General features: G+C 39.9%; 6 protein-coding genes and 1 long non-coding RNA gene across 15 annotated transcripts in view; 4 read left to right on the forward strand and 3 right to left on the reverse strand.

The window, feature by feature from the left end:
- The first annotated feature begins 3252 nt into the window (after positions 1 to 3252).
- LOC103711303 (zinc finger protein ENHYDROUS-like) lies at positions 3253 to 6834 on the forward strand. 2 transcript variants are annotated; one of them, XM_008797395.6, is made up of 5 exons: positions 3253 to 3811; positions 3918 to 4067; positions 4181 to 4577; positions 4692 to 4939; positions 5664 to 6834. In XM_008797395.6, exons 2-5 carry the CDS (start codon positions 3923 to 3925, stop codon positions 6533 to 6535), a joined length of 1662 nt encoding a protein of 553 aa, XP_008795617.3. In that variant the 5' UTR covers positions 3253 to 3811; positions 3918 to 3922; the 3' UTR covers positions 6536 to 6834. The 2 variants fall into 2 exon arrangements, with proteins under 2 accessions (XP_008795617.3, XP_008795616.3); XM_008797394.6 differs by having other exon boundaries at positions 3254 to 4067.
- Positions 6835 to 22090: 15256 nt separating this feature from the next.
- Positions 22091 to 22894, reverse strand: LOC120109224 (uncharacterized). The gene is made up of 3 exons (XR_015967263.1): positions 22756 to 22894; positions 22584 to 22640; positions 22091 to 22202 (listed from the first exon to the last, which is right to left on the reverse strand). It is a non-coding gene; the product is annotated as an uncharacterized LOC120109224 (long non-coding RNA).
- A 639-nt stretch (positions 22895 to 23533) lies between these two features.
- On the reverse strand, positions 23534 to 39428 carry LOC103711301 (splicing factor U2af large subunit B). 6 transcript variants are annotated; one of them, XR_604744.5, is made up of 13 exons: positions 39067 to 39428; positions 38114 to 38325; positions 34797 to 34922; positions 32387 to 32454; positions 31692 to 31762; positions 31531 to 31575; positions 31390 to 31449; positions 26823 to 26883; positions 26598 to 26710; positions 26035 to 26481; positions 24742 to 24877; positions 24435 to 24642; positions 23534 to 23905 (listed from the first exon to the last, which is right to left on the reverse strand). XR_604744.5 is itself a non-coding variant. In XM_008797387.5 (13 exons), exons 1-13 carry the CDS (start codon positions 39181 to 39183, stop codon positions 23768 to 23770), a joined length of 1662 nt encoding a protein of 553 aa, XP_008795609.1. In that variant the 5' UTR covers positions 39184 to 39428; the 3' UTR covers positions 23534 to 23767. The 6 variants fall into 6 exon arrangements, 4 of the variants coding, with proteins under 4 accessions (XP_008795609.1, XP_088557262.1, XP_017699334.1 ...); XM_008797387.5 differs by having other exon boundaries at positions 24435 to 24502; XR_015967262.1 differs by lacking the exon at positions 34797 to 34922.
- A 17869-nt stretch (positions 39429 to 57297) lies between these two features.
- On the forward strand, positions 57298 to 75128 carry LOC103697672 (COP9 signalosome complex subunit 4). The gene is made up of 14 exons (XM_008779578.6): positions 57298 to 57560; positions 57660 to 57811; positions 61276 to 61379; positions 61477 to 61537; positions 61630 to 61722; positions 61823 to 61923; positions 62542 to 62650; positions 66013 to 66057; positions 66173 to 66241; positions 66348 to 66439; positions 66532 to 66574; positions 71530 to 71589; positions 74025 to 74084; positions 74811 to 75128. Exons 1-14 carry the CDS (start codon positions 57425 to 57427, stop codon positions 74883 to 74885), a joined length of 1200 nt encoding a protein of 399 aa, XP_008777800.1. The 5' UTR covers positions 57298 to 57424; the 3' UTR covers positions 74886 to 75128.
- Positions 75129 to 88944: 13816 nt separating this feature from the next.
- On the forward strand, positions 88945 to 95190 carry LOC103711336 (indole-3-pyruvate monooxygenase YUCCA2-like). The gene is made up of 4 exons (XM_026806323.4): positions 88945 to 90449; positions 91014 to 91262; positions 91835 to 91957; positions 94643 to 95190. The coding sequence occupies exons 1-4, from the start codon at positions 89736 to 89738 to the stop codon at positions 94841 to 94843; spliced, it is 1287 nt and encodes a 428-aa protein (XP_026662124.3). The 5' UTR covers positions 88945 to 89735; the 3' UTR covers positions 94844 to 95190.
- Positions 95191 to 95814: 624 nt separating this feature from the next.
- Positions 95815 to 128626, reverse strand: LOC103711334 (outer envelope pore protein 24B, chloroplastic-like). Its single transcript, XM_089924090.1, has 4 exons — positions 128331 to 128626; positions 127879 to 128244; positions 116585 to 116659; positions 95815 to 95954 (listed from the first exon to the last, which is right to left on the reverse strand). Exons 1-4 carry the CDS (start codon positions 128532 to 128534, stop codon positions 95838 to 95840), a joined length of 762 nt encoding a protein of 253 aa, XP_089780216.1. The 5' UTR covers positions 128535 to 128626; the 3' UTR covers positions 95815 to 95837.
- A 7611-nt stretch (positions 128627 to 136237) lies between these two features.
- Positions 136238 to 144179, forward strand: part of LOC103711333 (uncharacterized) — a 10790-nt gene continuing 2848 nt past the window's right edge. For 2 of the 3 annotated variants that reach the window (XM_039120712.3, XM_008797442.5), the window contains exons 1-3: positions 136238 to 136363; positions 141779 to 142586; positions 142796 to 144179. The exon at positions 142796 to 144179 is cut by the window's right edge and continues 190 nt beyond it. In XM_039120712.3, the coding sequence (XP_038976640.1) occupies positions 141863 to 142586; positions 142796 to 144179 (2108 nt within the window). In that variant the 5' untranslated portion in view covers positions 136238 to 136363; positions 141779 to 141862. Of the gene's footprint in view, positions 136469 to 141778; positions 142587 to 142795 lie in introns of all 3 variants that reach the window. The other variant, XM_088701137.2, reaches the window with a different exon arrangement.

A 144179-nucleotide genomic window follows, 5' to 3' on the forward strand; every position in this document is an offset into this window, starting at 1 on the left:
ATGCAAGAAAATAATGTTATAATAATGATTAGATCACAGTACTTTCTAGACTTCGAGGTAATCTTTACTGACTTCGGATTTTCTTAATCTATGTAAATATTCTAATCCCCTAAGGTCTGCACCATGATTAACATATTCATAATCTTACACTAAACTAATCCATAAAAAGAGTCAGATGAAGCTAGTAAGGCTAGCTAGAAAGTGAAAAGGATATATATCATAAATTAAGGGAGCAAAATAAATTATTCCTGGAAGAGGAGGGTTAAGTGAACCGAATCTAATAGCAGAGGATTGTTTTGGAAAAAGAAATGAGGAGAGAAAGGTAGAGGAAAGAGATGGAGATATACAAAGCCTTGGTCAATGAGCAATGATGATGGAGAAGGGTGGGATAAAAAAAAAAACTGCCGGCTTTTTGGTTGTATCCAGTTCCTTGCAGCGCTGCAGCTATCTTTATCACCTTTGCAAGAGGATGAGTTGAAATATAATAATTTGGTCCCTCGAGGACTTTTTGGTAAATAAAAGTTTGCGGTACAGTGGGGATATATTTCGTCCATAGATTTAGAAGACGGTGGTGCGAGGCGTCGCGGAGAATCTTTGGGTATAAAGACAAAAATGGCCCTCGAGGCATGAAATGAACCTTTTGCTTCACGATATGTTGAGGGTGTTTTCGACATTTTACCTGATGATGGTCTGAACTGCATAATGCACATGGTTACATAAGGATGATGAATGTTTGATGGATGGTTTTTTCTCTTTCAATTTTTTTCTTAAGTGAGAGAAAAAAAAAAGGAGATGGCTTTCTTAGAACCAAATATAAATCGATTACCGAGACTAGTCTCAATTTATTATTGATTGATTTAATAATTTGTTATAGACGCATTGGTTTAAGATTATCTAGAACTTGATCTTTATATATAAGATTCATAAAAGATGAACTTGATCTTTAAATTGAAAAGATCGAATGAGATGAATTTCTTAGAGTTGAGTCTTATCTTTTTTTTATCCTTTTTTCTCTAGCTTGGGACATCTGCATGTCCAACTAATTGATAATGAATGCTCGATAAATTTTTATTTTGATCATAGAATTATTTTCTTTAATTATGCAAGAGGAAGCACAAAAAAAAAGGATATTTATTAAAAGGAGACTAGAAGAGTTCATACAAAGTAAGAGCCATGAATTATTGGCTTAAGGGCGGGATAATGAAAGAGATTTAATTTGAAGGTGAGCATTCATATAGGTTTTTGCATTGTAGTAGTCAAACATTACAACAACATGGATCATGTTTAGCAAGACTACTTCTATGATTTACACGCTTGCAAACCATGTTATACTAAGAAGTAGTTAACCCAGCCTAATATGTTTTGCACATTCCAAATGATCAATAACAACAATATCTATTGAATTTTGGAGTTGCAAAAATTGAATGTGTAATGCTATCTACCGAGTCAAATTGGTAGGCTTTTCTTGACAGGTTAGGATACCATTAAGCTTTAGAGCAAAAAAAAAAAATCAATAACGGATAAATAAGAGTTTTTCTCCTCTTGTAAAATTTGAGTGCAGAACTTGCATAGGAAATAATATTCAAATAGCATTAATGAGTTATTACTAAATTTTCTTTTGAGAACTGTGATAAAATAAAGTTCTCTCAAAATCATGTGATGATAGGATTCGAACTCTAAGTTACTAGTTGTATACATGATGGCACCTAAGGGATACATGTATATTTAGCCACATAGCAAAGCTAGGGTAGAACAATGATGATAAGTTCACCGATAAATATCCTAATGATAATTGAGGCTGAAGCGGCAAGCACCATATAGAAAAGTTGATCGAGTCAACTTGAAGGTGTTTCAGTATAGGATGTCATTTCATAGACTAAATAAAGAAAGTGACATTTAGAATGAACTATTTTACGGGCAAACAAAATGAGGACCGATCATGTCAAGCTTGATACTAATCAAGTATTGTTATACATAAACTCTCTGGCAGGCGATATAGGATCTTACCATTGCAATAACATAGGTAGTGGAGGACAATTAGTGTTAATTACCAAAACTGCCAAAAGAAATGAAATCTAGATGCATGTTGTTCTTATCGAAGATAAATGGTTATTGAATTGTTTTTCATATTATATAAATACAAAGTTATAGTCTGTAAGAGAGGGCCTTGTACCAATCAAATAATTAGTTGTTATCTTTATCTTTAATTTATCGTTATTTTTATCCTTTAAATTTCATTCTCTTTATTTTCTATCCTTAGCAATAAGGTAAAATCCGTAGCTCCAGTTATACCCTGCATCTTCCTCTTTTAGTCATACAGTATTATGGTAGTAAAATTTTTTTAAAGATTAAGATATCGGAACTCACACTACCTTTTCTTTCTCTTATCTTTTTTTCCAGCTATTCGAAGGCGGTGATCCGATTATGGAATTATCAAACCCAACGACAAATTTATTGTCTGACACCTCAAACCGAGGAGGAAAAACATTAGCATAAATTCATTATAAATTTACCAACTAAGTTAGTTGACACATAATTAATTAAAGTTTGACTGAGACAAAACTATATTTCAATTTTTATGAAGATAGTCGGATCTTTCTTATATATAAATAGTTTCTTTTTGTTTTTTAGATAAAAAATGAAAATACGATTTCTTGTGGGAAACTTGGGAGCCTTCTCTCAAGATGTTGTGCCACATGACCCAGCTAAAGTCCACTTGGCCGCAATACAACCGTGGTTACATGATATGTTTGCTATGTTAATAAAATGGCATGTTGTGAAGCAGACAATTGGCAGGCAATTAATTTCAGGGTCAATTGAGGACACCAAAAGCTTGGATTTTTGTCACGAAAGCGAGCTGCTTACATCACCAGCCTAACCTTCTGTTACAACCCCCCTAATGTCATTTAATCCCCCATTACTTAAGCAGTTGGCTGCCAAGAGCAAACACACCCACGTGTCATCCATCAATTCGACACACAAGCTGTTGCCTTTCCTGTACCACCCACCAGACAGCCCCCACAAATCCCAAACTGACATCCCTGTCCTCCATTTTCAAATTAAAAAAAAGGGGTCATTACAATCTATCACTACACGACAAAATAGCGAGGTCGCACTTAGCCTGCCTTCCTCTCGGACAGATGCCGAGAGCTGCAGCATTCCGCATCTGTTGACACGTGGACGGATGTGATCGCTCCATCGGCCGCTAACGGACGCCGGTACGTCGTAACCCCAGGTTCCCACCTCCCCCCGCACCTAACCCGAGTTAACGGCACCCTTCCTTTTTCTCTCTCTTTCTCTCTCTCTGTCTCTTTCTCTCTCCTCGCCGCTTTATTTGTTCTCTCTCTTCTGTTTCTCTCTCTACTGGGATTTCTCGCAACCGCCCAAGAAGAAGGCCGCCTCTCTCTCTTTCTCTCGAGCTCTCGCCGGCAGGGCGGAGGCCGAAACCTCGATTTTGGTAGCGTTTCGCATCGGGGGAAGCGTCTCGGACGCGTCGACGAGGAAGAGGGAGCGGGAAAGTGAACGCGTTTTTGGCGTGGGAGCGAAGCTAAGCTGGATTCCCGGATCGGAAATGTCCGCTACCTAAGGGATGATATCGGGCTTTTCCGACATCGCTCCGATCTTTCGGATGCCGGTAAAAGAGGCCCGGGGCCCGATCTAGGCGGCGGCCGGTGCTGGTTCAGGTTCCCGCCGTAGCGACCGAGCTCGGCGCCGGCGCTGGCGGCGCCGGCTGGGTGGACTGGTTGTTGGGAGCGAGGGCCAGTTCGTGGGGTGGATTTGGTTGGGAACAGTGATCGAAGACTAGTAGCTGGTAAAACTTTTTGCTTTTGGTCTTTCTTTTTTGTGGTGCTTTCTTTTTTGTTGTTTGGAAGCTCGAATCGAAGCTAGAAAACCCTAGATATCTGCTGGGAGTACAGCGGCGATGCCGGTGGAACTGGAGAATTCCTCCGTGATGACCTTCTCCAACTCGGGCTCCGCCGAGGCTAGCATCTCCTCCGGCCAGCAGCAGGCGCCACCGCCTCCCCCGGCTCCGGCCAAGAAGAAGCGCAATCTCCCCGGAATGCCAGGTAAAACTCGATAGCAAGCTCGAAACTAGAAACCAAGGGCGACTAAGGATTTCTTCTCTAATCCAAAGATTGGATTTTTATCTGTTTTTTGGTTGGTTTTTGTGGGATTTTAGATCCGGACGCGGAGGTGATAGCGCTGTCGCCGAAGACGCTTATGGCGACGAATAGGTTCGTGTGCGAGATCTGCAACAAAGGATTCCAGAGGGATCAGAATCTCCAGCTGCATCGAAGGGGGCACAACCTGCCGTGGAAGCTGAGGCAGAGGACGGGGAAGGAGCCGAGGAAACGGGTGTACGTGTGCCCGGAGCCGAGCTGCGTCCACCACGACCCCTCGCGGGCGCTCGGCGACCTCACCGGCATCAAGAAACACTTCTGCCGGAAGCATGGCGAGAAGAAGTGGAAGTGCGACAAGTGCTCGAAGAAATACGCTGTCCAGTCGGACTGGAAAGCCCACTCCAAGACCTGCGGCACCCGCGAGTACCGCTGCGACTGCGGCACCCTCTTCTCCCGGTACTCATCCATCAATCCCTCCCTCCCTCCAAAGCTACCATTTTTAGCCCTTCGAAAGCTATTCGATTCGATTGTTTCTTTGTTTCTCTGAAAGTTTTGTACTTCTGGGGGCAGGAGGGATAGCTTTATCACGCACAGGGCGTTCTGCGATGCGCTTGCGGAGGAGAGTGCCAAGTCGCAAACGAACAACACCGCCGCCTCGGCGTCGGCAGCGTCGGCGAACCAGAAGGCGGAGGATGACGGGAAGGAGGTTCCGGCGCCGGCCACGGCCCCGCCGGCTCCCGAGAAGTCTCCGCCTCCGGCGGCGATGGCCGGGGCTGGGTTGTCGCGCCAGCTGGTGGCTCCGCCGGAGCAGCAGCGAGGTCGGTCTCTTTCTTTTGTTTGGATTATCACCCTTAACAATGCTCGTTCCGATTCTAATTTGGACTATTCGAGCAATTATTTATTCGAAAGAGAGGAAAGAAAAATCGCTCCTTTTCCGGGTTGGGGATGGGGGAGGTTTCCTTAGAGCTTTTGTCGGATTTGCTTCTCGATGCAATAAAAAAAACGCGTCTTGGGTGGGATCCCGGGCGGTGGTTGCTGGAGTCTTTTGTCGGTAATGCTCTTTGAGAAGTCCTTTCTTTCGTCGGATGCTATCCAAGTGGAAGAAGAGAGGAGGGGAGAGAGAGAGAGAGGGAGAAGAGAGCAAATACTAAAGAGAGAGGTCTAGATGGAGAGAAAAGGGAGGAGGTGGGGATTGGGGCGGTGTTGTGTGTGTGTTTTTCCTTTCCAAAAGGTCTTCTCTGATTAAAACTTTCCATCTGCTATCGTTTTCCGGACGGAGCTTTCCATCTCTGCAGTCTCGAAAGAGATGACAGGAATGAAATAGAGGGATGAATCCAAATGAAAAGCAGCCATGGAGATCTCCCCACCACCACCGCCACCACCCCACTTCTACTCGAAATAAAAGCATCATTGCTCCTCTTTCTGGCCCCCTCTTTTCTTTCTCTTTCTTTCCCCTTGCTGTAGTGCGAAAAAAAAATCGATTTTTTTCAGAAGAAAAGAAGCTAACTTTTTTGGCCCTAATTTCGTGCTTTATCCTCGCAGAGCCGGAGAAGCCCCCCGCCGGGATGCTGCAGTACATTTCTCCGCCGCCGCCGCCCCCGCCCCCGCCGTCCTCCATCACCATTGGCAGCAACAACAGCAGCGGCACGACAAGCTGCAGTGGGGGAAGTAGCAGCGGCAGTAGCACCAGCGTGTTTGCGAGCCTCTTTGCCTCGGCCTCCGCCACCACCGCGGCGCAGAGCACCACCTTTTCCGACCTCATTGGCGCAATGAGCCGCACCGACCGCTCCCTCGCCACGGAGGCCCCGTCGCTGTGTCTGTCCACTAATGGCCCCGCCTCCCTCTTCTCGCAGCCACCTCAGGAGCGCCGCCCATTCCTTCCGCCGCTGCGGCCGCCGTCCCCGCACATGTCCGCCACCGCCCTGCTGCAGAAGGCCGCCCAGATGGGCGCCGCCGCCACTAGCAGCTCTTCCTTCCTCCGTGGCTTTGGGCTCGCAACCTCCACTGCCGGGCACCCGGACGGCCTCAATGACAGTGGCTTTCATTGGCGCCCGCAGCAGCAACAATTGGAGCCGGAGCCCACCTCAATTCTGTCAGCTGGGCTCGGACTCGGCCTTCCCTATGATAGCGCCACAGCCGCCGCTGCCGCAGGGCTGCCGGACTTGATGATGGGCGCGCCGCCGTTGTTCGGGCCAAAGCCGGCGACTTTGGACTTTCTGGGACTGGGGATGGGACCAGTAGGTGGCCCCGCCACCGGTGGACTATCGGCATTGATCACTTCCATTGGAGGCGGCCTCGACATGGGTTCCGGCGCAGCTGCAGCAGCTTCCGCTGGCCGTTTTGGGAGAGGGAGCTCGCCGGGGAAGGCGTGGGAGGGAGCGGAGAGGAAGCCCAACAGCCCTGCCATTCTGTAGGCACTTGCAATGAACTCCAATGGGTTTTGGTCCCTTTCTTTCCCCTTCCATTTGTGCAGCAGCTATGGGAATTCAGTGAGCAGTGGGACAATTTTTAGATGCTGGAGATCGACGGACCGAGAACATTCCCTTTTTCTTTGCTAGTTTCTTTCAGTCTATGTTCTTTTTCTTTTGTTAGGAAGGAGCCAAACAGGTTAGAGGGCTTAGAGCTGTTCATTTCTGCCTCTCTTTTTTTTTTGTTCTTAAATAGCTTTTGTATTTTGTTTTGCCATCTAGATTTAAAATATATTTTATATAAATATAGTATGGATAGGTTATATGTGGCTGCCTGGCTGTGGATTCCAGAGAGATTTCCATTTGAACTGAGATGGGAGGTGGACATGGCCACCTTTGCATACAGAGAAAAACCCAGAATTCGAAGGGAGAGAGACTGAGATTTAGGTCCACGAGTTCCTTGGAACCGGCGTTTTCTGTCTTTATGCGTACGTCTCTCTCTCTCTAATTATTTTGTTATTCTGGGAACTTGGACTTGGCGATGAATTTAACACAGGCAACGAGGCTGCACAGATAGCTATGATGGCTGCAGTGGGGTGGCCCATCACTGTGGGAATGGTAACGCCAAGGTGGTCTCGTCTTTGGTTTTCAAACCGTGCTGTGTGTTGGAAGCTCAGGACTCAGGAGATATGAGGACAAGGAACGATGTTTCCCTTTTTTTGGTCACTCGGAAACAGTGAGATAGGACCAAGGCAGGGAGACACGGGAACGCCTGAAACTGAGTAGTGTGTACCCTTTTTTAAGTATAAATCGTCGTTGTACAATAAGCTGTCCTTCCTCTTATGAGCAGAGTCTCGGTTCTCATTTACTTCCATCGCTAAATTTTTATACAGTTGCGAACCATCTCTTTTCCTTTTTGCCGTGCTCCAACTCTCATGTCCACGCTAATGCAGGCCTTGGAATGCACCCAGTGTATAACAAACTCTTGAGGGCATATCTTAAGAGTGGGAGGTGACACAGATGTGGATATGGATGGTAATGCTGCTAAGATGGAAGAGAGGGTGCGGCATCCAAGGTGGTGTCGGAAGCTTGACTACTCCAGGATCATAAAAGGCTAAGCTTTGTCAGTTCACCTGCTCCTCAGCTTCTGAACATTTATTTTTTAATAGATGCATCCCTGCTTGTCAAAGGGAAGAATACGAGTGGGCCTCACGAAAGTGGAAGTGTATATTTATGAATCCACCACTAGATCATGCATAGATTATATCATTTGTAGGCGAAAGTGGAAGTGTATATTATTACAAGCGTTCAAGGATGGTGCAAAACTTGGGTTCCAAAGCAGATATTGTAGTTGAGCATCATGCATGGAAAGCAAAACAGTGCAAGACACAACCCCAAACAGCATGCTAGATCAGTTGTGGAGACAACTAGGAAACTAGTTGAATGGATATTTCATTTTCGAGTTGTATAATGAATCTTAGGTGCCCCGAGGTACTGTGTACATGAATTTTAGCTAAATTCATCTTCCTTCATTGGCGCATTATATTAAATTTGTTATCTATTGTATATAACTAACTTGGAGGTTCAATTTGTGCTTGACCTCTCCTTCGTCATTTGTAAGCTTGTATTAATGTTGTCATCGATCATTTTTTTATTTTGGATAATAATTAGGCTTTTATATCTATTCTATTCTATTCTATTTCTATTATCTATTCTATCATATTTATTCTATATTGCAATTAAAAAAAAACACTGCACCCCATCCACATGCATGTTATATGGTTATATGTTTGTGTGTGTATATACAATGAAGGCAATCCTCTTGTATAGAGCTCTCCTACGCCATATAGATGCCAATATCCATAATGTCATTATTAATAGGCTCTGCCATTATTAAATATGCAACAGATATTAATAATATTTGAAATATTTTATTTATTGTAATATATTTAATTATTGTATTATATTTTAATAATATTTGAAAAAGGAAGAAAAAACCGTACAATGCACATTGCATAGGCTCGACAGTACTGATGCCGGTATTAATGATGAAAGTTTTCTGCTTGGTCATTACTAAATTTATTACTTAATATGCAATAAAAATTTATATATTAAAATTTTTTATTTATTATAGTTTGTTACATTGTTATATTGTATTTTAAGAACAACTGAAGAAGGAGAAAAAATCGTTTATCATACATCATGCGAGGTTTGTATTCATTATGTTAGTAATAATGATAAAAGTTTCTCCATGGAAGCTCAACTCGTGTAGAGCTATGCTCATCATGTAGATGTAAGTATTAATGATGTGAGTTTGTAAATTAATGATGAGAGTTTTTGTTCAACCATCATTGAAATTTTGTTTAATATACAATAGAAATTTGACTATTAAATCCTTTTGTTTATTGTAACTTATTACATTACTATATTGTATTTTAAAAATAGTTTTAAAAAATGAGTAAAAACTATATTGCAGGCATCCTCCATGACATGTATTCGTTTTATTATATTATGTGGTTCCAAGTTGGAGAAACTAAATCTATATTTACCAACATGATGCGGGCTCTAGCAAGTTACTTACAATTCATCAACTCTGTAGCCTTGGTGTCAAATCCTCTATGCAATCTCCTAATAAAAAATACGAATAATAATCAAATAATAATTGAGGTATAATTAATTATGGCAAAGGGATGCAGTCATGCAGCTATAGGCTAGTTGTCCAAAATTAAACATGCATCATAGTCTAAGATTTATTAGTTAAATTACTATCATATGATTCTACCACGAGAAGGACACATCCAAAGATATGGATGTCAAAAGATGAGAGGATTAGCTTGCAAAATTTCATATTTCATTTTGTATACGAGAAATGCTGCCATGAGCAAAGCACGCATGCTGTCGTCCTACTCCAAAATTTTGCACGAAAGTTGTCCGTAGAGCCTTCCATGAAGAGGACTTCGGAAACTGTGCTCATCAATGCTTTATAAACTCTTTTTGTTATATATATATATATATAATCAAAGAGAGCTCATCAAAGTAAACTAACCTGCAAGCATTTATAAATGAAATCATCAAAACAGCATGTTTAATATAGCAAGCATAATAGTTCTTAAACTTATCCATGAAGTCATGGGCTACGCCCGGACTTGATGAAATAAATAATTCTTCCAAGTATTAATATAACAACATGCAGAGGATACGTCACAATGGCCAATGGGGCGTGTCTCATTGCACGAAATGCATAGGAAACTCATGGGCCAATCCGGATGAGCGGTCTAATATTTGGAGTAACGTGAGGACTACTGGATCATTGATGAAGGAAGAGGTGGGGCTCAGTGCCTCTCTACGTACGTACTCTCTCTTTCACATAGTTAAAGTTATGCCTGCGTCGTTGATCGACTAAAGAGGGTCATCAAGGAGAGGCGTATGGAATTGGCAGGGGGAAGAGCCTGAGCTTTTACCCCTGGAGCCGCGGAAGGCCGAGGTATGGTGATGACCCCACAAATAGCAAGGGGAAATTAGTGAAAGAAACTTCGGTCGTCCCCGCTTCCATATTTGACGACTTGTGGGCTTCTGGGAAAGAAGCAACATTTTAAGACCTGATTGGGTGGATTGGGTTGACCGAAGTTCTAAAAATCTATTAGTATATAGTTCTGCATGGTTCAATTGCTTCTTAATGGAGGACTGTCTATTAATGAAGAAATTAGACGTGCAGAAATTGAAAAAAAATATATTTTTATGTGGACTTTGAAATTAGAATTTTGTGGACCCTATAATTAGAATTTTATTTGGTCTCCAATATTTTAGTTTTATACGGACACTTATTATAATTTTAGATTATTTATATAAATCTATTGCTATGTTGATTGAGAATACAATTTGAATAATTAAGATTACAGGATATTGAGAATTCTCTCTCTCTCTCTCTCTCTCTCTCTCTCTCCGGCTTTCTCTCTTCTTCTACCGCTTCCTTTCTTCTTCTCCTCCTCGTCTCTCCCCTCTTCTTTTTTTCTCTCTATTAGATCTGCATTAGTTGGTATCAGCTCCGCCGCCGCCACCACCCTCCGTCCCATGCTCCACCGCCATTGAGCCATGCCACTGTACCATTCCACAACTAATCACTAGAAGAAGAAAAAAAGAAAAAAAAGAGAGAGAGAGAGAGAAAAAGAAAGAAAGAAAGAAAGGGAAAAAAGAGAGGCAAATTTTGCTCCCCTATTTTTTCGCCGATCCTATGTTTCTTTGTCATCCCCATCTCCATCTCGGCAATCGGTGGCCAGCCGCCCCTTCGCTAGAGCCCTCTCGTTGCCTCACAACCGCATCGATCTCCAGGAACGGTCGCCACCCTAATCCCTTCTCCTGCTTGGACTTCCTCTCTAACTCCTTTTCCTTTGCCTTACTACCACCTAGATTGAGGCCCACATCCTCAGCATTATTCTTTCGACCCCATCCCTAGCCCCACATCGACCGAATTGCCCTCTCTTCACCGTAGCTCTGAAGTCCTCGTCGGGCTGAGGATTCAAATCCATTCAAATCTAATCACAAGCATTACGATCGACCTATGATCAGCCTCAATGAGCCCATGCTGCAGTATTCCCTAGTTCATATAGGTCATGGCCTGGGTTCACTCTAATACCATTTGTAACAACTCAAAATCTTACCCAAAATAACTAATTAGAAAGTATATTTTAGAGTTTCTTAGTCCTATTTAAGCACTCAAGATCTTTCTGGTGAATAATCAATATGAGACTAAATACACAAATCTTCACACTATGCGCCTTTCATAATTGTAATCTTCTCCTTCCACCACAATCCATACCTTTCCACTAAGTTTCACAATTCTCTGCCGAGATTCACTTGTCTCTTCCTAGCTTCACCCTATCTAATAGTGATCTAAACCTCTCTCCACTATTCTCCTCCACTGTACACCAATCTCCATCCTTCTTGTCAATGCTGCACTCTCATCGCCGCCATGGAGACATCGTCGGTCTTTGCCCTTGGCCTTGATCTTTAGAGGGCCACCGCCTCCCTGCCCTAAGCTCTTTTGATGCTGCCCACTCATCGCCATTGCCCCATGATTATGGTTTGGGATTTGAGGCTTCGCAAGGAAGGAAGCCCCAAGTAGATCGTAATCTAATCTAGATCCGACCCCGACCTGGTAGGAAGCCGCCCTATGGATCTAGGTTCAAATCCATCAGATCCAACCTACTTTGGCCGTTATCCAACCTGTCGACCTGATTCAACTTTGCCTCGCAATTGATGCCATGGTAATACCACATTAGCAATTGGTGCCACATTGCACCAAATTAGTGCCTAATTAGCACCTGAAGCCTATCTAGCTAATTTGGAAGTGTTGATTCCATTTTTGGCATATGTTTTCCTAGAGGGTTAAGTAATGGTCTAAAGTGCTCTTTGTGAGGTAATTTTTTTTTCTTTTGAAAGCTTAATTGATATTTAGTTGATTGGATGATTAGTAAGTTATTTTAGTTCCAAGTTTAAACTTATCCTTTTTATCATATTAAAAAAAACCATTATTATGCATTGCACCCAACACCTATTTGCACCTAGCTTTTTTATTTATTGTCCTTAGCCTAGTTTTTTATATTAGTAGACTCTGAAATATTATTTGCGTTAGATTTACTGATCTTGCATATTTGAATCGTAATGGTTTACTATTTGTTTACACCATATCCAGACTGATTGTGATCTAAAGGTCAATGTGCCAAGAAAAGTGCAAGTTGAAACACTAAGGTACAAGCCAAATGAATATAGTGGACCCAATGAAGCAAGCGATCAGCCTATGATAAGGTCTTAGTGGAGCAGAGTCCAAGAATGATAGTTCCACTAATCTTACAGCTTCATAGAACATGAAGAATTTTGGATTACCCCCACTTGGTAATCTAGTATGGAAAAAGAAATACTACTCCTTTGGTGGTATTTGTTTTACCTTCTTTTTCAGCAAAATAGGCATTGGATCCATCATTTATTTTACCACAACTTTCATCTTCTTTTCCTACCAAACATGTTAACTCGATACGAGATTTATTTTTCCATACTAGATTACCTCCAACTAGACGAACCCTTAGTCCTTTAGCTCTACCAAATGGGTTTTGTTTGTATCTTTCGCGTGAAAGAATAATTGATCTTCTTTAATGACATCAACCATTAGATTGCGCCTTGCACAGATCTCGAAGATCTTCGAACTCTTTATCCACCTACACAGATCTTGCATTGATCTCAAAGCATCCTAACACTTTCTTTCATCCATCTGCACAGATCTCGAACCAGCTATTGCACACTCCAATCGTTGACGTTGCAAAAGAAGCTTTAGTTGGCAAAGTGCAAATTAGGTTTCTAGGCCTTCTGTATCCCATGAGATTAATTTCATGCCACATCCCTCCAAGTCCCAAGAGCTAGGATCCAAAATGATCCCTCCAAGCACAACCTTTTTTGGTGGGATTCCAAACACAACCACTCTAAGAAGCAACACGAGAAAAGAAAACTATATTTCGCACCCCCCCCCCCCCCCCTTCTCTCGATTAATTAGATATTGTTGCCGTAGAACTTAAACTAAGGTGGGATACAGCTCGGAGGACCTTGAGGTCGGCTGGAGATGACTGATCAAGCTAGTTAAGATGTCGGATGCTGGCCTCCTCCGCCGAGGGTCTGAATCTGGCGGTCTATTTTCTCGATCTTCTTATCGAGGTAGACATCACACTGAGGCAGGGGCTCCATGGGACGAACAAGCAAGAGGATCTGGATGGAGTCCCACCAGAATAGGGGCTTGGAGTGCATTGTCTCCCATTCCGGATGGGGTCGCTTTGTTTGGCATGTCGACTCTAACACGCTCGCTCGGGATTCTGGTCCTCAGAGCGGTAGTTGTCCTGAGGCATGTGGTGTGCCGTGACTAAGAATGGGGGCCGTACTGACCGAATTCTAGTTGAACTGGTCGCACCATTGCCTGATGCATGCTCTAGACCGCCGCGGTCAACATCTGCACATGTTGAGTGAGCACATTAAACTGCTCATTATCTTTAGGCGCAATCGACTGCTCTGGTGGAGCAGGTTCAGGGCTCTGCAACAACCTTTGGGAGGTCGAAGCACGGCATTGCAAAGCATGCATTGTGCCGTGGATTCCTTGCAACTTCTAGCAAAGGTTCAATCCCTCATTCTAGCACCAATCTATTACCGTAGAACACGGACTGAGGTGGGAATACAGCCAAACAACTCTAAGGTAGGCTAGAGACGACTGAACAGGCCAGTTGAGGTGTTACGTGCTGGTCTCCTTTGCTAGGTAGCCTGCAAGAAATCCGCTTGCCAGAGAATTTTCAGTGGGGGACCATCCAATACCTAAGTCAAAACAACGGAGCAACAGTATGGAAGGAAGAGAGTTTCAACAGAGGGTCGCTCTGTGAATAGGGTTGCATATATATTGCAAACCTGAGGTCCCCGAGGTGCTCTCCTTATATAGGAAAGCCAGTTTGTCATTACTTGAGCCGATGTAGTGTGCAATGATGGCCAAGCAATGCCAGTGATACGGCCGCAGTGTGGGTGCCAGTTCACATGGGCAGCAAAGTGCGCTAGTAGGGCGTAGGATGCGATGCCGCTGCTGCAGACTGCCAAGGCTGTCGGTTGTTGGGACAGTCAGCTCTTGTCGACTCGTGCCAATTGTCTTGCTTGGCTAATGACTCCGGTCGATCGGCTCTTCGGCTGGGGCCGAGGAGTTCGCATTGGATGGTCGGCTGCTTGGCTATGGTCGAGATAGTTCTCTTCGGCTTACATCCAAGGTAAAGGGAGAGATCTAGTCTGAAATCGAGGTACCTAATATTTCCCCCATCAGATCTTATTATCGAGTCAAGCTTTATGGCCTCAATCATGGTGCTCAAAGACATTTTTCTTAGATTCTAGTTTTAGTTCAATCATAGTGCTCAATAAACTGGCCAAAGAATAAGGAAATCATATATTTAGCCAAGTTTGTCACACTCCCAAAACCCGTAATGATATGTTTAGCCAAGATCGTCACGGTCCCATGACCCATAAAAGAAAAAATCAATGGAAGAGGAAAGATAGAGAACAGCAATTGTGTGCACAGCAAATGTGCCAGAAATCCATAGAATGGATGCTTAGACATATGTTTGGCCAATCAAAAAAAAGGAAAAAAAAAAGGAAAAAAAAAGGAACAAATAGCTGCAAAATTTCAACCAAAAAAAAATCCCGATAAAACGCTCAAATGTCACATTTCGTAGAAAAGGAAATCCAATCTATGCCAAAATTCCCGGGAAAATGAAAGGGCCGGTCTTAGCACTTTCCTGTTGATGCAAGGAAGTGACATAGGGCAATCCGTCCCACCATTCCCGATTCAAGCAAAAAGACCTCTCTAGTCTCCGATCGGGAGAAGGAATGCTAGTGCGCAAGCTCTTCTCAAAAAAAGAGAGGTTTTTTCCCTATAGCGCTAGCCAGCAAGCTTTTTTGTTTTTTTAACCTTCAGCGAAAAGGAAAGAAATTGGCTCACATTACGACGAAGGGATTAAAAAAAGGCAAAGGATAGGCGCAAGGTTCTACCTCTAAAGGCACTTGACAGTGCAGCAGGCATCGGAAACACAAGTTCAAATTGCAAAAGGTATGTGTCGAGCATATCTAACCGGAAGCTCATTCTCATGATGTGCCTATAATTGTTTAAAAAAAACACAATGCAATGTTAAATTTGCCACCTGAAATTGCCATGAAAACCCAATAGAAATCAGCTACTTACCAACACATCTATCTCTTAAGCCATTTTTCCATTTATCATGATCGCTTGTGTCTGGCCTCAACCTTGTCAATCCGAAACTTAATATATATGAGCTCGATTACGATAAATTGGAGATCACCAAAATACATAAATTTTGATTTCTAAGTAGCATTTTTTTATACTGTAAACCGTCTTTAACACTATGGATCTTCAATTCGGATGCTTGATCATTGTTTTTTAAATGTTAGATCTTGTTTCCAAGATTTAATGGAAAGTGTTGGTCCAACTTATCATATCGTTGCCACCCTACTTGTCAATGACATTTAAATGGGATACGATTGGGAGAACTCCAAAATTCATATTGATCCCCAATGGCCTCCCACGCATTCTTTGAAGGATTCCTCTTTCCCAAATGCCTTCTTTTTTTCTTTTCCTTTTTTATTTGCAAATTAAAACTAATATTCTGACCTATAATTATGCATGATTAATGCCATTAAAGGCGGTTGAGCTCATGATGGCCCAAAGAGAGGAGGCCTACTATGGGTGTCCAAAGTGGTTGCATTGGATGCTTGATTTGAGTGGAAAATAAAGAATTATGGGCCTCCTGCTAGGTTGATGGCTCCATGCTGTTTTTGAAGTAGTTGGTTTCATAAAATGTAAAATTCTGGACCTCTTTTCTACGTTGATGGCTCCATGGTGCTTTTGAAGTAGTTGGTTTTTATAAGTGTTTCTTTAGTTAGTTTATGAGAAGGTTGCAAATGGGTCCTATACCACCCACCGGTGGGCAATCTAATGTTAGGTCAGACATTTAGAAGTGAATCTAAAAATATTTTATGGCAGGATTGAAGCCAAGTTGCATCTAATTCTATGATAACTTCTTGTCTTTTTGGTAATTGATGAGGCCATTTTTCCAGATATGTGCATAGATATTCCTATATCATTGCTTAGCATGGCAAACCTCACATATTGTATCATATGTTATTACTTAGGACCTCATAAGGTATTATTTGGGTTCTTTAGACTTGTATAAGAATCCAAGATTTACCCACATTGCCGATGGATCCTCACATACTCCACCAGTTTAAGCATTGATGAAAATTTCAGGCTAAAGATTCAAATCTAATCACAAGCATCACGTTTGGCTTGTGGTCAGCCACAATGGGCCCGTGCTGCAGTATTCCCTAATCGACATAAGTCATGGACTGGATCTGCTCTGATACTATTTGTTACAACCAAAGACTTTATCCAAAAAGACTAGCTTGAAGGTACTATTTGGGTTCTTTGGCCATGTATAAGTACCCAAGACCTACACAGTGCATAGCCAATGTTGGACTAAACATACACCCGTACGGATCCTCATATCATACCAGAATGAAATGATGTGCGAGTGGGACATTGGACATGGGTGGATGCTATATGCTTAGAGGGTAATGTAATAGTAGACCAAGTGCATAAACTAGTCTTATCCCCAGTCTTGCTCAGCAATTGCTGTGACATGTGTCTTGCATAACCTAATTTCGGTAAGGGCTTACCAAGTAGGTTGGGTCTATTTGGGCGAAGTCCAAATGGACTAGCCACAGACTAGGTTCAAGACCAGAATTGATACTGCTTGGAGACTTGGCATGACACTATAGTGTCTCAAGTATCCGTGCCAAGTGCCCAAAACCTCCACAATGCACTCTGATAAGTTCATGACAGTACCAATAAGATTTGATTCCACATATTTACAAGGATCAAAGATCTAAATTTCCATGTCTGCGGTGTACTCGTCTAGAAACTAAATGAAGCTCAAGGGATGTTGTCTTCTTGACCGTTAAAAGCCTCATTCTTAATGTACCTCTACCTGCTATGTCCTGCTTTGAAGGAAACATCCACGTTTCTCTATGAATTTGATGCCCTAATAGAAGAATATGGCAATAGCTCGGATAACAATCTTCTTTTGACGAGTATAATCTCCTAGAGAATGTAAAGCAGCTTAAGAACTCTTCAATACTTGCCTAAAGGCATATGATGTGCCAAATTAAACAATATCATGACGGCAAATCCTGCTCTCTTTAAAACATGATCCCAATCTCTTTGAAACAAAGCTTAAATAGAAACTAGAAAGCCCCAAGACAAACTGGGTATAAGCCCAACTCATTTAGTTAAAAATTAGCTCAGCGGCCCCTAAGTATGAAAGTTGGAGGTAGTTCTGACACAATCCACTAACACAATATTGGCTTGAATACAAGGAGTCTTAGGAGGTGATATGGGTTGCTTAGTTGACACCATGTACAAAAGAAGTATTCCCACAGGGCTGGCATCAACAGGAGAAGGTACAATAAAATTACCTCTCTTTGCTTACAAAATAGAGGGCGAGTGAATGAGAATGAAATCATTCGTGACTGTATTTGCAGCTATTTTATTGAATATATATGAATTAGTACATCGAGAATGAAAGCTTTCTAAATTTCAAGTTTACTAAGTATTAATGTTAAGTTTTCTTTTGTTCTTTTGTGAAGAGAAACCATCTTGAAAGAAAAGAATTGAATGACCTTATTTTTCATTCACTGCACTTAAGAACTTAAAGAGCAATTAAAGGCAAGAAAAGACCCCATGATTGATAATGGAAGCTTTCTAATTTCATTATTGGTGAATGAGTATAGGGATAATGGAAGCCTTCTAAATTTCAAGTTTCTAAGTGTTAATGTTAATCCATCTTTTTTTTTTCTTTCATGAATGTAGGTATATACTAAGAAGAGGAACTGTCTTGAATAAAAATGATTGAAGGACCGGTTGGAAAGTAAACTAAATTTAACAAAACATTAGTTAGTACTAATTAATGGAGTCCAAGAACATGTTTCTCAGTGTCTCTAAGTGATGTCTCATAGAGTTTATGTATTTATTTAATGTTTGGCCTTGGATTACAATAATGCATTTATGCAAGGATATACAGAGGATCATTTTGTATCTATTTAAATCCTTAAAATCAGCCATTTTGAAGGGGATAACCAAGTGAGCAAATAATCTACTAATTGTCTCCAAATAAATTCTATAATAATGTTATTTGTTTGATGGAGGTTGAGTGTTCATTCCTTTTCTATCTTGTTTTTATTGTTATTTTTATTTGGTTTTTCTACTACAATTCAAGATGTGTAGTCTAAAGTGTCTAGCTATATTTTGAGAGTAGTCTTACTCTTTACATTGTATCAGAGATTCATTAGAAGGTTCAGTGGTGTTTGCGTCTTTGCAAGGGGAAGGCCAAGAAGGAAGAAGAAAGTAATTGGCGGATTGGTTCATGTGCTGAGGATGGACTCCAATGGAGGTAATTAATTTGAAACAACTGTAAGTGGAGAAGCTAAATAACATTAATTATAAATATAGGAAATTAGAGGAAATAGAACAAAGAAAACTCAGATGAAGATGCAATAGAAGAAAAAAAAAATATTTATGATATTGAAATTAGAGGAAATGATATGAAGAAAGAAAAGAAAATGAAGTTTTAGAAGTTCAAATGACAAAAATTGAAGAGGTTGAAGAGTTGAAAAGTGAATGAGTTTAAAAATTTGATAAGAAGTGTGTATCTAACGAAAGAGAGGTATTTTGGTGAATGGATCTGGAGAGATACCAACTTGTTACCTTCTGGACATCTTGGATGTTATGCTTGTGCAGTCTATATAATCCCTTTTATAGCTTGTTCAAATGATGAACAGAGAAGTACATGGAGCCAAAATATTTGAAAATAGGAAACATTTAAACTTGTAGAGTAGAGAACTACTTTTATGATACATAGTAGATTAGCATGGAAGGTTTCTTTGATCGAGAGGAGCAAGCTCATGCATAATTAAAAATATTTTATGGGAGATGGTCCACATATAAAGAGTGGAAGGTATTGATATGTTTCAATGAAGGCATACAAGTAGATAAATATTTTGCACAAGAGAATGAAGTTATTTCATAAACCTTTCATATCGATTGAGATGGACATAAGCATTTTTGCGTTTAAAAATATTGGACCTATAACAACAATCAAAAAGGTACATGTTTCCAAGCCTCCCAAATTTCATATTTTCAAGAAGCTAGAATGGTGCATAGAATGGCATATGAAGGAAATCTATTATGAGTCAATAGGAGAAAAGTATCGTGACTTAACAAAACAAAGAGGCAAGACTTCACATCAACCTTATAAACACTATGGAGGGAGGGTTAAATAGAGCTGTTCATTGAGAAACCCACTGATGAGACCGTCCTTGGCTTGATAGGAGCTCACTTGATTAGTCAACAAATTGAGCTGGAGATTAGCCCCTTTCACCACATTTCTCAATTGTTTCTGTGAAGGTTTTCTCCATCAGTTGGACAGCGTATCAATATTCTGCTCCATCATAAGTCCTACAAATATAAATGTGAAGCCTGTGTATTATAGAATTGCTACTATAGAGAAAATGATGATCAAATATTTGTTCATCTTTCACATATTATAATGTAACATAATTGGTCATGCTTCAAAGTATTGTTCCTAATAGTAAAGAACAAAAGCGATAATTCCCATTGGTACAGTGATATCAAAACAAAATTATCAAGAGCGCAAATGAATCACCTCTCAAGCACTATATCATAATATGTTCTCCAATTTACGAACAAGAGAAGAGTTATATTTCCAACTATTAAAATATAAAACCTGAACGAGAAACATATCTTTCAGCTCTAAGTATCCTTAGCACAGGCAGAAATTTCAGTTTTGAAGGATTCATCTCCTTGTGGTTCATAGCTTCCTGGCAAGGGTTGCCTACACTCATTACATCTACGAAACTCCAACTAACCAAACAAAAGAGGTTATGTCATATGGAAGGGCCTAAATGAAGATGCCAAACAAACAACATTTGCAACCATAATTCCATCCGACGTATTCAAGCATGCTAGACAAACAGAATGTACCTAAATTCAAAGCAAATTCCGAGTAAAATAATGATATTGCAATGTTTCTAGGAGTTTTGATTATTGAAAAAAAAAAAAAAAAAAACAAGACTGTAGCAAGTCTAATAAACATGATTTGGCTGATTAAGCTTTATGAGCACATCTTGGTCATTTTTTAGCTTCGCATACTATGAGAGGTTTATGTGTCCTCCACCATGTTTGCATATCCAATAGTGACCAAATGTAGGTCTCCTAAGAACAGAAAAAAATCCCCAAATTTCTATGATTTGTTGGCTTTCTCGGTTCCCCTCAAGATTTCTCCAAAATTAATGATCAAAGTCCTGAGGATCTAATGAACCTGCAAACAAGCATGCAGATCTAGGGCAAAACTCTTAAACCACCATCCGAGAAGGGAGAGAAGGAGGAAGTGTCTTCATCTAAGCTCCTGCTTCTTCTCCCCTAACCGAATCTCCATTGTAGTCTCTTTGGTTAGGATACTCAGCTCGCACCCTGAGCAAAAGAAGCAAATCTAATCTATTGAGACACTGTTTTCAGTTTTCTCTAATTGAGAAACGGCGCTATTGCTTGAGCTCTAGCTCGAGTGTGAGTTTCACAGCAAAGCTAAAGCTCTGAGTAAAGTATTAGTTCTAGCTTGGGCTTTTGCACCAACTCTAGCTCTGGGCTCTAGTTTGAAAAGCTCTTGCTTCGGGTTTTGGGAGTCCTAGCACTTGGAATGAGAAAAGTACGTGGTGTCGATAGGATGGTACCGAGATGAATCACAAGGAAGAATGCCCGACAGGTAGTTTTCTAGCATATCATAAATGAGAGCTAGCCTTGCGCTGAACTATAAACTATATGTGGAGCTCTATCTTAACCTTACCGGCTGAAGCGACATCACCTGACTGAGCTATTCATCAAATTTCCACATTTCATCACTTCATCAATAGCCAGTGGATGGTCGAGCTTCACTTCGAAGGAAGACACTCCTTTTCGAAGTTTCTAGAATAAAAGAGCCAGTTGGATTTAATATGAAAGGGTTACAAGATGGGTGAAACATATGTACCATGGTTTATCACATATTGCATTACTCTTCAATGATCCTATAAATATATGCTAGCTGAGAGAGAAAAAATAGTGGCAAGGATGTTTAGTCATTTAACATAAATATCACCAGAGCCTCCTACTATTTGCTTTTAGGAGAATTTTAGCTTTTCAAACTTTGATTATTAAATTTGTTGATGAGATTGAAGTCCTCACTTTACACCATGTGCATATTATGACTACATTCTCCATACAATCAATAAGGCTACGGAGTTGTTCTAACTTGCTATCTTGATAATTATACCAAAGATCAAAAGCCAATTGGCACCGTTTTCGAGGTTAGAATATTTTTTTGTAGCATTTAGGAGGTAAAGTATCTCACATCTCAAAAGTAATTGTTATGAAGTTTTCTCATTTCAAATAAACTGAACGATCAGTCTAAATGGTATAAGCTTGTGCAAACACTTGACTCATTGCTAACAATTTAATTAAGCAACAATTCTTCCAATCATACCAAACTATAAGTTCTGTTTAAGAGAGAGTTCATTCACAGCTTATGCATATCGATGGCCCTTGATTTCATGGTCCTCACAGCCTTGCATGGATCACATGCACAATGCGAAGGTCATAGATTGCATCAAGGCCTTCTCCTTTGCTGTCGTTGACGCTCGGTCTTCATCACCACCATTATCAAATTCTCCTCCCCATCCTCACCTCACTCTGGTTACAGCTGCCACTGCTCTACTCAACTCTGACAGCAGCAAAGAAGAAGGCCTTCTCCTTTGCTGTCGTTGATGCTCGGTCTTCATCACCACCATTATCAAATTCTCCTCCCCATCCTCACCTCACTCTGGTTACAGCTGCCACTGCTCTACTCAACTCTGACAACAGCAAAGAAGAAGGCCTTCTCCTTTGCTGTCGTTGATGCTCGGTCTTCATCACCACCATTATCAAATTCTCCTCCCCATCCTCACCTCACTCTGGTTACAGCTGCCACTGCTCTACTCAACTCTGACAACAGCAAAGAAGAAAGCCAAGATGGAATCAGTAATTTTCAAAACAGAAGACCGAAACTGGCCTAGCGAGAAACTAGCTGAATACAGTCGGTCCAAGCCAATGGCGCGGCTCCAAAGGCAAGATTTTTAAGATTTCACAAACGTCCATGTTGTCAGTGCGTTTCTTCTTCTTCTTCTCTTAAAAAAGAAATGTAAATTCAGGGGGAAAAAATTCAACAAATAAGAGGTGGGAAAGAGTTCTGATAACCAAAAATCAAGAATAAAATAACAAAATTAAAAATATATATATAACTTTTTAAAATATTAGTTCATTTAAAAACAAGTGCAGGAAATGGAAGAATACGAATGGGGACAAAAATATAACTTAGCACATTACCAGAAACAACATAAAGCATCATTAGTTTGTTTGGATTCCCATGAATGAATCATTCATCTGCAACTCGAAAAATTAGTTAGTTCTCAATTGATTTGTCAATGGAGATCAAACGGGGTTATAAAAAAACTTGAAACGATTCAAACATTTCCAGCAAGCAAGAGAATATTATTACCATGTTTGCTCATGACCATTTCACTGGAAACAATAGTCAAAACTCACATAGATCTGTGCCGTGCAGGATGAAAAGCATGAATAGCCCTGCTTTGTCAATCAGATGTTAAACTAATGATAGCAGCTCTCCATTTTATTCATCCACTTTTATACCCCCTTGCATCACATGCGAAAAGTGGAGGCATCTGTGGTTGTTTGCATTGTATAAGAATAACAGAACTTAGGAAGCTTATTCCACAGTACATGCCACATAATCTGCCATGACAATCCCACGCAACAATTAAAAAAAATGCAATCACACATGCAGATCCAATAAGAAAACTTGCTGATTGGTCCAATATATGATCATTCAATGATTATGTTACTACATATTCACATTGCCAAAACATGCCAAACTTCCAAACCAATAATCAACACCTTTACTCCAAACTGCATTGTCCAGGAGTCAATAGCAAAAGATCAAAAGCTTCATTAACTTCTCGTCTATCCTTCCTGCTGATGCAAATCAAGTTATTTTGTGGTGGCTAATAAACATAAACTACTTAGCCTCTGGTAGGTGGGAGAAAATATAAATAGAAATTGGTCAGCATGTTCCAGTATGCGTATATCATAAGATAGATAAAGTGGACAGCCCGTTTGGCCAGCCTAATCGGTATTCTGTTACCTGGGCTGCACCCAAGAAACACAAACAATAATAGATACATTATAAAATCTATAGGTGCTATGCAAGTCTAAAAAAAATCAACAGAAAACAATAGTAAATGTTTGTAACACTGCTATGACAGGCAATTCACCAAATCTCCATGTTGCTACCACAATATGCGATCATGTGTATACTATTTTAACATATAAGAGATGCCAAATTTGCGTAGCTAATTAACTCTTCAGCATATGTCCCTAATACCTGTCTAAATTGTCCAAACACAATAGCAAAGCATCAGTTCGGCAGAAAAGCCAATGGTACAGCCTTCAAGTTGTTAAAAAAAAGAAGTACTAGAAAACAACGATGTCAGCTATCCATCATATTCTCCTTGGGCAAACTTAATCTCTGGATAGAAAACTGCAACGACCTGATTTTCCCCAAATTTCCTTCCATGCAACCCTTGCCTGGCTTTAGTAGATCCCTCAGTGTCAGCATACTCCAAAAATACCTGGAAAGAAGCTAATTGTTAAGAACCATTACAATGTGAGCAGCATTGATGAAGAGATCGAGTGTATTCTGCCTCAGGTGATGGATGTCCGCAAAATAGGACAAGCCAGATAGTACATCAGTATGTTCACAAACTAGAAAAAGCAAGATTCGCCGTCTCAGTACTAGACCTATACTGGTGCCATACTAGCACAGTATCGGTACAATACGGTATGAAATTTTTTTAGCTACCAAGTATCGGTACGCCACCCGTACCGAACCGGTATGGTACGCCCCATACCGCCCAGTTCGGGCCGGTATGGCATACCTAGTAGAAAAGGAAGACCATAGCAGAAGGGATAAAAGGGTAGATTACTCATCATATTTTACCAAGAATAAAAGATAAGCAAGGGGCGAGAATGTGCTTGCATCTATAAGCATGAATGGTGAATCTGCAAGGCTTTACAGATCCTTCTTATGTTATATTATAGTCGAGAAGGGAGAGGATTCATATAGTTGGATGATCTAAATTTCATGATCGTTGTACTGACCTTCCCTAAGCCAGGAACTGGTTCACCATTTGGACCAGGTCGAGGGATGATAACATTCGCCAAGTTACCTGCAAACAAGTACAAGGTTATAAGATGAGAACCAAAAAGAATTACTAAACGAGAGATAGTCCGAGGTTAGAACACAGAAAACAGGATCTTCTGTGGATTAGGCCTGATTCTCAATGGCATAAGGTTGGACTACAAAAGACTGTCAAACAAAGCAAAGGAAAAAAAAAGAATTAAGAATACATGGTTGCCATTAAAATGACATCAGATATAAAGAAAAGCTATGAAAACAAGTCCTTACCATATTTTCCACCCTCGCCCCTCATGTCCTCCATTATGTCTTCATATTCCTCGTCGTCTTTCAATTCATCTGCACTAACCACCTGGGTTAAGCATACTATTTTGGTGGGAAGGGATCCTGCCTGGTACACAAGCCTCTGCACCAAAAAAGGTTATTAAGGGAAAAAGGAAAATAAAGCCAAGCTCCTTAAAAAATGTGCAGATCAAGATAGATCAAGAACCAAAAATGGGTTTCATGGATACGATTCAAGGAAGTCATATGAAAAAAAGATAAGTTCTAACCAAAATAAAGAACATCAGAAGCATTGTAGGAGGGGAAGAATAGTGAACCTTCTTAGCTGGCATAACTAAAGAAAGAAGGTGGCAGGCCCTGCAGGGCAGGGCACAGAGAATATTTAGCAAGATTTACAAAGCCCACAGGTGGGCTTCCAACCATGATTCAGCCCTTATTTGGAATATGTAGCAAATAAGACTCATGAAGCTGACAACAGGTAGTCGCAACATACACTGCTAGTTACCGTTATTGGATAAAAGAAAAGATTTGATGGTAAAAGACGGGGAGCAGTTGAGTGCTGCAATACAAAAGTCACATCTACACATACAACCAGGGTGCATTTAATACCCATAATGTAAGTTAAAGATATATTAGAAATCCTCTAGTACTTGAGCTAGTCAGAATGATGATGGTAATCAAAATGACAACAGTATCACTCTTAAAAGTAAAGTGCTTTCCATTTAGGATAATGCATTCTTTAAAATATTCTTACTCGGTTTAAATATGCTGAATGCATTGTGTGAATACCTCAACAAATTAGAAATCACACGTTTGAGCAATATAAACCACATACAAACTTGTAGCAAGATATTATCAACTGCAGTAAATGTAGACAATAAGGAAAACTACCCCCATGTCAACACATGAACACTGTTTAGTTGCTATCTGAGAAAAGGAAACAAAAATGCAGGTGAAACTATGTCAATATAGGACTCCAATTTGCCCAGACTTCAATTCTTGCAACTTTATCATAAACAAAACATAGCGGAAAGTACTTTAAATGTAACTGCACTTTAGAAGTAAAAACTCCAGGAAGCAACCACCTGACAAGACATAGTATATGTTCTTTTGAATGAAAAGAGTCAATGGTAAACATGCTCAAATTGCACTTAGTAGCCACCTCAAAAGAAAACCCTGTGAAAAAGTATCCACAAGTTTGCTCTCGACTCATGAATTTTAGACCAAAAGATTCCAAATTGTGTGGTTTTAACTAAATTAGTTGTGTAATTTGAACTTCACCTGCAAAGCTACTTGTTGCTGTGCCTGCAATAACACGCTTTCTTGCTCCGGCCTAGGTTGTTGGGCACCTTGATTTGCACGCCTTACAGTCAGGGTTTTATCTCCCATCTTGATGCCATTAAGAGCTGCACATGCAATGTCTGTAACAGAGAGATCTTGGTAGACACAGAAGGCATAGCCTTTTGAGTTACCAGTTTCCCGGTCCTTGACCAGATCAAAACCTCGAAGTGGTCCAAAGGACTCGAGCAATTCCCTTACTTGTGCTTCTGTAAAATAGTATGGAAGCCCACCCACAAAAATGCGATCAGGACCCTCAAGACCACCAGCAGAACCTGGTGTAAGCCCAACAACAGCAAGGTTGAGATTGGGATTGGGCTGGCTTGGGCCAAGTGCAGCAGCAAGAGAAGGATTGTAGTCACTTGGCCTCCTGACCTTTACTGGTGCACCCTGGGCAGATAAAGAAACAAGTGTCCAGACATCAGCAGATACCTAACCCATCTAATATACCTTAAATATGGACAAATCAAAATGCACAGAGTACTTCCAGTTTTCAAAATGCAAACCTCGAAAATGATGCCATCCAAGGCCATTGCATTGCTTGCTTCTTCAACAGACCTCATTTCCACAAAAGCAAATTTCTTCTCATGGTTTATATACACGTTCACAACAGCATCACCTTCAACAAAAATAAATAAATAAACAAGTAAATTACAAAAGTTAAAACAATGTGAATTTAAAGTAAAAAATAAAGTGATAGAATGTCAGAAGTACCCAAACATTAAGACTACCTGGTCCAGCCGTGTTTCCTCCAATAGCAGACATAACCTGGCTAAAGAAAGTTGCAACCGACTGCAGACAATTTTTGGGAAAAAGAAAATCATCAGGCTGACATTGCAAAATTCAGATAAAGAAATGGAAGCTTACATCAACCGCCAAAAGCTTAACGGAATTATCTATATGTTTCGAGAAAAAAAAAAGATAGGAGCACCAGAGTACAAAATATTGTGTATGAGAGAGAGACTTATTACAATGCAAATCTGAGCCAAAGAATCAAACTTGATAGTATTCATTTACGCTAAACAAGAACAGGAATTACTGAAATTTTGATTTACTACTAGCACATTTTTAACAGAAAAATTAAAATCTCCCTAGAGCTCAAAAGTACAATGGGAAAACTCACCAATTACATTTTCGACCTACTTCTAGCCAAGGTACATTGTACCATCCCGAAACGAACCGGTCAAGAATTGGGACGGTTCTGGCAGTCGGGATGGTTTGGTCCCTTAAAACCCTACCAAGCCCCCCCTCCCCGAATCCACCCGACCATCTGTTCTCTCTCTCCCTCTCCCTCTCTCCCCTCTTCTGCCATGATCGGAGCTTCAAAGCTCCGTCGCATCCGTCGTTGGTCTCTCAGTCACTAGTCTTGCTAGCTCGATTGCCCATCTTGCTAGCTTAGTCGCTCATCTCTACCGCTCATCTCGCTACTCTTCAATGTTGATAGATGCCAACCGATGCCGATCGATGCCCAGGTAAGCCCCTCTCTCACTCCCTCCCTCTCTCCCCCTCCTCCTATCTCTCTTCCTCTCTCTCCTTCCCCCTCTCCCCTCCCTCTCCCCGTTCGATATGCCCGATACAGTATGGCACAGACCCGTACCGTACCAAGCCAATCACGGGCAACTACGAGCCCCGATATCAATCTAGCAGACCTTCTTTTTAACACTTTAGACATTTTCTTACTTGAGCAGTGCATTGACAAATTAAAGAAATAATATTGAGCAAGCATACATGCTAGTAAATTTTCTTATGATATATGAAATATATAACTTTGTATAAAAGCCCAAAGTATGAACTTATCTTAAATTTTGTTACTCTTGCCTTTAACCCTCAGCTAACCCCACCAGTCCCATTTTCCCTCATCTTTATAAGTTAATCTAAAAGTTGAAAGGTGTGCTCCTTTTTTGATGCTATTCAGTCTTGCCTTCTGCCATGCACTTGCCACTAATTCACCCTCGTGCTCCACTAAAAAAACAGAGGGTGTTTTTTTCCTTTTTCTAGTGTTATCTAGTTGGACCTTTTGCCATAGATAACCATACAACGTACTCCTCAACGAGCTCTTGGAATATGTGCTCTGCAAAGGTATTGAAACAACTCCAAACTGGTTTGCAAAATTTCAAAACAAAATTGCCTTTGTAAATGACAAGGGACATGATCATCACCACATAAAAGGCATGTTGAGTCATCAAAGACTTCATGAAATCAGACCCTTGTTTCACGAATGCAACTACATAACTATTTTAACATGTTGATTTGTTTACTTCCCAAACGCAAACGTATATAATACAGTGACACAATGGCATCCCTAAAACCATAAAAATTATATTGGCCAAGGATTTTCCTAACCAAAGTATCAATAGAAAATTTGAACTCTATTGCCATTCGCTATTTTATATCCAATTCCCTTCAATGCACCTGCACATAAATGACACCCTCCCACCCAATGCCAAATGGCCTCTGTGCTGCAAAACCCAAATTACTAGACACTAGCAGGTTTCCAACATCACTACCCAAGAAGGTAGAGTCGCGCATAATATAATCTTCATTCTTAGACACCCATTTAAATGGCAAACTTCTCGAATCCACGAAATGATACTTCTCTTAAACCACTAAATCCTCCTATGAAATCAAAAGCATTTACAAATGATATGAAACAACACCATCGCCTTACTAGAGAGAATATAGATCAGAAAAATGTCAAAGTAACCTAATCACTACATCTGCACCCTCCCTCCTCCCACCTCCCAAAAAAGTAAAATAAATAATCCAAATTATTTGTTTTTCTTGGATTTTAGAACATGATCATCCTCTGAATTCAGATACCAATATCTGCATGTTGCATAACATTTGACCTCTTAAAACGAAGCCTGAATGACACTTCTATCAGATAAGGTTAGTCCAAGATTAGAAAAGCAAAAGATTTCTCATTGTTCACCAAGTTGAACCTGCCAGTGAATTCAACTGTCTATCCTTCACTCCCATACAAAAAATCAGGTACGTTCAACTTCCGGCACAAGATAATTCAAACTAAAACGTCAAGAGTATATGCTGTATGAGCTGCTTTTGGACCTAATTCCAAATTAGGAGCCTAATTACAAAGTATTGCAACCCCCTGGGGTGCACTAATTGTTACTAAAACAATTTGCGACTAAATGTGCTCTAATAGAACCCATAATAACTTCCTGCAATCCATGAACACAAGTGTGATCAAGTAGCTCTTAGTTTGCTTCCACCCAATTCTCGCAAACTTCCTTTTTAATTGGTAAGATAATTTCTTCAGCAATTTTTCCTTATTCAAGCATGACATGTTAGTTGTACACCTTGTACAACATTCATCAAAGCTTATTCTACAAAAGACATGATCTGGCCCTTTGTGCCTCTAATTATATCCATTGTTATAGAATTGCATTAAATATATGGCTTAACACACACACACACACACACACAAAGTCACCTACTAACACATTTATAATGATCTAGATTTTAAAATTAAGACATGATTTTAATTTTTTAGTATTGTGATAATCGGAAAGAAGGCCTTGGTGCAACAGTAATGTTGCTCCATTGTGACGTGGGTTCATACGTTCGAACCATGGAATTGGCCTCTACATATGCGGGGGTAGGGCTGCATACATATGAATCTCCCCAAACACTGCAGTGGCAGGAACCTTGTGCATTGGGACAGCCTTATTTTGATAATAGGCAATTCTACACAAAGATTACCATGACTAACACTATCAAAGATGAAAACTATATCTTCGAACTTGTGTTATCTTAACTTAATGACTCACTTTGAGGTCTAGAAATCAGGTTAGCAGCAACAGAAAGAAATAGTGATACCTCACATGTGCTATAGGAAAGAGAAGCAGATTACTGTCTTTGGGATGCTTGTGCATTGCAGAATTGCAACAGAAAGAGAAACCATATTTGCAAGAATAATGATAGATCTAGGAAGCAAGGGAAAAATTGAAGTGGGACATGCTCCATTCATAAGAATTGTGTACATAAGTTCCTTAGCAAACAGGAAAAACAAATAGAATGCACAAAAATGTGATAAATAATTATGTTCAAATGTATTTTTGTTAACTAGGAAATACTGCAGAAAATGAAAGAGGGTAACATAGAGAATCTGTGCACAATAGTGCATATATTTAAAATTTAAAAGTTGTAAATAACATGTACCTTACCATCCACCTCACTACAAATAGTAACAATCCTATACAGAGACAAAACCCAATGACAGTTTCAAACATAACCTACACGTAAATACAACATCCAAATCCTTCTCATATTTAAAAAGCTAAGGATTCTGATTCAAATTCAAAGTTCCCAGTCCATCAGGATTTCCAAGACAAAAAATCTATCTTAAGATCACCCAAAGGGTTTCCAAGATAAACATCGAGGTTACAACAATATAATGTTGTTCTTGCCTTTTCAACCAATACACGAAACAGCTACTTGGATGATTTGATTTCTAAATATAAAAATAGAACTGCTTGCTAACTTAGAGATTACCATAAGGATTTCCAATATAAACATCCAAGTCACAACAATTTTATGATATACTTGCATTCCTAGCCAACAACCTAAACAGCTGATTTCACAGATTTGAGTACTTAATACAGAAATAGATTCACTAATTAACCATAATATATTCTCCTTAATGAAGAAGTTTCCAGCACTTCTTTAACTCGGCATTTCATTTAGCAACATGTGAAACAAATAATTTGACCACTTTAACTTATGATGAGTAACGATGAATATTTACAATAAAGAAGTATGAATTATGAAAAGGCCTATCGATTAAAAAATTTTAAACAAGTAAAAGAATAACCATATATACAATTTCGGTTCCAGAAGACACAAGTCTTATTTAATGGATATGGACAATATAGTTTCCCCCAAAACTGAAAAAAAAAAATCTATGGATATTCCCAAAAAAAAAGAATAAATTTGCCATATATATTTATATTTATATGTATATGTATGTCTCTGTGTATGCAGGGCCGGCCCAACCCTTAGGCAACTGAGGCGGTCGCCTAAGGCCCCGGCCCAAAGAAGGTCCACCGTAGGAAATGCCTCAAAGACAAAATGGAAAAAAAAGGCCCCCTGTGAATTCGTCTTAGGGCGGCCCACTGTAGGGAAGGCCTCAAAGACAAAACGGCCTTAGGCCCCCAAATACATTGGGCCGCTCCTGTGTGTATGTATGTATGTATGTATGTTAAGCACATGCAAATGTAAAGCTAACTTGCACTCAAACAGAATAACTCTAAACAATAGAAAATGCCGAGGGTAAATAACCTGTTCATTTGCAGTAGGGGGAAGGCCACCAACGTACACACGTCGAGCATGTCGAGTAGCCTAGAGAAACCAAACTATAGATTAAATATACAACATGAAAATTCTATGTAACATTACATATAAATCAGCAAACAACCGTACCTGCTGAGTCATTGCTTGCACTGGCATAACAGGAAGAGTTGGGAACTATCATGAATGCAAATACAAAAATATATAAACATTGGGGCAGAACAAAAATATAAACTAATGTGCACCAAAAGTAATAAAAGTAAGTTTCAGATAAAAGTACAAAAAGCAAGCACCTGTCCAGCTCCTAGAGGAAACATATTTGGAAACATTCCTGGAATGGCTGGTGTGGCTCCAGGTAGCTGACCTGAACAAGCAAAGTTAAATCACAATATGCAATACTAAACTTGTATAATAACAACAAAAAAAAGTACGCAGCACCAGCATTTTATGCCCTCACAGACAGAAGACTTGATCTGGCCTCCGCAACAGAATACACCATAAATTAAAAATTGATTATATGATTTTTTTAAGTATTGGAGATAATATTTGTAAGACTACCAAAAAGGAAATAGTTGCCGGTTGAAGACGAACAAGATATCAAACCGGTGCATTGATTCCTCCTTGTACATAAAAGCTACAGTAGTCGGCTCACGCCCATTGGCAGCACAGTGGGACAAGTGGCCCAAAATTGCCTTCTTACAACAACAAATATACACAAAACAAACAAACAACCACCAAAAACAAGAAAACAACCAAAATTGTGCTCAGTTTCAGAATTAAAAATTCTCCAAGTAAAAAAATACAGAAAAGAAAACAATGTATCCAAATAAAGCAAATTTAGTTTATGCAATCTAATGAACTATGTACATAAATGAAAATCACTTACCCAAGAAACACCATGAATTTTGATATAATTTCCTCATTAACAACAAACTAAGCAATGCTGCATACAAAAAGACGATGAATCCTAGGTAAAAAATAAATGTACCTGCAGCAGTTGCACCAGGAATCAGAGCAGACGCAGGTGGAGCCATGTCAAAACCGCTCATTCGTTTGCTGTTTTGGGAAAAGGGGAAATAAAAATAGACTAATCATGTGGAAGATTAAAAAACAATGCATATATTGAATAAATAAAGGCAAGAAGATGGTAGGCTAAGAAACATCATTATTATCAAAACTTAACATGCACCAGAAGAAATATCTCTTACCAAATAAGCAGGTTCAGAAAGTTAAAAAATAATATATCACGGTATACAAAGTTGTCTCCCATAACCATAACCACAAAACCTTGACCCAACTATTTGGGTTCAGCATTTTGAATCCTCGTTCACCAAGCATTTCTATAAGACTGACTCTGGTGTTAAGCATAATGTCAGAGTAAACAAATGTCTCTCACAGTCAAAGCTTCGTCGTGAATTCAACATATACCTAGGGCAATGTTGCCAATGTATATCCTTAATTTGACTGCTAGGTTATTAAAGGGAAAAGAAAAAGAAAAAGTAATCCTTTAAGCTCTAACTACTACTTATCAAAGTAGACCTCACAAATAAAATGATAATTCTTCTCACTACTTAATTCCAAAAAGTTGCTTCTTAGGTTACACATCAAAAAAGCAAAAAGATGAGCATTAGACTTGTGCAATGACTAGGATGGACCTAAGCATGATATCAAGGCTCTGCATGCTGACTCGAGCTCAGCATGACAACTAAAATTCAGGCCTAGGCTCAACCAGGTTCAGCCTGATCACTCGAGAGCATAGTTGGTTCACCTTCCATGGCTGGTGTTTATGAGGGAAAGGGAGGCGACATTGCAAGGTAGCACAGGGCCACAAGCAAACAACATCAATGGCGAGTACCAACAACAGCAAGGAGAAACTAATACTAAAGTGACCAAAAAGATAGAAAACTACATGGTAGAAAAGTAGGAAGACAAGATGGAAATAGATATTGGAATTTGGAAATGGATGCCTCAAAAATAACGAAAACTCCCCAATGCAGATATCTGCAGCCTTATGATCCATGATGAGCATTAAGCCCATTGCCTTAGCTCAGATGCCTTGAGAGAATACGTAAAATTATGCAATACGAATGACAAATATAGAACTATATATACATATGGTATATATATAAAGGTATATATAAAGGTATATATATTGCTACTGAGAAACTATATAAAATTACAGTTCTTTCCTAGGCACAATTTTTGTCTTCTTTCACAATTTTTTTACATACAAATTATCCATATGAACAAGAGTGCACCATCTTTAAGAATCTCAAACACAAATGGAATTATATGGCGAGGTTCCACCTTGTTCGTAATGTGATATTCTAGTTGACACATGTTTTTCAGAAACATTGAGCTTTACCTTCAATCTACATTGCTTTTACTTGACAATTTACACTTCTGCAAGAAAAGGCCACGATATTTAAGCAACAATGTATACGAATGATCATGTTCATGATCTCTGTCAAGAGAACCTACAATTTGGACCAATCCACATGTAATTTAACCTCTCAGATTTACAAGCCAGAAAATAATGGGATAAGGTGCACAAGAGGGGATCAGAGGCATTTTATTTTCTTCCTGTTTCAAAGTTGTACACATGAAGAGTACGAGAGTGGTAATTCCATTCAAAATCATCTTGGATGCCATAAGTTTGTGGTCTGTGCTTCTAAGGACCATAAAAAACACAAATAGAACATTATTACCAATATTTGCCTCTTGATTGAAACAGACAGATGAGACAACAAAGTTGACTAATATAAACTCATATAATAGCAAAACAATATAATTAAATAATCAGCCTCAAATAGAATAGTCCAATTTCACGGTAAAAAATCTATAAAAATGTTTTTCATCGTCTAAATTTATTTCTATAAGACCCTGACAGCTAAAACTTAAAATTGCCACCTATTATTCTCTTCCTATAGTCCATCAATACTAATCACTCCATTTTTCCGCTTTAGTAATTTCAAGTTTCAACCTTTACATCTTCATTAGCAAATAGACAGATAAAGTTTCAAATAAGACCCACCAATGACCCCCAATTATGGCAGAATACCGAAACCACCCTAAGTTACTAATGGTTTTCCATCTAAAGAAGACCAATCCTATATCATGTTACTATAAGCATGACATCTAGAATGCACCAAAGGAGTCATAACTTTTTCCCATAAGCTATTGTTTGTATCTTCCAAGACAACCTAGAATTGGTGCCAGGTTATCACAAAAGTGCAAGACAACCGGCATATTCTCAATCTTTATATTTAATCTCTCATATGCCACGCATAAAACAATTCTTACTCATAAGGCTATCAACTTATGTAAAATCAGAATTTACTCAGGGAAAAAAAAAATCAAAGAAATATCAGATATTGATACGATGTTGCTTTTCTTGCCTTTTTGATCCAGAACGGGAACGAGAACGAGATCTTGATCTATGACCAGATCTACCCTTTGATCGAGATGGAGATTGAGAACGATGTCTATGACGCCCTTCTCTATCACGATCATAGTCCCTATGCCTGAAATGAATATGATGATATGAAGTCAAAAAATTAAAAGAAAAAACCTTTCAAAATGGAAGATTATCTAGTCATCATGAAAAAATCAGCTGGTAAAAGAATAATGTATAAAATAATCAAAATATAGTAATTATCTACCAAAATCAGTGTGGACTAGAACAATGCTTCATTTTGTGATATTAATGGTGGAATGCATGCTAATACAACAATTTCTTGTGTAACACATCAAGTCAATCAGTACATGTTAGATAAACAAACTTCCAAGAACATGGGATCTCAGTTTAAGCCTAAAAATAAATAGAACCTAAATCTGTTTAATATACAGTAGCTATCTATGCTTTAATGGATGCTTTTTTTGTATACATCCAAATATATTTGTGTATATGTATAAAATACATGCATATATATACATATTCCTTGACACATCCTAGACATATTGTATCCTATGTTTCAATATTTGCAATATGCATCCATATCATGTCATACCGTATCATGTCATATTGGTTTCCCTCATCTGTTCATGCTTCATAGGTGATTACGATGCTACATGTTTTAGTGGCATTAGGCACCTACATAGGTCAAACCTGACTACCTTAAAAAATGAAATTGAAACAACTTATCAATTTTTGATAAAAATGTAATACCCAGCCCAACTAATAAGGTACTGGGTCTAGTCCACTTGACCGGCCCAGGTGTCAGAGTTGGAGTACGAGATGAAAAAAAAGGATAGAACCCTGCTCGACTAGGAATAGAAGACGGACTTCTCCATCCCGATTTCATACGGTAGCTAGAAAACCTAGCCTCCAACAGCTATCTAGAAATTTCCACACCCCTTTTCGCCTCATAGCCGACAGGCTTTGCCGGTCACCATGCTAAACAACTATTGCTTCTTTCTCATTCTCCTCTTGACTTCCAACAGTTTTGGCTCGTGGTGCTCATCGAAAATTTCGGTTGAGTACTCGTCGGAGTCTTAGGTTCTGAGAGAGATTTTCAAAACTATTTGGACTTGTAGTTTGGTTTCGTTCGCAAGGCAAGTAATATAACTCTTTTTCTAGATTTATCAGCAAATTATATAATATTTATATTACTATGTTTTGAGTCATATTATTTGTGGTTTATGAATTTGAAGCATAGAATTTATTTGTTGAATATCTCTTTTATAAAATATTAATTGATGCATGATCAAAGGTGATGATTTTATTATGGATTATGTTTAATTAAATTCGATATCATATGGTTTTGCGTATTTTTCGATTTGGAGCATGAAACTAACTTATGGAAAGAGAATTTGATTCAAGAAGATTTTGCGGCCTGACTATGTATCGATATCCCGCCAATGGAGATTATGTGCTGGTATATCGATACCCCGTCAGTGGGGGTTATGTGCTGGTACATCGATACCCCATCAGTAAAAATTACACGCTGGTACATCGATACCCTACGAGTGGAAGTTATGCGCTGATACATCAATACCCTGCCAGTGGGGATTATACATTGGGTTATAAGTTAGCATATCAATACCCTGCCAATGGGGGTTATACATTGGCATATCAATACCCTGCGAGTAGGGGTTATACGTTGGCACTTTGATTATTACTGAGCTCATATTCTGGCCTAGCCATAGGAGATACATGTGGTCATAGTCCATGGCTATCAAAAGAAACTTGATGTTTTGAAAGAAAATAGTTTATGAACGAGATTTGAAATTTGAAATGACTGGATAGTATTTAGATTTGGTGATGTACTTTTCGATTCAACATATTATTAATTATTTTGTTGCTTGATTTATCTAGCTAAAGTGTTCATTGCTTATTGAATTGTCTAGCTCATTATTATATATTCTACTATTTTTACAGATTCGAAGAACTAGCTTGACTCAGGAATTTATCATGAGAGTGCGACTAGAGACAAGATTTTGATACCTTTATTTAGAATAAATTTTTTTGTTAGGGTTGATGCAAGATTTTAGAATATTATTTGGTTTTGTGAGATACTTAATTTTGAATTAGTAATTTAGAATTAAGTTTGAACATTATTATCTAAATTTATTCCGCTACTTATTTATAATATCGTGTTGAAATGCCTTGCATGCTTGTGGAGAGAGTTTCCTATGAGTATGCAGCATTTATTGTGATCCCTAGCTTGTGATCTCGGGTTAGGGGCGTGACAAAAAATCATAGGATACATGATTGTTAAGGAAAAAGATTTGGAAAGATGGAGAATTACACACTTCCTAGATTCCTCGAAGAAATTATAACGATTGAATGGTTTTCACAACCAAGCAAAGACTTCCTTTAGGTCCCAAAATTTCAAAAGAATCAGAAAGATTGAGAATTAAATGCCTCCTAGATTCATAGAAGACATTATAAGGATACATGATTATTAAGACAAAGGATCAGAAAGACAGAGAATTACATGCCCCCTAGATTCCTCACAGAAATTATAAGGATTGAATGGCTTTCATAGCCAGGTAATGACTTCCCATAGGTCCCAAAATTATAAAAGGAACTCAGAGAGTAAAAAAGACTACAGGAAGGAAATGATGACACTGAAATTGGAGTGTCTTGCTCCTGTGGCTAGAGGAAAGAGTACTGTAAACAAACCAATCCACATTTATCTGCAGATCTCTCCCTCTCTCTGTGTGCCCCCCTTCTTGCATGGGTATTTTTCATAGGGGGTAAATTTCTGCTGTATATAGAGTTGATCAAACTACAATCAGCAGCTATTTTACATAGATGAATGGTATTCAACACACCTGGATACACTAAGCACTAATCCAAATAATTTTCACAAATATTTCATAATGGAGAATGAACATTCAGCATCGTTTGCAAATATGGCAGCTAACCCCCAAAAAGAAGCTCATACATCAAACCATTTACAAATATTGATTATCACATATTTAAATCTATTCCTGAACAAGATAACCATTAATTTATGGAGCAAACAGCCAGATGACTAAAATGAATAACGACAAAAAGTACATAAGATACACTGCTAAACCTAAGCAAGATACTCATGATGGAAAGTCCATTGCTTTCTCTTCATTTTATTAAGTACAGTGGCCACTGCATTACAATGCATAACAGTGCAATCTAAAAATCCATTGCTTTCTCTTCTCATTATGCTTATGAAGAAAGGGGCACATTATGTTACAGTGCATGCAAGAGAGAAACTGTAAAGCTGTGTACCTATCATAGTCTCGGTTGCGATCAGATCTATCCCGGCCACGATCACTTCTTTCACTTCTGTCTCTGTGGTCTCTGCGATCACGATCTCTTTCCCGACCTCTATCCTTGTCCCTATCTCTATCTCTGTCCCGATCCCTATCCCTGTCGTGCATCCTATTTCTGTCCCTTTCTCTGCTTTTTGAGGACCTCCTTTCATGTTCATGAGAATCATTCTGCAAACATGGTATGGTGTTAGCCGAGCTTCATCAAAACACGAGCTAGATGAATACCAACCAATCATTGCTGACTTAAGATTAAACAGCTTTTTTTTAATAAAAAGATACAACAGAATGCAACAACCATGATCTCTGGCCTATATTTTAAACCTGGTTGCTACATAAGAAAATTGGCTTCAATTTCTTTTCCCGAGAAAAAGAAGGTGAAATCAAAACAAATAATCTCCATAAAATCATAAAAGCTCCAATATTCTCTCGATTTCAATTCAGAATATCTACAGTTTCCACCCCCACCGCCCCCCCCCCCCCCCCCAAAAAAAAAAAAAAAAACTTGTTCTAGTTCTTCTGCAAATCAGCAACATAGCATAACGATTAAAAAAACAAAACTCTAGCATTAACGCAATCAGAGGGAGAAAAAACATCCAAAGAAAAAAGAAAAAAAAAACTTCCATAGACACAAAAAAAGACTGCAACTGCTGAATTTCGTGTAAAAAAAACCTTAAATCTTTAACAAATCCACTGGAGGAGTCCAAAAACGCCTAAACGCAAGGCAATTCCATCCAAAACCTTGTTTGCAACTCAATTCAAGCAACCATTGTACAACACCGAACAAGACAGCAACTAGAACAAAAGGCACATTTTTCTACCAAATCAAATCTTTTTCATTCACAGAGATGGACAGAAGGCAAGAGAAGAGCAGCGAAATTCAGAAATAGAGGGATCGGAGGCGAGAGAGACCTGCGATCTGGAATCACCGAAGTCGTCGAAGCCGCTGCTCTTCGGCGGAGGAGAGGCGCCTCGGTAACCGGTGTACCCGTCGTCGTTGCCTTCGTATCTTTCCCCGTAGTCCGGCATCTTGGACCCTTCTCTCCGCCCCCTGATCTCCCAGGTTCTATGGCGAGGCTTCCCCTCGAGTCCTATTTATCTCTCCAACCGTCCTTGCTTCGTTTCGCTTACGGAAAGGGTTCTAGGGCATGGAACTGTGGGCGAGCTCGCCGACTTCAACAGGACGCGAACAAAGGCGAGGGCGGATGAGAAAGTGAAGGGGTGGGTGTTGAAAAAAATTAAATTGGAGGATATTTTAGTAACTTGGATTGTTTCAGAAGCCGGACCTTCGATCACACTGAAAAGCGGTAACTCATGGTCAACCGGCAAGTCAGCCGGAACTGAAAATCCACGGACACAACGAGTTCAGATTAGAATTGATATATACTGTATCGGCATCAAAGCATGGTAAGAAAAATCATGCTCGGATTTGAATTTGGATCGATCAAGATGGGTAAACTTCGTACTTGCATCCATTATTCGATTATTTCAAAATGGCTATGAAATTCATGGCGATCAACCATGCCAAGTATCCAACAATTCCATCGTTAATCTCCCATACAAAAATGCAAATATTTAAGTTGGTAGGTCCCTAATTCTCTCGACCAATAATATTTTTGGATGGCTAGTTCACTCTCTGACAAAAAGCTTTGAAAATCGTACGTGATCGGCAATGGCGAAAAAGGCCAAGGTGAGCAGCACTGCCGTGGGTGGGAGCCGAGATTCGCTGGCCCAAAGGGAGGAGACGGGTGGTCGAGCAAGGCCCGATGGCTGAGCAAGGCCCGATTTCGGAGGCAAAGGTGGAGAAGCTCAAAAGACTCTTCTCGACAGTCCTCGAGCTGCCGGAGGAGCCGATCGAGGCTTCTCGGAGGGAGGACCAAGCGGTGGTGTCAGCAGGCTGGGACGCTGGGTGCCGGTGGAGTGGGTGGCCTGGGATGTTGCTCTCTGAGAAAAAATGGAGGCCGAGATGGAACCGGTGCCCCTCACCGATGACTACTTCGCTCTCTGGTTCAAATCGACGACAGATCAGGATCTTGTCTTGTTCGACAGGCCATGGGTGGTGGTGAGCTAGTTGCTAGCCATAGATCCTCAGGCTTCTGACTTTGTGCAGAGACTGGACGCTGTGAAAATTGGGGTGGTCTGGATCCGATTGCCTTGAGTGGAATACTGGTCGAGCGAGACGATCCTTCGGATCGCAGCAGTAGCTAGTCGGCTGCTCGTCGTTGACAAGATCATTGAACAGCAGAAAGTCATGGGATTTGCCAGAGTGAAGGTGGCCATCGACACCACCATGCCTCTACTGCCCGACATTCTTATCAGGAAAAAGATGAGGGTGCTATGGCAGCCCTTCGTCTATGAGAACTGTCCGACTTCTACTACGGTTGTGGGTGGATTGGGCATACGGAGGCATCCTGCAGGTTTCCGGTGTCGGCATTGGAGGAGGAGGGGTCGGAGCAGACGCTTATGGTGTTGAAGACCAATGATGACCTCGGAGAGCCGAATTCCAACTTTGGCTAGGAGATCCAGCGGCCGATCTTTGGCTCGTGGCTGTCGGCCTTAGGATCCAGCCACCGTGCGGTGCGAAGGGTCGCCACGACCGAGAAAGATAACCGAGTCTACGCCTGAGTCGTCTTCCTCCAGGCCGCACTCTCCGCCCAACCGCTCAAGCTCCCCAAGCTCGCTGCCGGACTCGGACAGATGGCAAAAACTGGCAAAGGTGGCGCGGCAACGCTCCCCCCTAAAAATCAGTTGGCCAACGGGGATGGCGACTCGGGCTCTAGGTCGAGATCGGCACAGGGCTGTGGCCGAGTCGAGCTTTGACCCGTTGACTGACCTAGGCGACTCAGCAGTCGACGTGGATGGCGTTGGGTCGGCTGGGGTGCAGGCCGACCCAAAAGTCCATATGAGGGATGGCCAAGGCCTGTCTAACAAGTGGCCTAGGAGTCCAGCGTCTGATCTGGCCGGGGTGGGTCTGGGCAAGGTCGTTGGGGGCCGGCCTGGGAGCTCGGGCTGGGCCAGCAGTCCAAACGAGGTGGGCACGCCTGTGGAGCCCGAGCGACTGGTCAGGCCCGACCGAGGCCCAAGGTCGGGCCTCGGTGTGCGGGAGCAGGAGATTGTCGCTCATCCCGCCTCTTCTCTGGCGTCTTCTCTAGCAAGGGCGGCCTTGACCTCGACAACCCCTGGCTCCCCTCCATCTCCATTGGGGGCGTCAATGGCGAGGTCTCCCGAGGCTGCTCCGGGTGGCGTAGATGCGGGACCCTTGACATTCGGGCCAGATGGGCGGGTGGTAATTGGGAAGGCTGCCGAAGGCGGCGAGCTGATGGTTGGGCGGCCGATCCCCTGTGCTGCTGCGGACCCCCTGGATCACCGTTTGATGGTGAAGGTGGTGAGATCGGCGGTGATGAGAAAGATTTTCGATTTGGTTGAGGGTGATGGGGGCGGTGGTGGGCCGGCTCGGTCATAGGGAAGGTCGATGGAGTCGTTTGTGGCAATAAGTAGGGGCCAAACTTGCAGTGCGGTGCAGAATGGAGATCCTAGTTTGGAATTGCATGGGAGCGGCCTCCTTCAACACTTCATTCAGAAGATTCATCTAGTGAACGACTCGGACATCTACTTCTTACGTGAGACGCAACTTTTTGGAGATGGCCTCCGCCGAGCTCAACATCGTCTTTTAGCTGCTTGGGAATCCTGTGCTGTGGAGCCTTAGGGCCTGTAGGAGGGTATCATGGTTCTGTGGAAGCAGGGTGTTGCCATTATGGACGTGTTCCATAGTTGCCCCCAGCAAGTTGTAATGAAGCTCCTTAGATTTTGTTTGGTGTATATGCCAATACTAACTACAGGAGGTATTGGTGTATCATCCGGAGAGCGGTGGTGGAGGTAGTCTAGCTAATGATTGAAAGTGCCTAGATGCGGCGGAGCCTAGTCACTTTAGGCTCATCAACCTTTGCACTACCCTTTACAAAATAGTGACAAAGATCATGATGGGCAGGATGAAACCTTTGCTACCCGACCTCATTTGCTAAGAACAAGGGGTGTTCATGGGGAGCTAGAGCATCGCTGACAATGTCATGATTGCCTAGGAGAAGACATGGAATTTGCAGCATGCCTCGAGACGACAGAGCTACATGGTAGTGAAGAGGGCCTATGACATAGTCCGTTGGGGCTTCCTTAGATTTGCGTTGGAGTGTTTTGGCTTTCATGGGACTTAGAAAGCCTAGCTTCTTAGCTATATTCAGAGGTCGTCCTTCTCCATCCTGATTAACGAGACGTCGTTGTCGTTCTTCCATTCCACCATCGGGCTTTGCCAAGGTTGCCTCCTGCTCCCTTACTTGTTCATTATTTCTGTAGATGTGTTTTCTCGCACCATGTGGGTTGCGTGTCGGGAGAGGGTGCTGGATGCTTGTGTGCCAGCTCTCAATGCCTAACCGAACTTATTTGTTTGCAGACAATTGCCTCCTCCTGGCTAGGGCGAGGATCAGGGATGTGCTAGCCCTCAGAGGTGTCTTGGAGGACTACTGCGAGGCATCAAGGCAGAGGGGCGAACCTCCACAAGTCCATCATTTGCTTCAGCCCAAAGACTAAGTTGCAGCTGAAGTAGGAGATCAGGAGGCTCCTTGGAATGAGGGAGTAGGAGGGGCCGTAGAGCTACATGGGCATCCCCATTACGAGGAGACGACTGTGGGTGTCGAAATGCCTCTGCATGGTGCAGCGCGTACAGAAGAGGCTGGAGGGCGTCCTCATTATCCATGATAGGTTGACTGATATTGGTCAAGTCGGTCTTGAGCTCCTTGCCGGTTTATCTCATGTCCAATACTGTCGTTTCGGAGACTATAATGATAAGGATAGAGCGACTCCTCCGGGACTTCCTCGATGGTTCACATGGTGGCAATCTCGAAGTGCATCTACTGACTTGGGAAATGGTCTGCCAGCCGATCCATGAGGGAGGGCTGGGTGTCTAGTCTCTCTATCTGAGGAGGGAGATGCTGCTCGCTCAGCATGCGGCAAAACTGGTTCTTGAGTCGCAATGCTTTTGGAGTCAGATAATGACTGCCTGGTACGGTCTGGTGTTGGCGAGTGGGGCAGCCTAGAGGGGTCGGAGGTGCTCCTTTCTCTTGAAAATGAATTCTAGGTTCTTCGGTGTTAAGCATGCTGATTTTTTTTTTAAAAAAAACCATGGCTGAACCTGATCGAGTTGCCTACGTACCCCTTCATAAGAAGGATCAAGCCATACGTAGTTCTTTTTAAGTTTCAAAAACGCAGCGGAAAAACCGAATCAAACAATTTAATTCATGCATGCTTACAAGATCAAATCTAGAAATCAGCACCTTAAGAACATATAGGATTGTGCCGGAATCGTTTAAACAATTATGCTAAAACTTTCATGCATGATTAACTATCAGATCTGAAAGTTAAATATTCTACTTCGATTAATCTCCGAATATCCATCGAATGGATTCTGAAGATAACTCCGTGAACAAAGGAGGGTAAAACCTCGAGGAATCAGACCTATACCCTGACTCCAAAATAAAAGATTAATATAGAATTAATATCTTTTATGATGAAAGAAATTTGTGGATCTGATCCTTGACTTCACAGCCACGCACACGAATGGCCTCTATGAGAAGTATACACGAAGCCCTAAGTAGATCGTCTTCCGCGGGAGTGCTAGCTCGCGTAGGAACGTTGCAATGGCTGAAGCTTTCTCCTTCTAAACACTCAACCTTTGATTGTTCTTCAAGAAGATGGAGGATGAACGTGAGGAAGAAGGAGAAGAAGGGATGGAGGCCCTCAGAGAATTTTTTCAGAATTTTTTGAAACCTCTAAATATGGTATATATTGAACCCAAGGCATGGGGGTCTTTTATAGCCAAAAGACCACCCCACGCCTCACACCTAATTTAGCCAACTAATTTAGCTGATAAAATCTCCAAAAAATTTTGGTGGTTTGGCAGCTAAGATAGGATAGATATATCCAAATTTTGTGCATTTTGGATCCCTAAAAGATAGAAATTCATACGTCCAAAGTTCGGCCACAGACCACCCTATTTCATGCACGATGCAATCCCTACAAATTAGAAAATTCATCTAAATCTTTCTAGAAAGATTTAAGGTGCCATTTTTATAGAAAATATAGCCTCACGCCTCCTCTCTTCTCATGCCAATTTTTGGCCAAAAATAAGGAGGATAGGCATAGAAAATATTGGGGATAAATTAAGATATCATTCTTCTCCAAGAAGATAAGGATGGGTTCCTAAAATTTAGGAATTCTTCTTCTTATCCAATTCTGATTATTTGGACTCATAATCCTCATTAAATAAGGTCTTCTAATTGATTTGGATCAAGCCCAATCTAATTGGGTAAAGTTCCATCAATTTGGTCAAGCTCAATCTACTTGGGTTGAACCCAATCCAATTAGGTCAAATCCTGATGCAGCCCAAATTGAATCCTATTCAATTTGGCTCAACCTAAGCCCAATTACTCAATCAAATTGAGTTCATTAGCAATCTAATTGCTAATTAATCCTCCAATAATTCAATAATTATTTTAATGCAACTTTTGCTTAGGATAATTTGTCAATCAAATTGACCAAATTATCCCTGAATGATTCTTAATCATCAATCAGCCATTTGATCAACCTAGAAACTTCTATGCGTGTGACCTCATAGGTTCGAACCTAAGCCGGTAGTATAGGAACATCTTCCTATACTAATCGATGTGACCATCTAGCAATGGTACCCGACGTCCGGATAGGCCGAATATATGCGAAACAAATATTCTGGAACCCTGGACTATGGTTACTGTATAATTCAATCCTTTTGACTCCTAATGCCAGGATGACTTAGAGCTCACTGTCAACCCTATAATTAGTACATCCATTATGTGATTAACTTTAGATATCTCGTGACTCCTCACTGGGATTACCCTGGCAAAGGTTTTGCTAAATTAATCACAAGACATTATCTCCTGTTTCCAGGAGGGGTCAATTCCATCTCGACTCACAACTGACTACGCAAGTACTTGACTGCACCCAGTGACCTTCCGTCACTGAATTAGAAATTTAGGTAGTCCGGTACCAAAGTATAGTGAGTTGCTTGCTAGTCACAGGTTGCAATCTCAGGTCAGAGGGCCAAACTTATACCCATATCCACTCGGAACATCTCTTGACAGTAGAGCGTTCCGAAATTGGTCACGTTCGGTGAAATATACTCCTACACTTCACCTGTGTGGCATACTAGTATCTCCACACTCCTTGGTTAAGAGGACAACCAACGTATATGTCACACAACAACCTAATCTCGATAATGTTGTCGTCCTAGTAACAACATATCATTTGGTCGCGAACAAGTTTAAGGACTCAAAGATAAATCCTCCTTTATCATAACATAAGTCCTAAGGACTTCATCATATAAGAGTTCATTTGAAGATGAAATGATGAATAATGCCAAATAACACTTTATTAATTTATCAATTCATTTACAAAATTCAATCATCAATATGCTGATGATTGACATTTAGGATATAACTCCCAACACCTCTGAGGAAGATATGTAGGTATGTGCCCACAGCCGTGGTGAACAATAGATGACTTATCAGCGATGGGTGCAGTGTCGATGTGGTGGAAGACCCTTGAGTGGACTCTCTCTCGGTGAGGCTCTAGTCGACTATGATCAATGTCGAGGTTGTGGGCGGACTTTGGGTTTGTGATTTTCTCCACCCTGAGGGTCCAGGGTGGGATTCCGGCCGGATCAGCTACCTGTTTGCAGAACACCTCGCAAAAAGAGTTCTATCGCTTCCTATTTTAAGGAGTGCTTATCCAGATGTTAGGGTTCGGAGTTCATCTAGCAACCCTATAGTCAGAGTGGGAGACGTCTATCGCTTTCTTTGGAGTGAGCGGCACCTGAGGCTGGACTGCACTTAGAGCTGGAGATTCGGTCTCCACCTGCGGGTTGCACTATTCCACTAAAAGGTGGTTTGGGGCCGGTTGCCGACAAGAGTAGTATTGTGTGGGTGAAGACTGGGCATCCAACCTCAGTGCCTTGGGTGCCAGTTGGATGAGACTGTGGACCACTCTTTGTTTCAGTGTGAGCATGTTAGGAGGGTCTGGGGGCATGTTGATATCCCGCCACCCTCAAACGGTCGAAGTCATTTGGGCCCCTTATTGCAGGCACTTGGACGATGGGCTTTTACCCCTCAGACTTCGCAAGTGACCAGTGGCGTCTTACACTGTTTACTACATCTGGCTAGCCAGGAATGCCTGAATTTTTGGAGAGAGCAGCCCCACACCCAGATTCGTTGTAGAGCGGACCCGTGTTTTTGGCGGTGGAGATCACCCATGTAGGTCTATCAAATGGGTCCTTGATAGCTCGGGGCACCTGGGCCTCTACTTCTACTCGTGTAGCGTCTCGGCTGGTGTTCTTCACCTAGGAGCCTCTAAGCTCGAGTGTCACGACCCCCGCCCCGTTTCCGGCGGGCCGCCGCGACGGTCCTAGGGTGCGGGTAGGCATAAGGCCACCAGCCACCGCGTAGAACCCTACTACCTATCAATCATCAATAGATCTTGAAAAATTTGGCATGATACATGCACAAAATGATCACTTTTCCTATAATGACCTGTCAGGATTATCTCAATACATACAACACACTACCTGTCAGAGCATTAATCACATAATCTGTCACATAATAAACCTGGACAATATATAGCAATACATTATCACAGGCACACAACTGATTTGCACACATATATATATATACCTGCTTTCCAATCCATCCATGGTCCAACCCATATCCACAACAGGATCTATGACTGTAACTATGCACTATATACAATAGAAGGTTTATAATACAACAAAAGGTATAGGCCTCTATCTACATTATACTATACTATACTATGGAGCGGCACAGCTAGCAGGCAATCTCTAACCCTGCTCTTCTCTATACAATACCTGCCCTGCAATCAAAAACACCAAACTGGGAAGTGAGTATATAAATACTCAGTGAGTGGAGTAGAGAGTACTATGCACATGAGACAAAATATAATCATGGCTCGAGGTGAAATCTCAAGATCAATAACAAGATGAACATGAACTCAACATAAAGAATATGGAGTAAATCATCAAAATCACCACAATCACAATCAACTCATCTGAAGCATATATGGAATAATCGAGTAAACATATATACTACTCATGAATATGCTCAACAGATCATAATGCTGGAACATATAAATCAGGTGTCAATATGCTGAATCATCAACAAGACAGCTATTGGGAGGTGGGTTTTACGCCCCAGGCGAACCAGCAACAACTCCCTACTGTCACATGCATATGCAGGATAAGACACCATACCAATAATATAAATGCTAGATAGCTATCGGGAGGTGGGTTTTACGCCCCAGGCGAACCAGCAACAACTCCCCAGTATCACATGCATATGCAGAATAAGACACCATACTGATAATATAAATACAAGCCAGTATCCAGAACAGAAATCCATCTCACATCTATATACTAAACGGCACCTCGTGGGAATTCTACATCCGCGGAAAGCCATACTGCACCTCGCGGGGTCTTACTATGCCCGGCGGCAAGCAGAATATAAGTCGTAGGACTGGCCAATCCTACGCCTAGGGCCGTGTCCCCCCTAGGAAGGGACTGGGCTCCGCCCACCTAGAAGGCTACTATGTGCACAAAGGCCGATGTTCAACCCCATCGACTATAGGTGTCCTGCAGATACTGTCAAGCCATGCATGAATGCCATAATGCACCCTCCCAATACTCTACTAAAAGGAGCATAATTAAGACTACCACTCACTCGACTCCGACCCAGTCATAAACTAACATCAGGTTTGGGAGTGAGGGGTCAAGGGTGTGCAATGCAACTCAATATACCACTGAAATGGGCTCTACAAATCTTTGAAATAGAGGAAATGAAATCAATTTACAAAAGAAGTCATTTCACAATTCAGATCCAATTTAATTACTCATAAAGAGTATAATCAAGGCTACCACTTACAAGTCTTTGAAATAGAGGAAATGAAATCAATTTACAAAAGAAGTCATTTCACAATTCAGATCCAATTTAATTACTCATAAAGAGTATAATCAAGGTTACCACTTACAAGTCTTTGAAATAGAGGAAATGAAATCAATTTACAAAAGAAGTCATTTCACAATTCAGATCCAATTTAATTACTCATAAAAGAGTATAATCAAGGTTACCACTTACAAGTCTTTGAAATAGAGGAAATGAAATCAATTTACAAAAGAAATCATTTCACAATTCAGATCCAATTTGATTACTCATCAACCCCTCGTAATTCCTCTCAATGTTTCCTCAAATGCATGTACAGAATAATCAAGCATGGAGAATCAAGATTATAGAGGAATCTACTACAATATCAATCAATATGCTCAAGTGGAATCAATTCACACTTGGCGACATTCATGAAAATGAATTAAGGAAGCTCATGGTGCAAAGTACATGACTCCCACTCACCTGCCAATCCGGCACGGCCTCGATACGCCTCTAGAATTTTACAGTAGGCAGCAGGGGACTTATTCCTCTTGTTCCCTAGCTTCTTGCCAAACTATGACATGCATTTACAATACATTTAGTTTTGTATCAAGGGCTATAATCTACGTGCCAATTATAATATAGGGAACTTTAATTGATTCAACTCCCCCGTTCCCTAAATCTTTTCTTTTCTTTCTCTTTTTCTTTTTCTATTAATTAACTCATCATTTATGTGTATTAGGGACTCCCTTGCACGAGTACAAGGTCCCTTTTAGCTTGATCTAGGCTTAATACCCTATTATAGCATGAAATCCCCTATTTTCCACCCGGATGAACAGTAACCCGGACCGACAGCCGGTTACTTCATCCCGGGTTTGATCCACTTTTCAGACTCCAAATTTGATGAAATTTTTACTTAACATTCTACACTCATAGGAAATTCCAAAAAGGTAACATGCATCACTATCGGAGGCCGTTTGACCCCCTAAATAATTCGCCAAAATTGGGACTTTGACACGATTTTTCCGTAGTGCCGGAAAAATTTGTCGAAATCCGATTCTTCCCCTTTTAACACCCTTTACAACTATCATCTACCCTTTCTATAGCATAAATTATTTAGAATACTAGGTAGGGACGGGTATTTACCTTTTTCTTCTTGTGAAACTTGGGTCCTTGCGTAGAGGAAAAGGAAACCGACACTTCCCCTTTTTTGTTTCCGCCGGCACACAACCGGGATCCCCCCTTCCCTTCTCTTCTTTTTCTTCTTTTGGACTCTCCCTCTTCTTCTCTTCTTCTCTCTTTTCTTCTCTTTTTCTTCTTCTTCTTTTTCTTCTTTTCTTCTCTTTTTTCTCTCCTTTTCCTTCTCTTCTTCTCTCCTTTTCCTTCTCTGTGTTTCTACCGCCTGAGACCCCCTCCCCTCCTTCTCGGTTTCATTCCACCGACAGCACACTCAACCCACCAATTAAGTCACATCAAACAAAACCAAATCCCCATTTTGCCCTTGCCACTTCGATATATCTGCAATTATGCCATTATCTTTTGATTCCTTCCCATTTTATCCCTTATATCAATTTTAAAGGACTATTCTATCCCTTTTTTATAAAAAAAAAAAATTTTTGGGGTTATTACATCCTCCCCCCCTTATATAAAATTCGTCCTCGAATTTAAAAGGGTAAATTATCTCATTACTCAAAGAGGTGAGGGTATTTGCTCTTCATACTTTGCTCCGACTCTCAAGTGCATTCTTCAACATTGTGCCGGTGCCATTGGACCTTTACCATACATATTTCCTTATTTCTTAGCTTCTTGATCTGAGTATCAAGGATAGCTACAGGAAGCTCTTCATAAGAAAGGTCTCCCTCTACTGTAACTTCCTGCACTGACAGCACATGGGATGGATTTGGCACATACTTCCGGAGCATAGATACATGAAATATTGAATGCACATGACTGAGGTTTGGAGGCAATGCTAATCTGTAAGATACAGTGCCAACCTTGTCTAATATCTCAAAGGGGCCAATGTATCTAGGACTAAGCTTGCCTCTCTTTCCAAACCTCATTATTCCTTTCATAGGAGAGATCTTTAGGAACACATGATTTCCCGTGCCAAACTGCACATCTCTCCTTCTGACATCTGCGTAGCTCTTCTGCCTACTAAACACTGTCCTCAACCTTTCTTGTATCACTAACACTTTTTTTTTTGATCAGTGCATCTACCACAATATTAGCTTTTCTCGGATGTGAGTAGAGCAGCAATACTACCAGAAGTTTTTCAACTCGGTGTATCTACCTCAACATTAGCTTTTTCCGGAGAGTAGTGTATAGATAAGGCATGATTTTTATCAATTCCAATCATCTTTCCTGTCTCATATTGAGTAGCTTCTAGGTAAGAAGGTATTTTAAACTCTTATGATCAGTATACACCTTACAAGATTTATCAATACAGGGCCGAAGATATTTGTTCTGTATTGTTACCTTGTCCAATCCTTGATAACCAATACATAACCTCAAACTTCCATCTTCCTTCTTTACAAACAATACTAGAGTTCCCTAAGATGACACACTAAGTCGAATGAAGCCTTTATCAAGCGATTCTTGCAACTTTTCCTTTAATTCTTTTATTTCAGTTGAAGCCATTCTATAGGGGGTTTTTGAAGATTGGTATGGTATTGGGAATCAAATCAATTGCAAATTCAATCTCTCTCTCTGGTGGCAAACCAGGAAGATCTTCTGAAAAAAAAACATCAGGGTGTTCATTCATTACTGGAATATCCTCTAATTTGGTCTCCTTTCAGGTATCCATTGCACAGACTAAATAAGTCTTATACTCCTTTTCTAATGCCTTCCTAGCTTTCAGGGCAGAAATTAATGTTATGATGAATTACATTACACGGGTGCATCGCTTTGAAAGAAGAACCCTGGTTCTTCAGGTATCTAGAATATCACTCTTTTACTGTAGCAGTCAATATGAGTGTGGTACTGAGACCTCCAAGCTATTCCCAAAATGATGTCAAAATCTTGCATGTCAAGTTATATAATATTTGTCACTAACTCTCCTATCCCTATTTGAATTATGCAATTCTTGCACTAATGTCAACAATTACTGTTTCCTATAGGGGTGTAGGAACACACAGTGATTCTTCTAGTTCCTCAAGTATGCAGTGTAGTTATCTAGATAAACTAACTGAAATAAAGAAATGCATAGTGCCAAAATCGAACAAAATAGAGGGATCAATCAAGCTGACTGGTAATATACCTGTTACCACCCGGTCATTGGCACTAGCATCTTGGTAGGTCAGTGTAAAACTCGAGCATTACCTCTTGGCCTCTGGTCACCAGGTACAGGAGGTCTGAGTTCATTCCTCCTCTTGTATGGGCAATCACGTGCCAGGTGTCCAGTCCGCCCACAACTATAACATGCCCTCGCTCTCCTCATATAGGGCCCACTATGGGATCTGCTAGAGTAAGTGCGGGCTCTGGGATCTGCTATGGTGATATTGATGATTCCACTATGGGATCTGCTAGAGTAATTGCGGACCCTGGGCTTCTCTTGAATTGGAGTGCCCCTAAAATCCCATGGCCTGCCACTCTGACTTCTGTCTGATCTGGATCTCATCAGGTCAGCCCTTTCTCTATCAGATCTTTTCAATTCAGCCTCTACTCTCAAGGCTCTGTCCAAAATATCCATATAGCTGGTAATTAACTGTGAAGATGTTCGGGATCTGATCTCATGTCTAAGCCCTTGTTCGAACCGGTTGGCTCTACTCATATCATCCTCCATGAACTGGGGGCAGAATCGACCCAGCTCATCGAACCTATTGACGTAATCCGAAACAGTCATATGCTCGGACTGAGTCAGCGATAAAAACTCATTCTGCTTCATTTGCCTAACTGAGTCCGAAAAGTACTTAGCATAAAATATTCTCTTAAAGTCTCCCCAGGCCGTTCCGTTGACCTCATATGCTGTCTCCATAGCAGTCCACCAAGAGTCAGCACTCCCCCTTAGCATAGAGATGGCTAATTTGACTTTTACCTCCTCGGGAAATTGGAGTAACTCATACATCTTCTCCAGTTTTTGGATCCAGGCCTCAGCTATCATGGGATCGGACCCACCATTAAACATCGGTGGATTCAGCCTACGGAACCTCTCGTAATAGGATTCTATCGGCTGTACAGGTTGGGCAGCTAACTGCATCTGCTGCTGTTGCTCAAGCAGTTGTGCTATTAACTGGTACACTCCTGCTAAATCTGCCTGGGTTGCTATGGAGTGTGGAGTAGTTTGTGAAATTGATTGGCTATCAGGGTCCGGAGAAGGTGCCCTTATTTCTCTTTCATCCTCCATATTGCTTACGGCTACCTAGCAGTCAAGAATTTATGATGAGTTTACATAAATTATCTCTTAACATAGTAAAATAGCAAAAACCATCAAAGAGATCACATAGTCATATCATAATAAATCTGAGAATCTACAATATTCACCTTCTCTTATTAACACAAATATTCATTATTGAAAAATCTAGTCTCCCATCACAGTCAATATTTTTGACCAATTTAAATTGATTCGATCCACTATACTTTCGCTACACAACTCTGATCAATATCCTCCGAATTTATTAATTGACTTTCTGTCAAAATATAAATCTTGATTGTAAACTGAATGATATACAATTTTGTCTCAAGTAGAGCCAAAAAGAACTCTTAAGTCTCATCCTCAAATATATTTTACAGAATTGTATATGACTCATAAAATAACATATAGAAAAACCCTATGCTCCATAGTATAATCCTATACTTAATCCTGACTCACCCTATTGCTCTGACAGGACTCTTCTTAACCTTTGCTCTGATACCACTTCTTGTCACGACCCCCGCCCCGTTTCCGGCGGGCCGCCGCGACGGTCCTAGGGTGCGGGTAGGCATAAGGCCACCAGCCACCGCGTAGAACCCTACTACCTATCAATCATCAATAGATCTTGAAAAATTTGGCATGATATATGCACAAAATGATCACTTTTCCTATAGTGACCTGTCAGGATTATCTCAATACATACAACACACTACCTGTCAGAGCATTAATTACATAATTTGTCACATAATAAACCTGGACAATATATAGCAATACATTATCACAGGCACACAACTGATTTGCACACATATATATATATATACCTGCTTCCCAATCCATCCATGGTCCAACCCATATCCACAACAGGATCTATGACTGTAACTATGCACTATATACAATAGAAGGTTTATAATACACCAAAAGGTATAGACCTCTATCTACATTATACTATACTATACTATGGAGCGGCACAGCTAGCAGGCAATCTCTAACCCTGCTCTTCTCTATACAATACCTGCCCTGCAATCAAAAACACCAAACTGGGGAGTGAGTATATAAATACTCAGTGAGTGGAGTAGAGAGTACTATGCACATGAGACAAAATATAATCATGGCTCGAGGTGAAATCTCAAGATCAATAACAAGATGAACATGAACTCAACATAAAGAATATGGAGTAAATCATCAATATCACCACAATCACAATCAACTCATCTGAAGCATATATGGAATAATCGAGTAAACATATATACTACTCATGAATATGCTCAACAGATCATAATGCTGGAACATACAAATCAGGTGTCAATATGCTGAATCATCAACAAGACAGCTATTGGGAGGTGGGTTTTACGCCCCAGGCGAACCAGCAACAACTCCCTACTGTCACATGCATATGCAGGATAAAACACCATACCAATAATATAAATACTAGATAGCTATCGGGAGGTGGGTTTTACGCCCCAGGCGAACCAGCAACAACTCCCCAGTATCACATGCATATGCAGAATAAGACACCATACTGATAATATAAATGCAAGCCAGTATCCAGAACAGAAATCCATCTCACATCTATATACTAAACGGCACCTCGCGGGAATTCTACATCCGCGGAAAGCCATACTGCACCTCGCGGGGTCTTACTATGCCCGGCGGCAAGCAGAATATAAGTCGTAGGACTGGCCAATCCTACGCCTAGGGTCGTGTCCCCCCTAGGAAGGGACTGGGCTCCGCCCATCCAGAAGGCTACTATGTGCACAAAGGCCGATGTTCAACCCCATCGACTATAGGTGTCCTGCAGATACTGTCAAGCCATGCATGAATGCCATAATGCACCCTCCCAATACTCTACTAAAAGGAGCATAATTAAGACTACCACTCACTCGACTCCGACCCAATCATAAACTAACATCAGGTTTGGGAGTGAGGGGTCAAGGGTGTGCAATGCAACTCAATATACCACTGAAATGGGCTCTACAAATCTTTGAAATAGAGAAAATGAAATCAATTTACAAAAGAAGTCATTTCACAATTCAGATCTAATTTAATTACTCATAAAGAGTATAATCAAGGCTACCACTTACAAGTCTTTGAAATAGAGGAAATGAAATCAATTTACAAAAGAAGTCATTTCATAATTCAGATCCAATTTAATTACTCATAAAGAGTATAATAAAGATTACCACTTACAAGTCTTTGAAATAGAGGAAATGAAATCAATTTACAAAAGAAGTCATTTCACAATTCAGATCCAATTTAATTACTCATAAAAGAGTATAATCAAGGTTACCACTTATAAGTCTTTGAAATAGAGGAAATGAAATCAATTTACAAAAGAAATCATTTCACAATTCAGATCCAATTTGATTACTCATCAACCCCTCGTAATTCCTCTCAATGTTTCCTCAAATGCATGTACAGAATAATCAAGCATGGAGAATCAAGATTATAGAGGAATCTACTACAATATCAATCAATATGCTCAAGTGGAATCAATTCACACTTGGCGACATTCATGAAAATAAATTAAGGAAGCTCATGGTGCAAAGTACATGACTCCCACTCACCTGCCAATCCGGCACGGCCTCGATACGCCTCTAAAATTTTACAGTAGGCAGCAGGGGACTTCTTCCTCTTGTTCTCTAGCTTCTTGCCCAACTGTGACATGCATTTACAATACATTTAGTTTTGTATCAAGGGCTATAATCTACGTGCCAATTATAATATAGGGAACTTTAATTGATTCAACTCCCCCGTTTCCTAAATCTTTTCTTTTCTTTCTCTTTTTCTTTTTCTATTAATTAACTCATCATTTATGTGTATTAGGGACTCCCTTGCACGAGTACAAGGTCCTTTTTAGCTTGATCTAGGCTTAATACCCTATTATAGCATGAAATCCCCTATTTTCCACCCGGATGAACAGTAACCCGGACCGACAGCCGGTTACTTCATTCCGGGTTTGATCCACTTTTCAGACTCCAAATTTGATGAAATTTTTACTTAACATTCTACACTCATAGGGGATTCCAAAAAGGTAACATGCATCACTATCGGAGGCCGTTTGACCTCCTAAATAATTCGCCAAAGTTGGGACTTTGACACGATTTTTCCGTAGTGCCGGAAAAATTTGTCGAAATCCGATTCTTCCCCTTTTAACACCCTTTACAACTATCATCTACCCTTTCTATAGCATAAATTCTTTAGAATACTAGGTAGGGACGGGTATTTACCTTTTTCTTCTTGTGAAACTTGGGTCCTTGCGTAGAGGAAAAGGAAACCGACACTTCCCTTTTTTTGTTTCCGCCGGCACACAACCGGGATCCCCCCTTCCCTTCTCTTCTTTTTCTTCTTTTGGACTCTCCCTCTTCTTCTCTTCTTCTCTCTTTTCTTCTCTTTTTCTTCTTCTTCTTTTTCTTCTTTTCTTCTCTTTTTTCTCTCCTTTTCCTTCTCTTCTTCTCTCCTATTCCTTCTCTGTGTTTCTACCGCCTGAGACCCCCTCCCCTCCTTCTCGGTTTCATTCCACCGACAGCACACTCAACCCACCAATTAAGTCACATCAAACAAAACCAAATCCCCATTTTGCCCTTACCACTTCGATATATCTGCAATTATGCCATTATCTTTTGATTCCTTCCCATTTTACCCCTTATATCAATTTTAAAGGACTATTCTATCCCTTTTTTATAAAAAAAAAATTTTTTTGGAGTTATTACATCCTCCCCCCCTTATATAAAAAAAATTTTCAAGGTAGTTGCTGCCGGAGGGTGCCAGATCTTTGACACTTCTATTTCGGGGGTGGAGCTGAGGACAACATGGGTTGGTGTAGGCGATTAGAGCGGTCCTTCTTGAGGGCGACTCGGCCACAGTGATTGGCTGGATCCAGGAGGCATCGATGGTGTAGGTGGGTGCCACCCCTTACTCTGGAATATTCAGGGTATGGTGAGTGGCGATGTTGTTTTTCAGGCCAAGTATGTTTATAGAGAGGTTAATAAGGCCGTAGATTGGGTGGCTTCATACGTGGCCGACTACTCTGTGGGGGTCTTGTGGGTTGGAAAAAGGGAGCTGTCTAGAGCACTCCAAAATTTACTATTTTTTGACTTTTTTAGATGCATCCATACTAGATATGTATGAGCCAATCATTCTAGAAAAAAATAATTAAATTAAAAAAAATAAAAGATAGGAAATAGGGAATGAAGAAGAGATAGTTTGGTCACTCCGAAGAGGCTGAAAACCTCCAAAAGCCCTTACTAATTAATTGCTTCCATTCTTGACCCTAGTGCAATACATATTTATATGTACCAATTACTTGTCCAACGAGAATAAGAGCATAACTCCTAGCCAAAATAGATATCGTAGCAGACTACTAAACTAATTTAAAAAACGTAAGCAAAACTAATAAACCTGAAAATAAGAAATCTAATCTTACAATCTATGGAATCCTATCATCTACTGGAACCAGAGCATGGCTGTGAAGATTGTGGTATTCCTGTAGCACTGCTGCCCACCTCCTGCATTGCACGGTGGTCGCCGCCGCCGGGGCATCGGTTCACCCCAATGGGGTGGAGGCGGCCCAAGTCAGGGCCCTCTTCGCCGCCTCTGCTCCGACCCAACTCAAATCGAGCGATTTCTGGTCATTTTTCCCAAAGCTAGATCGGATGCTTGGGTCCAAAGAAACGAGTCAGACCAGACCTAACCAACTTGGTTCATGACATGGCCCATTTGCAGGCCTAGCCAAAGAACAATGTCGGCCGATATCTCGGTTTCGGATCCCCGCTGAGATGACCGATATCTGGGTCACTAAAATCGCTCGTCCGGAGACTCGAAGGCCGCAAAGCCGGGTCTCGACAGGCTCCCCGCCCGTTCTCCATAGAAGCGAGAGGCAGCCGGAGCTAGGGTTTCGAGGAAGATAGCGGCCATGGATAGCGCCCTCGCGAGCGCCGCCTCCATCGCGGATCAGAAGCAAAAGATCGAACAGTACAAGCTCATTCTCGCCTCCGTCCTCTCCTCCGCTCCCACCGACGTCTCTCAGGCCAAGCGCTTCATCGATCACAGTATCATTCTCTCTCAGTCTTCCTAGATCAGGGTTTTGCTCTCATTCTCTTCTTCTCCGTGGTTCTGATCGATTTCTTTCCTTATTTGTTGCGTGGTAGTGATCTCGGACGTCGTTCCTCTGGTGGTATCCAGGCAGTTGCTTCAGACTTTCGCGCAGGAACTGGGAAATCTGGAGCCCGACACCCAGAAGGCGATTGCACATTATGCCCTAGCTCAGATCCAACCCAGGGCTGTCTCTTTCGAAGAACAGGTCTTTCCTTTTAATCTCATTATTCGTTTCCCTGATATTTTTCGTTAATTCCGTGCTCTAGAAAGCCAGGGCACTCTGGAAGGGGTAAAATTGGTGACTAAAATGAGATTGGTAACCTCGTGTTCGGTATTAGGCATCATGGTGAAATTCTCGTGAAACATGGATTTTTTGCCTTGCAACTTCTCCTCTCTATCCATTTATATTTTGTCTTTTATTTAGAACCCATGTTTCTTGATCATATTTTTCTGACTTAATTATTCATTCTATTTTTCTATTTCTTCTTCACTCTTGGCCTAAGAGGGCTGTTGCTCACCACATTCCTATCATATCAAAGTATAATTCTTATTATTATCTATCAGCTCATCCAATTACTTATTTGTTGATATTGCATTCAAGGTACTTAATGCTGTCTAATGGGATTTCAAGATGCCCTTTTCCTCTTTTTTCTTGGGTTTTCTCATGTCATCTTTTCTGTTCCTGTCGACAATTGCTTCAATTGAAACTATACTAATTCAATATCTGAGCTTATTTTACTTATCTGGGAAATGGTCGATAGTCACCCCAGTAGGTTTGAATTAGTTAAGCAACATAGCCAAGAATATTTCATGGTTGTCGGTAGAGGTGGCAATGAGTTGGGCCAATGTGGGTTTATGTCAGGATTGCCTTGTTCGCTATTGGCACAAGCTTGAGCAAAACCCATTGGTCTATAAGTGCATAAGAACATCCTAAATCTCTTGGCAATATATTGAACTCTCGATCCAGCTTGAATCCTCCTACTTGAGGAAAAAGGGTAATCAAATGAGCTGCGCTGACAAATATCGACAATGTGTCATAAGAAGAAAATAAAAAAATAATTCAGAATCAAGTGCTTAATCCTTAAAACAAATAAGAAATACTTATTTAAGCTCGCTTTGATTCGACCAATGCTCTGATTGTTTTTTCCGAGGTTGTAACAAAAAATTGAGAATAAAGACGGAAGAAGAACAAAAAAGAAGCAAATTGTTATCGTGAAGGCATTTCAAGTGTAAATTAAATTGAATTCCATGTCTTAACTTCTTGACTATCAAAGTTTTCAAATTGTACTATGCTGCAGAATCTTTCCTTCTCTTTTAAGTGTGATATGTGGCTAATATGTGTTGAGATACAATAAAAATAGCCAAGTAAATGTGCTAATTATGTAGCTAATATCTGCTGAAGTTAGGATGTGTGATGGCGGACCACTGCAGGGGAAAGAGAGAAAGAGGAAGAAGACGGGAAGGAGTAGGAAGAAGAGGTTATAGAGACGCAGGAAGAAGAGAAGAGGAGGAAGAAGAGAAGAAGAAGAAGAAGGCTAGGGTTTTGCTTATTCAATCATTCAATTCCTAATTCATGAGTGGAGTGGCCCTTATATAGGTCTTACATCATGAATTGACCAAGTCAAACAATTAACAACTAACCAAACTTGGACCCTTCTATTAATTGACTAAGTCAATTAATTGATTACATACCAAATTAAACCTTACTAACATTAGACCATTAAACTAATTGATCACACCCAAAATTGGACCTTTATAATTAGGTCTTACATTGATCAATTGATCTAATCACTTGACCCCACAGCTAACCTAATTGACTTGACTAAAACAAAAGCAACTAACCAAACTGACTCGACCAATAACAAAAGCAACTAACCAAATTGACTCGACCAAAAAGCAACTAATTGACTCCATCATCTGAATGAGGGGCACTGATGTCCCCATCAATGTGGGACTGAAATTTATATGTTGACATTTATTTTTTTTAGGACATTTGAACCAGCACAAGTGATGAGTCATTCCCTTGTGTCAAGTCTAACTTGAATAAAACTTAGGCCATTTGTTACAAATGCACCTCAATAGCAATCTTTTCCTGTTCCATACCATGAAATACCAAACCCACATTGTCAAAATTTCTGACCTTGAACCTCAACCCAATCCAAATGGACACCCCAACTACTGCAATCCTCTCCATCAAGTATGTTATCTACGCAAGCTCCGCATGCTTATTCTCTTTTGATCCCACATTCTCTTGCCTAGCCTCTACAAGTAGGGTAGCAATCGGTTCAGTTCGGATGGAGGATAAGTCAAAAACCTTTCAATCTGAACCCTGTTTATCAAACGGGTCAAAAATCCTGATTCAAACCCGACTCTTTCATTAAACAGGTAATCCTAGCTGAACTACAACATGTTGAATTAAGCTAAACGGGTTAAGCATTGCCACCCCTATCTACAAGAAATGACTTGTGCAAGAACTCACTTGCAGAGGAACTAATGTATTATATATCTTACAGTTGTCAATTGAATTAGTTGGTGAGAAATTGAAGTTGCCACCCCTTTCCAAGGGATATCAGACCACTCCACCACCATGCGCATTAGCTACTCCTGACAACTCTTTGACAATTAGAATTTTGTGCTTAGCTAGGGCCAAAGACAACCATATATGCCTAGTAGATGTACTGTCAATCGTGCAGGCCAATCGACATATGATTTGTTGGAATGGAAGAACCAATATGCAGGATGTCATCTTCCATTAGTAGGCCAATGATCGATCAGAGGTTCATCTCTTAAAAGGAAGTTATGCAGATATGATGGAAAACAATAATTTAGAAGTGTGTTATTTTTTATTTATATAAATAAATGTAGAAAGAAGTTGTGATATCAGTTCTCTGAGCACATGGTTGCTCAGAGCATTATGTGATACTCCACACATCAAATTATTGAATCATGATGCTATTTTCATTATGTGTAAGTTTGCACTTGTACAACAAAATAACTAATTCAAACATAATATTTAACAAAGGTGATCTATTTTACAAAATTAAGAACAATTGGTTTGGCTGATTATTCATTGTATATTGAGACCCTTACATACATAAATGTGCATATGTAAGACATGTATGTGTCTATGTGTCAGCTTGATTAAATGTTAACATGTTGGATTATTTGGGATACTAACACTTGACACTGATGTCATGTGTTCATGTAACATTGTGTGAATTTCTGAGTTGTCTAGAATTTTTTTAATACTAGCTTTAATTGTTATTCTTGATCTTTTAAGTATTTAACAACTCTGAAATATGTCAATCATGAAATTAGATAGAATGATAAGTCAATAATTACTTGGGAAAACTGATGACATTTTGCATTTGCATGAAGTACCAAAATATGGAGAATATCCCACAACATTTAGTTTAAACACGGTTGTAGTGGGCTGTATAAACACTGGATTACTATTCTCTTGCATAAAGTTAATCTTTATAGTTATCGACCCTAAAATCCCGCATCTTTTTCTATCCAAAAACATTCTAGTCTTCTGGATGGCATTGAAATTAAAGTAGCTTGAATGTGTGACGGAGAACTGCAAATAATGGAGTTAATTCATGCGTTATAATAATCTTGCTCATGTGTCCTAAATTGCAAAAACTTATGCACTTGAAATAATCTCAGGTGGTAGTCATCAGAGAGAAACTAGCCGAACTGTATGAATCTGAACAACAATGGTCAAAAGCAGCACAAATGCTTAGCGGAATTGATCTAGATTCAGGAATAAGGTGGGTAGTTTGCTTATTCAGTTCTGTTGCCTGTGTAACATGTGGACTTGGAATATATATTGTGAGGAAGTTCATTTAATTGAGATTATTCTCTCAGAATGGTTGATGACACATACAAGCTGTCCAAGTGTGTCCAAATTGCTCGTCTTTATCTTGAGGTTTGTCTGTTACATACTTCTACATGATTTTAAATGAATATTGCTGGACAATACAAATTTGCACTACCAGTATATTTTCTTTGATTTGTCAGGATGATGATGCCGTAAATGCAGAGGCTTTTATCAATAAAGCTTCTTTTTTGGTTAGCAGTAGTAAGCATGAGGTCCTAAATTTACAATACAAGGTGAAAACAATTACCCTGAGAGAAGCTAGGGTCCATTTATGTGAAATGCCAGATTGTACATGCAGTTTTTGATGTTTATATTTTGTCATATTTTTAAAAGGTTTGTTATGCAAGGATATTAGATTTAAAGAGAAAGTTTCTGGAAGCTGCACTGCGTTATTATCAGATTTCTCAGATTGAGAAGCGTCAAATTGGTGATGAGTAAGTTTATTAAATGTTGCTTGTAGATACCATTAAATACTGCTTTTAATTTGAAAATTTTTCATTTTATCATTAAAATATTTAAATTCTTTCCCTAAAATGTAATAATTTAATGACTATTTATTTTATTTTTTCAAAAGAATTTGTTACAATTTTTTTCTAAAAATTTCGATTTCAGCTACCATCACCATCTTATATGTGTGCTTCTGTTCTCTTGCTCTATTAAACTTTTTATAGTTATTTAGGTCTCTGATACTTCTCATCATCTTCAGAAAACTTTGTGAAAACTTCATAAGCTGTGAAGATTAGATGCAAACTTTATGACCATGCACATTTACACGGATGTTTGAGATTATATCTATGGATTTCTTGATATGAACTTGCATCAATATGTTTTAAATTTTATTAAGCCTTGGCCAATTGTTCTGTGAACAAGGCTGTACTAGGTAGATATCTTTAACCCTATTTTTTTGGTTCATTCACATGTACTAGAGTTCACTGTTGGTAACTTCCATGCTTCTGTTCGTATTTCTTCAAGCAGCTGAGCATTATAAGCTCATAGGGAAATCATTTTATTAATGCTTATGCATTTATATGTTACAAATTTTCGAATCTCAGGGAAATTGACGAGGATGCACTGGAACAAGCTCTCAGTGCTGCTGTGACCTGCACAATATTGGCTGCTGCTGGTCCCCAACGCTCTCGTGTTCTTGCTACCTTGTACAAGGTATTAATGCTACCCTCATGTGGGACTAGAATGATCTTTATACATGCAGTTTAAAGATCTTACCAGTGGCAAATTAATCTGCTTTTAGTGACTAAACCGATTGCTTGAAGTTAAAAGATTACTTCTACAAATTCTTATTTTCTATAGCAAATCACATTGACTTTTGGTGTTTCCGAATGTGGTATTCGAATGTGGTCCCCTGACCGTGTTGGATTTTCTATATGCAGCAATTATATATGGTTATGCGGCATATCGGCCAAAGTTTTAAAGCTTTCGGGCAAACGAAATCGAGGGAGACCAATAGGACATATATATTTTTTTTGTGGAAGAATAATGATATATTGCAATGCAATATCTGTAGGAAAGCATATGAATGCAGTGAAAGAGGTTGGCCTTGGACAGGAGCCTTTAGTTTGGTCTTGTGGGGCCTGAAGAAAAGGCCTCAAAAGATAAATAATGGGCCATTCTATGCTGTCATGACATACATATTTCCTGAACATTGAAAGAGGCTTTTTTCCTTTTTTCATTTCACTTGATAGATTTTAGGAGAACCGCTGAACAAAAACAAGAATATACTGTTTCTTTCTTTCAGAATGTTGGAGTTACTGATTTTGTTGCAAATATTACATATTTTTTCTTTCCTTTTACTAAGTCCATCCTCAAAGGACTCAAACTTTTAGCAGGACCTGGCCTTCTTTAGTTATTAAAGGGGAATAACTGCTTGTAGGGAGAATATGGTGGTTTTTTTCATAGAAAAAGAGAAGAGAAAGTGGCCAGGTTAGGCAGTTCTCCTGTCCCTGCTTATTTAGTTTATTCCATCTCTCTTCTCCTCTTTCTTACTTTCTCTCTTTTCATTTCCTGGTTCTTTTTTCTTCTCTCGATTTCTTTTCCCATTTCCATTTGACTCAATTGCTCGCTGTTGCTACCAACTCTAGGTAGTTAGATGAACCCATGTCTGATTGAAATATCTGTCAGAAGAACATCTTTGCAGAGGCATAATGCCTATATGTAGTCTCTGCCACCTAGAGACTACTGTATACCCATGTAAAACACATCTTTCCCTCTAGTTTGCTTAGATCTTTTCACTACATGGAACCACCATGTTTGAACTTGACTTCATGGGCACTCATGGTGACTTGGTTTCACCACTTCCTCCTTTCTTTTTGGTTTTTCGCATTTTTTGTTGTTGTTGCTGTTGTTGTGTTGAGGGAAGGGCATCGACAGGAATTTTGTGATAGAATTTGGGGTGGTATTCATTTGATTCCTCGACAATTTGGACTGCATGGAAGACTTCCACTCTTTAGCATGAAATTTTTTTCCTCAATTCACTGTTCATTGTTTCTTCAGATATCAACAAAATTTGGAAGCTTCCTTTTTTAAGTTTGCATATCCTCCACTAATGGGACATGGGTCAATTACTGAATGTTAACTGGTTAAGTTTCCTAATGGGATCTGTAAGGTGCCAGTGGGTATGAGAACTGGCAATTGCTAATTTTGATCTTTGTCCAGGGTTTTGGTTATCGAGATAAATGCTATTGTCATTCTCTTTTGGTGGCTTGAGTCTTCTTCTTTTTGAATACATTTTATATCAAGGCTGATCCCAAAATTTCAAATGGGCTAGTTCTTTATGTGATGAAGCACTTGAAATGGCAGTTGTTAATTTTGATCTTTATATGGGGTACATAAGGTGCCAGTGGGCATGAGAAATGACGATCGTTAATTTTGATCTTTGTCTGGGGCTTTGATTATGGCGATTAATGCTGATGTCATTCTCTTCTGGAGGCTTGAGTCTTCTTCTTTTTGAATGTATTTCATGTCAAGAGTTCCATATCAAAATTCAGATGGGTTAATTCTTTGTTAAGCAACTGAAACTGCCTTTGTTTGACATTTACTTTCCTCTGGCAAGTTTGTAACACAGTTCAAGGAATCAGATGCTTTTGCTTAAGACTAATTCTGATCTGTTATTATTCTTTACCATTCCGTGCAGTCTTGAGTATGTGGGTTGATGACATTCTGCATAAGTTATTGATATGTTGAATGACTATAATATTATTTGACATGCTATATTCTTTATATTTAGGTTATGAATATGAATTGAGGTTTCTCAGAACTTGAAGCTGAAATAAATGTTTGAGTGTTAGCTGGAACCCGATCTAAGGTTGGGGTGGGTGTTTTGGGATTTAGGCTGAAAGTAACTTATGGGCCAAATATTATGTAATGTAGGTTGATTATTTTATCTTTTTGCATTTCTTCATTTCTTTAAATGTCGGGAAGCATTTCTTTCAGCTAAATGCATATTTTGTTGCAAATTTTTAGTACATTTGGTAGCACTATAATGTTACACCCCAGAGAGTCTTAACAGGGTTAGAGGCTTCTATTATCATGTTAGAATGCTAATGATGTAACATACAATGAACATGGCTTTCTTTCAGCTAGATACATATTTTGTTGCAAATTTAGTACATTTGGTAGCACTATAAAGTTACACTCCAAAGAGTCTTAACAGGGTTAGAGGCTTCTATTATCATGTTAGAATGCGAATGATGTAACAAACTATGAACATGGCCTTTGATTATTTTGTTTTAAAAAATCTCTTTTTAACATAAAACTAAGAAAAAATACGTTGACAGACTTTAAGCAAGATGATACTTTTTGACATGATTTGTAATTTGCTATCTTGATTGATTTATTTTTCTTCACTTTTTTAATTTTATTCATACTTGTAATTGAAATTTTTGATTTTTTTGAATAATTTTCAACCTGAACCACCTGCCAAAACTGAAACTCGTATAGTCTTGCTGATGCTGAAACTGACGCAAAGTTTCCAATTAACTTTTTGTTTTTTTTTCCTCCTTAATGATTCATTTTCATTAGTATTACATTTCAATCCTGGTCATCAACCTTCAACTTTCAACTTTCTTATTTGGACTCAGGAAACACCTGTTTTAGCGGTGTTCACTTCTCTTATATGAGCATATTATATTTATTAAATATTTATTGGAAAAAAAGAATACAATCTACATCTTCTAACACTATAGTAAATGATAATTAAAGATAGCCTCATCTGGATAACGGCTGGCAAAATGCATTTTGAAGTTTGGAGCATGTTAGGAACCCATAAAATAATATTTATACATGAAGTCATTCTGCAGCCTTTTATATCGATGCTTGCCTGTGAATTTTAAGCGCTAAACTCCAATCTGTATTATGTATTTATGCTGTGTCTGAAACTGCTCACCTTGTGAAAGTTGTCATGAACTGGCATATATTATTTGCAAGCTTCCGACATGCATATGCTTTCTCTATTCTCAAAATATTCAGATCGCTGAAAATTGATGTTGTGTTTTATCTTTTATTATTAGGATGAAAGGTGCTCAAAGTTGAAGATTTACCCAATATTACAGAAGGTATTCATTTCAAACCCTTTTTTTCAAATTTGAGGCCTTCCATGTGGCAAGATGACTTACATTTTTGCAGTTCTTCAGTTTCTTAGACGAGGTTTGATCATATGAGTGCTTTCAGGTCTATCTTGAAAGAATTTTGAGAAAACCAGAGATTGATGCATTTGCTGAGGAATTGAAACCACACCAGGTAACCATGCCCTGCCTTCTTGATTTTTCATTTCTTGCTCTCTGGTGTATCCTTGATAGTCTAAAGTCTAAACCATATTAACTTTTATCCATTTCTTTTCAAACAGAAAGCTCTTTTACCAGATAATTTCACTGTGCTGGATCGTGCGATGATTGAGCATAATCTCCTGAGTGCAAGCAAGCTCTATACAAACATAAGGTTGGAGGAAAACATAAAATTACTTCCAATTTCCCTTATACTGAACCAGTTATAATTCATAATTAATTAGATATTTTTTCGCACTGAAACAGCTTTGAAGAACTAGGAACCTTATTGGGTATTCCTCCTCAAAAGGTACACACTTGACTGATTTAATCCTGATTACATGACTTTCCATGCAGAGTAGTGGTATTGGAGAGCTGTTGATTGACTATATGCTCATCTTTGTATTTTAGATTATTCTTGTCTGTACTGTGACTATATGATAGTTTTTCATGTGAGCCACTTCGCATATAATTATATGCCATTGTTCATGCATTTTGCAAAACATGTCATTTTTTTCCTATTTTTGCTATTACTCTTCTTCTGTAAATAACTTGTCTTTTAATTGCTGTGTATTTGTTTGATGTTATAATAGTTTTGTACCTATGTCTAAATATGATACAGCATAACAAGTGGGTCTTCTATATTTTTTTAGTTGTCCAAGAGGTTGATGGGTCTGAAGTCATATAAAATATGATACAGCATAATCCATAGTCTCCTATATTCTTTTAGTTGCCAAGAGACTGAAGTCATATAAAAAGGTATTCTTATAGTACATACACCTAGGTTTCCAGTCGGTGAAGTGGTTCTGCAAAAGATTAGTACTCTGGTTCTAGTCTAACCTAACTGGTCTTAGATGTTGTATGCTTTTCAGATCAGTTGCCATCTGAGATTCTCTCGTTGTACAACCAATCAATAGACAAATTTTGCACCTGAAAACTTGAGAAATTTTAACTGAATTGTGGTCTGTCAGCTAATTACTTCAGTCTACTGCAAAGAATTTTGCAGTTTTCTGGACGTGTAATGAGCTTAAAGGCTATTGTAGAGTCACCTGAAAATCACACTAAAGGGACTAATTCAATATGGAGGAAAGCTTGACTCATATTCTTAGCCTTCTGCAATTATTCATGATCGAAACATCTCTAACTACTTTGATCAGCACATTTACAGTCTTGTAAATAATGGATTTTTATGCTGCCCTCTTCAAACCCTTAGAGATTTAGTTCATGTTTAATTCATAATATGTTTTGGGCAATTGGCTCTATAAACTGGCCTCATTGATCTCATGCTAACCTTTGTTGCTGTTTCAAAACTACTTGTGCCAAAAAATGTGTGATTGACTGAACTATTTCGGTCGTTATATTCATTCCAAAAATTTCCCTATTTCTTGTTGTCTGAATGAGTCACCACTAATTTGTAGTTTTCAACTTTCTCTTGCCTATTCCACCCTTCTGCTCGAAAAAAAACTTGCTTTTGCCCAGCTCATCCTTCTGAAGCCAACAAAATAAACCATAAAGTATTGACCTTTTGATCCCTACATAAGGAAAAGTTATCAATCCCTAAACATCTTGTAAAACATATAAATTGAACTAAGATGAGATTTATCCTTTTTATCCCCCATTTGGCCAGCACTTGAGATACTTGTCCAGATAAATGCTATTTTTTTTTATTGGACATGTTAAACTTTTGACCTGACTATGCATGAATGTTTATTAATATGAAATTATGGAAAGTAGACAAAATATAATATACATGATATAACAATATGTAATTCGTGATGCATGAATGGGGATATCAGAGAATATTTCTCTTCCTACTTTCTGTTAGGGAAAATAATGAATTCAAAATTAAAAAATAGTAACATATATACTGCTTAAAACATATTTATATAATTTTGGCACAAATTAAATAGGTTCCGTGCTTTTCACTTTGAGGTTTGAAACCTAATTCAGCGCTCCTCAGTCTTTCATTCAGAGTTGAAGTAATATGTGTTATGTGGACAAAACATAATACAGTGGGAGCTGATATAGGATCATCAAGATACGAGTCGTATGTTGTTTACATGATGAAGCAATTCCCACAAAAGGAAGACAAACCACTGTGTGATTTTAATCATCCATGTAGGTGGCAACTATGAAGGAACCAAGTATTGAATAAGAAAAGGTAGATCGGATGTGCTAAAGCTCACATCGTGTTGATTTGAGAAGGAGTTCTTGTCTTGATGATCCTGATGACACTTATGAGTCATGTATATGCATAGTGAGCAAGTTATGATTCATTGCTTATTTATGTGAACAAAATAGAAATGGGCATACGTATTTAAATTCCAAATTGGCATTTTTAATCAAAAAAAAATCACATAAGAGGAACTTTTGTATTTTTTAATGTCCGTTCACAACTATATGTGGAATTGTTAATAAAACATGCCTTTGATCACTTCTTGCTGTTTCTCCACACCTTTTTCTTCATGTTTTATACCAAGAAAAAATATTATGAATTCTGTGATAGAAAGGGAAGTTTATCAGTATCCTAATTCTCAAATATGCCTCCATTCTTCTAAGCTTTCTATGAAAACTGTTTAGAAATCCAAGCAATCTGCCTTATATAAAGGGCGTGTGCTGACAAATTTGTCCAATTTATGAAATTGAGCAACATATTAATACATAGTTGGTATCAAGTCACCAAATTAGCAAAAATATGCAAAGATAGGTTATCAATGAAGAATGGCACAAAATCTAGATTTGACCAAGTGATTCATTGTTTAAAGTTGGGTCAGTCCCAAACAATGTTCGCCGAACCGGTACCGAGACCCGTCGGTACCGGTTCGAACTGAGTCGAACCGTCCGTCCGATTCCGGCAGGTTCCGGCCTCTGACTCGGTCGGAGACCGGGTCGGCTCGGTTCGGGCTGAACTGGCCGGTTCAGTTCGATTCAGCTTTTCTTAGTCCCAAATACTGAATTCGGCCGACATCGGCCTAGTAAGTTGGGTTTACTTGATAAATGATCGGTATGAGTTAGTCATAATGACTTATGGCTTAGCAGCATGTGATTTTGAACCATTAAAGGAATCATTTGGGTTCACTGTATTTGTGAATGTATTTGGCTGATTATCTTCCCTAAAGTACCTTCCACATGAGAAGTTTGACTTTGGGAATGACTGACATTTTGTCCTGGAATAGTTGATCCAACATTTATGCTGTTGGAATCTGGTTGATCGTCTCCATCATTTTTTTTGCAGCCAGAAGAATTATTTTGTTAATGGTGTACCCACTATTTTCTCAAAGAAAAACTAAAAATTTTGGGCAACTTTTTCACAGGAAGTAAATTGGGAGAAATCATATCCCTTATAGTGGCACAAATCATGCATTTGAAGAAAGCCTTTTCTGCTCCCAAAGGGGAAAATCGTAGGTTTTCTTAAAATGCCTCAGCTACCTTACTACTTATTCATCTGTCATGCCATGGTAACCAAAGTACTGTTATTGTCTTCCACAAGTCTGATATTTTTTGGTTTTCACAAGGGCTTCCTAGAGAGGTCTTATCCCTACCATGCTGGCCTTTTTTTAGGTGTAGAAGCAATATCTTAGGCCAGTAATGCACGACATTTCCTGTTCGTTCTCTGACTCTTCTGCCAGAGGAAATGATTATCTCAATCTGATTTATGGTTTATCAGAAAGTCAGCAATTGGCTAGAGCATGGATAGGCACAGAATCCTGTGTTTAATGCTAGAAAAGCTTTCTCAATCAAAGGACAGATTGGATGGGGTATATCCACTAATGTTATTTCTGATTTACTCAATAAGCAGCAAAAGAAAAAGCAAACAACATACTTTACCCCAAATGTGGAACTCACAATGTCGGTCTTCGTCTGCCCCTCTAGTCTTCAGGAAACAAAAGATGATTCTCTTGTATCTATGATGATCTTCTTATTAAAGGCCATGACAGATTAAGAAAGATTCACTTTTTGCATAGAGATATGGTACTGGTTCTAGACAGCATTCCTCAAATTAAAAATCAGATATAACTTAAACAAATAGTTTTGTTTTCCTTGTCCAAGGAAAATTGTTAAACATGGTGTTCCTTTGGTGGTTTACTCGGAGGGAAAGGTCCAAGATTTTATAGTTGGATGTCCTTCCTTGAAGGGTGATGGAAATTTTGTATCTCAAATGTCTCATCATTCTGAAGTTGTCAGGGAACTAAGCTCATTATTATTCGGATTACTGTTTAGTTCGAGTATGCAGTAATTGGGGAATAATGACTCTGACTATTTTTTCTTTTGAATTGAAAGTTAAACAACTATTTATTTATTAGATGGATGTGGTTATATAAGTACGAAAAGAACAACTGTAAATTCCTGAAAATGGCTGATCTACATTCTTGAATATGTCTAGTTATGTACTTGAAGGGTACTACTGCCCTAGATATACTAGGAAGAATGCATCTGCACAAAAGAATCCATAATGTAAGTCTAAGGAGAAAGGTATCTCTCTGACTCCTTTACTGAGTTCCCAGATTATGTGTTTTGTTGTTTCCAATCAGATTAAACTGTCGCCCTGTGAAAACCATAATAGATGAAGTAGTTTTTCTGTGGCTAAATTTAGTTGGCTCACACTCTTCCATCTGCTTGGAAGTTTAGGTTGATGAGTTGATTTCAGAGTTTATACCTCTACAGTAGCCACAGATAGTTTTTGTTAAGAAACTAGTATTTGAAGCTGTTTCCTGTAACAAGATGCCTTGTTTGTTTTTTATAGATGTAACTATGAATGAGGTGCTGAACCAAGAGTGAATTTCAGCCTCACCTTATGGTTAAGCTAGAAGCAAGAAAAGCTGGAAAAGCCTATAGGAAGCCAGTGCTTGCTTTTGCATGTGGAAGCTAGAAATGAGTGACCAAATAGATATGGTCTCTTTTTTTACATCCATGCATGTGAGCGGACAAGTGGATGTTCATTTACATTTTCTATGAAGCCAATTGTTTCTTTTGAGCTTGTTTATTTGGAAGAAGGCCTGTTATTGTTTCTTGTAATGCTGTAGAAATTTTCGCTTAATTTTTCGATGCTAAATCTTTTTGCTTGGCATCGTATAGTGAGCCAATTTAATGCCATTTTGATATGTAATTTCGTATTCTGATGCTTCTCTGCTTTTCTCTTGTGATCCTTTGTATATTCTGAAGTTTCAATTATTGCCATCGTCTCCTTGTACTATGGACCCATTTAGAACATATATTAATATTTTTAATTATCTCTGACATACTTTAGCTTCATGATTTTGGCAGGCTGAAAAAATAGCCTCACGGATGATCTATGAGGATAGAATGAGGGGATCAATCGATCAGGTATAATTCTTCGTTCATGTTTCTGTCATTTGACAGGAAATGCAGCAACTTTTCCATTGAGTGCCCAAGATCTGGAGTTCAATCAACTTTTGGGGATGCTTCCTTATTCAAATATAAAAATAGAATAGCATAAAAGAGCAATAGAGGAAGAAAACAGTGTCAGTGACTACAAGAAGTATCCTGATGACAATAGACTAGTAAGCACAAGAGGTAGTCATACGGACACAAATGGAAGTAGCTACCCGTACTGGTCTGGCAATGATAAACAAATGACAAACTGGTAAACCATACAACATGCTGTAAGCAGTACAGAACAGCCAGGAGCTATTTCTGGCACACCCATGAGAGGTGCCATTACTTCAAAAATAAGCTAAACTACATGCTAGGATGTTTACAGTTAATTCACTTAATTATTGGTTAAAATAGACATTTTGAACGATAATTATGAGGAATGCAACTTTATCATTTTATACGGTAATCATGTTAAAATTTGCAGCTCTCTTAAAATTTGTGTTTAGGTCTTTCATTCTCAGGTCTGCTTATCAAATATTTACTTAATACTCTTTGAACTTCAGGCAATTTGAAATTCGTTATTACTTATAAATAGTTACTCTAAACAACAATCTACTTACTGATAGTGATGAATGCAACTTTATCATTTTTCAAAGCAATTATTTTAAACATGGTCTGTTGTGCCGGTATCGGGCACTGTACCGGTTGTTCGGCGGCGCGAGTTGGTCCGGGCCCGCACTGTGCCGTGCCGGGCCTGTACCAACACAGGAGAGGGCGAACGCAAACCACGGGAGGGAGGAAGAGAGAGAGAGAGAAGGGGGAGAGAGGGAGGGAGAAAGGTGGAGGCCGTGGAGAGCCGGTGCTGGTGCAGGATGCGGAGGCCGAAACAGGGGTCCGACCGCGACCTCCACCTCCTACACCAGCGCTGGCCTCTGCCGGCCTCCCTCCCTCCCCCGCTCGCTCTATCTTTTCTTCTCTTTCCTTCTCCTTCTCCCTCTCCGGCGACGGCATCTTTGTTTCTTTGCCGGAACTGTTCTGGTCCACTGTCGGTACGGCTCGAGATGCCCAAACTGGTCGGTTCGGGATAGTTCTACCTACCGTGATTTTAATGTTTGCTGCTCTTGTAAGATATGTTTAGGTCTTTTAGTAAAAAAAAAGTGTGTTTATCAAATATTTATCGATATTGCTGGAACTTAAGTCAATTTGTTATTGGTTTAGGTGCTCTCGCATTTGTGATCTAATTCAATTGTTTATTCACTTCTGGTGATTGTGGGGAAAACCGCATACAAACCTGTAGTATTTGCATGATGAAACAATTCTGCAGATGGATGCTTAACTAGTTTTAGTAGGGGTGGTGTCAACTATCAGTTAGATCATCTTGAGTTTCATATTACTTGAATATATGATTTTTTTGGGATCCCAAGCAACACCATATCTTATGGATGCTTTTTTTTGACTATCTATTATGGTGCCTCTTTTTTTCCTTTGCATGCACACGGCACACTTACTTACCATGGTGTATGGCAGCCATGGGGCATGGTATGCATCACATGGGGCATGGTATGCATCGTATGGCACTATAATTTGGAAATGAACTTAAATTGTTGGTCATATGTCATCAATTAGAGCACAGAGGAGCTTTATTAGAAAAAAGGACCTGCTAGTATCGTCTATGATTATTGCATGCAAATGATACTCATTATAAGTTTTATGGGGAGCTATTTATCTTCAACAATCAAATGATGCACAAATGTGCTTCCAGTGCCTGGCAACCATTTGGCATGTAATGCATAATGTGGCACTCTACAGTTTAGACCAGAACTTAAATTCTTGGTCATATGTTGGTTCAGGAGAGTTTTATTGGACAATGAAGACCAGCTAGAGTTGTTTTGTGATTATTGCTGACAAATAATACAAATGTTATGAGGGGCTATCTATCTTTAACAACAAAAAAGGGGGGCAACCAAGCAATAAACTAGTTGCATTTGCATTCATAGGTGTACATGTAAATATAGGTTAAGCTGGATGTGGTAGAAACTTGGAAGAATACTTGTGAAATGCCTCAGGGCAAATCGAACAGGTATCGAACAGGTATCATTTCACTAAGTGCTATCAGGCAGATATCTTGAGGGGGTTGGTACTGGTGAATGATGTCATGGTACAGGTGGTGTAAAAAGAGTAGGGAAGTTTAGAGGACCAGGCTGAAAATGATGCAAGAGTGTGCAAAGATGGAATCTTTACATATCAAAATGGTGTTTTACACCACAATCTGGTATGGTTTAAAATAAAGAGATCTCTTATTGTTTTCATATGGATTTTGACTGGACCGGTATATTATCATAGTTTCTTTTTTCCTAAGATTTTGTGATTCCATGTTTCTTTTTCTACCTTGCAAATATTTAGTTGCATATTGCTTATTTCAGGTTGAAGCTGTCATACATTTTGAAGATGACACTGAAGAATTACAACAGTGGGATCAGCAGGTGAGTCTGGTTAATTGCAGGTGCTACCAACTGTAACATGCCTTTGCAATATTGTGGTGCATATTCAACAGAACACACCCTTTCTTTCATTCCTTAAATTTGCACACTTTAGATTGTTGGGGAAAAGAACCTTTGGACAATTATCCTAATGATGCATATAAAAGCTGCTATATTTCCCAATTTTTCAATTCCCAAAGCATCCCTAATTAGATTTCTCCTGAGTCTTTGAAAAAAGATTCTAACATTGCTGAACTCTTGAGAAGGGAAGTAAAGTGGGAAAGGATTTCCATGTTCCGTGCTTAATAAGAGTCCCACATCCTCCAAAATCCAAATTCATAGTGATTTGTTGGTGATAGCATGATTTAAATTTTTCTAGTCTAATAACATGATGCGTCAAATAAATATTAAACAATTTGATAAATTATATTAGCTAACCCATGTTGAAATCTTTTTTAAAGTTAATCGAATAGCTAAAATCATTAGTAATGGTCAAGTTCATTTGCACATGGTAGTATAACTAGTTGTAATAGTAACCTCATTGGGCTACTTTCATCAAGAACTGTCTTTCTCCCATGATTTTTTGTTACTCTACCTAAACTACTTTCTTAAGGTACATATCTATACCTGTATAAAGAATTGGTGATGTGTCATTGAGGACAAGCTATTGATATATTAGAATTAATCATCCTTTAAGTTTATCCTTATATAATTTTCCATAACTTGCAGATTGTGGGGCTATGTCAAGCACTGAATGATATTCTTGATGGTATGGCAAGTAAGGGCATATCAATTCCTATCTGAGTGTCTGCCTTTGTTAAAGGATCTGTCGGGTTAGATAGATGGATGTCCTTGATATATATGTACATTTAGGCATCCATGTGCAGTGGCCTCTTTTAGAGGAATATTGTTTTTCTTTGCTTCTCGATTTTTCTTTTTCCAAAGCTGTACAGAGGTGGTTCGGATTTGTTTTGCTTCAAACACTTTCGTTCGCCATGGACCCCCAAAATATAGTTGATTATATTGGAATATTGCATGTTGATGGTATGTATTTTGGTATCAAGATTTAATGTTTCATTATGCGATAGATCGCCAAGAATTTATACCATTTGATTGCTTGGATAATGTATTTAATGATTAATTACTCTTATCAGTTTGATGTATCTTTACACAATCTATCATACAAGATCCCTTATATATGATCTCCATGCTTGCATTTAGGTTGTTGGCTTGTTTAGCCAACCTGTCTGTTGAATCAGCACATGAACATGTATGTTTGGGATCAAAAATTTCGACCTGAGCCTAGAACCATTTATGTTGGATTGGTGGAAGATTCGTCAGCATCACCAGCTTTAGATAGATGTTGCCTTAAAACAATCTTGCTCATGTGAAAGGATATGGTATGCCGAGGGGAAGTGGGATGGCTGGAACTGATTGTCTCGTCTAATCTCGGTCCTTCTCCACAGAGGAGGCATTTTCCATCCGTGATATGCAAATTTGTGCGAGTAGTGTCTTTAAACAAGCAGCAGCTATGGGTCACTGATATATATATATATATATATATATATATATATATGCATATATTTTTCTTAAATATTAGAATTTGTATGAATATTTTTTTTAAAATTGATATTTGTACATATACCCTCATCACTTGTTTTGTATTTTTTTTTTGGTATATGTATTCATGCCATTTGACTTCGTTAAGAAGTTAACAGTTTAAAATTGAAATAATGGAAAATACTATTAACAGATAAACATGCAAAAAGAAATATTTATAATGTATGTATGCAAATAACAATTTTGGAGGGCATTTATGTAATTTCATATATAAAAATTTTAAATTTTTGCATAAATACCTTTTTAAATACTGAAATTTGTATGAGTGTTCTTCAAATTAATATTTATGTGTATGTCCTCACAAAATATTATTTTTGTATGAATATTTTTGACACAGTGACTCAACAACGTAATTATCCAAAATCATATTTATTTAAATTAAAAATTAATAAAAATTATGAAAATACTTTTGATTTCTGAAGTGGGCGACAGGTTAATAGGTCTCATTGTACATTAATATAATGAAGGGTTGTTTAAGTTGGAGACTGGAATCGAGAGAATGGTTATGATTCCAAGCGGAGAAGTGAAGAGGGTCAAGAGAGATAGTGGTTCAAGAAGCTTGGAATTGCAATGTCTCGCCATTTCCTACCTTTGGAAACTATTACAAGTTGCATGCTACAGGAAACTCTGTAAATCTGGAATAAGGAAGTGGTTAGAAATATATTTGAAAAGATGGAGCAGGTTGAAGAATGAATCATTGCAGTGCAAGAGAAGAAATCGGTGGTTGGGGAACTCGATGCTGAAGACTTATAGTCTTCGCTGCGAAATTTCTGAATTTCATAATTTAACTATACATCGGTGTTAGAAAAATGAAGGAAGACAGTAGGAAAACAGAGGAGAAGAGAAAGTTAGAAGAGATTCTATTTTCTTCATTTCAATTCGTACATATCCCAGGAGTATTTATACATGTCCATGGCAGATTAGTGGGTAACTAATCTAGGTATTAAGCAGTATGAAAAACTAATAGAATGTAACTAATCTTGCTGAGCATAACCAGAAATAGTTGCAGTTTCAGTAAAAGTTTTAGACAACTGTTATGAAATGTTATGGATGTTATTCTGGTTATGAAACATGGTGAAAAAACTGTTAAAAGTTTCACGTGTTCCTGTTATAATGTTGTGGAGCTGGAAGAGTTGGATCAAGTCGATGAAGTTTTAGCTTTGAGATTGGATTTTCGGCTTTGAAGTGTCAAGCCAATGGTGCTGCTATAGAGGAGTTGCAGCTTGGAGTTGCATCCGGACTGATGGTGTTGTAGATTTGAGACTCCCCCTTAAGATGGGCACGTATGTTTAATGCGTCCATCTTGGATAACAGAAAATAGAATGTAGTAGCAGATAAAGCTTTGGTAAATATATCTGCAAATTGGAATTTTGAAGCAATGTAGATTGGTTTAAGGACACCAGCCAACACCTTTTTCCTGACAAAGTGACAGTCCAGCTCTATGTGCTTAGTCCTCTCATGAAAAATCGGATTTTTAGTGAGATGTAGTACTGCCAGATTATCACAACATAGGAGTGCATGCTGTGGATGGTTTGTTTTAAAATCTTTCAACAAGGTAATCAACCAAACAATCTCACAACTCGTATGAGCTAATGCTCTATTCTCTGCTTCTGCAGAAGATCGAGAAACAGTGGCCTGTTTCTTGGATTTCCAGCTAACCAGAGAATCTCCAATAAAAATGTAGAAATCAATGACTGATCTTCTAGTTTCTGGACATGCTGTTTAGTTTGAATCACTATAGGCCTTAAGGTGCAGAGGAGATTGAGAAGAGAAGAAAATACCTTGACCTATGGATTCCTTTAGATATTTCAGAATTCTGTGAGCTGCAAGTAGATGAATTTGTGTTGGCTTGTTCATGAATTGGCTCAGAATATTGACAGCATATGTTATGTCTGGTCTGGTGATTGTCAAATAGATGAGTCTCCCAATCAATCTTCTAAAGTTTGTGAGGATGATAGTGTTATTTCGATGATTAACACAACAATTGAGGGAATATCAAATTAATAATATAGCTTAACTTGATACACCACTAATGAATACCACACTCTTGATACATTGAAAGAATGAGATCAAGACGACTCCCAATGATTAACAACGAGATAAAAATGTTAGAGAGCTTTTAAATCTAATTCAGCAAAGTTTCAAATGAAATATACTCTTAAGGGCAAAATAGTAATTTTCATTGTTAAGGGTATGGAGTTCTACCGTGGCATACACTCAAAATTACTTGAAATATGTTCCATTAATTATATGAATCAGCCTAACCTTAAGATGCAGGAAATTGCGAGTTGAGTTGACCTCAGAAGAAGTGGAGTCGACTCTGGCACATCCTTGGAAAAATGGCTCAGATGAACAGTAAGTGGAGCCGACCCCAAGTTTCCTTGAGTCGACCCCAAGAGAGGAGCCGACCCCAAGTTTCCATGAGCCGACCCCAACTCGAAGCGTCCAAGAAAACAACTCTCTGGATTTTATTGAGAAGGTCGACCCCAAGTTTCCTTGAGCCGACCCCCGATGGAGCCGACCCCAGGAAGACTTGAGCCGACCCTAGGATAAGTGTTCAAAAACCATATCTCTGGAATCCCTGAGAAGGTCGACCCCAATAGAACTTGAGTCGACCCCACTGTAGCACGGGTTGACCCGAGTGAAAATGCCGAAAAAATAAGGTTTCTGTGGTTTCTGAGAAGGCCGACCCCACTGTAGCAGGGGTCGACCCTAGAGAAGGTTGAGTCGACCCCTGAGAAGGTTGAGTCGACCCCAAGGCTGATGAACAGTAACTTGAGTCGACCCCAGGAAAGATTGGGTCGACCCCAGCACGGGAAGGAGCATAACGGCTAGTTCTGCAGAAGTACTTTTTGAGCTTCCAATGGCTAGAAACGGCTAGTATTTCAAATCTAACGAATGTGGAATGACCAATAGAGGTTGGAAGGTATTTAAGAGATACTATTCATCAGAGGAAAAAAATCCTTTTGCAAGAAATCAATAGAGCATTCAAGTTAAAGCAAGCCCTAGCATTCTTCATCAAGTTGCTTCATTCAAATCCCAAAAGAAGGTGGTTGAGCAATCTGAAAGTGCATTCAACAGCTCCACCAACCCATTGTGAAGTGAAGTAACCTGAGCAAAGAAGAGAAGAGCATCCCAAAGCGATAACTATCTCTCATCTCTTCTTTGAGTTCATATTTGTTATATTTGCTCATTTAGGAGCTTCAAACTTCTTTCTTTTTTAAATCTCTTGTAAGGTTGATTGGTGAGCCCATAAAACCAACGGTGTAGGTTGTTGGTGAGCCTGCAAAACCAACATAGGTTTTTGGTGATCCCGAAAAACCAAAGTGTAAATATTTTTGGATTATGAGCCCGGAAAACAATCCAACTGTAATCTGCGGAATTATAGTGAATTTCCAAGGGGACGCTTGGGGAGTGGATATAGGTGCTTAGGAGAGTACCGAACCACTATATTTTCTATGTGTTTGCCTTGAGTGTCTTACTAACTTCACTACACGTACTTAATTAGTATTAACTAAATTACTCATTCATCTATCAAATGATTAAGGGATTAAAAATTTAGAAAACCCAATTCACCCCCCCTCCTGGTTTGTCACCTTGGGCAACAGTTTGTAACATCAACTAGTAAATCTTTGGATGAGTGTGATAACTTGTGATTGGGTTCTATTGGAGTTGTGACTGGTTTGTTGCCGAGAAGCCCAGCCTCTTCAAGGATTTCAAGAGTGTATTTCCTTTGGTATAAATGAATACCCGCAGCTGATCTTGCCATCTCTAGTCCCAAAAAATATTTCAGAACTCCTAAATCCTTGATCTTGAATTGAGAGTTTAACTATGCTTTGATATAGTCAATAGCTGTCAAGTTATTGCTGCCCACAATGATATCATATACATAAACTATAAGAGCTATAAAACCATGCTCATCACTTCTTGTGAATAAAGAATAATCAGATTTGGACTGTTAAAAACCAATGGTAGTGAGAGAAGAGGAGAATTTTGAATACCATTGCTGAGAGGCTTGCTTGAGGCCATAGATAGATTTATGTAATATGTATACTGATTTTCTATTGGATGACTCCCCCTTAATTTGAAAATCCGAAGGTAATTTTATATATATTTCCTCATCTAGATCACCATAAAGAAATACATTGTGGACATCCAATTGACATAAATGCCATTTGTATATTGCTGCTAAAGCAAGGAATACCCTAATGGTTGTGAGTTTGGCTATGGGGCTGAAGGTTTCATGGTAATCAAAGCCTTCCTTTTGTGTATAACCTTTAGCTACCAATCTTGCTTTATATCTCTCAATTGTCCCATCTGAATTTAACTTAGTTTTGTAGACATATTTGCAACCTACTGCTGTTTTTCCTGGAGGTAAAGCAGTGATGGTCCATATTCCATTGGCCTCTAGAGCATCTATTTCAACCCTCATTGCATCTCTCCAATGCTGAGAGACTACAACTTCATTATAGGTTGTAGGTTCTTTGGCTAAAGTTAGAGAGAGTGTGTAGGCTTTGTGAGATGGAGAAAGATGGTCATAGGATAAGTGCTTATGTAGAGGGTGGATAGTGGAATGAGAATTTGGTTGTTCAATTGGTGTAGTAGTGACTAATTTGCAGTGATAATTCTATAAATAGTTTGGTGGATGTTTGACCCTGTTAGACCTCCTAAGAGGGATCATAGAAACATTAGGGTTATGGGACTCATTAAGGAAGGGTAACTCAGTTGGCACGGCTGAGTCTGGACATGCAGAAGGTGACACAGCTGAGTTGTACATGCTGAAGGTGGCACAGCTAAATCTGCACATGCAGGGGAAGAACTAGGTGCTGGAGAGTGAGGTAAAGGGTTGGTGGTTTCTGTCTGAGGAGTGGGATAGGTTGATAAATGAGTATCTGGTAAAGCTGGAGGTAGAACTAGATCTGATGAAGGTGGAGAAAATGCAAGGACTTTTGTGTTAGAATTCTGAAAATGAAATGTGGATCCATGGAAGATGACATCCCTGGAAATGAAACATGACTGATTTTCCAAGTCATGAACTTTGTAGCCTTTAACCTCTGCTGGATACCCAAGAAAAATGCATTTCCTGGCTCGAGGATCAAACTTGGTTCGATTATGCTTGAGAGTGGAAACAAAGCATAAACACTCAAAAACTCTTAAATGAGTGTAAGAAGGAGTGGAAGAAAAAAGAGCTTTATAAAGTGACTTGTTGAGAATGGGAGTGGGTGTTCTATTGATCAAATAAGTGCCTGTTAGGACAGCATCTCCCCAAAACTTGATTGGAGGAGGTGCTTGAAAAAGAAGAGCTCTAGCAACATTGAGGAGGTGTTGATGTTTTCTTTCAATAATTTCATTTTGTTGTGGAGTATAAACACAAGTTTTTCGGTGTATAATCCCATTGAAATTATAAAATTCAGATATCTGAAATTCTACACTATTATCAATTCTGACTTGTTTTACTTTGGCATTAAATTGGGTTTGGACCATACAAATGAAAGATTGCAAGAGAGATTTTATTTCAGATTTATGTTTTATGAGGTACACCCAAGTTATCCGGCTACAATCATCAACAATGGTTAAGAAGTAATGATGACCTTGAATGGATGCTTGAGAATTGGGACCCCATATATCACAATATATCAAAACAAAGGGAGAAGAAGCAACATACATGCTCATATGAAATGACTTCCTTTTTTGTTTAGCTAAATGGCAAACGGTGCATTGCATTTGTTTGTTACACCTTACATCAGGATCATGAGATTGAATCAGATTCAATCTCTGGTTGGATAAATGTCCTAATCTAAAATGCCAAAGATCAAAGGAAGGCAGGAAGGTGAAGTATTCTCGGCAGGAAGAGGGTGGTTGTCAGCCGAACTTGGAAGAAGAAAGTAGAAGACATTATGAACTCTAGCAAGTCCAATCGTCATCCATGAAGAGAGGTCCTGTATGAAACAAAATTTATCCAAAAATATAAGGCAGGAAAAAGAGCTGTGAGTGAGTTTGCTGATAGAAAGGAGGTTAAAAGTGAAGGAAGGCACACATAAGATATCAGTAAGCATTAAGAATTCTAAAATTTTGATAGTGCCAATGTGAGTCACCCTTGCTTTGGTTTCATTAGGTAGCTGAACATGTGCTTGAGTTTCACATGTTATGGAGGGAAGAAATGAAGTGGAGCAGACCATGTAGTCAGTTGCCCCTGTGTCTATTATCCATGAAGTAAGTTGCATGTTAGATGATGCAGAATTCTGATGATCGGCAGAAAAGATGGAGTGAATAGCAGAGGTTTTAGAAAGATTTATACCTGCCATATTAGAATGATGCTGAATGCTTGTTGTGTTGGTGGGTGTAGTCGAGTTGGAAAGTAGTGGCTTGGATGTTTGTGAGTGGCTTGGATGTTTGTGAGTCACTTGGATTGAGCTGATGAGACGTCTGAACATTGAGAGAGCAATGAGCTGTGGAACTTGAGCTTGGGTGAGAGGCAACCTAGATGGATTTATCAATTCTTTCTCTTGGCCTTGAGAGAACACTTGGTTTGCTGAATATTTGTTCTGGAAAACACCATTAGAATTACCAGGTTTGGTCTTGGTGAATTTGAAATTGGTGAGAATCCTATCAACCTGTAACATTTTTCTTTAGTGTGCCCAGATTTTTCACAATAATATATGATTTCAGCCTTATCTTTTCTTTTAGTATGGATTGCAGCAAGTGCAGAAGATTCAGTATTGGGCAGCATTAAGGTGCGTGTTTGCCTTTATCTTTCCTCTTGTAAAACCAGTGAAAAGGTTTTATCCAAAGAAGACATGGGACTCATGAGAATAATCTGTCCTCGAATGCTATCATACGAGTCATTTAATCCCATTAAAAACTTGAGTACATAATCTTTCTACTGAGCTTCACTAATGGTTCCCACCATATTGCAAATGCAATGTCCACAAGAATAGGAGGGCAATGGTCTATAATTGCGTAGTTCTTCCTAAACATCATTAAGTTGAGTGAAGTAATCACTTACAGATTGTGTTCCTTGCACAATTGAGCTGAGTTGATGTTGAAGATGATAAACATTATCCGGTTGAGCAAACCGAGCCTTGAGCTTCTCCCATACTTTTTTTGCGGAACTGATGTAGCGAACATTTGATGCAATCTCCTTTGAAATGGAGTTAAGAATCTAGGAAAGAATCAGGTTGTTGCATCTCAATCAGGGTATGTAAAGGGAGCTGGTTAAATCTGGAGTAGGAATGGTTCCATCAAGGAATCCCAGCTTATTCTTAATGGAAATGGCTAGTGTGAATGATCGATTCCATGATAGGTAATTAGAACCAGTCAAGGGAGGAGTAACCACCACATTGTTAGCATTATCACTATGATGAATGAAGAAAGGACTGTTGGGATCTTCTGAGGGAGAAGGTACGTAAGTTGATGAGTAAGATGGAGAAACAGGGGCTGAAGATTCACCATCAACTATTGAAAAATGTCCTCGAATCAAAAAGATAGTGGATTCAATTGACAAACTTTCAATGAAGGAAAGAAGGAGAGGCTCAACGAAGAAAAGAAGGAGAGGTTTGTTCATATAAAAACCCCATGATTTGAGCTTAGGAAACTATGCTCTGATACCATGTTAGAAAGATGAAGGAAGACAACAAGAAAATGGGGAAGAAGAGAAAGTTGGAAGAGATTCTATATTCTTCACTTCAATTCATACAGATCCCAGGGGTATTTATACATGTCCATGGCAGATTAGTGGGTAACTAATCTAAGTATTAAGCACTATTAAAAACTAATAGAATGTAACTAATCTTGCTGAGCATAACCGAAAACAGTTACAGTTTCCGAAACAATTTTAGACAAATGTTATGAAACGTTATGGCTGTTATTCTGGTTATGAAACATGGTGAAAAAACTTTTGAAGTTTCATGTGTTCCCATTATACTGCTGTGGAGCTGGAGGAGTTGGATCAAGCTGAAGTTTCAGCTTTGAGATTGGAGTTTCAGCTTTGAAGCGTCAAGCCAATGGTGCTGCTATAGAGGAGTTGCAGTTTGGAGTTGCATCTAGACTGATGGTGTTGTAGTTTTGAGAAGCAGGAGATATTTTAGAAGTAGAAATCAAAAATATTATAGTGGCTTCACAAAGAAGACCATCATACAAGATATTTCCACAAATCTACAATCATCGGATGTGTCAAAACCAAATCTCATTCCTCAAAAATTCTAATGGTGAAACATTAGATAGTAACTCAGAAATCATAACTCAGAAATCATAAATGAGCTTTCGATCATTGCAAGGACTAGTCGATGATTCCAACCCCGTCTCCCTAACTTGCCTCCACCTGGCTCATCTGGCTATCAATGTTTAGCAAGTTTGTGTGCCATGTGACACAATGAGATTGAAGCAGCTTTAAGATCTTTGAATTCCGACAAAGCATTAGGCCTTGACAGATTTCCACCCAGATTTTTGGAAGCTTATTGATCAAATATGAGCAAAAATGTTAATGTGTTATACGAGTTTTTTTTGTGCCACAGCTATACTTTTTTTGCTAAAGCAAGGCCTCAACTATGCTTAAGGCGTCGTTTAGGATTGCTTTTGGGAGTGACCAACCAAAAGCACCTTTTGGAGCCCAAAAAAATACCCCTAGGCGACATATGAATGCTAGATAAAAACAACTTTCTAGTCTTTCCAGAAGCTAACAAAATTTTACTCGACAAAAGCTCTATTTTGGAACTTCTCCTCAAAAACATTTTTTAAAGTCCACGGAAAGCTATTTGTGTGATTAAGATATCCTCAAACTTTATAGTTATTATATTATTATAATATTTAGATAAAAAATAGAATATATAAATTATAAATTAACAATATTTAATATTATATTATATTAATAAAAAATTATATTATAATATTATAATAAAATAATATTGTTCCATTATATTATATTAAAAAATATAATAATATATGATATTATCATAATATATTACAATAATATAGTAATATAATAATATAATACATTCTTATAATGTTATATTATATTATATTATATTATTACAATATTATATCATATTATGTTATAATACATTACATTATGTTATACTAATATTATGACAATACTATATTACTATCATTATTATATTATATATTCTTTATTATTATTTATTCATAATAAAAGTATTTTTTTAGGTTGGTTACTAAACAAATATGTGTAGAAATGTAGCTTTAGTAGCAAAAGCTCTACTTTCAAAAAAATTTACTGATAAAAGCTCCACTATCAATAGCAATTCAGAATATGGTCTAACTTAGAAGCATAATTTTATAGTTCTGATCCCTAAAGCGAGGAATCTCGGTGAACCATCATAGTTTTCACCTATAAGCTTATGTAATTTTTTTTTTTTTTTGATACAACAAGCTTATGTAATTCAACGTACAACATCATTACTAAAATTTTGGCATTAACACTACATAGGTTCATTGGGCGGTCAGTTTATTTAAAGTAAGGGGCTTTCATTGCAGAAAGGAATACATCTGATGATACAATAATACTTAATAGCTCAGGAGATAACATGTTCTTTTTAGAGGGCTAGAGGTAATACCTCCTTGAAGGCTATAAAACTAGAAATGGAGAAGGCATACGATCGAGTTGATTAATTAATTTCTTGGAGGATTCTTCACTACTTTGCCTTTCCTGATCAATGGATTAATTAGATCAATGATCGTATAAGAAATCCTAACCATGCAATCTTGGTGAACAACAGCCCTACCCAATTCTTTACCTCAAATGTTAGTCTAAGGCAATGTTGGCTTTTTTCCTCCTGCCTCTTCATTCTATGCTTGAAGAGCCTTGGTATCAAAAAAAGCATCAAACCTTGATAGCTAAAGTATATTATTTGGATTTTTTAGTGGTGTATAAGTATCCAAGATTATTCTAAAGCACACTTTATTTGATACTAAATATATACCATCATGGCCTCTCACATACTCTCTCGTTTAAGCCTTAGCCCCCTCCTTAGGCTAAGTATCCAAATCCAATCAAATCAAATCACAAACACAATGATCTGGTTGAGGTCAGCTCTAAAAGAGCTCGTGCTGCAGTGTCTCCTAGTCCACATCAATCAGATTGAGGTCAGCTCTAAACACACACAGGATATTACAAAATATAAGAGTATTCCTTTTTGAGATAGCAGATTGTGAAATGGGGACATCAAGATCATTAAGGATCACCGCTCTAATTGAGATATCTTTCCTTTATTGGTAGGGTTACTTTAAATAATATTTATTTTTGCAGTTCTCACATCCATTTAAGGTCTGCCATTCCTAGCAATTTTCTTCAATGCCTTAATAAGTCTATTAGAGTTCCTTTGATTGGGGTACATCATATTACAAGGTAATATAATAATTCTAAAAATAATTTATCTAGAAAAATGATTATGGAGGAAACTAAATTTTACCATATTTGGTTGGTGGAAAAATTATTCTAGAAAATGGTACTTAAAAAAGATGACCATTTGTTTGGAGGTAACATTATAGGGAAATATTGCCAAATTTTTAACAATGATCTTGAATAAATAATTCAACTGATGATATTTATTTATTTTTAGTCCATTTATTGACCATTTTTAGCCCACTTGTATGAAGACTGTCAATACAGTCCATTTCAAATATTGAAATATATTTATATAATTTAATAAATATTTTTAAATTAATTATATATTAAAAATATATATTTTTATTATAAATAAATTTTAGTATTTTTAATGTCTTATTAAGTAAATATATTTAGACACAACCAAAAGGAGATTGACAATATTACAAGGGGGGCATTTATTGGTTTCAACGAAAAACAATGGAGGCATTTCTATCAAACAATGACAATTTTAGATTACCTCTGCTCAGTAATCTGACATGAGAAAAAAATAAACCACCTTCCCAATAGTATTTGTTTTGTTTTTTCTATCATTAAAACAACCATGGGAACCCTTGTTTATTTTACTCTCTCTTCCATCCTCTCTTCATACTAAATATGATAATTTGGTATGGGATTTACATGCTAGATTGCCTCTAACCAAATGAGCTCTTAGATCCTTTCCATCGGGATATGCGCCGACCGAGGGCTTCATCTTGTGCCTTGGAATCCATCTACCAAGAATGTGAGGTGGACTGGGAATTCCAAATCTGGGAATGCTGTGGAATGCTACGATGGCCAAGACAGCAGGCGGATTGATACTCCAACCTAACCCTCTTTGGGTTAATTCATGCCCTATTTGATTTTTTAGCCAAACCAAGTACCACTGGCAGGGATAAATGGACCCGATCCAGGGTCGAATGTACATGGTGTTTGGCGATATTTTCGGCACGTCTAGTGCACACGATGGGGAGGAAAATGGATGAAGCTCGGAGCTTGGAACGATTAGTGGTTCATTTTGATATCTTGTACCATTGGTTATTGAGCTCTGCTGCGCTTTTCTCCATGCTCAAATAAAAGACGGAGTTGACTAGCTATTTTCAACATCGCGGCAAGAGACTGTAGTTGAAATATCCTTATGGCATGGTAGAAGAAAAGATGGCCCTTTTCTTCTAACAGGTTCTGATAACTGCTGCAAAATCTTGCAAAGATGCCTTGTGACGTTAGGAAGTCTAGACTACTTTGGCCCATCACTTCCAAACTTGATTTTGTAACATATTAGTACCCACTTTTGCTTCCCAAGGATAAATAAAGAATACCAAATAAAATTTTGAATTTTATGAGTTATCTCGAAAAGATGTAAACATAACACTTCTAGAATCTGATAGGTTGAACAACATATTTTTCCACAGTTCAAATATTTTTGGTACAAGAATAAGATAAAAGAGAGTTCTTTCTTCATGTTTCTCTTTTTGAAAATTGAGTTAAGTAAATCTTCTGATAAAAAAAAAGGAAAAAGAGAAACCATTCGGTATTTTTTTTTCTTCGTCTAATTATTTCCTCTGATATTTGAATGTTAGATGATGCCCACCATTCACAACGCATGAGAGAAACCTAATGATATGGCAAGATAAGACCACAAGTGCGCAGCCTAGCTAGCACCAACGCAAGGTAAGTCCAAGGCAAGAGAAGTCCAACCATATGGTGAACTTTAATGATACCATATGGGCTCCCATATGGTTCGGTGCTCAAGCTCCATGGCCAGAAGCAATGAGGCATGGAGATTTGGCCAGGGATAAGAAATTATGGAGCCAAGCAAGCTGCCAAAGTACAAAAGCAAGTACAGGGTCCTTCGGCTTTTCAATATTGGATCTTAGCTATCAGATTTGGAATTCAGCAGCCACAAGTACGAAATCACGTGAATTGGGCTCCCGGTGGTAGGACCCTGGCTTGAAATTTCCATTTTAAGACAAGAGAGTGTGACGAAACATTTCCAAGGTGCGTGCAGGCACACAAAGTGATATGGCTAGGTAGCAACTTTATCTACTTGCGTATATTTGGATTGAAAGTATTGGACAGAGAGGCCATGCTATTCTACCAAGCTAGGACTCTAACCTTATCTCCATGCCACTTCTTGATTGGAAATCTAATATGGATTATTCCATGAAACTTTTCTGCTCTCCCATGATTCTCGGAGAAGTAACATACATCAGGATTGGAAGTGATTGATCTTCTAAACTAAGAAGAATTAGCTACTACACATATTATTTACGGTTTAGCAAAGGATTCACTTTCCTTTGCATGAGCCCGCCGCCGGGTCGTGTAATAATTGCTTTGGGATATGTACAGATATGTTTGGAGTGATTTGAGATTTGTGCAGAATGCGATTTGATGAATGTCAATATTTCTACCAGAACCCACTAGCTACTATGAATAAATTGTTTATCAAATGTAGCTCTTGATTTTGATCGAATCTACACTTGGACGTGATATTGCCCACCTGTCCACACCCCACCTCCCTTTCCCCCAACCCCACCCAGTGACAAGAATGTCATTATCCTGCAAGATTCCAGCTTATACCTAATCTGCGTGGAATTTTAGTAGCATGGGAAGTGAAACCCCACATTTCTCATCCAAACATGGACCATGACATATAGATATATGTTAGAAAAATTCAACTATCTAATCCAAAAGAGAAACAAATGATTAGATACTAGATATTTATTCATCATCGCATATGCTCTATACTTATTCTCCTAAGCAAACAAGGCCAAAAAGTACCCTAGGAATAGGTGGGGAAAAAATGTTATGCGCATAAAAAAGGAAAACAGCCATAAGATTCCAAGTAGAAACCTTGTTTAAGTTTAAGCCAGTCTCTTCTTCTCTGAACTGCCATTCACCATCCAGTGGCAGATTGGCTACTGTGACATCCAACTTGTTTCTATTTGTATTCTTCTCTTAATTTGGTTGTCTCCATATAGGTATTCAGCATATATCCTCGTCAGCAACATAGCACGAGCTTTATCTGATTCATAGCCAGTTGTTCTCATCTCACCTACGCTGCACAAAAATCCAACTGCCCGAACTCCATCCTCTCCATCTCTTCTTTCATTCCTCTTGCTTGTTTTTCCCTCCGTATTCCCATGGAGAGCCAAATTCCTATCACAGCTCGGCTTGTCCTTTTCAACAAGTCTTCTTCACCACATTTAAAGAACCCCGTTGCACTTAAACTCTGCATCAAACTTCTGCTATTTATATGGATGCTCCTCTACTGCCACAGCTAAATAAACCACATAAAAGCCATTTCTTATCTCGAAGGATTCCGGTGTTTATTCAACCAAACCTGATACTCCCAGCTCTACTTTGCTCTAATCTCCATATTACCAACTACTAGATTCGAAGCTTCACTGTAGTTTCTAAGTTTCATAGTGGTCAAGGTTCCCTCCAGGATCTCAAGTTTGTCGTTTGGAACTTCTTATGCCATATCTTGTGCTCTATTTTGCTTATTCATGGAGTGAAAGCAATGGATATCGAAGACCTTTTGCCACCTTTTGCAATACCGAACAATACCCGAATGACTTGAAGAATATAGGTTGAGATATTTGCCAGCATGTTTTCTACCCCTTCGTCAAGCTAGCTCTGCTACTCTCTTCATGACCATTATACTAAGAAGAGCCCAGGTACAGTGCAAAGTCACTTCAGCGAAACAAAACTCATCTCCCATCCTGGAAATCAAATTGTATGGGCCCCTGATGAAATCGAATCCAAAGCAGGTATGGGTGCCCGGGCCAATAATCGTAGGAGCTGGACCTTCGGGCCTGGCTACTGCAGCATGCCTCAAAGAGAAAGGTATCCCTCCATTGATACTTGAGAAGGAAAACTGCATTGCCTCGTCATGGAAGCTTAGGACTTACGACCGCCTAAAGCTTCATCTCCCCAAGCAATTTTGTGAACTACCTCTCATGCCTTTCCCACCAGCCTTCCCAACATACCCGACAAAACAGCAGTTCATAGGCTACTTGGAAGCCTATGCTGAGCATTTCTCAGTAAAGCCTTTGTTCGGAATGAAGGTACGATGTGCCGAATATGATCCAAGCATTGGCTTTTGGCGGGTGGAGGCCAATGACTTGGAATTCATATGTCGATGGCTTATCGTCGCAACGGGGGAGAATGCTGAGGCCATATTGCCAAAGATCACCGGAATATCACAATTTCAAGGACAGGTCCTGCACACAAGTTTCTACAAGAATGGAGATGATTTCAAAGGGAAGAAGGTTCTGGTGGTGGGTTGTGGGAATTCAGGCATGGAGGTTTGCTTGGACCTGTGTAACAATGGAGTTCAAGTCTCCATGGTTGTTAGAGATAAGGTGAGATTCTGATTTGTTCTTTTCTTTTGTTTATTTTTTTATTTTTTGTCTCTGTTGTTTTCCCTCTCCTTTCTTTTTATGGCCTCCTCTATCCTTTGACTCCATTCCCATCCTACTCTACGTTTATCTTAACTTTTTTTTTTTTGATTTTTCACATCATTAGTTATTATTGAGGTTGAATTCATCTGAGCAGTTGCCTTTTTCATTCCACTCCTTATAATTTTTATCATTTTCTATCACTGATATACTGTCACTCTCACTTAAGAAATTTACCTTTTTTACCATGATGTTTTTTATATTTTGTTTCATTTATCATTTTCTTCTTTTATATAGCACTAATGCAATGATGTGGTGTTTTGTTTCCCTAAGATTTTTCTTTCCTTATCTTGTTTGAAAACCTCTTTAACATGGTTTTCGTATTCTGAATTCATTCTGCATGTTCTTAACAGCGTTTTATTCATTTCAAATAAGAGTTCTCTTTGTTTTTGACTTTCTATATGCCTATGTACAACCATTCTTCTTACAACAGTAACCATGGCATTGCTTTCTCCATGAATCTTGCAGTTGCACATCTTGCCAAGGGAAATACTGGGGATTTCAACCTTTGGGCTGTCAATGCGGCTGCTCAAATGGTTTCCTATGAAATTGGTTGATGAGTTCCTCCTTTTATGCTCATGGCTGATTCTTGGGGATACAAAGAAATATGGGCTCGCTCGACCCAAGATGGGGCCCCTCCAACTAAAGATCACCACCGGGAAGACCCCGGTTCTGGATGTTGGTACTTTCTCAAAGATCAAAAGTGGCCAAATTAAGGTCTTGGTCTAATTTTTCTTTTCTGTGTTTCATTTTATTACTTGCCATGCACTATCATAGTTATGTGATTCTTTTCTTCACACTTGAATTCAATATATATATATTTGTCAGTTCTTCATCCATTTATCTTTATGTTTGATGTTTCATGACACTAAACATTTATCCATGCCCAGATCATGACGATTTGAAAGATTTCACAATCACTCTCCTAGCTAAACTTTTCTGCCCGGTGGGAAGGAAAAAGACGTGAACTTAAACAAGAGGTTTCCTCAAAGAGTTTCTCGAAAATATTAGGATAGAAAATGTGTTTAGTTTGTAGGAATCCATGCAAGTTTGTTAATCATTATATATAAAAAACAGTAAGTAATAATTAGATGAGGATCAGATAACTGTGATGTGAAAGGCTAATCATTCACCCGAGCCAAGGTGATTAGCCTGCCTTTGGTTGCTAGAAGCTGGGATATGGTAAGAATAAGCCATATTTATGCATGGTGATAGTTTAAGTAGTGAACATACTGAGCTACTTGGATCGGCCTTCTTTTCTTGATATGCATCTAAGTAGTTTATTGCAGGTAGTCCCCGGCATCGACCGCTTTGCAGATAACGGTGTGGAATTCGTGGATGGCAAACGAGAGGACTACGACGCAGTCATCCTTGCAACAGGCTATAGAAGCAACGTACCTTCATGGCTCAAGGTACAGATGACCATCCAAAACTACAAGACATAGTATATATTTAGTGTGAAAAAAAATATGAAGGCATATTCTATGCAAAAGTAGCAAAACTATGGTGATCATATGTAGGACTAGTAGTCTCCAAATGGTTAGGTTAGATTCATTTTTTCTTTGGTTTCATCGAAAAGTAAAAGCCCAAGTGCAGTTCGTCCATCTGAGATATCACCAAAGAGAAAAATGCCTTGGAGCTCTACAGATATTCTGATATAACAGGACCAGGATGTGTTCTTGCTGCTGCTCTAATGAAAAGAACAAGCAGAAGAGACATGGCTATGATAGAGTCAATGTGGCTCAATCAGTAACCCCAACCCTTACCCCACCACCAAACTATAAAGCAACTTGTACGTAGTTTTGTAATATTAATATAATAAAATTCTGGGGGAAGTTCTACTTCTCTCATTTTACACTCAAAAAAGATAGAGACGATGTGATCAAAATTTGTGGTGAGGAAGTTAATTAGATATATGCTAGGCAAAAGGTTTCTTCAAATCAAGACCATAGACGCAAAGGACTTTGAATGATATAAAGTTACAGAGTCAGCCTAGCCAAGTTGGAACTTATATGCAAAGCCACATAGCAAATCATAAAACCTTAATAAGACCATGAGTTGGCAAGAACACCTGGTATTTTTTTTTTACATGAACTAGGAGTCAAAAGAAAAAAGAAAGAAATACTGCAGGGAGAAAAGTATATTACTAGCATTTATTTTTTTTGCTAAAAAGCATACAGGAATCTAGAAGTATAGCATTTTCATATAAACTCATGCAATGCTCGTAGGCAGATTACGCTTTTGAAATCGATACATGTGACATGTGCCCATCATGATATTCCCTTTAAGATAGTATAGATGACAAGAAAGAACAACATAGGTCATGATTGGTGCACGCGAAGAATCCTTGGCCGCCTGCAATATTATTATTGCAGAAGCATGGGCAAGAGCAATGAGAGAGATATAAATATATTAAAACATCCTCCGGCTTTGACAGTGATTTTGGACCAAATCACTGAGGTCACAGTCCTCCGTGGAGTACACTGCAGACTACTGTTCATGGAATGGAGGGTAGACTAGCTAGCTGTTTATGGAATGGAGGAGGTACGTCGGCACCGTTCCAGCTCAGTTGAAGAACAGGAGCAACAGTAAGATGGTAAGATGGGCCACAGCAAGAAGAAATGGATACACCTGAGCAGTGATCCCTACTTCCAGAGAAATCATTGCAGAAAGTGGAAGAAATCAACATCTTACAATCGATTTCAGCTTCGACAAAGCCAGTTCACGTTGAATCCCATCCGGTACATGGTCCCGGAAACAATCATTCACATGGATCGAAAACTACCCATTGGGCCTAGTGTGGACCTCGCTTATTCTTTGACTAGATCTCATGACAATCTCTCTCTCTCTATGTATCTATCTATCTCACAAATACACATAATTATGTAGTTATATGTACATGTATATATCTAGATATGTACGCATGTATAGGTAAATGAATATATAGATAGATAGATGTAGATAGAGTAAAGCTAATATGGAGGCGTTCGCATAACAATACATATAAGGTCAAGTTTAGATAGCATAATTAGAGACCTGACACTGATGATCTGAGCAATTAGATATGACCTACTATTTTTAAATTACTTACTGTCAAAAATATTATTTGATTTGGAGATTCCTAAAGTATACATCCAATGATTACTAAATATATTATTTATGTTACTTAAACTATCCATTTTTGTCCAATAAATGCACAAGTGATACACCAGAGATTTTCAAATCATTTCATTTTTTGATAGTAAGTATTTTACACAATAATAAATCATATGATCAAAAGCAGTTTGTAGATAATATATCGTATTTAACACCTCGAATTACCGGTATTAGGCACCTAGTCATCCTCTTAGGAGACCTTATTTGAACTATTATGTGAGGCCCACATTTTAGCTCTACTAATTATATATATATATATATATATATATATATATATATATATATATATATATATATATATATATATATATATATATATATATATATATTGTGCGCGCGCGCGCGCGCACATTTATGTATGTATGTATATATATGTGTTGTATTTCTATATGTATGTATGTATGTGTGTATATATGTCTATATATATATATGTGTGTAAAGAGAGACAGAGATAGAGTTGGCTCTACTTAAGTGGATCTTCACTCAAATCTAATTAGGTTTAGATCAGATAATAGAGATCCAACGTTAATGATTTAAGCCATTGATTATAATTTGCTATCTTTAAAATACTTACATATCAAAAACTATATGATTTAAAGACTCTAACCTATACATCAAATGATCAAAAAACATACATTGTTTCACATTATTTAAACCATATAATTTTTTAACTGCTTGACGTATGTATGTGTGTTTATGTAATATATATATATATATATATATATATATATATATATATATATATATATTATGTATATAATATATATGTGTGTGTATATATATATATGTATGTATGTATGTATGTATAGACGTGAGGCACATGTATATATGTCTATATCTATGAATTTATGTATGTGCATATGAATGTCTTAGTGTATTAATGTAAGCCTGCATGCATGTTAATATGTATTGAGTGTGTTCAATTGTTTTCTTGTCACAAGGAGGAGGAGTTCTTTGATGAAAAAGATGGTTTTCCAAGGAAACCATTTCCTAACAGTTGGAGAGGGAAGAATCAAGTTTATGCGACAGGGTTCACCAGGAGAGGATTATTGGGATCTTCCATGGATGCCCATAGGGTAGCAGAGGACATTGCCTGCCAATGGAATTCCAGGACCGAGCAACATCTGCCTTTGGAGTTATAGTTAGCAGAAAATGACTGAAGCTTTTAAGTTGCAGATATTCCTCCCGCTGAAGTTAAAAGGTCTTGTAACTTATGGTTCTTGCCTTAACTTTTAGAATAATGTACTACTAGAATTGCACAGAAGTAACCAAACTTTACTACTTTGATATGGAGATTATAACAAAATTATAACTAAGCTTTGATGTAGTGCAGTCTTATGGGGTTCAACCATGTATTGCTTAGCTGCTAACTGTGTACTGTACTAATGTATGAACCAGTCCCAGCAGCGCAAGATAATATTTTCTATTAAATATTTGAAATAGCAAGCCGTTAATGCAAGCTTTTTCTTTTCTTTTTTGTTTTTCTCAAAAAATTAACACATGCATTTCTTCCACTAAATACTCAAATGAGACCAATCTCTATATGATTAACAGAAAAAAATATCATGTCTGCATTAGTTGTCCCTATACTGACCTTTTTATAAATTACAAAACTGAAGCTATATCAAGAAACAATTGAAGGCATGAGATCCTCCTCCGAATCCTTTATGCTCTCTTAATTTTTAAGCAGCACACAACTTATGTCATTATTCATTGCATGCAATCAGTTAATGGCATATTAAATTCATGCCACAATGGATAAACATATGATTCATCAAAGTTTGAGAATATTCTATCTTCCGTTTTCTTTCAATATTTTTACCAACTTTTTTGTGTCAACCGCAACTGCTGTTGCCAATTGAGACTCGAGAACATAAAGTTTAATTATCAATTGAGCAGAAGAAAAAGCTAATGCATGATGATCAGGCAAGTTATGCTCATGCAACCAATTGAACACTCAAAAGAATCTAGAAGTGAAGGAGGGAAGGTCTTGCTCAAGGGAATTGATCTTAATTAGGCTCCTTGAGATTATGGACCCTCGTTCAATAATAACAATCATTTTACAATCAGTGCTTGCAAAATAGCATCTTTTGCTAGAAATATTATCTTCTCTATGGTCAGTAATTTATGTAAACTTTACAGTCTCAAAAAATCTCCAGAATTTGGCATATTTCTTGGACTTTGCAAATTTTTAAGCATAGTGCTGCAGAGCAAAATTTGAAATCTCAGCTCTCCCGAAAGGGCTTTTCCCAGCTGTAGATAATGTTCGATTTAATAAGTATTTCCTAGCTGATCGAAGCTTAAGAAAAAGGACCACAGTTCTTGAGAAGCAGACAATATATATTGATTGCAAGAGACTCCAATTACATCTGCCAACAAGCAGTTTCCACATGTGCGAATAAACCTCCCACAATATTTAATAACAATAATAGAAAAGAGAGATACTTCTTAAGCAAAGAGCAATCCCCGTTCTTTATATTTGGAACTTCAGTAGTGCCTAATCATAATCATCACATGTTCACTTCTCTAAATCATTTATTCTCTTTATTGCATGCTAGACTCACTCCTTTGGAGATATGAAGAACAAATTTTAGTGATGCCTAATCTTATTCATCACTTGTTCAGTTCTCAAAATCATTTGAACTCTTTATTACACTCTAGACTCACTCCTTTGGATACCGGCCTGACTGATTCAATACCACATATATGCCAGTGTCCTACACTGATCAAGACCACCTTTGTGTTTACTGAAAGAAAGAACATGATGCTGGAATGCAATTCTCATTTCATATCAATTGTAATCAGGATTGGGTCCATAAGATCCCAGCATGCCCAAAATAAAGTAGAATAAGGAATCTATTAAGTGCCTGTAAAAAGGAAGCAAGAGTCATCAGCTAGAATCCAGGCTCATGTTGCATAACAGCAGGCTTCCTACCGTCGCAATCCAAAGGGAAGACATTCTACTCTGCATGCAGGCATGGCGGCCTACTGTGGAAGTCATTAGTCACATGCTGAAAGTCAACTGGTTTGGTATCCTTCACACCATCAACCAGCTGATAAGGACAACTCAACACATAGGGAGGATCCTTTTCCTCCACCTTCTCATGCAAAACCAAGTTACTTCTCCAATTACTGGCATGCTTCATGTAGTGGCCAGGAAGTTAATTTTCCCAGGCTTCTATTGTGCAACAGTTTTCAATTAGTGAATATAGATCAGCATCTTCTTGTCCTCCACTACCTTCACCTCATATTAAATTTGAAAGCAATTATTTTGGCTAGTACTCTTTAGAGTTCCTTTTATTTTTCTTCTTAACTTTAAGTCTTCATGTTTTTTCTCAAAAAAATAAAAGTCTTCTTGTTTGATCCAAGAAAAGAGAAAAATTAGTCTTCTTGATCTTGTGCGTTCATGAACTTGTCGACTCCAAAAAGTTGGCACTGAAAAGCCCGAATGAGACACGGTTTTGGGCTAAAGGAGTTGCATTATTAGTTTTTCTCTCCCACGAGTTGTCTCCAGTGCATCCAACACAATCTGAAAATCCCTAATACTAGACATGATATGAACTCATCAGATTGTCCAACTTAAGTTAATCATGATATGCCCATCATTTTATTGGGTAATTAATAATTGAAATATAGGAGAAATTAACGGCCAGTCCATCTGTGGACCGCACGTTAACTTATAAACCCCGTGGATTGGTTTTCTAGCATCCAATCCACATGAAAAAATGCTTTTAATTCCCGGTCCATGGAGGACAACTATACCATCTACAATTTTTCAATCCCTAACACTGCAACAAAAATAGGTTTTCTCGACTCTTACCTGTCGATGCAAGAAAGAAGCGTCGGCTATTTAGGCACCGCGCCAAATTTGCCGACGCTTTTTAGTAGCGTTGGAAGAAATCTAAATTAGACGACACTTCTGAGCATCATCGGAATCCTACGACGCTGAAAAGCATTATCGGAAGCTCTCCTAGCATTCCTTAACTAAAACGATGCTTTAGAAAGCATCATCGCAAGCCTTAGTGCGCTAATGCGATTCTTTTGGAAGCGTCGTCGGAGGCCTAATTATCTCGACCTAATTTTTTCCTAAGGCGATGCTTTATAAAGTGTTGTCAAGGCCTAATCAGATCCGAGCTAATCTCTCCTCAAAGACGATGCATAAAAAAACGTTGTTGGAGGCCTAATAGCCAACTAAGAAGACGCTTTCTAAAGCGTCGTCGGAGAATAGTAGTTAACAACCCCCCCCCCCCCCCCCCCCCCTCTCTCTTCCTCCCCGATCCCAAGTCCCAACCCCTTTTCTCCCTCTCTCTCTCCCCCCCAGCCCCCCCTCCTCCCCGATCTTGAGCTTCTCCAGTTAGTCTTGGGCCAAGGCTCTTGGCTTTCACACCCTTCGATCCCACGATAGTAGCGGGGCGCCGCGAAGGGGGCGCCCGAAAGCTAGGATTTTCTCCGAGCCCCAAACCGAGGTTAACCTTCTCTGAGCACTTATTTCTTCTTTGTTCTTCCACTGGAGTTGGGAGTTTGAGGGTGATTTCTGTGTTTCTGTGTTGAAATCTTCAATCCATCATTTTGGTTTGGTCTTTCTTCGATTGAAGGCCCGATATTTATGTATCCATCATTTTGATTTCTATATCTAATCCTCTCCTCTTCTCTTTCTTGTCACTTTTTGGAACCGGTTTCTAGAGATCTGCCTTCTGAGCTAGTTTTGAAGTTTTTCGTTGCTTTTTTGTTTTAGGGATTTGAAGTTTTCGGAGCTCTTAGGATTTGAAGTTTTGATCCCGATACCTTCTAATCCCCTCTATCTAATTTGTTTTCTTAGAAACTATTTGGAATCAAGTCTTTAGAAAGTGGGAAACTCATCAAAATCTTATCTTGGTTTGCTTTTTTTTCTCCCCCAATTTGTTTAGCGTCCACATTGAGTTGCTGACAACTAACAGGTGGCCTGAGATTGGATGTTATTTGAAATGCATGGTGCTGAGCTTTCGTGGAGTTTTGGGCTTTTTTGAAGAAGCTCAAGGTCGATGTCTGCGTTGCTAAAGATATGCGACCAAATCCTTAAATCATTCTTCGATCTCAGCTTTTGAAAACGAGCTGAGTTTTTCTTCTCACCTTTTTGCAACTTTATATCTTCTCGCTCTTAGGTTGTCCTCTTTTTGGGTTTTAATTCACTTTTGATCTCGCTGGCAGCTGGGTTTTCAAGGAACTAGCATTTGATGGATTCGAAAAGGAACAAAATGAAGACTAAGATTAAGATAAAGATGAAGGCCAAGGGATGCTTCTATTTCTACTCTAATTTTTAATTTATAATTTGTAATTATGTTTCCTATGTTATTCCTATTGTAATAGGTTTTCTATTGTAATTTATATAAAAAACATTAATAAATTGTGTATTTGTTGTTGTTCTTGTGTTATTTCTTTTCTATTTTTTTTTGTTATCTATCTTGTGCTATTAGAAGAAACAGAATCAAAAGGAGAACAGATTTCTTGTTAATCTCTCTCTATAGTTTTTCCTCCTAAAAAAATAATTAGGTTTTTTATTTTTTTTAAAAAAAATTCTAACGACACTTTAAAGTGTCGTTAGAATAAGTATTGCCGATGCTTTAAAGCATCGGCAAAGCTCCCATTTTTTTCAATGCTTTTGTAAAGCGTCGGCAATTTAATTCTCCACTCTAACATAGGCAATGCTTTGACAACGTTTTTAAAAATGTCAGAAAGAAAATTATCGACGCACCTTGTCTAGGCTGATAGATAAAGCAAAACAGTGGGAGACCAGAAACAAAGAGGAAAGAGCTGAAAGAGAACAGAGGAAAATGAGTATGGGGAAAGGGCAAAGCAGTAGAGATAGATCTGAGGGAGTAGATCTCTCGGAGGGCCCGATGGAGCAGTCTGTACGCTCAGCTCCACCTGCCCCACGTAAGAGGAAATGGAGGGAAAGAGGTCAATCACAAGATACTTTTCTACCATCAGTACCTCGTCCTCCAGTCACTATGGCCAGAACTGAATCTAGGTTCCAATCATGGCCAGTATGTGGCATATGTGGGAAGCAGCACCCTGGCAGATGCAGAATGGGTCAGGGAGTGTGCTACAGATGTGGACAGCCGGGTCATTTTGTCAGAGAATGCCCGCAGGGTGCCACCCAGCAGTTTGTGCCTTTGGCATCTTATCCTTCTGTGCAGATGGACAGGCCTAGTAGTAGGGAGCCTGTAGGCAGAGATAGAGGTCAAGCACAAACATCACAGCAGAGTGCTGGACCATCTCAACTGTCAGCTCCAGTAGGCAGAGGGCAAGGAAGGGTGTTCACGGTAAATCCACAGGAGACACAGGCATCAAATGCAGCTGTGACAGGTATGCTCCTCATTGATAAGATTAAAGCTAGAGTGTTATTTGATTCTGGAGCTACCCATTCAGTCCCCTTATTTTGCTAAAAAGTTAGCTAAGGATAAGATATTAATGCATATTCCCTTAGCTATTAGTACACATGTAGGGGATAGTATAAAAGCGAAGTATGTGTATCCTACCTGTGTGGTAGAGATAGAAGGTAAAACACTCCCAATTCATTTGATTTCCAATGCCACACCGAGCAGAATATGAAGAGTAGATATACTCATCCCTTTGAGTAATCAGATAATTTACTCTTTTAAATTCGAGGACGAATTTTATATAAGGGGGGGAGGATGTAATAACCCCAAAATTTTTTTTTATTTTTTTTATATAAAAAAAGGGATAGAATAGTCCTTTAAAATTGATATAAGGGGTAAAATTGGAAGGAATCAAAAGTTAATGGCATAATAGTAGATGCGTTGAAGTGTTAGGGGCAAAATGGGAAGGAATCAAAAGATAATGGCATAATTGCAGATATATCGAAGTGGCAAGGGCAAAATGGGAATTTAATGATATTAAACAAAGGGTGAATAGTGTTTTGATGTGATTTAATTAGAGGGTTGTGCTGTCGGTGGAATGAAACCGAGAGAGAGGGAGTCTCAAGCGTGAAACAGAGAGGAAAGAAAGAAAGAAAAAGAGAAGAAGAAGAAGAAGAAAGAAGAAGAGGAAGGGGATTCGAGAGGGAAAGGGATCCCGGTTGCACTTCCAGCTGAAGGAAAAAGTGTAGATCTCCTTTCCCTCTACGCAAAGACCTCGATTTCCAAAAAGAAAAAGGTAAATATCCGTCCCTATCTAGTCTTTTGATGACATTAGGCTATACAAAGGGTGGATATAGTCTAGAGGGGTCGGATAAGGGTTGTAGAGGCGGTTAAAAAAGGAAGAATCAGATTTTGACAAATTTTTCCGACACTACGGAAAAATTGTGTCGAAGTCCCAACTTCGGCGAATTATTTAGGGGGTCAAACGACCTCCGATAGCAATGCATTTTACCTCTTTGGAATTCCCTATGAGCGTAGAATGTTAGGTAAAAATTTCATCAAATTTGGAGTCCTGAAAGTGGATCAAAACCGGGATGAAGTAACCCACTGTCAGTTCGGGTTACTGTTCATCCGGGTGGAAAATAGGGGATTTCATGCTATAATAGAGTATTAAGCCTAGATCAAGCTAAAAGGGACCTTGTACTCATGCAAAGGAGTCCCTAATACACATAAATGGTGAGTTAATTAATTAAAAAGGAAAAGAAGAAAGAAAAGAAAAGATTTAGGGAACAGGGAAGTTGAATCAATTAAAGTTTCCTATGTTATAATTGGCACGTAGATTATAGCCCTTGATACAAGACTAAATGTATTGTAAATGCATGTCACAGTTGGGCAAGAAGCTAGGGAACAAGAGGAAGAAGTTCCCCACTGCCTGCTGTAGATTTTTGGAGGCGTATCAGGGCTGTGCCAGATTGACAGGTGAGTGGGAGTCATGTACTTTGCACCATGAGCATTCCTTATTCATTTTCATGAATGTTGCCAAGTGTGACTTGATTCCACCTGAGCCTATTGATTAATTGTTGTAGTAGATTCCTCTATAATCTTGATTCTCCATGCTTGATTATTCTGTACATGCATTCGAGGGAACATTGAGAGGAATTACGATGGATCTGAATTGGGAAATGACATCTTTTGTAAAGTGATTTCATTTCCTCTATTTCAAAGACTTGTGAGTGGGAGTCATGTACTTTGCACCATGAGCATCCTTAATTCATTTTCATGAATGTCGCCAAGTGCGAATTGATTCCACTTGAGCATATTGATTGATATTGTAGTAGATTCCTCTATAATCTTGATTCTCCATGCTTGATTATTCTGTACATGCATTTGAGGGAACATTGAGAGGAATTACGAGGGGTTGATGAGTAATCAAATTGATTCCGAATTGTGAAATAACTTCTTTTGTAAATTGATTTCATTTTCTCTATTTCAAAGACTTGTAGAGCCCTTCTCATGGTATATTGAGTTGCATTGTACTCCCGTGATTCCTCACTCCCAACCCTGATGTTAGTTATAATTGGGTCGTGGCCGAGTGAGTGGTAGTCTTGATTATGCTCCTTTTTAGTAGAGTATTGGGAGGGTGCATTATGGCATTTATGCATGGCTTGGCAGTATCTGCAGGACACCTATAGTCGATGGGGTTGAACATCGGCCTTTGTGCACATAGTAGCCTTCTGGGTGGGCGGAGCCCAGTCCCTTTCTAGGGGGGGACACGGCCCTAGGCGTAGGATCGGCCGGTCCTACGACTTATATTCTGCTTGCCGCCGGGCATAGTAAGACCCCGCGAGGTGCAGTATGGCTTTCCGCGGATGTAGAATTCCCGCGAGGTGCCGTTTAGTATGTAGATGTGAGATGGATTTCTGTTCTGGATACTGGCCAGCATTTATATGATCAGTGTGGTGTCTTATCCTGCATATGCATATGACAGTAGGAAGTTGTTGCTGGTTCGCCTGGGGCGTAAAACCCACCTCCCGATAGCTGTCTAGCATTTATGTTATCGGTATGGTGTCTTATCCTGCATATGCATGTGACAGTAGGGAGTTGTTGCTGGTTCGCCTGGGGCGTAAAACCCACCTTCCGACAGCTGTCTAGTGATGATTTACATATTGGTGTGGTGTCATATTCGATGTATGCATATGGCAGTAGGGAGTTGTTGCTGGTTCGCCTGGGGCGTAAAACCCACCTCCCGATAGCTGTCTTGTTGATGATTCAGCCTATTGACACCTGATTTATATGATTCAGTACTATGACCTGTTGAACATATTCATGAGTAGCATATATGTTGACTTGATTATTCCATATATGCTTCAGATGAGTTGATATTGATTGTGGTGATATCGATGATTTACTCCATATTCTCTATGTTGAGTTCATGTTCATGTTGTTATTGATCTTGAGATTTCATCTCGAGCCATGATTATATTCTGTCTCATGTGCATAGTACTCTCTACTCCACTCACTGAGTATTTATATACTCACTCCCCAGTTTGGTGTTTTTGATTGCAGGGCAGGTATTGTATAGAGAGGAGCAGGGTTAGAGATTGCCTGCTAGCTGTGCCGCTCCATAGTATAGTATAATGTAGATAGAGGTTTATCCCCTTTTGGTGTATTATAAACCTTCTATTATATATAGTGCATAGTTACAGTCATAGATCCTGTTGTGGATATGGGTTTGACCATGGATGGATTGGGAAGCAGGTATATATATGTGTGCAGATCAGTTGTGTGCCTGTGATAATGTATTGCTATATATTGTCCAGGTTTATATGTGACAGATTATGTGATTGCTGCTCTGACAGGTAGTGTGTTGTATGTATTGAGATAATCCTGACAGGTCACTATAGAAAAAGTGATCATTTTGTGCATGCATCATGCCAAATTTTTCAAGATTTATTGATAATTGATAGGTAGTAGGGTTCTACGCGGTGGCTGGTGGCCTTATGCCTACCCGCACCCTAGGACCGTCGCGGCGGCCCGCCGGGAACGGGGCGGGGGTCGTGACAAAGCTTGGTATCAGAGCAAAGGTTAAGAGAGTCTTGTCAGAGCAATAGGGTGAGTCAGGATTAAGTATAGGATTATACTATGGAGCATAGGATTTTTCTGTATGTTATTTTATGAGTCATTTACAACTCAGTAAAATATATCATAACTCAGTGTGTAACGACCATCCTCTCTTTTTGACTTTTTTAGAGAGATATAAAGAATACTTCCTAGGAGAGGACCTGCTCGTCTTGGAAGGAGGATGGAGCCAGATATAGCATTGGATGCGGGTTCCGCACATGTCGAGCCCCAAAGAGAAAAATCTCCTCCTGCTGATAGACGGAGGGTTGATGATCAAGGAGATGTAGGAAGTAGAGATGCATTGATGGAACAGTTACTGGTGGAGAATCAGGCTCTGAGGGAGCAGATTGCTCGGGGGAAATTTCCTGCCCCGTCAGTAGTATCCATCCCACCTCCTGTACCTGTGCCAAGAAGTTTGGCCAGGCGGGCTCTAGATGATGAGGGGATTACTGTACAGGAATTTCTGAGGCTCAGAACCTCGGAGTTTAAGGGAGAAGAAGGTGAAGATCCTCAGAGATTCTTGGAGGAGACTGAAAAGATGATACGGAGACTGCCCTGTTCTGATGCAAGAGCTATAGAACTTGTAGGGCTTACAATGAAGGAAGATGCCTGGGACTGGTACCAGAGATAAGTGGAGGACAGATTGTACAGTAGGAATCCTCCAACCTGGGAAGAGTTCAGGCAAGCAGTGATGGATGAGTTTTTGTCTCCGACTGAGAGGCAGAATTGGGCTCTTCAGTTTGAGAGGCTGAAGCAGATGCCCGGAATGAGCGTATCTGAGTACGCTCGTGAGTTCACTAGATTGGGGAAGTATGCTCCTTACATCATCCCCACTGAAGCTGCCAGGATAGAAAGGTTCAGACGAGGTCTGATTTCCCCACTTTATAATGCAGTACTGGCAGTAGAGGTCCCCACCTTGTCTAGGCTGATAGATAAAGCAAAACAGTGGGAGACCAGAAACAAAGAGGAAAGAGCTGAAAGAGAACAGAGGAAAATGAGTATGGGGAAAGGGCAAAGCAGTAGAGATAGATCTGAGGGAGTAGATCTCTCGGAGGGCCCGATGGAGCAGTCTGTACGCTCAGCTCCACCTGCCCCACGTAAGAGGAAATGGAGGGAAAGAGGTCAATCACAAGATACTTTTCTACCATCAGTACCTCGTCCTCCAGTCACTATGGCCAGAACTGAATCTAGGTTCCAATCATGGCCAGTATGTGGCATATGTGGGAAGCAGCACCCTGGCAGATGCAGAATGGGTCAGGGAGTGTGCTACAGATGTGGACAGCCGGGTCATTTTGTCAGAGAATGCCCGCAGGGTGCCACCCAGCAGTTTGTGCCTTTGGCATCTTATCCTTCTGTGCAGATGGACAGGCCTAGTAGTAGGGAGCCTGTAGGCAGAGATAGAGGTCAAGCACAAACATCACAGCAGAGTGCTGGACCATCTCAACTGTCAGCTCCAGTAGGCAGAGGGCAAGGAAGGGTGTTCACGGTAAATCCACAGGAGACACAGGCATCAAATGCAGCTGTGACAGGTATGCTCCTCATTGATAAGATTAAAGCTAGAGTGTTATTTGATTCTGGAGCTACCCATTCAGTCCCCTTATTTTGCTAAAAAGTTAGCTAAGGATAAGATATTAATGCATATTCCCTTAGCTATTAGTACACATGTAGGGGATAGTATAAAAGCGAAGTATGTGTATCCTACCTGTGTGGTAGAGATAGAAGGTAAAACACTCCCAATTCATTTGATTTCCAATGCCACACCGAGCAGAATATGAAGAGTAGATATACTCATCCCTTTGAGTAATCAGATAATTTACTCTTTTAAATTCGAGGACGAATTTTATATAAGGGGGGGAGGATGTAATAACCCCAAAATTTTTTTTTATTTTTTTTATATAAAAAAAGGGATAGAATAGTCCTTTAAAATTGATATAAGGGGTAAAATTGGAAGGAATCAAAAGTTAATGGCATAATAGTAGATGCGTTGAAGTGTTAGGGGCAAAATGGGAAGGAATCAAAAGATAATGGCATAATTGCAGATATATCGAAGTGGCAAGGGCAAAATGGGAATTTAATGATATTAAACAAAGGGTGAATAGTGTTTTGATGTGATTTAATTAGAGGGTTGTGCTGTCGGTGGAATGAAACCGAGAGAGAGGGAGTCTCAAGCGTGAAACAGAGAGGAAAGAAAGAAAGAAAAAGAGAAGAAGAAGAAGAAGAAAGAAGAAGAGGAAGGGGATTCGAGAGGGAAAGGGATCCCGGTTGCACTTCCAGCTGAAGGAAAAAGTGTAGATCTCCTTTCCCTCTACGCAAAGACCTCGATTTCCAAAAAGAAAAAGGTAAATATCCGTCCCTATCTAGTCTTTTGATGACATTAGGCTATACAAAGGGTGGATATAGTCTAGAGGGGTCGGATAAGGGTTGTAGAGGCGGTTAAAAAAGGAAGAATCAGATTTTGACAAATTTTTCCGACACTACGGAAAAATTGTGTCGAAGTCCCAACTTCGGCGAATTATTTAGGGGGTCAAACGACCTCCGATAGCAATGCATTTTATCTCTTTGGAATTCCCTATGAGCGTAGAATGTTAGGTAAAAATTTCATCAAATTTGGAGTCCTGAAAGTGGATCAAAACCGGGATGAAGTAACCCACTGTCAGTTCGGGTTACTGTTCATCCGGGTGGAAAATAGGGGATTTCATGCTATAATAGAGTATTAAGCCTAGATCAAGCTAAAAGGGACCTTGTACTCATGCAAAGGAGTCCCTAATACACATAAATGGTGAGTTAATTAATTAAAAAGGAAAAGAAGAAAGAAAAGAAAAGATTTAGGGAACAGGGAAGTTGAATCAATTAAAGTTTCCTATGTTATAATTGGCACGTAGATTATAGCCCTTGATACAAGACTAAATGTATTGTAAATGCATGTCACAGTTGGGCAAGAAGCTAGGGAACAAGAGGAAGAAGTTTCCCACTGCCTGCTGTAGATTTTTGGAGGCGTATCAGGGCTGTGCCAGATTGACAGGTGAGTGGGAGTCATGTACTTTGCACCATGAGCATTCCTTATTCATTTTCATGAATGTTGCCAAGTGTGACTTGATTCCACCTGAGCCTATTGATTAATTGTTGTAGTAGATTCCTCTATAATCTTGATTCTCCATGCTTGATTATTCTGTACATGCATTCGAGGGAACATTGAGAGGAATTACGATGGATCTGAATTGGGAAATGACATCTTTTGTAAAGTGATTTCATTTCCTCTATTTCAAAGACTTGTGAGTGGGAGTCATGTACTTTGCACCATGAGCATCCTTAATTCATTTTCATGAATGTCGCCAAGTGCGAATTGATTCCACTTGAGCATATTGATTGATATTGTAGTAGATTCCTCTATAATCTTGATTCTCCATGCTTGATTATTCTGTACATGCATTTGAGGGAACATTGAGAGGAATTACGAGGGGTTGATGAGTAATCAAATTGATTCCGAATTGTGAAATAACTTCTTTTGTAAATTGATTTCATTTTCTCTATTTCAAAGACTTGTAGAGCCCTTCTCATGGTATATTGAGTTGCATTGTACTCCCGTGATTCCTCACTCCCAACCCTGATGTTAGTTATAATTGGGTCGTGGCCGAGTGAGTGGTAGTCTTGATTATGCTCCTTTTTAGTAGAGTATTGGGAGGGTGCATTATGGCATTTATGCATGGCTTGGCAGTATCTGCAGGACACCTATAGTCGATGGGGTTGAACATCGGCCTTTGTGCACATAGTAGCCTTCTGGGTGGGCGGAGCCCAGTCCCTTCCTAGGGGGGGACACGGCCCTAGGCGTAGGATCGGCCGGTCCTACGACTTATATTCTGCTTGCCGCCGGGCATAGTAAGACCCCGCGAGGTGCAGTATGGCTTTCCGCGGATGTAGAATTCCCGCGAGGTGCCGTTTAGTATGTAGATGTGAGATGGATTTCTGTTCTGGATACTGGCCAGCATTTATATGATCAGTGTGGTGTCTTATCCTGCATATGCATATGACAGTAGGGAGTTGTTGCTGGTTCGCCTGGGGCGTAAAACCCACCTCCCGATAGCTGTCTAGCATTTATGTTATCGGTATGGTGTCTTATCCTGCATATGCATGTGACAGTAGGGAGTTGTTGCTGGTTCGCCTGGGGCGTAAAACCCACCTTCCGACAGCTGTCTAGTGATGATTTACATATTGGTGTGGTGTCATATTCGATGTATGCATATGGCAGTAGGGAGTTGTTGCTGGTTCGCCTGGGGCGTAAAACCCACCTCCCGATAGCTGTCTTGTTGATGATTCAGCCTATTGACACCTGATTTATATGATTCAGTACTATGACCTGTTGAACATATTCATGAGTAGCATATATGTTGACTTGATTATTCCATATATGCTTCAGATGAGTTGATATTGATTGTGGTGATATCGATGATTTACTCCATATTCTCTATGTTGAGTTCATGTTCATGTTGTTATTGATCTTGAGATTTCATCTCGAGCCATGATTATATTCTGTCTCATGTGCATAGTACTCTCTACTCCACTCACTGAGTATTTATATACTCACTCCCCAGTTTGGTGTTTTTGATTGCAGGGCAGGTATTGTATAGAGAGGAGCAGGGTTAGAGATTGCCTGCTAGCTGTGCCGCTCCATAGTATAGTATAATGTAGATAGAGGTTTATCCCCTTTTGGTGTATTATAAACCTTCTATTATATATAGTGCATAGTTACAGTCATAGATCCTGTTGTGGATATGGGTTTGACCATGGATGGATTGGGAAGCAGGTATATATATGTGTGCAGATCAGTTGTGTGCCTGTGATAATGTATTGCTATATATTGTCCAGGTTTATATGTGACAGATTATGTGATTGCTGCTCTGACAGGTAGTGTGTTGTATGTATTGAGATAATCCTGACAGGTCACTATAGAAAAAGTGATCATTTTGTGCATGCATCATGCCAAATTTTTCAAGATTTATTGATAATTGATAGGTAGTAGGGTTCTACGCGGTGGCTGGTGGCCTTATGCCTACCCGCACCCTAGACCGTCGCGGCGGCCCGCCGGGAACGGGGCGGGGGTCGTGACAGAGCAGTTCAACCTGCTCACACAATAGGTACAGGCGCTAACCGCGGCGGTTTAAGGCTTGTAGCAGACAGTGGCGCGACAAGAGTCGATCCGACTAGAATTCGGCCAGCCTAGCCACCCCTCTCAGTTGCTAATGCACGACATGCGCCTGGTCAGCCACCGCTCTCGAGGCCAGGACTTGGAGCTGTCCCCGTAGAGTTGGCACAACCAGCAGAGCATTCCTCGTTAGGAGAAAAAATGGCGTGCTCCAAGTCCCCTTCCGACGAAGACTCTGCTCCAATCCTATCGCCACCTCGCCGCATGGAGCCTCTGTCCAGATGGGATGCTAACCTAGATCAAAAAATCGAAGAAATGGGCTGGCAGATTCAGGCCCTTAGGGGACTGGCTCTGAGGGTGAACAACGACCTCAACTTCTCCTTAGAACTCCTCCTTCATCAGGCAGATCATGGAGAAACCAATTCCACCTTAGTTCAAGATGCCCCAGGTAGAGTCGTATAACGGCACCTCAGATCCTTTGGACCACCTTAAAAGCTTCAAGGCTCTCATGATGTTGCACGGAGCCACCGATGCTATGCTCTGCAAGGCATGCCCTGCAATCCTACTCAAAGTGGCTAGTTTTTGGTTCTCCAAGCTTCGGTTTGATTCCATTCACCTTTTCGAGCAACTCGCCCATCCCTTCGCGACCCACTTCGTCTCTAGCTGAAAACGGTCATGGCTCAGATGCGCTGCTTGACATCAAGCAGAAGAAGAAAGAGTCGCTCGAAGACTATGTTAGCCGCTACAATGCGGCAACCATAGAGGTCCTCAACCTAGATCAGTCGGTTGCAATGTCAATGATAAAGAACGACCTATGGTTGTCGAGTTGTCCCTTCTTCCTCGAAAGGTGCTTCCCCACCGGCTTCATCGAAATATTGGTGCGAGCCAACAAGTATGCCAACGCAGAGGAAGCTATGGCCTTCTGTCGCGAGTTTGCTAGCGAAGACCCCCCATGAAGAAAAGAGGGGATGTGAGGAGCGAAGAGAGCAAAGGAGTGTCTCACCTTAATACAAGAGGGGCTCACGACGGCCTAAAAGCCTTCCTCAAAAGTTTGAGAAGTACATCCCTCTCACTACCCCGAGCACTCAAATTCTCATAAAAATCGAAGGACGAGTCTATCTGCACATACTGCATTCGATGAAAGGCCCGACGACCAAAAGAGGCCCAAAGAAGTATAGCCGCTTCTACCAAGACTGTGGCCACGACATCGAGGAGTTCACTCAGCTCAAGGACGAAATCAAAGCACTCATTCAATGCGGGTGGATGGAGCGATATAGGTGCCCTCAGTGGGACCAAGAAGCATCCACTTTGGCCTCTAATCTGCCACCCCTAGAGATAATTGATAATTGCCCGACAACAGTCATCATCAATACCACCATAGGTGGGACTTTCGAGGCCCCAAGTGCCTCAAATAATCGAACTCCTCAAAAAGATGACTGCCGAGCAACCATGAATCCTGCACGTGGATGGCTCATCGGACCTGGGGGCAGTAGGGCCGGTCCCATACTCACTAGCACTGATGGAGTAATCACAGAAAAAGCTCTCTCATTCGAATTCCCTACCTTGAATAATGGAATTAAGTATGAGGAGCTCGTCACCGTACTCAAGTCTTCAAAGGAGCTCGGGATCCAGCAACTAGAGGTCTTCGGCGTGTGGGTTGGGGCACCTCAATGGCGACCCAGTCCCACAGGCTTGGAACTCCAAAATCCTTTGCACCTATTATCAGTAAGGTTAATTGTAGCTCGAACTTATCTCTAATAAAAAATCTTTTTTTCGTATTTCTATCTTCCAGATCAGACAACTGCGACAAACGTGTTTAGCCTGGGTCATGCAGGGGATGCCTGGGCCCCGACAAAGGAGACACCTCGGGGATGCTCGAGGCCTTCTTAAGGTTGGCCCCCAAGCTAAAGTCTTGGCATGCCACTCGACTTCTTCAGGTCATAAATAGCCCAAGCAGAAGCCCGCCCTTGTGTCGAAGGCTTGGCATGTTACTTGATTTTTTTAGGTCATAAATGACCCACACAGTGTGTCGGCCCCCGTGCTAAAGGCTTGGCATGCCACTCGACCTTTTTGGATCGTAAATAGCCGAAGTAGAAGGACAGTCCTCGCGCCAAAGGCTTGGCATACCACTTGATCTCTTCAGGTCGCAAATGATTTAAGCAAAAGACCAACCCCCATGCTGAAGGCTTGGCATGCTACTCGATCTCTTCAGATGGTAAATAGCCAAGGTAGAAAACCGGCTCCCATGTCAAAAGCTTGGTTAGTCACTCGATCTCTTCAGATCGTAAATAGCTAAGGCAGAAGACCGGCCCCCGCACCGAAGGTTTGGCATGTCTCTCAACCTCTTTAGGTCGTAAATAGCCCAAGTAGAATATCAATCCCTGCATAAAAGGTTTGGCATGCCACTCGACTTTTTCATATTGCAAATAGCCCAAGCAAGAGACCGAGCCCCACCGAAGGCTTGGTGTACCAACTGACCTCCCTAAGTCAGAAGCAGCTCGTGTAGAAGATCGAGCCTACTCGAAATCCTTTTCGAATCTCAATCCAGGGATGCCTCTGGGACAGTAGTCCAGAGATGAAAGGAGACACTTCGGCCGACATGGGACCTCCTTCAACTGAGCTCACTCAAAATTCTATGGGAGCCAAACTCCGAGAAACGATCGAGGACCCCAAGACAAGCCGAAGCCCCCCAAAGGGAAGAGCTGGACATGATGACCTAAGCTCAAATCGAGAAGTGGCCGACCACAGGTAAAGGCTGAAATTGGATACTAGTACATACATTAACCTAAGCAGAAACTAAAGTGAAAAGAGCTATAATGAAAGGTCGAAGCTTGTTGTGACGACCTAGATTTAAACAGGAAGCAAACAATAAGGACAAAATCGAAGCTAGATACTTTAAAAATTCTTCGTTTCCATTAATACTATGAATCTTTACACTGACCTTAGTACAGACTAAAAAAAAAGTACATCAAGCTCAACTAACCGAGCAAAGAAGCAAAAATGGTGTGGGAAAAGACATCATCCTTCACCCTCATCCCCATCAGCACCCTCACTGCGGCCTATGTCTCCACCTTTGCCATCAACAGGGTCGTCGCCTATGACATCCCTACCTTCACTGATGTCATCATCATCGTCATCGAGATGGGAGAAGCCCATCTCTAGAAAAAATTGCTGAGCCCGAGCTTGATATTCTTCGAAGCCCTTTCCGAAAGCATCGATCATGTTCTCCAAGGCCTTCTCTTTGAACTCCTCGGAGGCATGCTACTCCTTGATCGCCTATGCGTCCTTTGTCTCGGCATGGAGAACTTGCTACCTGGCCTTGGTAGCCCGCCGCTCGGCCTTGTTAGCCCTCTCCTTGGCCTGGGCTAGCCTTGCAAAATGCTCCATTGCCTTCCAATTGGTGGCTTTGAGGGCCTCTTTGAACACGCACAGTGGGCTTCCTTCATTTCTGCTTGGGCTTTTGTGGCCGAGGCATGAGCTTCCATCAACCTGATCTCATCTTCAGCCGACCTAGCCTTCACCTTGGTCACCTTGACCCACTCTTTGGCAGCTTTCCATTTCCCCTTGAGTGTCAAGCAATGCCTTGATAACCTCGCGGCCTATTTGTTATGTCTCACTGATCACAAGGGCATGCTAAAAAGGAGAACAAGAGTCAGTAACCAAAAGGAAATACTGCATGATAGTTTGCAAGTCAGAAACCTACTCGAATTACCATGGTGAAAGCCTCGTTGAAGAACTCAGTGATACTAATAGAGCGAATAGTCTCCAGGTCGGCTGAAAGCTACTTGGTCTCGACCAACTCCATCGCCACCATGGGGTTTGTTAGAGCCGAGTGCGACTCTCGAACAAACCAGCAAGGGTGTAAACCCTAGGATCACGACCCGAAATGGAAGGGAGCTCCTGGTGGATGGGCAAGTTCGGACCGAACCAAGCCAAGCCACGAACTTCGGGGGCCGAAGCCTCGGTGGCAACCACGGGAGCAGCCTTGGTAGCAGCGGCGGAAGAAGACTCCCCCCTCAACTTGGGGCACCCCGACCTCAGTAGCAGCTTCGGCGGCATCAACCGAAGATGACTCCCCTCTCGGCCTTTTCCTTTAGGGGACCCTTTCCTTCTGGAGAACCTCGACCTTCGCAGTAGTGGCCGACTCATCTTCATGTTCCTTCTCTAGAGAATCAATGCAAGATCGGTCTTTATAGCGGCGATAACTGCAAAACTAGGAGAAAGGTCAAAAAGGAATGCAACAAGGCAACAAGATAAAGGAAGAGTTCAGGAGAAGCTTACCCAGAGGATTGGTCGGGCTCAATCCTCGGACAACAACTCCTCTAGGGCAAAAATCTCAGATTGAGATTTTGGAAGCCTATCCAAGGACCTTTAATCATCAGTGGACAACCTCGGAGGCCTTTTCAAGTTGGTCCGAGGCCCTCCACACAGTCTCGAACCCCCATGGCCACTTGGAGTGAATGAAGAAAACCTCTTCTTCCATCCGTGAATGGAAGAGAAAGTGCTTCGAATCAGCTGGCGATCTTTTCGAGGAGAAAAGTGCCACTAACTGTTGTTCTAAGGGTGCTTTCTCAAAGTGAAGCACTCCCGGAAGAGGAAAGTCAAGGCCTGGATGCTCTAGAGAAAATAAAGAGAGAGGAAGTCGACGAGGACCTACTAGAAATTTAGAAACAATTAGGTCGGAAAAAGGCTATAAGCCCTCATCAGCTTGACAAAAAAGGGTGGAGAGGTAGCCCCAGCTCAGCCCGTATATCTCCTCGTACAGGCCGAGCCGAGAAGGAGGGGGACGGGTAACCCGATCATTGGGATCGGTGAGCTCAAAGATGAACTTAGGAGGAACAATGTGCTAGGCTCGAACGAGATCCATCTTCTCTTTAATGACGACAACAACCTCACAATCCAGGTTCGATTGGACCCCAGACCCAGCCGAAGGTGACAACTGCCAAGTCTGGGGAGAATGGTCAACAACCAACCTCCCGCTGAGGCGTTAAGCTCACCATCGCTCATGGTGGGGAATAGAGAAGAAAATAAGGAAAAAGATGAAAAAGAGGACAAGGCAGTGAGGGAAAAGACAAGGAGAAGGGTCGAGCAGCCAAGGAGCGAAGATCCACCGAAAATGAAAGCGTCAGTTTAACTACTGGGGTAGATCATGCCATATGTCAGCTCAAGACACGACACGGCGATTCGCCCGAATTGCTGCAATAATGATGCCTCAAAGAGAACCCCACAATGATGATGCCTTGAAATAACTAGGATACAATGGTGCTTTGAGATGACAAATCAGCACATTTATTGCCTGGGAAGAAAGTGTCGCCCTCGATCGAGGTGACAACTTGACTTTCGTTGCTCGAATTGAGATGCAACTCAACCTCAAAAGTGGGGGGCAAGTGTTGGAAGAAATATTGGACACCTCGACCTCGGGTCAGACCTACCCCTTTTACCTCGGACATAAATCAAGGAGAACAATCTTGGTCCTAGCTAAGCAACCAACGAACCAAAGTAAGCTGTCTCGGCCCCAACCGAGGAGCCAATCAGTCAAGGAGCCATCAGCCGAAAAAAACAATATGCATGTGTCGATAAGGACTGACAGTCCCAACAACCAACAACTCTGGCAACCTGTAATTATGGCACCGCCGCGGTCTACGACCCACCAACGCTGCTTACCGCCCACGTGGACTGATACCCATGCCTTGGCTATGCTACTGGCCATTACTTGGCCATCATTGTACGTCACGTCAGACCAAGTAACGACAAAGTAGGCTCTTCTATATAAAAGGGCAACCCGGAGGACCCAGGTACGCACGCAATATTACTCACAGGGACCACACTCAAGTAAAATTCTCTTTCTTCCACGTTGTTGTCTCATTATTTTGACTTAAGCATCGGAGGATCTCCTGTCGGAAACTCTCCGGCAAATAGACTTATTGCAAACTATCTTCAGAGAAACCTAGCACTTGATGTATCAACCGGCCTGCTCAGTCCGCCTCTAGCCGATATCAGGCTCGTCCGAGCTACACTCCCACCTCAGTACGGATTCGGCAGCAACAACATCAAGTTTTATAAATGTGGCCTTAGATTTATGTTTTTGACTTGAATCTTTAGAAGTTTAGTAGAAAATTGGAAGATGGTCCTCATTTCTAGGAGCTTAAACTGTGACAAAAATGATAGGGTCCAATTCATCTTTCGGGCATCAAATTCTTAGATGGTAGAGGCCAGGTTGGCGAATGGCAACTGCTTACAAATCTTGCTTAAATCTTTCATATTGCCTTGTCAATCTAGATTCTAGAATTGTAGCAGGATTTACTGCCAAGTGGATTTAAAGGGGGAAAGGATCCAGTTATCCATTTCATTGCTAACATTGAAAAGAAGGCACAATATCTCTGGTTTATACCTTAGATACCAAATAATTGGCAGAACAGACAAATAACATATAATTTATTTTGGTATTATAATTGAGACAAAAGCGTAATTCTTCCAATGAGTACCCCAAAAAAAAGAAATCCTCGTGCACACGTAATGCATTTTTTTGCTCAATAATCAATTGCGAAACATCTTTTTTTTTTTTTGCTCATTAATCAGTTGCTCATTAAATTATATATAATTAAGAAGCATATAATAGCACTAAAGATATATTGTACAATGAAGGTGTCCTGAAACTATATCATGTTAGAGTGAATGAGAAAAATGTTACATCCCAGTCACCAAATCAGAGTTAAAAGTTTTGGAATAATGGATTCCAGCCACCTAGATGGGCTGCCATTTTATAATTGTCTGAAAAATTTATACAAAGTCCTTTCTTTTGATAATCATTTTACGTTAATCCCTGTTCTATTCAGAAGTCTGTATAAAACAGACATACTATGTATAGAAATAGTATGTCAAATGATATACTATGGTTGCGAGGCTTCTCGTTCTACACAATTACAACAATTAGGAGACTGGTGCCATGGTTAGTTAGCTACAGCCACCTTTACATAGGATTAAAATTATGCAGGTAAACCGTAAACCAGCTCGTTCGAGTTTTATTTGTCGAAATGAAATATGGTCGTCTTGTATGGTAGGATTAAGATTAATCCCGATGCCTCTTTTGTAAGGGCAGGTAAACCAGCTTAATTGAGCTTAATTTGTCCAGATGAAAAATGGTGGTGCCATCCATGCAACATCATCAGCAACAAATTCTAGTGGACTACTCGACTTAAACCCCACTCATAGAGGAGATTACTAGATTGGTCAATCAAGTTTAGCAACCAAGATCTCCTACATTCAGGGAGAAGGAAATCAAGCTACAAATCGATTACTGAAAGATGTGAGGACTGCAATGTGTGCATGTTGGAACTAAAGAAGTGCGTTTGTGCCCCACATTTCACCTGGAAATTGGCCCGGATTTCTCCTATTATGATTCTTGAAAAATAAGTACATATAGATCAAACATAAAATGGCAGCCAAACAAAGGACATGCTATCAAGTTCTCAAGTTTTTACATTTTGGGGCTGCACAAAGTTGGGTCATTAATTAACATGAAAATAATAGGTATTGTTAAATGCAGACATGAGAAATCAATCCATATTTCAAAATCTCAATCACAAAGGGATTTGCTTGAGCAAGATATCAGTTTCATGCCAGAATATTAATTGTCAGTATTTGACAGAAAACAAATCGATTATTTGATAGAAATTTAAACCAATGGGAAACCAAAAATTATAAAATTACAATAATCTCTATCCTCGTATCAAAGAATTTTTTTAAAATTCTATAAATCATACCTCATAATTCCATGTACTCTCAGCTGTAAGTTTTGGAACAATATTTTTCTCCGCCACATTGATAGATGCAGAAACCTGGGAAAAGAAACACAAACCCATCATTCAATATAATAGGCATCATTATGCACTAGGAAAGATGATAACTATGCTTAAGACTATAAAATAAACTAAAGAGCTAGCGTTACCAAAAAAATAAAATAAACTAAAGAGTAGAGAGGACACCTCCAGATGATATATCTGAGTTGTAGGGTGGAGTTCATAATTAATTGAGCAATTAAGGCGTGTGTTTTACTACTAAAGACGTATGGTGGATGTGTAGCAAATGGAGTTTGCAGCAATCTGAGAGTAAGGAGCAACTACTTATATAAAGGATTAATAAATGAAAAGTTGTTAATGGTGACCTAGGGTGTCTGTTTTAAAGATTTAATTGTAATACAATCACATCACATCAAATCTAGTTTGTGCAATATAGCCACGCTTGGAAAAGCACAAAATGGAAAAATCGTTAGAGACTGGCATGCAAGAAAAGTTTGCATCCAAAAAAATATTCAGAGAAACATATTTGCCATTACTTTTGTGACTTAGCTGATGGTGGTTATTCACCACCTTTAAGCTTCGGTCTCATTTGGAGAGAAAAGTACCAAGCAGCTGAGCACAAACAGTTGTTGGTATGATCATCTTATTTTTAGAACTCATTTTTTGGTGGATAAATATTATGTAAAAATTGATTAAATTTTTTATTGACCAATTTATCCATATTATTATATTTTTCTAGGTGGATAAGTTATTTTTGTAGGGGTAATATTTACCCATAAAATGGAAGGAAAGACTTACCCATCTGGATGGGTAAGTCATTTTCCCATCACCGAATTAAATATTTTTTTAATATATTTCTAAAATACCCTTAACCCTAATTTTATATTATATTATACCATATTATTATATAAAAATATATAACATAATATAATAAATATAATATATAATATTATGTAATATATTATAATATATATGATTGGAATATATTATATTATATTATATGAATAATATATTATAATATAATATATAATATCATATAATATATTATGTGATATATAATATATTATTATTATATAATCATGTAATAATATATATAAATTATTGTGTATTTATTATTATAAATATATAATATATATAGATTAAGAGCATTATGAAAAATATAGATAGATCTTAGCAACTTACCTCAGAAAGTAGTAATACAGAAGAATATGGGTAGCAAATTCTAGAGCCACTTGTCAATGCATAAAAGAATATGGATGAATTATTTTTATCTAAATGTTGTTTAGAAAATATTTACTCATAAAAATATATATTTTTAGATTAATTATTTCCCCCCAAAGAACAAGCTTTGAGGATAAGCAGATAGTGCATATGGCACTTTATTAAAGATATGCTCAAGAAAGTAAAAGAACACCTTGTCTATTTTAAAGCAAAAGCAAGCATCCTTCCATGTGCCTGATTAAGATGAGGCAGCTGATCCTATTTCGCCCCTCCACCCTACCCTCCATTCTAACAAGCTTTTCCACTTGCTTTACACTTCCATGTAGGTTTTTTTCCCACTTCATATCTTTTCATATCATTTAAGAAATGTTTGAGGACCACTCTTGGTTCTTTCCAAGGGTTGTTTAGAACACATGGTTAAACATGATCTTACCTGGCCCTACGAAGTAATTTCAGCGCCAAGAAATTTTTTTTCTGATTGAAAACTGCCAAGAAATCTTGGAACGAGGATCATGGAAGGATGAAGAAATTATTCATTGGAAAATCATCTAGAAATAAGAGAGAAATAGAAAATAAGAATTTATTTATTTATTTATCTTGAAGGTTTTTATTATTGGTCTAAATATTAGATGAACTAGGTCCATTGGACCAGTCCAATAGTCACTTGCCACATTACATCCTTATATAAACAATTCAAGATCAAATGAGGGGTGTCTGTTATCCACTGCACATACTCCGAGATTTGGATTGGTCCACTGGACCTGGTCCACAGATCTACTTGAGGCCAAGGGCCTAAGAGGGTATATTTTTTAGTTGCACCAGGTCGACCACTAGTCTAACCACCAAGAAACACGTATAGAAGCACATATACCATGCTGTATTCTGACTTTTTCTGTCCTTATGCATGTTGTTCTACGGTTGAACTAATCTACCAGCTCAGCGGTGGACCTCGTCCAACCAACAACCACTCCTTAAGAGGTCCAGTATGCCGCCTTTATGGCATCACCATCATTAAACCTCCTTTTTTTTTTTTGGTCAAAACGGTACTTCATTCATATACCTCTAACGTGAATACAACCAGACATATCAAAGAAAAGTAAACAAAATAAGGCGTGTGGAACGCCATCTAAACTAGACCAAAAGACCTCCCCAGTATGCCGGGCAACATAAGAGGCGACCCAATCTGCTGCACTGTTCGCCTCTCGGTAAACATGGGCAACCTGATAGGAGATCAGCTCCCGCACCAAACTCCGGGTGTCCCGTATCAGAGGGTGGCCATCACCATACATGTCCACACCTCATATCCAGTCAATCACCGTAGAACAGTCACCCTCGAGAACGAGTCTCTCGGCCCCCAGTACTCGCCTCGCAAACCAAACACCCTCCCAAGCAGCCTGCAACTCTGCTCCCACCGCCGAACCGCCGAGAGTGCTCCGTCCCCCAGCAGCATTAAAAGTGCCCCGGTGGTCCCTGATCACGAAACCCACGCCCCCAGAGGCGCCATCCTCCGCCATGCCACCATCAAAGTTCACCTTAAGATAACCAGGGGATGGGGGTACCCAATAGAAGTAACTGAACTTGGACACTGAAGCAGCAGTGCAGGTACCCCAGATATCCCTGGTTCTCCCAAGTGGTGCCGACGTGGTCATCGTAGATATCTCCGCTGCCTGCCTCAGAGCTCTCTCCATCACAGCCCGTGGGGTCGACCGCCCACCCTCGAATAGACGGTCATTCCTGGCTAGCCATATGTGATAGGCTAGGTAAGCCACAATAGAACCTGTCTCAGCAACACTCGGCCTCCGAATAGACTCACTCAGGAACCGGAGCATATCCTCCACCGACTCCCATGTAGGTGGGAGTAGCGCCGAGGCCAATCTCCAACACTGCACAGCTGTAGGACATCGCAGAAGTACATGGCCGACCGTCTCCTCAGCATCCAGACATACCTCGCATAGTGGACCCATCCTCATCCCCCGCCAGGCCAACACACTCCTGGTCGAAAGGCAGCCCCAGGCTACCTTCCAAAGAAAAAGCGCCACCCGGGGATGCACCCTCATCCTCCATATCCATCCACCATCAATCCGTCTCTCCGGCTCCCTCCTAGTCCACGCATGAATATCCCTGGCACGTACCCACGATCGGCCTGTCGGTAACCAGACCAGTTTACCAGGCTCCGCCCGGGACGGGATCGGTAATGCCAGAATCCTCTCCACCAGCTGCTCCCCAAAGGTCTTCCGTATGAACACCTCATCCCAACTCCCCTCCTCCGGTACTAGCAGATCACAAACTCGACGTCCCAACAGCCTGCTCGTATCCACCATGGCCGGTAGCCTGCTAATCGGTAGCTCAGTCACCCAGCTATCCTCAAGGACATCCACCGACATACCATCCCCGATAGCCCACCGGATAGCCGGAAGCACTAACGAAGCCCTAGCACTGATCTCCCTCCAGATAGGGGAGTGGAGCCGCCCCACCCTAATACCAACCGTCAATTCCCCGTACTTAGCCCTCATCAGTGAGGGCCATAAACTCTCAGGCTCCAACATGAGACTAGCTGCAAGCTGTAAAGCCGATGCCTCCCGTCGCGCCACCAATGACGGCACTCCCAAGCCGCCATGTCTGACCGGCTGACAGACCACCTCCCAAGCCACTAGATGTGCTCTGCCTTTGTCACCACGCCTCCCCCAGATAAAGTTCCTGATAAGCCGCTCAACTGATCTCAGTGAAGCTACGGGAAGGACGGCGTGGGATACAAGATATATCGGAATAGCACTAAGGATTGACCGTGCCAATGTGACTCTGCCCATCATGGATAGTGAATGCAACTACCACCCCTCCAGCCTGTGTTTGATGCTATGCTCAAGAGAGATGGTATCTCCACTACGCATACGTCACCCAAGTATCGGCACACCCAGATATGTCAAAGTGTCCTCCTGCTCACCCACTCCCAGAGTCTCCATGATTCCGACCTTTATCTGAACCTTGGTCTTCGGATTGAAAAGAACAGACGATTTGTTCAAGTTGATCCGTTGTCAAGAAGCCGAGCAATAGGCATAGAGGATCCTCCGAATCACATGGGCATTCTGCCTGGTCACCCTAGCCAATAGTAAGCAGTCCTCAGCAAATAGTAGGTGGGAAATTGGCACAGCCTCCTGCACTGGCCTATAAACCTCCAAAGTTTGTGTACCCACTGCTGCTCGAAGAGCTCTGGATAAAGCATCTGCACATATAATGAAGAGCAAGGGAGACAACGGACACCCCTAGCGAAGTCCAACAGATGTATCAAAGAAGTGAGAAGGTGTGCCATTTACCAGAATGGAGAAAGAGGGCCCCATCACACAGCCCATGACCCACCTGATCCACAACTCATGGAAGCCAAAACTCTGTAAGGAATGTCGAAGAAACTTCCAGCACATCCTATCGTATGCCCTCTCCATATCAAGCTTGACCCCCATGAGGCAACGCCGCACAGGAGCCTTCACCAGATCAAATATGAACTCCTGGGCAATTAGGACATTATCTGATATGTTCATCCCCTCTATGAAAGCACCCTGCTCTGGACAGATAATTCTGGGTAAGATCCCTCTCAGTCTAATTGCCAAGATCTTTGCTGTAATCTTATATAAGGTGGATGACAAAGTCCCAAGTGTTGCTTTTAAAGTCGTAAGAAGTCTCTATCACCGTATGTCGAAGCGCCTTATGCGCATGCATGTACCGCACCTTCCACTCCTTCGTCCCCAACACGTGGCTCACTGTCATCCACCGTCTCCCGATTTTGCCCCCGCATGCGCATGTATGTGAGATCTACGTGGATTTGCTGAAGGTCAAGTATTTAAAAAAAAGGTGGGAGGGCAAAATTGCTTGCTAATGTATGGGCAAAATTGCTTGCCAATATCATGATAACCTAAGATCTTGTGGGCGGCAACACTTTTATTTTTTTATCCTATATTTTTTAAAAATAAATCATAAAACTTGAGAACATGCAGGGCTGAAAATAGATCAATCATAAAATAGATACCGGCATATCCATATATGCATCTATTTTTTTAAGTAAACATTAGTATAAAAAAGATATTAAATAGATACTAGAATTAGTATTCATTTTTTTTCTAAATAAATTTGTATATAGATTGGATACTAAGTGTTGGGGGGAAAAATGGATCACCCCACAAATACAATTAAAGCATCCAAATCCGACAGCAAGCCCGAGCTCATGCAGGCTGCCGAGCTTAGAAGGCTGCCGAGCTAGATCTGACCACGGTTCGGTTCTAACCAGAAAACTGGACCGGAACCAAAATGGAAAGAACTGGACCGGAACCGGAACCGTGTCTCACGGTTCTTAACCGAACCGAAACCTTGAGGAATACAGTTCAGTTAAGGTTCCAGGTTTGATGGAACCGGAACCGAACCGGAACCGGAACCGAAATCGGAACCGGCGGTTCGGTTCCGGTTCGAACCCAAAAAAATGACTATTTTACCCCTCCTAACAACTAAAAAACGGCTAGTTTGAGAGGCATTTTGGAAAACGAAAATTATCCCCAACACTATGTATACCTCTCCAAATCAATTTTTTCACCACACCACTCAATCTTCCAATCTCTCTCTCTCATTTTTTCACTTCTCAATTATTCAATCTATTCCAATTCTCTACACATTCCATAACCTTCCCATATTTTCATTTTTTCCAATCCAATTATCAAAAATGTCTTCCTTCCGCTCAAATAAAGGCAAGAAAATATATGTTCCAAACTCAAATTCTTGGGATCCAAATTACCGACCCCCCCCTCTATTGATGAGTAAATAATAAAATAAGGTACAAATTATCATTTTGTATTAATTACACAATCTATTTGTATTTAAAATTTTTTTCCAAATTAATTACGTAATCTATTTTTTTTCAAAATTTTATAATCGGAACCGTCTATAACGCGAATCGGAACCGTCTAGAACCGGAATCGGAACCGTCTAGAACCGGAACCGGAACCGACGGTTCTAGAACCGGAACCGAACTGACTATTTTCAGTTTCGGTTAAGGTTCTAGATTTTTGTGGAACCAGAACCGGCGGTTCCGAAACAGTGGTCAGGTCTATGCCGAGCTCAGAAGGTCGAGACCAGAAGACCGAGCTCAGAAGGCCGAGACCAGAAGACCGAGCTTAGAAGGCCGAGATCGAGAGACCGAGCTCAGAATGCTGCCGAGCTTAGAAGACCGGGCACAGAAGGGTGCCGAGCTCCATAAAAGGCTGCCGAGCTCAGAAGGCCGAGTACAGAAAGCTGTCGAGCTCAGAAGACTACCGAGCTCAGAAGACCGAGCACAAAAGGCCAACCTTAAAAGGCCGAGCCGACCTCAAAAGGCCGACCTCGTCGTCCACATGCTGCGGCCATGCCCTGCGGCTGCCTCACCGCACCATGCTTTGCTTGCCGACCACGCCACGACATATCAATCAGGAACCATACACTGCTATGATTGTCAATGCCTCACCATTCCCAAGAATGGACTGCACTGCATGCCACAAGCAAGCTCTGGCTGTGCGCCATCTCCTTCCATGATGGAAACGGGCCATCCACGACAACTCATTAATTCACACGATCATGCCCAATCATGACGGTAACCCATTAATTCGTCCAGTCACATCACAGGTAACCTTGGCACTCCTCCTATAAAAAAGAGAACTTCTTCCTCTCAAAGGAGGACTTCAGATTTCTATTGACAGTCTATCTCCTTCTCCAAACTTAAGACCCTCTGACTTAAGCATCGGAGGGCCGGCGCCGAAAACCCCGGCCACCGGCTTCTTCAAGGTCCCGAAGGACGCTGCCTGCCGATACACCACTAGCCGGAGCTCCTCCTCCTCAGCCAGTGGTCGCCTCCGGGTCCAATTTCCAGCAACAGTTGGCGCTAGAGGAAGGGACCAAGTTGTGACCATGAAGCAAAGGAGTAAAGGAGCGTCTAACGCCTCCCGGCATCGCGCACCAAGTCCTGGACACTCAGTCCAGAACTCACCACCAAGGCCTCCGGCAGATCCAATCCCCCAAGTCTAACCACAGCAGTTCAACCTGCTTGTTCAACAAGTACAAGCACTCACTGCGGCCATTCAAGGCCTACAGCAAGTAGAAGACCAACCTCTACTCCCTTCTCATGAGCATGAGTTCTCAGGACGCCGCTCGCGACGTCATTTTTCTATAGAGCGTTGCCACCACCGAAGCTCCCACCAAGCTTGACCTCCAAGCCGGGAGGGCTTGTCGTGCATCCATTATCCTGAGAGCTCGCGCCGAAGCCTGACGCCTCAAACACAGGAGCACCCATCTGAGGCAGGATCTGCCCCATGCCGAGCTGCAACAGGAGTCCCACCCGAGCTCAGCAGAAAAGTCAAGGACTTGGAGCGGCAGATACAGATGCTTCGAGATCGAGACCCGAAGCGAGACGCCGACCTTGATTTTACAACAGAGTCTCCATTCCCTCAATGGATCATGGATGAGTCAATCCCCCAGAGTTTCAAGATGCCATAGATTGAGCCATATGATGGCTCATCCGATCCTCTGGATCATTTGGAGAGCTACAAGGCCCTTATGACACTCCAAGGAGCCACAGACGCTCTACTCTACAAAGCCTTCCCAACGACTCTCCGCAAGACAGCTCGTTTTTGGTTCTCCTGACTAAAGCCTAGCTCGATTCTCTCTTTTGAACAGCTGGGCAGGCAACTCGCCACCAATTTTGCTACTAGCCGGCGTCAGCGCCGGACCTCAGACTTCCTCTTCGCCATCAAGCAGAAAGAGGGAGAATCCTTAAAAGACTACATCAATCGTTTTACCTCGGCCACATGGGAGGTTCGCGATCTTGACCAGTCAATCGCCATGTCGGCATTGAAGACTGGAGCTCGGTCCTACAAATTTCTCTTCCCCATCGAGAAGAGCTTCCCCACCAACTATCTTGAAATGTTGGCCCGAGCTCGCAAGTAGGCCAAGACTGAGGAAGCCATGGCCTCTCGGCGGGAGGCAGTCGAACAACCTGCCAAGATGCAGAAGAAGCACTAGGAGGATCACTCCCAACCAAGCAGCAGATTCCCCTAGCATGAGAAAGAGCCTCCTTGGCCCAAGAGCCTAGCTTGCCCGGGGTCTCCTCTCCAAAAATTTCAGACATACACTACCCTCACATCCACCTGAGCAGAGATCCTCATGGAGATTGAGGGTCAGGGCTACCTCCGACCTCCATTGAGAATGCGACCGATAGAGTTGCGGAAACACTCGAAAAAGTACGGTCGCTTCCACCGAGATCGCGACCATGATACGGAGGATTGCTACGAGCTCCGTGATGAGATCGAGGCACTTGTCCGCCGAGGTTGGTTGAGTTGTTTTGTCCGTGATCATGCCTACAGGAGAGAGCCCAAGGAACAACACCCTGTGCCGCATGAGGAGCAGAATGACAACTGACCTCTCGCGGGCATCATCAATACCATCAGAGGGCGAGCGAGTAGAGGCACCTGAAGCTTCGAGCTCGGAAGAAGGATCTTCCTCAAAGCATCCGTGCACTGCGAAAGTCACATCTCCTTTTTCGATGAAGACCAAAAGGGTGTTGAGCCCTCTCTATGACGATGCTGTAGCTATTTCCCTCATCATTGCAAGGCTTTAAAAAGGATTTTAGTACATAATGAAAGCTCGACTGACGCCTTATTTTGGAATGCTTTCCAAAGGATGAGCGCTCCTCTGGCCAGATTCACAGGAGATTCCATCCCAAGAAAGTACTATGAAGTTAAACCTTCTCATGGCCCAGGTCAACTCGGCCTACAACGCCACTCTTGGCCAACTAAGGCAACAACGAGATCGGGTCCAGCCTGGCAAAAGAAAAAGCTCTTGGGTAGCCATGGATCCTGCATGATCATGGCTCCTCGACCTCGAGGGGCAGCAACGCGGCCCAGAGCTCAATGCGTGCCGCCTAACGGCCTCCAGCAGTTCCTAGCCGGTGCTGAGCCAAGTCCTGAGGGACCTCGAAGCTCGGGAGCTGTCAATATCTCTCCAAAAAGTATCTCCATCTCCAACATCCCCCCCCCGTCTATGTTCTCGGGCTGATGTTTACCTCGGAGCTGGATTCTTCCATACTCGAGCTCATCCATGTGCTTGAGCTCTTTCATACTTGAGCTCATCTAAGTGCTCGAGCTCTTCCATACTCGAGCTCATCTAAGTTTTCGACGACATTTCGATGCCACTTCGACGACATTTCGACGACATTCGACGCCACTTCGATGCCACTTCAACGACATTTCGATGCCACTTCGATGCCACTTCGACGCCACTTCGACGACATTTCGACGCCACTTCGACGACATTCGATACCACTTTGACGCCACTTCGACGATATTCGACGCCACTTCGACGACATTCGACGCCACTTCGACGACATTTCGACGCTATTCGACGCCTCCTACAATGACACGCCCCGACCTGAGTGGGGGCACCCTGCTGAGTCGACCACAAGCCAAAAAAGGCCGCTGAAGTCGACCTCGGAGCAAAGTCACTTAGCTCGGGTTGGACAGCTCGGCTTAAGGCCGTTAGCTCCAACCGCACGAGAGGTACACCCTACTTAGCACATACATCTCCATAGATATTTGGCTATATTACAGGATGATCGATGACTGGACTACTTCCTTTGCTCGAGCCAAAAAGCAGCTCGAACTCGGAAGTCGGGGGGTAGTGTTGGGGGGAAAAATGGACCACCCCATAAATACAATTAAAGCACCCAAATCCGACAGTAAGCCCGAGCTCATGCAGACCGAGCTCAGAAGGCCGAGACCAGAAGACTGAGCTCAGGAGGCCGAGCTCAGTAGACCAAGCTCAGAAGGCCGAGACCGGGAGACCGAGCTCAGAATGCTGCCGAGCTCAGAAGGCCGAGCACAGAAGGGTGCCGAGCTCCACAGAAGGCTGCCGAGCTCAGAAAGCCGACCTTAAAAAGCTGAGCTGACCTCAGAAGGCCGACCTCATCGTCCACATGTTGCTGCCATGCCCTGCGGCAGCCTCACCGCACCATGCTTTGCTTGCCGGCCACGTCACGACATATCAACCACGGACCATACCCTGCTACGACTGTCAATGCCTCACCATTCCCAAGAATGGACTGCACTGCGCGCCACAAGCAAGCTCTGGCTGTGCGCCATCTCCTCCCATGATGGGAACGGGCCATCCACGGCAACTCATTAATTCACACGATCACGCCCAATCATGACGGTAACCCATTAATTTGCCTAGTCACATCACAGGTAACTCTGGCACTCCTCATATAAAAAGGAAAATTTCTTCCTCTCAAAGGAGGACTTCAGATTTCTATTGACAGTCTATCTCCTTTTCCAAACTTAAGCCCCTTCTGACTAAAGCATCGGAGGGCCGGCGCCGAAACCTCGGCCACCGGCTTCTTGCAGGTCCCCGGAGGACGCTGCCCGCCGATACACCACCAGCCAGAGCTCCTCCTCCTCAGTCAGTGGTCGCCCCCGGGTCCAATTTCCAGCAACACTAAGCATATCTATAATTATTTTGAATGGATATAGATATAAGTTAGATATTAGTTATATCTTTATTTTTTTTATCATAATTATTATTCAAAATAATCAAAATATTAGCAAAATTTAACGATGAAAACTTTTAGTTATATAATCACAAAAGATGGGGATGGAACTCACTATGCATAGTTATTAAACCCATATGGAGACCGACTTGGTCAAAGCTCAAAGTTATTAGTACGCGCATGCTAGAATATAAAAAATAAAAAACTATTTAATTAAAAAATAAAATATAAAATTTTCAGCAAATACCATTGTTGCTCTTTATTGTAGCATAAATAATTATAATCATGAATTATCTATTTTTCGAGTGCTGGCATGAAAATTATATACGAGTATAAAAATACGTTGAAGTTTTTTAATATTTTAAAAATTAATAATATATTTATGAAAATATCATAAGGAATAAGATAAATTTTATTAATTTGCCATTTTTATTAAAAAGAAAAAATATATGCTTATATAAAATAAAATATTTTTATTTATTTTATTTACCTTGAAGGTACCGGTAATTGGAGAGTTCCGGGCCCACTCGAGGCCTAGGGCTTGGGAGGAGGTCCCGTATGTCGCCTTAACGGCATCACCCCCTTCTAACCTCCTCGTCACGGCGAAGTACCAGGCGTTGCCTTTAAAGTCGTAGGAAGTCTCCGCCACCGTCCGCCGGAGTGCCCCGTGCGCGTACGTGTACCCCACCTTCCACTCCTTGGTCCCCAGCGCGTGGCTCACCGCCATCCTGTTCCTCGCGTCGAATGCCACCGCCCCGTCCACCACCGTCCGATTCTCTCCCCGGGCGTGCGTGTACGTGAGATCCACCGCCCTCCCCAGCACCTTCATCGAGTCCCTGAACTGGAACCTTGCGTCCTAGCATAAAGGGCAATGATTGACGGACGGCGTCGAAACAAGGACGGGAAAACGGTAAGGATAACGGTGAGGGGGGACTGGGTTACTTTTTGGGGTGTGTAGCCGATGGAGAAGGAGCCGGGCTTCTCGAGGGAGAAGGAGAAGGCGTAGGGCAAGTTGGGGCCACGGGCGACGGTGACGTCAGTGACGGTGGTCTGGAGCTTGACATCGCTGGCCTTGACGTCGACGGAGAGGGAGGCAGTGGCGGAGCTCTTGATGTTTTCGTACTTGCCTTTGAGAGTCGCCTTCATTGTTCCCGCTCCTGACTTTGCCGCCCCTCCCCTCTCTCTTCTCGAAAGAAATGCGACGGTGGAGAAGGCGAAGAGAGAGGAGGCCACAAGCGGCGTGTGCCAGGTTGATCATCTAGCGGGAGTTTTGCGGAAAGAGCCGGCAAAGAATTCTAAGAGAATCTGATTTTCTTTATCTTTTTTTCGTTTATTTTTTTATTTTCAACCTTTTTTTTTTAGCTTTTCTTTTTTTTATTATTAAAAAACAACTTTAAGCTCCATGTGGCAAGGGATTAAAGGCATGTGGGGTCCATGTTTCGGTTTGAGTGGGTCGGCTACTAGACTTGCAAAGTAAATTTATTATTCATGTCATGCCTGGTTGTCCATATTGTCTCGTGGGCACCAAGGGGCCTGCTAAACCAAAGTGAAACAAGCTTGGCCAAGATTTTTGGCTCAATATGTTGATCCAGGCTCAAATTTTAGACTACACTTGAAATCAAGCTAGTCTTGAGCTTCGTTTTTTTATTATCTACTTTTTCACTCAATTTATTAGCCCGATATGGCACGGTCGGTATTGATGCAGTACCTTAGCCAAGGCCCATGTATTCCTCAGCCAATTACCATCTCTTATGCATTAGATTCGTAATCTGAACGATAATATGGTAGGCAATCTCTTGTACTTTTTTTAACAATTTACATATTTTTCTGATGTTTGTTATTATTATCATCTTGTTCTTCTTTACATGAGATAGGTCTCAAGTTCAAATTTGGATAGTGAGTCATGGTTCTCTATTATATTCTAGAAAATCAATCCTCATCAAAATTGGGCTAAATGAATTTGACTAAGTTTAGGCAAATAAAAGTATTATTTAGCTTCTTTTCCTTATATTTCTGGTTTGTAGGCAAATAAAAGTATTAAAATGCATAGAATGGCGCAAAAAAAAATAAAAGAAGATTTTGCAAGAAAGTTATACTCTATTTTCATTTTACAAATTCAATATCATTATAATTTTTTGAGTATTCCATACATTTTTGATGTAGGGACAAAATTGTCCCCAGACCTTCCAAATCAGTTATGTAATTATTCCGTCAATTTGGTATTTAAATCCTATCATTCACAAATTATATAAGTCCTACTCCAAATTTGTATAAAAAGTGTTAGATATTTATACTAGTTTTTGGACATGGCAAGTTATGAAAATCTTTCTCCAAATGCATAAGAATGATATTGAAGATTTGATAAATTTAATAAATCATAAATATTTGTAATTAAGCAAGCAATACTACTTCTTATAACATTATATATAAATAAATATAGTATAAATCTATCATGTGAAGACACTTATTCATTTGTTGAAGACTACCTGTCACCTAAAATAGACCAAACATAATTTTGTTTACATAAGTTTTAAATACATATTTCACTTTTAATTATAATTAATTATGCAAATTTATCTACAAGATAATGAGTTTCATAAACACTTGCAAATATGACCAGTTTATTGATAATTCTACCAATAAAAATTTGGTAAATTCTCTTAAGTTCAAAATATAGTGTGAAATCTCATATTATTTTCTCATTATTTTTGATATGTTATGAGCATTGTATTTCATAAATTTGTATATGTTCTATTAGAAATTTATGAATGAAGTAATAATAATTTGTATTTCATGTTAATTTAATCTATTATATTTATCATTTTAAAATTTGTGATCTTACTTTTCAAAAAAAAATGCAAGACTTACAAAAAAATCTATGCAGATTTAACATTATACCAATTGCACTCTATTGTCGCTCAAAATTCGACCTAACAGGTGAACGTGCCAATTTGCTTGGTTGAGCTAGAGGAGCATAGCATGGTGCTAGAGCTGTTCTGTAACCACAGAAAATGATCAGAGGGTCGCCGAAATGTGTTCGACGGGAGACCTACCAATGTTTAAGTCAGGCAGAGTTTTAAGAGGAAACAAAAGAGTTGGAAGAGCGATAGAAGTATCGGAGTATAGTATTCAGATTTTTCTCCAAACTTGGAGGGTCCTTGTGCCTACACTACATGAAAATTAGGCATTGCTGATGCTTTTTAATGTGTATACCGATGTGAAAAAGTATCGGTAGTTTATTTCCAATGCTTTCTAAAGTGTTGCAAAAGCGTTGGCTATGCTACTGTCGAAAACTAACTTTATGACGTTTTTTTGAAGGTGTCGATAATTAGAAGAGTTATAAGCATCGCTAATCGTCGACGCTTTTTAAAAGCTTTGATGATGAAGCATGTTATATCAGTGACGTTTATTTGTGTCTCTAATTAACGACGCTAATAAGCATCACTAATATATATTTTAACGATGCTTTAAAGCATAGTAAGAGTTATTTTTTAAAAAAATATTTAAATTTTTTTAAAAATTCTGTATACATTTATATATACTAAACACATACACAACAAAAGTCATATAATAACACATGTCATAATCAAACAGATCATTCAAAATATTCATATTGTCAAATATGATTACATTTACATTATCAATTTACATTTACAATATGTTTCAAAAAAATATAATATATATATATATAACTCCTAAATATGAAGTCTAAGAGCTATCAGGGTCGATGGCATCATCATCATCATCATCATCATCTTTACGAGTAGAGAAAATATTAGAAACCTACAAGAAAAGGATAGAAACTTTAGAAGTTAAGAATTGAAAATCAATAAGTTGAGCCCTCAAGGATTATATCTCTCTTTGATGTCTCTGCCTCATCTCCTCCATCTCTGTTTGATTGCTCTGTCTCATCTCCTCTATCGCTGCCTTTAGACTACAAACCTTTGTAGTGCTACTACTTTGTCTGATATCTTGAGTATATCTGCTCATTGTAGACAATTGAGTGGGGGTAACTCTAACACCATATTAGCTTCCGTTCATATTAGCATTCTCAAAATCAAATTTAATAAAATTCTGAACTCCATCCAAATATTTTTTGCTGGATCTTGACTTATTTATTCAACTTTTGTCCATTCTATTAGAATACTGATTGAATTGCAACTTACCTAAAAAGATAAACAAAAAAATAATATTATATTCTATAAAAATTTATAAGAAAAAAAACTTAGCAACCGACATACACTATATAAACTTTGATTGCAGTAAGTATATAAATATATATACTTTTTTCTGTATTGAAATACACAAGCTCACAACAAACCTAGCCTTCCTCTACCAAATTCTACATCTAAATCCGCAATCACATTTTTTTTCAAGTCCAAGCCTTGGATCCCCCAAACTTCAGAGATCCCTCTTCCAAATATAAGACAAAGGATACAATTAACAAAGAATAGTGATATGTTTAACTCAAATGGCTGACAATCCACTCTTCAATAATGCCTACAATTTTAAGGACACGCAGGCTAGATTTTAAAAGAAGGCGAAAACAAAATAGAAGGAAATGAGGGTTCTTCCCCCAACCCATGTTTTTCCTCAACCCATTGATGACAAACAACTAAGGGTTCCCCATGGCATCCAAAATGAATAGTAGCAGCTAATGCGATAGAACAATAGTAAATAGCCAGAAAGACAAAAAGGTGCAAGTGGACTAACTTGCTGTAGGATCGAGAATGAGGTGACGGAGGAGGGGCTGGCAGAGATACTGGCGACAGAAGAGGAGGTCGAGCGAGAGGCGAAGGAGGAGTAGGCTGGGGGCCGAGACAGGCTAGTGATGAAGGAGGCCGGGTGAGAGGAAGGAGGAGGAGGCCAAGCGAGAGGCGATGGAGGAGGAGGCTGGGGGTTGGGAGAGGCAGGTGACGGTGGAGGAGGCCAGGCAAGAAAAAGGAGGAGGAGGTCAGGCGAGAGGAAGGAGGAGGAGGAGGCCAAGAGAGGCAGCAAAGCAGGAGAGAAAAAAAATCAGAAAGGGGCGGGCTGAGTCAAGCTAGGGTTTGGGTGTTTATTGACTTCCGACGATGCTTTAAAGCATCATAGATTTTACAATGTTTAAAAAAGCGTTGGAAAAAAAGTTTTAACGTGTCGACGCAAAGAAGCTTCGTTAGAAACCAATAACAAGACGACACATCTATCTAGCAAAGTTGAGCCTGCCTAATCTTTTTCCAATGCTTCTTTCTAGCGTCGGCAATATGTCGTCTGCTTTCCTGATTATTCCTATAGTGCTAGTATCTAAGAAAAGAGGATATGAATCTATATGATGAGGATTGTGTGATTTGCGGGTGCATAGTTGAGCTCTTTCCATATTCATTAATCGGGATAGTTAAAAAAATTCTTTTTAGGTACACCACGATCGGGCAGTTTTTTTATTTGCTGGTTGGTCATGATATTCCTTTTCGGGTGCATTAAGATTGCACTGAGCTCCAACCAATCATGTTGATTATTAGAAGATTTGATTGGGCATTGATTTTGCTGGATATGCAATATCATCTAGTTGGTGGGTTGAGCTGTCAAACGAGATTTTGAAGATGGTGAATCCAAGCTATATTACTTGTCCCACACTTTCGAGCCCGAGCTGTGCTTACTCGACTCAGGTAAAGAAAGTAGTCAAATTATTTGTCGGATAAGCCAACCAAGTTGAATTCAAGCTGCCTGATCAACCCTCGGCATTTTTGGAAACTGCATTTAATGATAGGTATGATTTCTATAGAGTGGGTTCCATTTTCGAAGCATCGTGCATACAAATGAGATTTTTGCCACTGCCATCATTTCTTCTCGCAGTTTTGAAAAGGATCGATCCATAGGATCCCACAACCCCAAATGTCGAGCTTACATTTTTAAAAAATAAATAAAATATGAAATATCATACTATTCATCAAATGATTATTTAATCACCTGAATACATAATGAATAAGGAAAATAAACTACTTATACTAAATGGTATTGCATGTTATAGCCTAGTGGTTGAGTATTTGTCTTTTAAAGAAAAGATCAATGGTTTCAATCAGTAATGCAATTTTGAGAGAATTTTTTTATAGGATACTCGTATTTGGATATGAAAATCTTTAAGATCTAAATTTGGATCTAAGTCCAGCAAGATTTATAAGAAATTTGAATTCGAATCCGTATCCAATCGAATATTAGCATTTTTATTTTTATTTGAATCCAATCCAAAATAAATACAAAAATGGATGTCGTCAAATTTTATCCGACCCGATTTGAGTGCTAAAAATGTTTGGTGCCATTATTTTTTTAATTTCTATTTTTAAACTTCATTTTTCATTATTTCTAGAAAGAATGTAAAAAAAAAATAGTTTCATTATTTTCAAAAATATGAAACGAATGTCTTTTGTCACCACCATTGATACCACCTTCACTATCACCGCCATACTCTCATACCACTATTGTCTTCTCCAGCATCACTACTACTATCACCTTGACCATCTCTACCACCACCATTACGGCTATCATCATTGCCATTATTTCTACCATCATCATTACCGCCATTGTTGTAATTATCTCTAGCGTCGCTGCTACAAATGCTGTCATCAATACTGTCACAATTGCTATTGCCACTCCTCCACCTTTGCCATCATTATTGCTTGCCACACCACTGCCGCCATCATCACATTATTGGTGCCCCCACTGCCAATATTACCGCAACTATCACTATCATTATAGCCTCTATTATCTCTATCACTATGATCACTCCTTTAGCCACCATAATTATATTTATATTTTAAAAATAATTAACTATACTAATCATGTTTATATTCTTAAAATGTTAGATATAAGATATAAATAATTTTTTATTTCTAAAAATAATAAAAATGAAAGGCATACAAAATGACACCTAACTCTGCTTTTTTTTTCCTCATGAAAGTATTGGATCCACTAGACTTGGCATATGTAAACCTGCACAAATTCTGAGAATACGATCTACACAAATTTGTGAAGGATAGAATTTAGAAATATATTTGACATGATGGCTAATTGCACAATTGGTCATTAATAAACATATAGAAAAATAACTAATACTACAACTTGTTATAATATAATAACAAGTAGTGTATAAAAATAACATGCTAATAAACTATGTAATTTGTTGAAATTTTCTATTATATTAAATACAATCTAAAATCAATTATTTACAATTTTGTACAAATTTTACTCAAAACTTGAGTGCAACTCAGACTGATATGGGTTCTGCTGGTGGGCTAGTATTGAAAGGTCAAACAGGATTTTACCCCATTATAAAAATATCCTATGAAATCTTCAAAAAAAAAAAAGAGATGATATTGAATCTGCAAAGTAAGGTGGTGAATTTTTTTGCAAATCTTTTTCCAACAAAAATTTTGATTTAGATTTTTCCAGCTCTATTTTGAATACCATTGGAGAAAAGAAAAGTTACAAGCAAGGATTCTCTAATTTATGGAAGTGATTTTTGTGCTCATATTTTCAAGACTTTTTAGAAAATTCATCTTGCAGAAGGGGAAGCTATAAGTCAGGTTTTATAACTTCTCCTAAAAGCATTTCTAAACTTTTGCTTCTTTTACAAAAATAACTCTTTTTAGGTAATGTTATCAAATACTTATTTTTCTAGAAAATAATTTTTTTACTTTAAAAATTATAAAAAAATATTCTTTAGCCTACACCAAGTACACCTTTGGTCCATTTTGGGTTTGACCCGTGTTTTCACCTGAAAATCGTAAACTGGACATGGATGTAGAATCAAACTCCAGCCACGTTGGAAAGTGAAATAAATCTCGCAAAGATGGATTTTAATTTTTACATGACAAAGCGTTAAACAAGCCCAATTCTGTCCACCAAAATGCAATTTAGAAAGACTAGCCTTAGCCCCACTTGGTTGTAAAGCAAACAAGCAATCTACGCATTCTTTGATTCAAATTAAAGCCAAATCTAGTCACATCTTTGGATCTTTGGATCATAGAGGTGCAGGCTCAATCTAAAGATGCTACCTGACTCACTCATTAGTTATGTAGATTAAGATAATTTGGGCTGGACTTGGGCTCAAAAATCTGAACTTGACTTCAAGAAGGACTAAATTAAAGTTGACATCTAATCCAAGCCGAACGCAACCTGGCTTAACCCGACTAGCCTCGACCCTAACTTGACTTAATATCTCAACAAATAAATAGTTCATATTTATGTTTTATATAGATTGCTTATATGTCAATATAATTATATTTTTAATCTTACTAAATTATGTATAAAATGCATCATTCAAATTCATGAATAAGTTAAGGTATTAATCCAACAAAAAGATTCTAAATCTTTTCTCCAAATTAAACTTCTATTCTACTACATTAAATCCAATTAACATAAACTGACCTACCTCAATTTGACTAACTTAACTTGACTTGGCTAACACAATATAACTCAAATTTAGCTTAAAATAGGATTGGGTTGGCCTGGAGAAATGCCTAGTGGTTTCAGGCTGGGTTGAGTTAGCGCTGTGGGATTTGGAGTTGGGGTTGGGCTAGCATCCGTCTCCGACTTGACTCAACCTGTCCAAGTTGCAGCTCAATTGGATTGTGTTCTCATCTGACTCATTTGCAGGTTAAAACCCATCTTAATTGTTGCTCTTATCCACCGTCCGTTTGAACCATCACCATATCCCCTGTCCCCTCTGATTTCATTCAAAGCTCACTGATCCGACGGCTATGATGGGCCCCAGCAATAAAATAACGTCCGAAAATCCTAGGATGAGGTTGCTATTTCCCGCCAAGGCTTTCGCGCTCGTTTATTTAATTATTTGTCCCTTCCCGTCATTTACCCCCAATTCTCTCTCTGTAGCCTTCCATTCCTCGCCTAGTCTCGCCCTCCGCGAACACTCTTCAGCTAGGGTTTCTGCTCGCAAGCCGCCTTCGCAATCTTCTATTTGGTTGATAGCTTCTATTGAGGTCAGTTTCCGGCAGATCGATGGCATTTGGATCTCGTTTTCAGTTCAATCGATTCGCTTCTGCAAATTAGGGCATCTGTTTCTGATCCTTTTTGGTTGGGTTTAGGTTCGTGCGGATCATTGTCAGATAATCTACCTAGATCTACGATTCAATCCAAGCCAGGGTTTTTGTAGCTAAAGCACCTAGAGTTAATTTTTTCTTTTATTGCTCTGATTTCTTTTCTCCTCGTGAATCAATTTGTCTTGGACTATGTGAGATACGTTGCTGGATTTCTTTTGTTTAAGCTCACTTTTATTTTTTCGATTTCTTCTGATCTTGTATCAACAATGGTTGTTTTTTTTGCCTTATGCTACAAGTGTTCATGTTTCATTTATGCATGTAACTATTGTTAATTTGTCATGTTGTTCATTTTGAGGGATGTCCCAAGATGAACCTGATATCATGATCATCATGCTGTAAACTTTTGTAGATCCAGTAAGTTCTATATTTGAATCTGTTTGAGAAACAATTTCAATGATTCAAGAGCAATGTCAAAATCAGTCCAAGATTTGTGCGTCCTTGCAAGTGTCATCACAAACGTTGAATAGTATTGAAGGAAAATTTAAAGCTTCCAACTTATGCTTTTTTTTCTTCTTTTTCTTTCTGGTTCTAAGGTTCATTGTAATATTGGGTTTATGGTTGAGGAATTTATAGTTCCTCCCAACTCATGGCATGTTACTTGTGATCCCCTAATGTGAAGATATTATGATTTAGAATTTTCTCTCTGGTTTTTGTTACACTGTTTCTAACTTTCCTATCATAAATTCTTTGAATAAAAGATGGATGCGTGGCCTAGACTAGGTATCTCTTTCTTCAGATGTTCGACAAGATAATCATTCCTCTTTCACCTTGAAACATGAAACTAGTGTAACTGTAATGCCAGAAGCCTCTAAAAAGGTGGAAGTCTTCTTTGCAGTGATCCTGCATAGCAAGTTCATGGATGTTTGGCTTTGCATCTTGGTAGTACAATGTTAGGATTTATATAGGCTTCGTGTGGTTCGAAATTATGGCACTATTTTTTTGGAACAAAGAATGTATTACAAAGAAGAGCTTGGCCAGATTGTCAAGGCAAGACCCTGCTAGACTTGTGTTGTTAGCACATGTACCTCAGGCTTGCATATTCACCTTGTGGTTTGGCATCCGTAACACATGATTCGACGTTGACTGGCATGATAGTGTGAGTGTGCCCTGCATATTTTCTTGTGAATTTGGCCAATTCCTATCCAGAAAAAAATTACCTGTTGGTGATTAATATTATGATGATATGCATTTCTTAGTATGTGATAGTCAAGTTGGTGTTTAGGCAAAAGGGTGTCTAGGAGGATCAGCTATTTAAATTGGGAATCTGTTGTCAGGCATCAATTCTTCCTGTTTTTTAGATATTAATAAAACCTTTCTTGCATCAACATAAATTAAAGGAATTTAGATTTCTTATTGGTTTTCCTAATCTATTTTCATCTTCCTCTTGTTTACATGCTATAATTTTTCCTTGTGAGAATAGGAAGACCTGACCTTTCTTTATGCTAACAAATAAAGGCATTTAGATTTCTTATAAGTGCTTTCAAGCAACTTTCTTCTTCCTATTATCTTCATTCTTCTGAGCTTTCCTAGAGAGAAACTATTAAGGTGGTTGGCTTGCGAGCATAGCAAACTAATTTAGCTACAGCAAGACTTGGTGAGCAAATCCACTAATCTGAACCTGGAACTCACTGACATGACCGGCTCTGCTAATTGAATAGATAGAATATCATTTTTTTGTTCGACTGCTACTGTCCCAACATTCCTCTTGTATCATTACTTTTCGGCACCACGCATATAGTTGAAAATTGAAACTATATGGTAATGCAAACTTTTTTATAGTTGAAACTTGAAACTATATAGTAGTGCAAACATTTTATATCATAATTTCAAACAAGACCTATCTTTTGTATCTAGCATGTATGAGAAGTTGACAAGAATCTTATTAGCAAGTCAGGTCCTATCAAATATGGTTATAAATTAGTAGATGAATATATGCAGTGACTACTTCTGGGTTTAGGTTTATTAAGGGATGCAGATTACATATGTAAGGATATGCACAACTTGGATACCAAGAGTGATGATGACTTGATCAAGGAAAAGATCTCTTGCTTTTGCTTTGTACATTGATTCTTGTGTCTTGTGAACTTTCAAGACACTAGCATAAATATATATCCATGAAACTTTTCAGTAGAATATGACAAGAGCACATGTAGTGAATATACATTACAATCATTTGAAACAACCTTGGATGCCATTACAATCTTGAAAGTGATTTTTTACTAACTAATTTATTCTGACATTTATGAAATGAAATGACTGAAGGGAGTGCAAAGATGGAATATTTATTCCAGCATAACAAAGTCGAAGGTGCTTTTATATGTGCAAATTAGAACTTCTGGCTGTGCATATATGTAACACTTAAGTAGCTTCTTAAATGAGTCCTACTGGTATCATGAGGATAACGAAATTAACAATGAAACAACTGCCAGTATATGCAGCTGACTCCAAATATACTGCTGAAATGAAGTCATGTCGTAATTGTTGAATCAAATGTCTTGCTCTTCAATAGAAAGTTCTCTATTACTTGGAAACTTGGTGCAGGATTTCTCACATATTGTCAATCCTAAATTTGAAATTTCTGGAGTAGTGAAGAATCATTTTGTTAACCACAGGTTGGTTACCTTATCCATATTACTTGAAGTAGGTTATACTTTGCTCAGGCTAGCATATTATAATGCAAAACAGTATTTGGAAGGCCTAGGACCACAGGTGCTCTTTTCCTTATCTATGCCTGAAAAATGTAGTTCTTAGGTCCTCTGTAGTTTTCTTTATGGTAGTGATGATTTTATGTATTAGCGTTTTAACCTGTTGCTATAACTCTGGGCTTACTTCAGCCCACAACCTAGAACCTATGATCCAACCCTAGCACTGCTCCCTCTTGGGGAGAAAGACCTTTCAACCTCTTTGTATGTCCATGAACATACCAAAATTTTATATTCTGTGAATCAACTAATCTGCCTCTGACTAATTGATGCCAGTATATTAGAGGTATTATAAAATAACTGCATTATTGAAGTGCTTAAATCTGCTGGGCCATTAATTTCTTGCGCAGAGGGTAGAATGAATAGGTAATGAGGTAGGTTTAGTAGGTATTGTTCTAGTGCTTTTAAGAGACTGATGAATGCATAAAAAAGCTGTCACAGGACTTCATGTCATAGGCTTTTCAGGTGTCACAGGGCTAACCAGTTTAACCGATGTGATGAACAATTCTTTTGGCTTTTTGAGGCACCGATTCAAATCAATATCAAAAGTGTTATAATGACCTTTCTGTCATGGAATTGGGATTTTCGGTGGTTTAAACAATTGGCTATGATGCCAAATGACTCAAGCCGGTTAATCCTTTCTTACCAGCAAGCCGGTTAATCCTTTTTTACCAGCAAGCCAGTTCTCTATTGTCAAATCATTGTGATAACCAATTGCTACATGTAAGGATTAGAAGAGAAAATCTTGATGACTAAATGGCATATATAATAAGATAAAAATAGTTATGAAGCTATATCTGTTTGGTTTCTCACAATATATTATGCCATTTATGCTACAATTTGGTGTATCTTCTAATAAAAGGATTAGAAGTAAAGAATTATGGACTCATTAAGGTGGATGGATGACACTGATCTAATTGAGGATCCAAGATGTTAGGTTCTTTAGGTGGTAATAAATTGCTTGAATATGTGGTAGAACTGATTATGGAAATGTGTCTTCTAAGCACAATTTTATGATGAAATTGCCCCTGAACAGCAGTACCAAAGAATTTTTTGTGATGAACAAGCTCAAGGCCAATAAGTTGAGCAATCATGAAAGCTTAGGGATCACTAAATTACCTCGACAAGCCTCCCCATGATAAGCAACCACTAGCCTCATAACATGCATTTAGGTTGCTAAGTCTGACAGAGGTTCTATGTCCAGAGATGCTTGCCTGTACCAATGTAGTCCAAACTCCTAGCCTTCAATACAGCACTCTTGAACGAAATGATATATGATGATTTTGAATAATAAATTTAGAAAATCTGTATTCGTGTGGGAGATTGTTGAAACCTCTATATTCCGTCTCTATTTTGGTTGCATGTGGCTAGCCAAATCCTTTTCATTTTCAACACATTATGCAAAATATTTGAGTTTCACACAGACTGTAATTGTTTTAAAGGAATATCGTCTACACCAAAAGATTTAGTCCTGCATTCCCTATTTGTTCTTCACGATTTATATTTCTTTTGTTCCTTTTGCTTAATCCATGTCTATTTCCTTTTATTCTGTTACAGTTGCATGAGGCATTCTCAATCAGTTGTAATTTTTTTAGGCTATTGCAGAGGCTGGATCTCTTAATGATAGCTTAAACTTTTCTTTGATCAGCACACTATCTTTTGTCTTTGTAGAATGTTTTGAGTTTTCCTGTACTGTTTTTGAAAAGTTGGAGCAGCTTTCATTGCCCTCTTCTTCTCATTTTATTGGAATTTCTTGGTGGTAGTAGCTAACCACTGTCAAGTTTGAGTCTGTCTTCCTTGGACTGCACTCTTAAGAGTAGATAGGGCGGTTGTGTCATGGGAGAACGGTGTTGTCTTCTCTTTGCACCATTTACAGGGTGAATCTATCTGCAGTCTGTATTGTTAGATGCCTTAGAATTCAAAACAGATATATTTAATCCTCTCTCTCTCTCTCATAATTATGTTGCTGTCATAAGTTGCATGCTATATTGACAATGCTTGACACATCATCAAAATATCAATACCACTAGGAATGAAGTATCGTATTTGCATCCAATGAAGAAATAGTGAACCACAAAGTGTATGCAGCAGCAGATGAATAGGAAAAAAATGTTATTTTTGTTTTTATTCGTACTCTATTCGGTTTGGCATGCAGGTTAGTTTTTCTATCCTTGTTTCCTGATTTTTGGCATATGCTGTCTGGAGTTCAATTCATGCTTTCCAAAATGAGAAAGGGGAGATAACCTGGGAATGGATGCACTGCTTTCTGTCATTTAGCAGATTTAGGCAGGTTTTATTGAAATTTTGTTGCATCTCAGCAATCTGATTTTGAAAATCTACTCTTGATTATTTTAGTTTTACCAAATCTTCTAACTATGATGTCTCAGCATTTCTTCTGTGAATTTATGATGCCTTTGTATTGTACTGGTTGTTATGCATAATCTGTCATGACTTTTGATGTTTTTGACTGATCTTAGCAAATAGGTGAACCCAAAAACCTTATCTGATTTTGGAGTGGATGGTAAAGTCATATTAAATATGCAGTTCATGAGCACTATTAATAACCTGTCGCTCTGTTTTCCATATGCTGCAGGACTGATCTTCAAAATGAGAAGCATCTCGTGAGGAGGAAGGGGAATATAAACTCAGTCTTTCTAAGCTGGTCTATTCAGGCTCCATGGGGGGCTCAAAGCTGAAAAATCATAATGTTACCCCCCCTAGGAGACAATCATTAAGGCTCAGGGGAATCAGTGCTATTTATGAAACAGGTCTCAATCTTGTTAATTTAAATTCAAAACATCAGCGGCAAAATAGTGGAGACTATTCTACTGTTGCCAATCAAATAAAAGTTGAGATGCTTGAGTCTGAAGAAGATAGCCATACTTCTTCCAAATCAAATGAACGTGTTAATAATCCTGCTGACAGCAGTTATCCTGGGAACCATAGTTATGAAGAAACTAATACTGGTGGTGGAGACCAAAGCCTTAATGCTTTGACTTTGAAGGACTTGCGAGCAAGCTGCAGAGCTAAGAAGCGGAAGGTCATGAAATCTGGTGCTTCTGCAGCAGTTGATCTTAAAAGCTGCTCATATTTTGATCCATCTCAAAACTGGAAGGATGATTATGTGAAACCGAAAGACGAGGAGCTTGACCTTGAGGAACCCCTTATAACCTTGAAGTTGAAGGTTGCAAAAGGATCTACTGAAGATAGAAAGCAAAAGAAGCGTGCACATCTATTTCCAGTCTCTTTGGTCCCTATGGAAGTGGTGCCTGCAAAGACCTGTTCTCTATCTTCTAATGACATGCAAAGTTCAATGCCTGTCACAGAAATGAAGGCATCAATAACAAATAGGCCTTCGAAAGACAGTGCTTCAGATCTACATGACATAAAAAGTGAGGCAGGTAAGATTTAAGAAACAATTCTTGTGATTACCAGTATGATTATGGTTCTGATTGTCCTGTTCTGGACTTTATTGCTAAATTTGATGTTATATACAATCAGTGTCTTGACTACCTGATAGGGCTGAGGAAGGTAGCTGGGACTTGAATTACTTCTGTATTTCTCTTTTGTTTTTTTGGATATTCTTATGATGTTGCTGTTTCTCTTGCAGAGACTGTTGAAGAAAATTTTAGAGGGAGTGTCAAGAAAAATTTTGTCGAAGCAAACAATTCTCTCCTGTCATTAACAACTTATGCTGGTGGTCCAGAATTGGTTTATGATGTCAAAACTGAGATCGTGAAAACTTGTTCCTTGGATGGACAAAATGCAGTAAATATAGATACTAATTCTACTTTGGACATCATTAATACTTGTAATTTTCTAGACAATTCATCTGCTGAGCTGCTTCCGAAGGTTGGTGAGAAATTAAATAATAGTTTCCCATCATCAGCACCTGATTTAGGGAGGACTTTACATGTTGATAGACCTGAATTGGCTGATACTCTCAAAAATGAGATCTTGGAAAATGAATCTCCACAGCATGAGAACACAATTTATATTGCTGCTTCTTCTACTGTGGATTTCATTGCAAAATTCAATTATTTTGAAGAGTCATCTGCTGAAATATTTGGAGGAGTTGAAGATGTCTTGGAGAATCAAGGATCAAATCCTACCAGTAGAACATCTACATCTTGTTGCCTTAACGAGGTTTCTACTGAACATATGGAACCTGATGAGTACTTTCTTCCACAAATTGATGCAAAACATGCTGCTGAAATTGGGAAGATGAACCTTTCAGAAATGTCCAATCAGAAACTTTGTCCTTCCTCAGTTTCTGTACACAAGGCAGTTCCCTCTGATCCCTGTAGCTCTGCCTCAGTCTCTGCGACTGTATATCCTGTCTCTGATATCTGTGTTAGCACAGAAAACCACTGCATTTTGCTGGAAGAGGTTACATGTATAAGTATATCGAACCAAATGCAATGTTCAGCTAGCAGTAATAGCTACAGAACCATGGATTTTAAACTTGCAGAAGCTTGTGCTTCTGTCTTGGGACATGAGGATGCTCAAATTTTAACTCACGATTTACCTGTACAAGAAATGCCAATATGTTGTTACATAGAAGATGTGACCAATGATCCTAGTCTCCTGTCCAAGGAACATGATTTGGGTGGAGTCTTTAATACTGGTACAGAAGGTGAATGCCCTAGTAATTCAGCTCATCATACAGTCGCTGCGGATGAACGAAAAAAAAGTAATGAGAGAACTAGAACTGATATAGAAGAGTTCTCCACTACAGAAGCATATAAGTTTTACTCCCCAGAGTCTTCCTATACATGCTGTGGTGCCGATTCACATGCTCTTGTTAAACTCTCACATAAGATGGAGGAGTTGTCTTCCCAAGTGGAAGGCCACACAGAGGAAGCAACATCTGATTCTGTTGAAATATCTGGTTTGATTGACCCCGAGAAACTCACTGGCGCACCTGATTTGGGGTTTTCTAAAAGTTCCCTGCCATGTTCCAGTAGTCTCATGGGCTTGCATTATGCTGATAG

The sequence above is a fragment of the Phoenix dactylifera genome, chromosome 7 (assembly GCF_051530095.1).
Source record: "Phoenix dactylifera cultivar Ajwa chromosome 7, Ajwa_hap1_PhDact_Kaust_v1.1, whole genome shotgun sequence".
In the NCBI taxonomy this organism is placed as follows: domain Eukaryota; kingdom Viridiplantae; phylum Streptophyta; class Magnoliopsida; order Arecales; family Arecaceae; genus Phoenix; species Phoenix dactylifera.

Coding starts and splice junctions, on each gene's coding strand:
- LOC103711303 (XM_008797395.6), top strand. CDS start 3,923: ATGCCGGTGGAACTGGAGAATTCCTCCGTGATGACCTTCTCCAACTCG. Junction 4,068..4,180: donor CAATCTCCCCGGAATGCCAG/GTAAAACTCGAT, acceptor GTGGGATTTTAG/ATCCGGACGCGGAGGTGATA. Junction 4,578..4,691: donor TGCGGCACCCTCTTCTCCCG/GTACTCATCCAT, acceptor TTCTGGGGGCAG/GAGGGATAGCTTTATCACGC.
- LOC103711301 (XM_008797387.5), bottom strand. CDS start 39,183: ATGCCGGACTACGGGGAAAGATACGAAGGCAACGACGACGGGTACACC. Junction 31,450..31,530: donor TGCAAGCAATGACTCAGCAG/GTACGGTTGTTT, acceptor TGGTTTCTCTAG/GCTACTCGACATGCTCGACG. Junction 26,884..31,389: donor CCCCTACTGCAAATGAACAG/GTTATTTACCCT, acceptor AATTGTCTGCAG/TCGGTTGCAACTTTCTTTAG.
- LOC103697672 (XM_008779578.6), top strand. CDS start 57,425: ATGGATAGCGCCCTCGCGAGCGCCGCCTCCATCGCGGATCAGAAGCAA. Junction 66,242..66,347: donor AGGAATTGAAACCACACCAG/GTAACCATGCCC, acceptor CTTTTCAAACAG/AAAGCTCTTTTACCAGATAA. Junction 74,085..74,810: donor TACAACAGTGGGATCAGCAG/GTGAGTCTGGTT, acceptor CATAACTTGCAG/ATTGTGGGGCTATGTCAAGC.
- LOC103711336 (XM_026806323.4), top strand. CDS start 89,736: ATGACCATTATACTAAGAAGAGCCCAGGTACAGTGCAAAGTCACTTCA. Junction 91,263..91,834: donor TCAAAAGTGGCCAAATTAAG/GTCTTGGTCTAA, acceptor AGTTTATTGCAG/GTAGTCCCCGGCATCGACCG. Junction 91,958..94,642: donor ACGTACCTTCATGGCTCAAG/GTACAGATGACC, acceptor TCTTGTCACAAG/GAGGAGGAGTTCTTTGATGA.
- LOC103711334 (XM_089924090.1), bottom strand. CDS start 128,534: ATGAAGGCGACTCTCAAAGGCAAGTACGAAAACATCAAGAGCTCCGCC. Junction 128,245..128,330: donor TCGGCTACACACCCCAAAAA/GTAACCCAGTCC, acceptor CCTTTATGCTAG/GACGCAAGGTTCCAGTTCAG. Junction 95,955..116,584: donor AGAGTACATGGAATTATGAG/GTATGATTTATA, acceptor CATTATCTACAG/CTGGGAAAAGCCCTTTCGGG.